This window comes from Mauremys reevesii, linkage group 3 (assembly GCF_016161935.1).
Source record: "Mauremys reevesii isolate NIE-2019 linkage group 3, ASM1616193v1, whole genome shotgun sequence".
In the NCBI taxonomy this organism is placed as follows: domain Eukaryota; kingdom Metazoa; phylum Chordata; order Testudines; family Geoemydidae; genus Mauremys; species Mauremys reevesii.
In genome coordinates this window covers 206,861,493-207,003,672 of record NC_052625.1, presented here as the reverse complement: position 1 = coordinate 207,003,672, position 142,180 = coordinate 206,861,493, and the positions used below count along the sequence as shown (strand labels likewise).

Below are 142,180 nucleotides of genomic sequence, written 5' to 3'. Positions count from 1 at the left end.
CCTTCCCCCTGCCAGGGGATGCTAAAGGGGAACACAGAGCTCAGGTGACCTCCTGGCCCGGGAAAGAGAGAAAGGCCAGAGAGGAGGGGCTGGAGGGGGTGTCAGTCTGGAGCTGGCTGGGGACGAGGAGTGAGGGCAGCCGGGGGGGTCTGGCTCACTGCCCCCCAGAATGGACCTGGCCGAGGGGTCCGGTTCTCTGTACCTACAAGCTCTGTGTTAGACCCTGTTCCTGTCATCTAATAAACCTCTGTGTCCCTGCCTGGCTGAGAGTCACGTCTGACTGCGCAGTGAGGGGGCAGGACCCTGTGGCCCCCCAGGACCCCGCCTGGGCGGACTCGCTGGGGGAAGCGCACGGAGGGGCAGGGGATGCTGAATGCTCCAAGGAGAGACCCAGGAGGTGAAGCCGTGGGAGCTTCTTGCCCTGCAGACAGGCTGCTCCGAGGGAGAGGAGGCTCCCCAGAGTCCTGCCTGGCTCGGTGGGGAGCAGTTCCAGAGCAGCGCCCGGGGACGCCGTGACACGTCTGGCTTCCCCTGCACCCAGCCCCGTGCCCTGCCAGCCGCCCCGGGCACCCGGCACTGCCAGGCCTGAGCAGATGTGGCTCCTCCAGGCAGCGTCGCAGCCCTTCGGCCAGAGTGCCAGGCCGGACGACAGGCCCACGCTCACCAGCCTTGTGCCATGGGTTCGCCCCCCCAGTGCCCCACCGACCCTCCCTCTGACCCCAGAGCTCAGGTGAAGTGTCCCTGGAACGGGGCCTTCAGGTGACACCCCATCCCCCCCACCTGGGCCCTTCTCCCTGAACCCCCCCATGGTCTCTGCCCCACTGGGCTGGCCCACCCAGACCTCTGCAGCGCCCCCCCCCCCCAGCTCCCCTCTCACCGCCCGGCGCCAGGGCCTCAGCCACACGCCCTGGCCAAGCTCCAGGCAGAGGAACCAGCTGGCGCCGCAGGAATAAGTGGCTGACTCCCTGCTCACCCCGGGCTCTCTTTCCTTCGTCCCGTAGGCGCCCTCAGGGCATGGGGCACAACCCCTCCCACCGGGATGCACCCCACCCCCAGGCAGCTGTACAGTCCCCCCCCATCAGGGGGCTGCAGCCCCCTCCGGGGCGGGGCAGGGCAGCTGTTTTCAGCCCCAGAGCGACAGTACCAGGCTCGGCAATGGAGCAGAAGCCCTGTGACTGCCCCTGTGCCAGTGGTGGGCATCACTGCCCCGGCCCCGGCGCCCTCGAGGTGTGGAGGGGTGCATGGCTGGGCAGGGCCAGGGGAACGCTGCCGCCTGGTGGCCGGTGGGGAGACAGCCCTGGGCAGAACCGGCACCGGGTAGGTGGGTGCCTGGCCCTGCCTGCGGTGGGCGTGATGCTTTGTGGGCTCTCTGGGGAGCTTACGAATCCTGGTTGCTATTAGGGCACTGCAGCCGGCAGTCCCTGGGACCCCCAGCCTGGCAGGCCCACTGCCCTGTGGCCCAGCATGGGCGGGCAGGCAGCTGCTGCATGGCCTGGGGTGGGTGGGCGGTTGGCTGGCGCGTGGCCTGGGGTGGGCAGGCGGCTGGATGCTTTATGGCCCAGGGTGGGTGGGCGGCTGGATGCCGCGTGGCCCGGGGTGGGCGGGCGGCTGGCTGGCGCGTGGCCCGGGATGGGCGGGCGGCTGGCTCGCGCGGGGGCCGGGGGGGGCGGGCAGTTGGATGGCGCATGGCCCGGGTGGGCGGGCAGTTGGATGGCGCATGGCCCGGGGTGGGCGGGCGGCTGGATGGCGCGTGGCCCGGGGTGGGCGGGCGGCTGGATGCCGCGTGGCCTGGGGTGGGTGCGTGGCGGCTGGTTGGCGCGTGGCCGGGGTGGGCGGGCGGCTGGATGCCGCGTGGCCGGGGTGGGCGGGCGGCTGGATGCGCGTGGCCGGGGTGGGCGGGCGGCTGGATGCTGCGTGGCCGGGGTGGGCGGGCGGCTGGCTGGCGCGTGGCCCGGGGTGGGCGGGCGGTTGGATGGCGCATGGCCCGGGGTGGGCGGGCGGCTGGCTGGCGTGGCCCGGGTGGGTGGGCGGCTGGATGCCGCGTGGCCCGGGTGGGGGGGCGGGTGGCTGGCGCGTGGCCGGGGGGGGGCGGGCGGCTGGATGCTGCGTGGCCCGGGGTGGGCGGGCGGCTGGCTGGCGTGGCCCGGGGTGGCGGGCGGCTGGCTGGCGCGTGGCCCGGGTGGGCGGGCAGTTGGATGGCGCGTGGCCCGGGGTGGGCGGGCGGCTGGATGCTGCGTGGCCCGGGGTGGGCGGGCGGCTGGATGCCGCGTGGCCGGGTGGGTGGGTGGCCAGCTGGCTGGCGCGTGGCCCGGTGGGCGGGCGGTTGGATGGTGCATGGCCCGGGGTGGGCGGGCGGCTGGATGCCGCGTGGCCCGGGGTGGGCGGGCGGCTGGCTGGCGCCTGGCCCGGGGTGGGCGGGCGGCTGGATACCGCGTGGCCCGGGTGGGCGGGCGGCTGGATGCTGCGTGGCCGGGGTGGGCGGGCGGCTGGCTGGCGCGTGGCCCGGGTGGGTGGATGGCTGGATGCTGCGTGGCCCGGGGTGGGCGGGCGGCTGGCTGGCGCGTGGCCCGGGGTGGGCGGGCGGCTGGCTGGCGCGTGGCCCGGGTGGGCGGGCAGTTGGATGGCGCGTGGCCCAGGGTGGGCGGCGGCTGGATGCTGCGTGGCCCGGGGTGGGCGGGCGGCTGGATGCTGCGTGGCCCGGGGTGGGCGGGCGGCTGGCTGGCGCGTGGCCGGGGTGGGCGGGCGGCTGGCTGGCGCGTGGCCGGGGTGGGCGGGCGGCTGGATGCCGTGTGGCCCGGGGTGGGCGGCCGGCTGGCTGGCGCGTGGCCCGGGGTGGGCGGGCGGCTGGCTGGCGCGTGGCCCGGGGTGGGCGGGCGGCTGGCTGGCGCGTGGCCCGGGGTGGGTGGGCGGCTGCCGCGTGGCCCGGGTGGGCGGGCTGCCGGATGTTGGGCGGGCGGCTGGCTGGCGCGTGGCCCGGGGTGGGTGGGCAGCAGCCCCCACAGCAAGATCAGCCCCTTCTGCCGGATGTTGAGCTCAATGCGCTGCGCCGCCTTGGGCTCCAGGGCCGGGCATGTGCTGGGGTGGGGCCGCCGGTGTCTCTGGCCCGGGCACAGGAGCTTGGGCAGGGCCGGCTGCTCCCTCACATCCTGCGACACGCTCACCACAGCGGGCAAAGCCCCAGCCTTGATCTCCAGACACTACCGCGCCCCGGGGGCCTGCAGCCTGGCACCCGCCTGCGGGCTCAGCCGGCCCAGGGCAGCGCGAGCGAGGGGCACGGTGCGGCCAGCGTCTCCACGGGGCAGTGCCAGGGCGCACACGCAGGGCTCCTGGCTCTGCTGGACGGCGTCAGCACCTGAGGGCACAGGAGAGGAGGGTGAGCTCGGGGGGCCCATACCCCATCCTTTGGAGGAGCCCACCCAGCCCCCTTAGAGCTCCGGGTGCCCCATAGAGCTGAGGGAGGCCCCAGCCCCCTTAGAGCTCCGGGTGCCCCATAGAGCTGAGGGAGACCCCGAGCCCCCTTAACGCTCCGGGTGCCCCACAGAGCTGAGGGAGGCCCCAGCCCCCTTAATGCTCCGGGTGCCCCACAGAGCTGAGGGAGGCCCCAGCCCCCTTAATGCTCCGGGTGCCCCATAGAGCTGAGGGAGGCCTGAGCCCCCTTAGAGCTCCGGGTGCCCCATAGAGCTGAGGGAGGCCCGAGCCCCCTTAATGCTCCGGGTGCCCCATAGAGCTGAGGGAGGGTCCAGCCCCCTTAATGCTCTGGGTGCCCCACAGAGCTGAGGGAGGCCTGAGCCCCCTTAATGCTCCGGGTGCCCCACAGAGCTGAGGGAGGCCCCAGCCCCCTTAATGCTCCGGGTGCCCCACAGAGCTGAGGGAGGCCCCAGCCCCCTTAACGCTCCGGGTGCCCCACAGAGCTGAGGGAGGCCCGAGCCCCCTTAACGCTCTGGGTGCCCCACAGAGCTGAGGGAGGCCTGAGCCCCCTTAATGCTCCGGGTGCCCCATAGAGCTGAGGGAGGCCCCAGCCCCCTTAGAGCTCCGGGGGCCCCATAGAGCTGAGGGAGGCCCCAGCCCCTTTAACGCTCCGGGTGCCCCACAGAGCTGAGGGAGGCCCCAGCCCCCTTAACGCTCCGGGTGCCCCACAGAGCTGAGGGAGGCCCCAGCCCCCTTAGAGCTCCGGGTGCCCCACAGAGCTGAGGGAGGCCCCAGCCCCCTTAACGCTCTGGGTGCCCCACAGAGCTGAGGGAGGCCCCAGCCCCCTTAGAGCTCCGGGGGCCCCATAGAGCTGAGGGAGGCCCCCAGCCCCCTTAACGCTCCGGGTGCCCCACAGAGCTGAGGGAGGCCCCAGCCCCCTTAGAGCTCCGGGTGCCCCACAGAGCTGAGGGAGGCCCCAGCCCCCTTAGAGCTCCGGGTGCCCCACAGAGCTGAGGGAGACTCCCAGCCCCATTGAGCTCTGGCCTCCCGTGGCACCCGTGGCTCGCCGCTGCCATCTGCTGGCGATCCCAGGAACCCGGCTAACGCAGCCGCCGGTGGGGCTGCCCCGGCTCCCTCCAGTGACAACCTGCCGGCGGGCGGAGGGGGCAGCGCTGGGGCTCATCCCCACAGAGACTCATCATCCCCCCAGCCCCCATGTCCCAGGCCCCAAGCCTGGGGGGACGAGGCCCTGCACCAAGGCCCGGTGCTGACCCGGTGCCAGGGGCTCGCCAGCCCGGAGCATCAGGGCTCTAAATCCTGCCCTGCCCCCCATGCACGGGGGAGTCCCGCCGGCAGAAGGGGCTGCTGGCCCTTTTGTACGGGGAGACTTTGGCAACCCAGTAAAGTGCTTGAAACCACTATGGCTTAGTGGCAAAGTCGGCCTGGTCAGCAAGGTGGAACTGGCCAGTCAGCAACCTCAGCTTGACCCAGGCGGGGGCGTTGGGTGCCACCCCGCGACCTTCGGGATAAGAAAGGTGTGGAAGTTGCTGATACATTTTAGAGGAGCAGGATGTGCCCAGGAATGTCTCTCGGGGTCTCAAGGCTGCAGGCTCTGGGAAACCCACACCTGGTTAATCAGTATCAGAAGGAACGTGCCTGATCATTGAAATGGTGATTTAACACTGTTTCTTTACGGGCCGTGTCATTCTATTACTAATGTCTAAATAAGGGGACTTGTTTGGGGGACTCTTGGGGCCTGGTCTCTCCCCCTGGATGCATCTTGTGCTGCCGCAGTGTCACCCAAGAGCCGCGCTCAGCGGTGGGAATTATTGAGGGCTGCGGGGGTGTCACTAACTTGTTGCAGGCGCGTGTGAGCGCTCGGCACCGGCGACACGCCGCTCTCGGGGACGGAGGGCGCCTGTAAGCGCTCGGCACCGGCGACGCGCCGCTCTCGGCGACGGCGGGCGCGTGGAAGCGCTCGGCACCGGCGACACGCCGCTCTCGGAGACGGAGGGCGCCTGGCGCTTCGGCACGGCGGCGCGCGCTCGGCGGCGGCGCGTGAAGCGCTGGCACGGCACGCGCTCGGAGACGCGGGCACCTGTAGCGCTTCGGCACGCGGCGACGCTCGGCGGGCGCGTGGAAGCGCTCGGCACCGGTGACGCGTCGCTCTCAGCGACGGCGGGCGCGTCTAAGCGCTCGGCACCGGCGACACGTCGCTCTCGGTGACAGCGGGTGCGTGTAAGTGCTCGGCACCGGCGAGGCGTCGCTCTTGGGGACAGCGGGCGCGTGGAAGCGCTCGGCACCGGCGACGCGTCGCTCTCAGGGACGGCGGGCGCGTGGAAGCACTCGGCACCGGCGATGCGTCGCTCTCGGGGATGGCGGGCGCGTGGAAGCGCTCGGCACCGGTGACGTGCCGCTCTCGGTGACTGCGGGCGCGTGTGAGCGCTCGGCACCGGTAACGCGCCGCTCTCGGGGACGGCGGGCGCCTGTAAGCGCTCGGCACCGGCGACGCGTCGCTCTCGGGGACGGCGGGCGCGTGGAAGCACTCGGCACCGGCGACGCGTCGCTCTCGGGGACGGCGGGCGCGTGGAAGTGCTCGGCACCGGCGACGCGTCGCTCTCGGGGACTGCGGGCGCGTGGAAGCGCTCGGCACCGGTGACGCGCCGCCAGGGGCGGCTCTAGAAAGTAGGCTGCCCCAAGCAGCGCGGAGCGCCTCGCCGCCCTTCCCCAGTCCCGCGGCGGGTCCCCTCTTCCCGCGGCTCCGGTTGAGCTCCTGCCGGCATGCCTGCGGCAGGTCCACCGGAGTCCGGGACGAGCGGACCTGCCGCAGTCATGCCTGCGGGAGCTCAACCGGAGCCGCGGGAAGAGGGGACCCGCGCAGTCATGCCTGCGGCAGGTCCACTCGTCCCGGGCTCCGGTGGACCTGCCGCAGGCATGCCGGCGGGAGCTGCACCGGAGACAAATGCCGCCCCCCCGGGAAACGGCCGCCCCACGCGCCTGCTTGGCGCGCTGGGGTCTAGAGCCGCCCCTGCGCGCCGCTCTCGGGGACGGCGGGCGCGTGTGAGCGCTCGGCACCGGCGACGCGCCGCTCTCGGGGACGGCGGGCGCGTGGAAGCGCTCGGCACTGGCGGGCACGTGTGTTGTCCCGTTGGGGCAGCCAGCGGCCCTGTCTCCCGATTCAGTTCCTGACCCCTCCTCGCACAGCGCAACGTTACCAAGAGCCTCGGGTCACACTTTGAACAGGCCCCAGGTCTGCCCCGTGCCCCAGCCCGGTCCCCGGGGGCCAGGCAGGGAGCGGAGGGGGCCAACGCCCCGGGGTGCTGCCCCGCCCCAGGGCCAGGGCCAGGGCCAGAGCAGCCACCTGCCCCGCAGGGCTCCGGGCTGGGCCGGCGCTGGAGCAGGAGCTGCTGGGCAGGGCCAGGAGTGCCCAGGCGCCTCTTGCCGTCTGCGCCCCGCGGGGGGACCCGGCTCTGGAGGCTGCGGGGACCCGGGCGGCCCGGCGGGCTGCCGGGACCGGCCCGGGGGTCAGCCCGGGAGAGGCCGGCTGCGGAGGCGGGGCCGGCCGGCGGGGGCGGCCCGGGGGAGGGCCGGGCTGCGGGGACCAGCCCGGCGGGGCGGCCCGGGGAGGGCCGGGCTCGGGGGGACCGGCCCGGCAGGGGCGGCCCGGGGGAGGGCCGGGCTGCGGGGACCGGCCCGGCGGTGGGGACCGGCCCGGGGAGGGGTCGGGCTGCGGGCGGGGTGACGGGCCCGGGCTGCGGGGCGGGGTGACGGGCCCGGGGAGGGCCGGGCTGCGGGGACCGGCCCGGCGGGGGCGGCCCGGGAGGGGCCGGGCTGCGGGAGGGCGGCCCGGGGAGGGGCCGGGCTGCAGGGCGGGGACCGGCCCGGGGCGTGACCGGACCGGCGGGGGTGACGGGCCCGGCGGGGCGGCCCGGGGAGGGCCGGGCTGCGGGAGGGGACCGGCCCGGGGAGGGCCGGGCTGCGGGAGGGGGCGGCCCGGGAGGGGCCGGGCTGCGGGAGGACCGGCCCGGGAAGGGGCCGGGCTGCGGGGACCGGCCCGGCAGGGGCGGCCCGGGGGAGGCCGGGCTGCGGGGACCGGCCCGGCGGGGGCGGCCCGGAGGACCGGCCCGGGGAAGGGCCGGGCTGCGGGAGGACCGGCCCGGCCGGCCCGGGAGGGGCCGGGCTGCGGGTGGGGGCGGCCCGCGGGAGGGGCCGGGCTGCGGGTGGGGACCGGCCCGGGGACCCGCTGTGACGCACACGGGGCTGCTCCGGCCCTGCTGGCGCGAAGCCTGGTGGGCGCCCATCGGCCCGGCCTCGGGGCGGGGCCCGCGGGCTCGGAACGACTCTCGCCCCCGGCACCAGGGGCGCTGCGCCCGGAGCCTCCGGCGGACAGAGCGTCCCCGCCCCACAATGCACCGCGCCGCGGCCGGAAATCAGCAGCCGCTGGCGAGACGTGTCCGGGGAGCCTCGGAGCCGCTGCCTGCGCGTGAGTGGGGCGGGGCCACCGCGGGACCCCAGGCCCCTCCCCCAGCCCGGGCCCCCGGGCCCAGCCCCTCCCCGCCCATCGGGACCCCTCAGCCCCGGACCCCGGGCCCCCCCACCCACCCGGATCCACCTCAGGAACTCCCCGTCTCCTTCCTCCCCCGGGACCCATGTCCCCTCCCCTGGCCTGGGACCCCCAGGACCTCCTCATGTCCCCGGGAGCTCACCCCAACCTCCCAGCCCCTCCCCACCCAGGGACCCCCGGCCCCTCCTCCCCACCTCAGGATCCCTCGGCCCCTGAGCCCCTGGACCACCTGCCCCTCCCCACCCTGGGACCCCATATCCCTGCGACCATCCTGCCCCTCCCCTTCCACTCCAGCCCGAGACACCTCCCTCCCCACCCTTGGACCTCACCCGGGACCTCCCCATGTTCCTGGGGACCCCCGTCCCTCCTCCCTCCACTCCACCCCCTGGGACACTCTGGCCCCTCCCCCCAAGATCCTCCCTCAGTCCGGGGAACCTCTCAGCCTCAAGATGCCCCCATGAGCTCCTGAACCTCCCCTGAGGTCCCCCCTCAGCCCCGGGACCCCCCAGATGGTTCCTCCCCGACCCCGCTGACCCGTCCCGCTCCCTGCAGGATGATCACCGACGTGCAGCTCGCCATCTTTGCCAACATGCTGGGCGTGTCGCTCTTCCTGCTCGTGGTTCTCTACCACTACGTGGCTGTCAACAACCCCAAGAAGCAGGAGTGAGGGGCCACCCCACAGGTAATGCCCGGCCCTCAGCCCCCGAGGCTCTGGCACCTGGGCACTGCAGTCCCTGGGAGACAGCACTGGGAGCTCGCAGCTGGGGTGGGGTCTCGGCCCCTGGTGCCACAGACACCGCTGGGCACTGGCTGGCTGCTCGGAGCTGGGGTGGGGTCTGGGCCCCTGGTGGCACAGACACCGCTGGGCACTGGCTGGGGACTCGGAGCTGGGGTGGGGTCTCGGCCCCTGGTGGCACAGACACCGCTGGGCACTTGGTCGTCAGAACCGTGCGGCTGGTGACATCTCCCCATGAGCATCATGGTCTCCGGGGGGGCTGGTTTATGATGCCCCTTCCCCTAGCTGGCCAGTGAGCCTGGGCATTGGCCCAGTGGGTCTGGCTGGAGCTGGTTTCCCTGGCAGCACGTCTGGCCTGTGAGCTGCAGGGCCTGCCCGGGGGCCGTGCAGATGCAGCAGTCGAGCCGCGCGTGGGGCGGGACTGGTCCCGTGGCATTAGCGCCCGGCTCCTCCCGACTCCCCTTGTACCCTGAGCTGTTTGGTCTTGTTTGCCCCGACAGAGCCCGAGCCCTGAGCAGGGCCTGCCATGGCCAGAAGCAGAGCTGACAGCCGCCCCTGGCCCCGCAGCCTGGCTCCACATCGCACTGCGCCGTAGCTTTGTGCAGACACAAATAAAGGGCTGGAACCTCCCGTGTGCGGGCGTCTGGGTGTCACTGCGGTGCCAGCAGAGCCCTACCTGTGGGGCGCAGAGCATGCTGCTCGGGCTGATAGGAGAGGAGGAGCCCTTCAGCTGGGGCCCAGGTTAGACTCCTGCTGCGATCACAAGGGGCGGGGGGGACGGGACAGGGAAGCCGTTGGCCCCACCCCCAGCTCCCCATGCTCTCGGGCAGAGAAATCTGGGCTTGGCAGCCCCGGGGAAGAGGCAGGTGTTTGAGGAAGGTCTCCCGGTGACTTGCGTCAGAGCAGACCTGGGTACAGATAGCGCCAGGCAGATCCCCAGGCCACAAGGGACCCCAGTGATCATCTGCTCTGCTGGCAGCGGGGGCTCCCGTCCCGGGAGAGGCTCTGAGGGAAGCGGTGGCTCCTGCCGGCCTGGCGGTGCTGACGGTTGTACTGTGGGCACAGCATGCAGGCTGCATTAACCCCTTCTCCTCCAAGGGGGCAAAGCTGGCCCTTGGCTCGCTTGCCCTTCCTCCATCAGTCCAGCCTTGTCTTTAGGCCTCCCCCCGAGCAGCCTGCCAGCTCCTGCGGGTGAACACCGTGGGCTCTACTCCTGCCTTCCTGGACCAGCAGCCCTCTCGCTGCTGCTCTGGGCGCCGCAGGCTCCTGGCACCGTTGAGAGGCCTGCCCCAGACTACAGAGCTCAGGGGACATTTCTTCCAAACAAACTTGAATAGAAACACGTCACAGGACAAACCCTCTCTCATCCAAATAGCGTCAAAGCCCTGAACAACTCCCGAGCGGCTGGGCTGAGTGGGAGGCAGCGACCGATGGCTCTGCCTTGGGGGCTGGCTGCAGGGCTGCTCCAGCCCTGACCCTGCCCACCCGGAGGGGCTGGCCAAAGCTGCTAGCCTGGGGCCCAGGCACACGGGGATGGGAGCCGACCTGCAGCTCCGCGGCCTGACTTGGTTCTGCTCATGAAGCAGCCTTTGCAAGGGCCTGCCCGGGTTACAAGCTGTTCCCGTGGGGTGTGCCGGGGAGAGCCCCGACGGGAGAGACCCACCCTGGAGCCCTCTGAGGTGCTGCTGGCACTGTACTCTGCCCGCGGAGACGCCCACGGACGCTCCCTCAAGTTGCCTCCACAGCCCTGCTGGGTGTGGGGCAGGGGCCACGCTACTGTGGGGAGACACGGCCCCCCAGGCTCACTGTGGCAGCAGGGGGCTGCCCACGGGCCGGGATCTGAGACACACCATGGGAGCTCTGGCTTAGTGGAAGGGGAGAAGGGCTGGGCCTCCCGGGCCTCCCTGGCACCAGCTGGTCCCTGCTAGAAAGCCCTTTGCCCTGGGTTGATTCTCCTGCACCCCAGCATAGGGGCGAGTGCAGCAGCCTGACCCAGTGCCTAGCCCTGCCCAACCCTCTCCACTGCCCAGGGAGAGACACACAGTGACGGTGTCTGCAGCTGCTCCCCGGGCATCACCCCCATCTCCAGCCCCTGGCACCGTGGCTGCTGTTGGCACCCCCAAGCTTGTGACCCAAATCAGCCAGCTGGCTGCACCGAGTGTCCTCCACATGGCCATGGCTGGAGGTTAGCGGGGACCCGCACAGGGCTCTGGGTCTAGCTGGGGAGCCCAGCAGTGTCCCCCTCTGCTCAGGCCGGGTGTTCTGCAGAGCCCTGGCTGCTCCAGCAATGGCTCTGTGGGAACTGGGCAAGGGGACCCTGCAGGGCGAGCAGGAGCCTCTCCCTCCATTTGCAAGGGGAGGCTGGAGCAAGCCCTGGGCAGGGTGGGGATGCTGCTCGGCTCAGCCCCACTTCCCCTGCAGCAGGGCAGCGTGGGGGCAGGTGCTGCACCCAGCTAGAGACGGAGGCGAGTGCAGACAGGCGACAGCTGGAGCTGGTGGCTGCACTCAGGCTTCAGGGCAGACATTTTGCCAGCAGATCAAGGGACGTGATCATTCCCCTCTATTCGGCACTGGTGAGGCCTCATCTGGAGTGCTGTGTCCAGTTTTGGGCCCCACACTACAAGGAGGATGTGGAAAAATTGGAAAGAGTCCAGCGGAGGGCAACAAAAATGATTAGGGGGCTGGAGCACATGACTTATGAGGAGAGGCTGAGGGACCTGGGATTGTTTAGCCTGCAGAAGACAAGAATAAGGGGGGATTTGATAGCTGCTTTCAACTACCTGAAAGGGGGTTCCAAAGAGGATGGATCTAGACTGCTCTCAGTGGTAGAAGATGACAGAACAAGGAGTAATGGTCTCAAGTTGCAGTGGGGGAGGTGTAGGTTGGATATTAGGAAAAATATTTTCACTAGTAGGGTGGTGAAGAACTGGAATGGGTTCCCTAGGGAGGTGGTGGAATCTCCTTCCTTAGAGGTGTTTAAGATCAGGCTTGACAAAGCCCTGGCTGGGATGATTTAGTTGGGGTTGGTCCTGCTTTGAGCAGGGGGTTGGACTAGATACCTCCTGAGGCCCCTTCCAACCCTGATATTCTATGATTCTAATTGTGAGCCAAATCAGCTGGGAGAAAGAATGTAATCAGAAAAATGTGAATGATAATTTGCAGCCTTGTGTGTGTGTGTGTGTGTGTGTACACACACAAATAAAAGAAAGGAGAACTTGATAGTAATGAATATAAATTAGAGGTTAGGAGTGATAGAAAATTGATAAGGGAAGCAAAGGGACACAAGGAGACCTCTATGGTCAGGGATCAGAGGGTTCAGGGAAGAGCTATGAGAATGATTAAAGGATTAGAAAATATGCCTTATAGTGACACTCAAAGAGCTCAATCTATTTAGTGAAAGAAAAAGAAGGGCTAAGATGTGACTTGATTACAGTCTGTAAGTACCTACATGGGGAACAAATATTTAATAATGGGCTCTTCAGTCTAGCAGAGAAAGGTCTATCTTGATCCAAAGTCTGGAAGTTGAAACAAAACAAATTCAGACTTGAAATAAGGCATCTATTTATATTGGTGAGAGTAATTAATCATTGGAACAATTAACCAAAGGTTGTAGTGGATTCTCCATCACTGACAACTTTTAAATCCAGAGTGGATGTTTTTCTAAGAGATCTGCTCCAGGAATGATTTGGGGAAGTTTTCTGGCCTGTGTGATGCAGCATTCTGGCCTTGGAATCTATGAAAGCACCTTTCAAAGGACAGGATGGGTTAGTAGACTATTAAACACATGGGGAAACTGAGGTACAGAGAGGCGACTCATCCAGGCTCATGCAACAGTTCAGTGGCGGAACTGGGACTGCACTGAGCTCTCCTGACTGCCCAGCCAATGCTCTGCCCATTGGAACACACTGCCTCCTCGATAGTACATTATATTCCCCGAATATAAATTCTGAATAAGGAAAGGAGAGCATTCACCCTAGCAATCAGATTTCTTGGAGTTCTGCTCATCCAATCAGGGAACAGAAGTCAAGTCATATGACCTGAGTGTCCAATCCAATCCGCACCCGCAGTCCCGGCTCTGGCCCCGCAGCTCCTCACTGCAGGTCGGCCCTGGCTCCCCGACGGCGCGGCTGGTCTGCGCTGCCCCAGCTCCCGGCTGCTCCAGCTCCCCCATCTCTCCCCTTAGCTCTGCCCTGCTCGCCTCAGGCAGCTCCCCTCACATGGAGGACAGGACCCTGGGCTCCTGGCTCCCTCATTGGCCGGCCTGCCCTGTCAATCGGGCTCACGTGGAGTATTGGCATTTCCCCACTGGCCCTGGGTTAGAAGCCGTACCAGGGTATAACAGAAATGGTTTATCAAAGTCATGTTCAATAACATGATTGAATCTCTTTACAAACTCAAGGTATAACTTGGTTAGGTTTTGCAGCATGGTTCCTGTATGTTTCATGTGATCTTGCCAAGAGCTAAAGAAAACAGCTACTTTATCCATTCAAGCTCTGGCCAATGTTTGGAACCCAATTAACAGCAAACCAATGTAGATATTAATAAGAACATAAGAATGGCCATACCGGGTCAGACCAAAGGTCTATCCAGCCCAGCATCTGTCTACCGACAGTGGCCAACACCAGGTGCCCCAGAGGGAGTGAACCTAACAGGCAGTGATCAAGTGATCTCTCTCCTGCCATCCATCTCCATCCTCTGACGAACAGAGGCTAGGGACACCATCCTTACCCATCCTGGCTAATAGCCATTTATGGACTTAGCCACCATGAATTTATCCAGTTCCCTTTTAAACACTGTTATAGTCCTAGCCTTCACAACCTCCTCAGGTAAGGAGTTCCACAAGTTGATTGTGCGCTGCGTGAAGAAGAACTTCCTTTTATTTGTTTTAAACCTGCTGCCTATTAATTTCATTTGGTGACCCCTAGTTCTGGTATTATGGGAATCAGTAAATAACTTTTCCTTATCCACTTTCTCAACATCACTCATGATTTTATATACCTCTATCATGTCCCCCCCTTAGTCTTCTCTTTTCCAAACTGAAGAGTCCTAGCCTCTTTAATCTTTCCTCGTATGGGACCCTCTCTAACCCCCTAATCATTTTAGTTGCCCTTTTCTGAACCTTTTCTAGTGCTAGAATATCTTTTTTGAGGTGAGGACACCACATCTGCACGCAGTATTCGAGATGTGGACGTACCATGGATTTATATAAGGGCAATAAGATATTCTCAGTCTTATTCCCTATCCCCTTTTTAATGATTCCTAACATCCTGTTTGCTTTTTTGACCGCCTCTGCACACTGCGTGGACATCTTCAGAGAACTTTCCATGATGACTCCAAGATCTTTTTCCTGACTTGTTGTAGCTAAATTAGCCCCCATCATATTGTATGTATAGTTGGCGTTATTTTTTCCAATGTGCATTACTTTACATTTATCCACATTACATTTCATTTGCCATTTTGTTGCCTAATCACTTAGTTTTGTGAGATCTTTTTGAAGTTCTTCGCAATCTGCTTTGGTCTTAACTATCTTGAGCAGTTTAGTATCATCTGCAAACTTTGCCACCTCACTGTTTACCCCTTTCTCCAGATCATTTATGAATAAATTGAATAGGATTGGTCCTAGGACTGACCCTTGGGGAACACCACTAGTTACCCTCTCCATTCTGAGAATTTACCATTAATTCCTACCCTTTGTTCCCTGTCTTTTAACCAGTTCTCAGTCCATGAAAGGACCTTCCCTTTTATCCCATGACAGTTTAATTTACATAAGAGCCTTTGGTGAAGGACCTTGTCAAAGGCTTTCTGGAAATCTAAGTACACTATGTCCACCGGATCCCCCTTGTCCACATGTTTGTTGGCCCCTCCAAAGAGCTCCAATAGATTAGGAAGACACGATTTCCCTTTACAGAAACCATGTTGACTACTGCTCAACAATTTGTTTTTCTATGTGTCTGACAATTTTATTCTTAACTATTGTTTCAACTAATTTGCCCGGTACCGATGTTAGACTTACTGGTTTGTAATTGCCGGGATCACCTCTAGAGCCCTTTTTAAATATCGGCGTTACATTAGCTAACTTCCAGCCATTGGAACTTTCCCCAGTTCCTAATGAATGTGAACCCCTCCTCTCTACACCATCGTCTCATCCACGCATTGAGACTCTGAAACTCTGCCTGCCTACCTGGCCCTGCGCGTGGAACTGGGAGCATTTCTGAGAATGCCACCACAGAGGTCCTGGATTTCAGTCTCTTCCCTAGCAGCCTAAATTTGGCTTCCAGGACATCTCTCCTACCCTTCCCTATGTCTTTGGAACCTACATGTACCACAACCACCGGCTCCTCCCCAGCACTACACATAAGTCTATCTAGATGCCTCGAGAGATCTGCAATCTTCGCACCAGGCAGGCAAGTCACCATACGGTTCTCCCGGTCATCACAGACCCAACTATCTACGTTTCTAATGATCGAATCTCCCATTACTAACACCTGCCTTTTCCTAGAAACTGGAGTTCCCTCCCCCGGAGAAGTAACCTCAGTGCGAGAGGCAACCCCAGAACCATCTGGAAGGAGGGTCCCAACTACGGGAAGGTTTCCCTCTGCTCCCATTGACTGCTCTGCTTCCCTGGGCCGTTCTTCCTCCTCAACAGCGCAGGGGCTGTCTGAGCGGAGGTGGGACAATTCTACAGTGTCCCGGAAAGCCTCATCCGCATACCTCTCTGCCTCTCTCAGCTCCTCCAGTTCCACCACCCTGGCCTCCAAAGTCGGTACGTGGTCTCTGAGGGCCAGGAGCTCCTTGCACCGACTGCACACATACGCCACCCGCCCACAGGGCAGGTAATCATACATGCTACACTCAGCGCAATAAACTGGATAGCCCCCACTCTGCTGCTGGGCTTCTGCCTCCATTGTCTCCTAGTTAATGGAAGGGTGGTTTACAGAATGGAGTTTTGAAATGGGGTTTGGTTTATAGGTTTTAAGGGGGACTACAGGGGAAGGGTTAGGACCGACGAGGGACTCCCGCTCCCTTCCCACCGCCCTTCCAAACTCCCTTGCGAAACTCTCTGCTAGCAGCCCCTGTTCGCCTGTTGTTCATAGTACAGGAATCTTGGCATTTGGCCGTGAAAGCAATATGGTCGCGTGCCTCAGTTTTCCCTTTCATACAGCACATCAGAACGTCTTTTCCCTGTGAAAAGTTCCAAGACTGTTTACAGGCATTAACAGTGCAGCATTCGCATTACAAGGCCTTCTAACATAAAGTGTGTTCTCGTGTATTCCTCTTAACGTGTTCAAGGGATTTTCCAAAAGATTAGGCACATTGCACATTCTTACAGTTCTTGGTAATAGCAACACATTAGTTACAAACATTTTCATTAGTAATAACAAATTTATAGCAAGTATTTATTGCAAATCAAGTTGGTGTTAGCTCTGCCTAGCCTGCTTGGTGGCCTATTAAGGACCATCAGCTACAACTGACCCATGGAGAGCAGGCAGATCCGCCTTGTAACTCAGCAAAGTGCAGGGACGTGCCCATGTCACTCCAGAGTCAATTTTGCTGTAATTTTCCACAGTAAGAACAAAGAGGTTCTTACACCTGGAAAAGCCTATATAAGGCTAATGCCTCATCTCCATCTGGTCTTCAATCCTGCTTCTTACCTCTGGAGGGACTTTGCTACAAACTGAAGCTCTGAACAAAGGATTGAATGACAGATCCCAGCTGTGGATGTTCCAGAGACTTGATTTGAACCTGCAGTTTATTTCATCGCTGCTACAAGCTTGAACCAAGAACTTTCCCATTACTGCATGTAATTGATTCCATTTAACCAATTCTAGCTCTCGTCTACATCTTTTTCCTTTTATGAATAAACCTTTAGATTTTTGATTCCAAAGGATTGGCAACAGCGTGATTTATGGGTAAGATCTGATGTGCAGGGGCGGCTCTAGACCCCAGCGCGCCAAGCAGGCGCTTGGGGCGGCCGTTTCCCGGGGGGGGCGGCATTTGGCTCCGGTTGAGCTCCCGCCGGCATGCCTGCGGCAGGTCCACCGGAGCCCGGGACGAGCGGACCTGCCGCAGGCACGACTGCGGCGGGTCCCGTCTTCCCGCGGCTCCGGTTGAGCTCCCGCAGGCATGACTGCGGCAGGTCCGCTTGTCCCGGGCTCCGGTGGACCTGCCGCAGGCCTGCCGGCAGGAGCTCAACCGGAGCCGCGGGAAGAGGGGACCCGCCGCGGGACCGGGGAAGGGCGGCGCAGCGCTCCGCGCTGCTTGGGGCAGCCTACTTTCTAGAGCCGCCCCTGCTGATGTGTATATTGACCTGGGGCTGGGGCTTGCCTTAGAGGTGGAAAAACCCCAGCCTTGGGCTGTAAGTGCCCTGTGTTAAGCAATTTGTCCTGAATTGCACTCTCACTTGGGTCCCGCCAGAACCAGCATCGTTACAGTTCCTCACAGACTTTAAGGCCAGGCGGGACCCTTGGGATCATCTAGTCTGAGCTCCTTCACCTTGCAGGCCAAAGAACCTCACCCATCCCCTCCTGTAATAGACCCATAACCTTCCCGGGCCTTTCTGGCTTGGGGCAAACCAAGCAGTACTTGGTGTTGTCAGAAGTTGATCTCATCAGGTCCCTTGGGCTAGATACCTCAATAATTCCCGGGCTTGAGAAGCTCCTTGTAGAGGTATCAGCTACAACACCTTCCCTGGGCCCTGGTGCCACCCCATCCAGCCTCTCCCTCCGCCCAGTGGTGCTGGGGATGGCTAGCCAATCGATGGCTTGTGCTTGAGGCTGCTGTCCCTTTAAGGCCAGAGAGTCCTGCTGTAACAGTACCTGCCTCTCGAAGGGGGTTAGCAGAACCTTCTCTCCAGCCACTCGGTAGATGGCCCACGTTCTGCTCTCCAGACCTCGGCCGTGCTCCGTTCCTGGGCTGCAGGTACTCGAGCCCAGGGAGCTCAGCTAATATGTGGAATGCAGGCGCAGTGGACTGGGGTTTAAGTTGCAGGGCACCTCAGCTGTCCAAGCCTCAGGTCTTGCGCTCTGTTTTCCACAGCTTGGCTGTGGCCATTCATTATACTAAAGCCTCCTTTAATTATTAGCAACTTCCTCCCCTGCTCCGACACCCCAGCCCCATGACATCTCAGCTCTTGGACGGCGTGCTGGAGAGAGGGGAAATGGGGGTCACAGTTGTTGGTGTCACTAGGCATAAATCTAGGTAACTCGGGAGGATGAACGACCACGAGTGTCGATGAAGTCTTCTTGCTCTAGGCCTGAGTGAACCAAAGTTCTTCCATGTTGTGAACTTTAACCAGCCGAAACTGCTAACAGCCAAAAAGCAAAAATGTGTAACTGTCAGCTTTCTTAGCTCGCAGCTGCAGTACAGCTCGAAACAGCAAAAAGCGGTAGTGGTACGGGGGAAAATGGGGGGGAAAGTCTGCATGCGTCTGTGTCGTAAAGGCCAGAGAGAAACATGCGAATGGGAAGGTTTCTAACAAGCTACAATTTATTGCTTAATGTATCTGCTGCAAGGGGAGGGAGGAAGGGGGAGACAGGGAGAAACAAAGGCCAGTACAGACAACTTGGAATATAAAAAGGGGAACTTGCTTTTATCAGTGCGCTTGATTTGAGATATTGCTTCTCCTAGCGCCTTTTCAAGATCTTCAATAAACTTGCTTTGCTTCTCCACCCTGGTGCGTTAATTAGTGCGACGCACGCCGGGCAACGAACCCCGCTGTTGCCCCCTCGGGCCCTCTGGGCCGGCAACACACATACTCCATGTGGATGGCGCTCCCCTCGGGTCTGTGGCAGATCTCGCCTTCTTTCGCTCTTTGGGTCAAGGGCGTCACTTCCTTCCTGCCCCAGCCCCTTCCTCGGGTCTTGTGTCTGCCAACTTGGAAATGCCAAACTCCATCTTTCCATCACCCCAGGAAAGCCCGGCCCCTTATCTCCTAGGAAGTTTCTCTTCTGAGCCCTGTGCAAACCAAGTGCCCCATGGAGTCCCCTGCTTTCCATCGGCTAGTATAAACATCTCTGGGGCATTTCACCCCACTGCTGCCTCCCTTCGATGTCTAGCACCAGGTCAGCTTCTGAAAACGTAGAGGGTTTGCTGTTCTCCTCCTCCATGGATTGTTGGCTTTTATTCACACATGTGGCCAAAACATCTGTAAGGAAGAGACTTTGGCCATGCATCTGCCAAGGAAGGATTGATTCTTGAACCAGAGGAGGTCAAGTAACAAATCCAGTGAGCTGTTCACACCCTCAGTCTCGTCCAAGCCCCAGGCCCCGCTTTCATCTTGGAATCCGGGGTTAAACGTCACACCCCAAGGAGAGTCTCTTATACGTCAGTCTCTGTGTCCCAGGACAACACGCCATTGTTCTCAGCCACTTTGGCCCATGCTTACAGGCCTGCTGGATGGTAGGGAGATGGTGGAATTTGTGGGCCCTTCTGTTAGTGGGCCTGCTGGCAGGGTGGGATTCAGCAGCATGGGAACCGGCGGGAGTATAAGGGCCCTTCCATCAATCAAACCCTACCCCTGCCCCTTGGCCCCTAAACCCTGCCCCTTGACCCCTTAAGCCCCGACCATCTGTCACTGGAAGTCCCACCCATGGGGGATATTACTTCCGGGGTCGAGGCGGACACATGACTGGAAGCAAGTGTGTCATGTGACCCCTCTAAGAACTCCTCCCACTGCCCTCTACCAATCAGGATGGGCTTTGCACCTGTAGGCTCGCCCTGAGAGGAGATTTGACCAATCAGGGGTGTTCTGGGGCGGGGTGACCTGTCCGGAAGTGGTTCGTGTGACCTCTCTAAGAACTCCTCCCACTGCCCTCTACCAATCGCAATGGGTTTCAGCCACATAGGAGCACCCCGAGAGCAGGTTTGACCAATCGGGGGTGTTCTGGGTTGGGGTGACCCGCCCAGAAGAGGGTCGTGTGACACCTCCAAGAACTCCTCCCAGCGCCCTCTGCCAGTCAGAGTGCAGCACCATCACCCCATAAGTCCCAGCGCCGGGGCAGAAGAGGCCCTCTTTTACCCAGACCGCGTGCTCTGGAGATCATGGAGACATGGACTCCTTCACCACCCCCGTGAGAACTCCAGACTTTGTTTTAGCCCCAAGGCCTTTGGACTTGTGTGGGGAAAGCGCTACATCAGTGAGAGTTGTGACGAGGGCCCTTTGACTCAGCCATTGATGGATACGCCGGAACCCAAAACCCAAACCCTCGTGAGGCACCCCAATGAGTGTGACCGCCTCTCATTGTCCGCTCCCCTCGAGGGGGAAGGCGAACGCAGCTTGGGGGAGTCACTGGAGGACAAGGTGAACGGAAAAGATGTCGCTCAGGTAAATGAATGAATAAGAAGTGATGGTTGATGATGGGGTGTAATGGGTTAGGAACCGTGGGGTTGTGTAAATCTAAAAACAAGCAGTGGGGGGCTTACACTGTTTCTTTTTCTGAAAATCTCTCAACAGCTCGATGTCTCTCTAGAGGCCTTTGAGAACTTACAGATTTGTGTTAGTAAAAGACGGTCCCAGTAACAGTCATGTCTACATCAGCAGCTCTGTTAAAGAAAATATATTACACCCCCAGGGAAGTTGGGAGCTTCGGCGGGTGACCCTTCTTTTTCAAGTGGCCAAAAAGCCTCGTAAAATGCTTACACTTTACACAAACCGGCTCGAATACGTTTTAAAAGAAACAAGACCATTGGGTCAGATGTGGAAGCGCAATGGCAGGCAGATTCGGTGAAGATGCATCGGTTCTCCAAATGCAACATCGGTTTTAAGTCCATCTTAACAGTGATAGACATTCTATCCAAATCTGCCTGGGCCTCAGGCCTAAAAGACCAGACGCGTGGTGAGGTATCCAAGGCCTTTAAAGGTATTTTCAGCAAAGGTCGCATGCCTCAAAAATTACAAACCGATCGGGGGAAAGAATTTTTAAACAAACCTTTAAGCAGATTGTTAAAGCGGCATGGAGTTCACCAGTGTGTTACTAATAAGGAAGTCAAAGCAGGGGTTGTAGGAGGATGTGGAGATATTTTACAGCCCATATCACCTTTTGCTACATTGACGTGTTACCTGAGTTTCTAAAGAGTTACAACCAGAGTTTTCACAGAACTCTACGTACCAGACCCGCTGATGTTAGCCCTTCAAATTCTCTGTAGGTATGGAAAACGGTTTACAGAGATGGTTTTAAAATAAAACCGGTTGTTGCCTCTTTTAGAAAAGGCGACCATGTGAGACTATTTAAAACCAAAGGAGCTTTTCAAAAGGTTATGAACAGACGTTTACCGATGAGATATTCCTTGGGCATGCCTAGCCTTGCTCAACACGTGCTTCAACAAGCCCAGACGTGTATTTTGCAATGATTTTCATAGCCCTATTACCCAATAAAGCCCCCCAGGTGAGGGGATTAAAGACAATTGATGTTTGGGGTTGGTTTTTAAAAAATAAAAATGACCAATTCAGAAAAAAGGACACAGATTATTATTTTTTTAATAAAAATAATCGCTTGTGAGGTCCCCTAAATAATCCCCCAGAGGGGGATTCCAGTCACCCTCCCTTTTCACAAATATCACGAGTCAGTGTCGTGGTACAGGCACCGCTCTTGCAAGCTAGGTGGAGGAATAGCTCAGTGGTTTGAGCATTGGCCTGCTAAACCCAGGATTGTGAGTTCAATCCTTGAGGGGGCCACTTAGGGATCTGGGGCAAAAATTGGTCCTGCTAGTGAAGGCAGGGGGCTGGACTCGATGACCTTTCAAGATCCCTTCCAGTTCTAGGAAATTGGTATATCTCCAATTATTAACCTGTCTAGGAGGTTGTATAGTTATAAGCGGTGGTGAAACAGGCTATGAAGACGTTGGTATTGCCAGAGACAGAGTACTGGTCTTTTGCGAGCTTCCAAGACACACACGCGGTTTCATCGTCGATAAACTCGCAGGATGAAACCTCGTAACTGGGGGAAAACAGGTACTGAAAGAGTATCAGAGGGGCAGCCGTGTTAGTCTGGATCTGTAAAAGCAGCAAAGAGTCCTGTGGCACCTGATAGACTAACAGACATATTGGAGCATGAGCTTTCGTGGGTGAATACCCACTGCACTCCACTTTCAGGTACTGAAAGCGTTCATCAGGGTCTCTCACCATGCAGCTGTTGGGTAGGTTTGTTCTTTGGCCAAATTTACCCCACAGAGAATTTAAAACCAGTTTAGCCATTTGGCGTTTAGGGTTTGTCAGTTGGACCGTGTGCTTGATTGTTTGTTTGAACAGTGTGAATTGAGAGGGCTTTGTTCCAGGTGGGACTTGAGTGGGCCCGACTGCTATAAAAAGGCAGTCTATGTGTCTCTTTGAAGGTTGTGGTCACCTGTATCTGAACTGTTTAATGGATAAATTACTCTGTGCTAATTGCCAGGCTGTTTGGGAGAAGGAGAGTTAAGCCTATTGTTTTCTCAGGCTGAAAGGCTGCTGGAAATGAATAAAACCCTGGGACACAATCCTGCTTCATCTCAGATCTGCTTTGGGTTTCAAGAGGGGGAAACCTTAAGGCACAAGGATTGAGATCCCCAGTCACTGACTGGAGTCACCCTGAATATGGAAATTGGACTATAACCTATGGACTATTTCTAAAAGGACTTTTGGCAACTACAAGCTCATCTCTGCTGTGTCTGAACCTCAAGAGTTGAATTCAAGTCTGTATGTGTCTTGATCTAGTCCCGTTATATAAGGTGTTGGTGAGACCTCATTTGGAGTATTGTGTGCAGTTTTGGTCTCCCATGTTTAAGAAGGATGAATTCAAACTGGAACGGGTACAAAGAAGGGCCACTAGAATGATCCGAGGAATGGAAGGCCTTTCGTATGAAAGGAGACTTGAGGAGCTCGGTTTGTTTTCCTTAACCAAAAGAAGGATAAGAGGAGATATGATTACACTCTTTAAATATATCAGAGGGATAAATACCAGGGAAGGAGAGGAATTATTTCAGCTCAGTGCTAATGTGGACACGAGGACAAACGGATATAAATTGTCAGTCAGGAAATTCAGGCTTGAAATTAGACGAAGGTTTCTAACCATCAGGGGAGTGCAATACTGGAACAGCCTACCGAGGGAAACAGTGGGGGCGAAGGACCTCAATGACTTTAAGATTAAGCTAGATAAGTTTATGGAGGGTATGATAGGATAACGGGCTTAGTCAATAGGTCAATTAAGTGCCACACTGGTAAATAGTACAATGGGTCAATGGTATGATATAACCTTTTCCAGAGGGTTTGGCTGGAGAGTCTTGCCCGCATGCTCGGGGTTCAGCTGACCGCCATATTTGGGGTCGGAAGGAATTTTCCTCCAGGAAGATTGGCAATGGCCCTGGAGGTTTCGCCTTCCTCCGAGGCATGGGGCAGGGGTTGCTTGCTAAGGAGTGGGTGGATCGGCTTATGTGGCCTGCATCTTGCAGGAGGTCAGACTAGATGATCATAATGGTCCCTTCTGATCTTGAATTCTATGATTCTATGATTCTATGATCTTTTAACCAACACTCTTTCTCTTTTTTCTTTTTAAATAAATTTTAGCTTAGTTAATAAGAATTGCCTGTAGCGTGTATTTTGGGTAAGATCTAAGTTATAATTGGACCTGGGTGTGTGGCTGATCCTTTGGGATTGGAAGAACCTTTTCTTTTATATGATGAGATAAGTTTTTCAGGAATCATCAGCATATCTGACAGGTGTGTCTGGATGGAGGCCTAAGGCTGGGCACTTTAAGGGAACTGCGTGGTTTGGACTTCTGAGTAACCAGTGAGGTGCTACAGAAGCTGTTTTGTGCTGGTTGGTAAATCTAAGTATTGGAATAGCCACCAGCATTTGGGGTTTGTCTGCCCAGTTTGGCTTCCAGTTCACCCTGATTGAGTGACCTCAGCTGGCTCCCACGGGCAGCACCGTCACAATGATACATCTGAGAGAAGGGAGCAGAAGGAGACTCCACCAATTGGAAGGCACGAGATGCACAGTCCTAGGGATGGGGGTTCCACAACCACCGCTCCCAAGAGAAGGAGGAGGGTGGTGGTGGTAGTTGGGGACAACCTCCTCAGGGGGAATGAGTCATCTATCTGCCGCCCCGACCGAGAAAACCGAGAGGTCTGCTGCTTGCCAGGGGCTAGGATTCACGATGTGACGGAGAGACTGCCGAGACTCATCAAGCCCTCAGACGCTACCCCTTTCTGCTTCTCCACGTGGGCACCAATGATACTGCCAAGAATGACCTTGAGCAGATCACTGCAGACTACGTGGCTCTGGGAAGAAGGATAAAGGAGTTTGAGGTGCAAGTGGTGTTCTCGTCCATCCTCCCTGTGCTCCATGTCTAGTTGGCAGCCGGTTTCAAGCGGAGTGCCCCAAGGGTCGGTCCTGGGGCCGGTTTTGTTCAATACCTTCATTAATTATCTGGAGGACGGCGTGGACTGCACCCTCAGCAAGTTTGCAGAGGACACTAAACTAGGAGTGGTTGATACACTGGAGGATCTTAGAGGACTGGGCCAAAAGAAACCTGACGAGGTTCAACAAGGACAAGTGCAGAGTCCTGTACTTAGGATGGAAGAATCCCATGCACTGCTACAGACTAGGGACTGAGTGGCTAGGCAGCAGTTCTGCAGAAAAGGACCTAGGGGTTACGGTGGACGAGAAGCTGGATATGAGTCAGCAGTGTGCCCTTGTTGCCAAGAAGGCTAACGGCATTTTGGCCTTTATAAGTAGGGTCTTTCCAGCCCTCCTTTCTTTTAGACCCCCTGAGGATATAGCAGCCACCAGTATTCTGAACAAAGCGTCATATTTTCCCCAAATCTTCATCAGTTTTCTGAATGAAGCATCATACTTTTCCCAAACACTAGACTATGGGGAAGCTGTGACGAGCTTATGGTGTTGGGAGAATGGTTTGTCAGTCCTTGGTTGTTTATTCACAACCCCTAGAGCGCGTGCTCCGGGTTTGTGAATATGGGCATTTTCGCGCACACAGTTTTCTCAGGGCTTGGTGTGGTGGTTGCCGCTGAGGAACTGGAGTTGTGTTTGTGTGGTTGGTTCTCAAAGGCCTTGATAAAGGCATCGTCGAGCTGTTGAGAGATTTTCAGAAAAGAAGCAGTGTAAGCCCCCACTGCTTGTTTTTAGATTTACACAACCCCGCGGTTCCTAACCCATTACACCCCATCATCAACCGTCACTTCTTAATCATTCATTTACCTGAGTGATGTCTTTTCCATTCACCTTGTCCTCCGGTGACTCCCCCGAGCTGTGTTCGCCTTCCTCCTCTAGGGGAGCGGACAATGAGAGGCGGTCACGCTCATTGGGGCCTCACGAGGGTTTGGGTTTCGGGTTCCAGCGTATCCATCAACGGCTGAGTCAAAGGGCCCTCGTCGCAACTGTCGCTGATGTAGCGCTTTTCCCACACAAGTCCAAAGGCTCTCGGGGCTAAAACAAAGTCTGGAGTTCTCACGGGGGTGGTGAAGGAGTCCATGTCTCCATGATTTCTAGAGCACGCGTTCTGGGTAAAAGAGGGCCTCTTCTGCCCCGGCGCTGGGACTTACGGGGTGATGGTACTGCACTCTGACTGGCAGAGGGCACTGGGAGGAGTTCTTAGAGGGGTCACAGGACCCGCTCCTGGAGGGTCACCCCACCCTGGAACACCCCCGATTGGTCAAACCTGCTCTCAGGGCTGTCCTATGCAGCCAAAACCCATCGCGATTGGTAGAGGGCAGTGCGAGGAGTTCTTAGAGGGGTCACACGAACCACTTCTGGATGGGTCACCCCGGCGCGGAACACCCCCTGATTGGTCAAATCTCCCTCAGGGCGGGCCTACGGGGGCGAAACCCATCCTGATTGGTAGAGGGCAGTGGGAGGAGTTCTTAGAGGGGTCATATGACACACTTTGCTTCCGGTCATGTGTCCGCCATGGGTGGGACTTCCAGTGACAGGTGGTTGGGGCTTAAGGGGTCAAGGAGCAGGGTTTGAGGGGTTAAGGGGAGGGGTTAGTGTTTTATTGACGGTAGGGCCCTTATACTACTACCAGACACCCTTGGAGGCCCTTGCCTTCCCAAGGGGTGGCTTTGTAAATTTAGCATCAGGTGTTCTTGAATGAGAGTCCTTGGACATTTGGGACTTGACTTGGTTTTGAAGCTTAGTGCACGTTTTCTTGAGGCACATTAGCATCCGTTTGAGAATTGGAACTTTGCTCCTTGAAGGGGATGGTGTCCTAGCTCTAGAGGCCTTTGGTGACTTTGGGGGAGAACCGTCAGGACTCCCAATTGTTTTCTCCCCAGCTTGCAAAAGCCCTGTTGTACTTGTAGCAATGGACACCATCTTTGGTTGCTTACTGGGAGCCCTTTTCCCCATTCCATCCTCGTCTTTCTCCTGTCTGCTGGAAGGAGCCACACCACTGGCATCTTTTTGTGGTTGGATGATGCTGAAGAGTCTCCTGGAGTCCATCGCTGTGGGATTCCATGGGATCTTCCGGGCAAGTCAGCACCTGCAGAGCCAGCTGGTCTCTTCCGTCGAAGCTCACTGCACTTCTTGCAGACTCTAATTGGCAGCTGATCCCTGAAGAGCTTTGAATTCATAGTTCCATCGAGCCCATGTGGATCCATGGTGGCTCGAAGACCATGCAGCTCAGCAGATGTCTCCTCCTGAGTTTTCTTACCATTCATCTTTCCTGGATATGCCTTGCGGCACTGCTGGCAGACTGAGACCTGGACCGCCAAGGGGCGGGAGCTGCTCAACATTTCCATCAGGTGTTTCAGCTGCAGGTCGTGTGCAGCCTGCCCAGCAATGAGAGAGTCAAGGGTGGATCTTGTTAGCTGCTCAGAGCCTGGGGCCTCTGGGGCAACCTGGTGGCTTTGGGTCCTGGGATGATCTGCCCTGCCCTCACCTGCCTGTGCCCCTGGCCCCAGGCAGAGCCTTCTCCCAAGAGAACCTTCCTCTCCATGTGCAGCTCCAGCTTCTCTTCAGTCCCTTTGGTGCCGCTCACACTGGTAAGGGGCTTTGTCATCTCGCTCCTATAGAGGTGGAGTGTGGCTGTGAGCGTCTTCTCTGCTATTGCCGTCTCTCTCACGAGGGGAGCATCTCTGTGCGACTCTCTCACCATCTTTGGGAACGCCTCCATTTGGATCTCTGAGCATTTCTGAGCAATGTGATCCTGCAGCTTGACCACCACCGTGGGCACAGGCCTGGCCAGGATGGCCTCAGGGGATGCCATGATCCTGTGGGCCTTTTGAGGCAGGGGTCCAGAGGGGCAGACACATGACTCCTGGATCGCCTGTGCACGCTGAGGGCTGGTGTTGGATCTGAGGGGCTCCGGGACCTTTGCTGGAAATCCACATTTGGGCCGATCTGTGTCTAATATCAATTGCTGCTTGGTGTCCCACTCACCCAGCAATGGCTCCCCCGGGATGGGGGTTTGTGGAGCTGGAGGCAGAAGAGCTGTGTGGGGTTTCTGGGGGGTGAGGGGTAAGCCCTGCTCATGCTGGAGTCTCTTTGTCTGCACGTGACAGTCCAGTTCCTCCAGGACTTCACGGCTTAGGAAAGGGACCCGGCTCATGTTGAACTTCACCCTGGGGTCTCTGTCCGGTGGGCACAGAGCAGGGACGTTAGGGATCATCTTGGCCAGCGACTCTGTGTATGGGGTAGGAGCCCCCAGTTGACTCTGCAGATGTTTCTGGCGGATGTTGAAGTCTAAGCCACGGACTGACGTCTGGTCCAGACCCATGGTCTGCTCTCCCCGGACTCGTCTGCTGTGGGCAGGAGGCCTGGGGAGAGGCTGGGCTTGGATGGGATGAGCGGATCCTTCCCAGCCCCCGACAGGCATGATCTCCCCCGTGTGGCGGAGGGGCTCTGAGTGAATCATGGCGGCTTCTCTCAGGGAAAAGCAGCTGGGACTCCGGAGGGCAGAGGTGGTGGATTCCCTAGAGGAGGAGGAGAACTGGCTCGTGGCAGATGTCGACACACTCGGCCTGTGGGAGAGAGCAGACAGGGACAGATGGGACATGGCTCTGCTGAGCTAAGGCAGGGCTCGGGCACAGCCTTCCAGCAGTAGTGCAGTGGGGCAGTGCCTAGGCATGCATTGCACACCACACCCCGACACAAGGACATCAGCTGGGTAACGAAGGACCGAGAGGGGGAGCCGGCACTCATTCTATCTAGAACGCTAACCCCTTCGTCACACGCACATGTGCAGCACCTAGCACAACGGGGCCTTGAGCATGATCGGGGACCTACTGCTATTTTAATAGAAAGATTAGCTAACAACAACTGGTTTGGGGGAGGAAGATGGGAGCGTGTGGGTGTAACCCTCGCCAGAGGGTGTTGTGAAGGCCAAGCCTATAAACTCTAAAAGGAACTAGATAAATTCATCAATGGCTATTAGCTAGGAGGGGTTGCCCTTCCCCTGCCGCAGCCCCTGTCTGGTGCCAGCTTCCTGGCTTATAGGCCCTGCCTAGTCCTGCCCAGCTGAGCCTGCTTGGAATCAGTTCCCTGCTCCCCGGCTCTTCCTGCAGCTGCACCTGGGAGTTCATGGGCCTGCCTGGCCACCTGAGCCCCTTCCAGTGCTGTGTGGGGTGGACACCCCCCCAGGGTGTCATTGGATTGCTGTTTCTTTCAAACGGGGCAGGGGCAGGGGCAGGGTCTAGACAGTCGCCTGCTGGCAGCTATCGCCGTATAGAAGGATTTGATCCTACTCACAACCCCACCGTGCAGTCTCTGCATTTCATTTCTGATCATCCCCCACCTCACTGTCACTGGTCTCTCACCTTGGAAGCTAAAGCCTCGTAGTGGCTTTTTCCCTGTTACTTTAGGATCATGGAGTGTCTGGTTGTCCCTGCTCCCTCCTCTCTACATTCCCTCTCCTCCCCCAACCCCCAGTCTGGTGCCCCCCGCTCAGTTCCCTTACGGTATCAGAACTTCCTCCAGGTGTCTGGCCATGCACTGTACCCTCCTCTCAACCAGCCTGAGGCGCTGAGCCAAGCGGAGCTTCTCCAGGGGCACAGGGCAGCTGTGGAACAGAGAGAGCAGATAGCTGAGTGCAGGCCCTGCCCTCAGGCCCTCTTTTACCCAGAGGGGCGGCACCGAAAGGCTCCCTGTCCCCTTCTCCACTGAGGCAGCCTCCTCCCCTGCAATACCCGGGCCCTGGATGTTCTGGGTTGGGGTTAGCTGGATTGTGAGGTGAGCCTTGTCTAGTGCTGAGGAGGTGAGCGTCTATCCTGCTGGCAGCGTGTGTGTCATGTGCCTTCCACAGAAGCCAATCCACATATAGGATAACAGCCTACTATAGCTGCCAACTAATGCAGCTGCTTCTTCAGCTCTAAGGGGTGCTTTATGCTGCAGAGCTGAAGGTCCAGGGTTCAAATCCTCCTGGGAACCCGTGATGGAGGAAGGGCCATTACACAAGTGCTGCTGGATCCCTTTCACCCTACTCACCGTACCAGAAAGGCCAGCCTTCCTCCTGACTTCTCCACCTCACCTCCCTGGGGTGCACGGGGCTGCTCCCAGAAAACATTTTCTCCCCCTCTTGGGAGGAGGATGATCAGTCCGGTCCGGTCGACACAATCTACCACCCTTCCCCCCCCAGGTTAAATGAGCCGCATGATGCTCGAGGAAGGGAATGACCCCTGTACGAGGCGTGGGGGTGGATTAGAGATGGCAACTTCTGCAGGGTGGGAATGAATTGCAGGAGTCTAAGGAGAAGAGTTGCTTGCCTGGTACCTAGGTCGGGGCAGGGGAGGGATTACTCGGACTGCTGCCCCTGGGTGGGGCTGAATTGCATGACGCGAGAGGAGGGGACTGACCCACTGCAGGTTCATGGAGGGGGGCACTGCTTACCATGTCTCTGGGGATGCACCAGCCTCCAGCTCTTCCTCACAGTGTCCAAAAGCTGCCAGAAGTGAGACATAAAGGAGACATTGAGCTGCTTGGGCCCCCTCTGCTTCCTAGCAGCCTATTGCCCAGTGTTCAGGGGCAGCCTGTGAACGGAGCCCCAGCCAGTGCCTCTGCACGGCTCTGGGCACAACTGTGCCTTCGCAGGAAGAGGGGAGGCAGGTGGGGGAACAGACCCTATTTCTCTGCTTCGCGTGGGGCCTGAGTCTGCCGCCGCAGCTGTGGGGTCAGGGGCTGCTTACCTTTCGGTTTCTGCTTTTTGGCTCTGTGTCTCCTCTTCCTCGGAGAAGCCTGCCACACACAGAGAAAGCAGCAGGGTTAGAAGAGAACTCCTCAATAAACCTGGGAGGACACTGAGCCAGAGGGGATTGCCATGTGGGGCCAGGGGGAAGTGTTTCCTTGTGGGAGAGTGTTGCACTATGAGGCCTCATGGGTCGGCATTGTGCTTTCCTGTGATGCAGCCAATATAGGGCACACAGCACAACCCATAACAGGGCTCACTGGAATAATCCAGGGCTTGGAGAAACAGGGATTGCTGGTACCAGGAGCCTGCAGAGTTTATAAGCATTGAAGGAGAGAGCCTGCAAAGTTCTCTCTCCTGCAGAGCTTATAAAACTCCGCAGGTTTTAGGATTGCAGGATCTGCAACTAACCCCAGACACCGTGCACGGAATTCAGAGCCTGGGGGAGAAATCCGACCTCTGGACAACAGCGTTTCCTAGATACATATTTCGGGAATGCATGATATTGGGGTTTTATCTGCATGCATTTGGGATGGCCATGCTCCTCCTGAGTGGTGAAGCCAGGAATGGGTTATGCAAATCCTCCCAAACAAGTGCTGATATAACCCCTATATCATCCTGAAACCGCAGCTGTTTTACAAATACCAAAATTCTTTATTGATTGAATCCCATGGCAGTTTGTCCATTATTTCCGGCTAACTGGCCTATAAGAAGCCGGGTTAACCTCCCGTAGCTTTTGGAATATTGACAAAACAGGAATCTTTTTATAGATACTGGAGCAGCAATTAGTATTCTCCATGCTGAGGATCCTAGATCCTCTCCTCTATCATCAGGATGTACCAAGACACTTGCAACTTTTGCAAGTAATCAGGTTGTTACCACACTTTCTACACCCCTTGAAGTACAAATAGGTCACCTAAGAAAGAATCATACCTTTGCATTGATGAAATTAGCAGACCCAAAGAATTGTCTATTGGGAACTGAGTTCTTATACAAACAGGGATGTGTTCTTGATTTGTATAACCAATTATTGTGTCTTTCAGTAGAACAGGCAAAGGATGACTCTCCAGTAGTCATACCTGCGTGTGGCATGGTCTCTCCCGTGGAGGACTCTGAACCTGAGGAGTATGATTTAAACAAAATAGTGGCTAAACATGCAGACCAACCTGAGTTACAGGCATTACTTTACAAGCATGCAGATGCTTTTGCTAAACACAAACATGATTGTGGATGCATGGCCGTCACTATTGTTGTCGAAGGAGGAGAAATTTCAGCCCCAAAACAGTAGCCTTACCCAGAACAAGCAAATCCGTACATAGAAAAGACTATCAAGGCTTTGCTGACTCAGGGAGTACTGCGTAAATGTACTTCCACTGCAAATTCACCTCTTTGGCCTGTCAAGAAACCTGATGGTTCGTGGCGTCTCACAATAGATTACAGACGCCTAAACCAGGTCACACCAACTTGTGCCCCCACAGTGGCCAAAATGCCAGATCTAATCAAATCCTTTGATCCAGAGGCTGTATGGTTTACTGTATTAGACATCAGTAATAGCTTTTGGACATTGCCATTGGCACACATTTCACAGTACCGCTTTGCATTTAGTTTTCAGGGAGTGCAATATTTTTGATAAATATCTTTTTGATAAATTTAAGTATGTAATAGGCTTTATAGATTTATAGATTTGCACTAGCTGAAATGCAGGTCAGACATCCAGGTCAGACATCCTGTGTGACGCTGAAGGCAACCTTTGGGGACCCTTACTCAGAAAAGTAATAATAAGACAAATACCTACGTAAATGTCTGGAGACCTTTAGCTGAGCCAATAGCAGTAAAGGGTGGAAAATGGGGATTTTTGCCCACAAATCTAACAAGTACACCACAAATGCATACATCTCTGTCACTCATACGCACACATATATTAGCCTATGAGGCAGGTGTACCCTAACATTTCCGTGGGGGAAAGACGAAATTTGGGCATAGGAGGAAGGATTTCCGAATAATGCTCTATAAAAGGTGAAACAAATCACCATTAGGCAGGCGATACACCCATCTAGCTGTTCCTGTCTATCCATCGCCTCAACCCTATCTACGTATCGGTGCCGAGATGCCATTTGTCAAAGGAATGGAAGTACTCTAAGTCCTAAGAGTACCGAGCACCCTGAGTTCAGAGCGCATCACTCTGCTCAGCTCTGGGTCCTTTCTGTAGGACAAGTTTTCTCAACCCAGGCCCAGACTGAGTGTGCTTCTTTCGGTGAGCAAGGACTTCTCCCGTGGCTCAAAATCTTCCTTTGAAGAGCTTCTTACCCAGACCCAGCTGTCATCAGGGCCCATCCCTTTGGGGTGTGGAAGCTACTTTTCCTGCATTCCAAAGCACTTTCACCTCCCCTTACGGGGGCAGTGGGGAAGGGTGGGGCACCCTGCCATGAGTTGAAATAGGAGGGTCCAAAATGATGAAAGGCCTGGGAAGGCTCCTGTATCCAGAGAGAGATTGAAAAGACTGGGACTATTTCAAGAGGGAACATGCTAGAGGTGTAAAATCAGTCATAGATTCATAGATTCATAGCATTTAAGGCTAGACGCAATCATCACATCATCTAGTCTGACCTCCTGTATAACACAGGCCAGAAAATGTCATCCTGTATTGAGTCCAATAACTTGTGTTTGACTAAATGAATGCTTTAGAGAAGGCAGTCCCTATTCACCCTAGAGTACTGCAGGAACTCGCATATGAAATTGCAGAACTACTAACTGTGGTATTTAACCTATTGCTTAGTAATGCTGATTTTTCAAAAAGGTTCCAGAGGCAATCCTGGCAATTACAGGCCAGTGAGCCTAATTTCAGTACCAGGCAAATTGGTTGAAACTATAGTAAAGAACAGAAGGATCAGATACATCGATGAACACGATTTGTTGGGGAAGAGTCAACATGGCTTTTGAAAAGGGAAATCGTGCCTCACTGATCTACTAGAATTCTTGGAGGGGGTTGTGACGGGTTGGACCCCCATTCCGGGGTGCCACCTGATGTACTGGGGTCCCACTGAGCCCATCTGGTCCACCAGCCTGGGCTCCCTCACCCTGTCCTGCTGCACACACACACTGGCAGGGACACACCCAGCTGTAGAATCACACCGAGTCTGCAATCAGCTCTGTTTGACAAGGGCGATCCAGTGGAGATCGTGTACCTGAACTTTCAGAAAGCCTTTAACAAGATCCTTCCCCAAAGGTTCTTAAGCAAAATAAGTTGTCATGGGATAAGAGGGAAGGTCTTCACATGGACCAGTAACTGGTTTAAAGATAGGAAATCAAAGGTAGGAATAAATTGTGAGCTTATGAAGAGAGATAAATAGCAAGGTCCCCCAAGGATCTGTACTGGGACCAGAGTTGTTCAACGTATGCATAAATGATCTAGAAAAGGGGGGAAACAGTGAAGTGGCCAGATTTGCAGATGATACAAAACTAAAGATCGTGAAATCCAAAGCTGAATAGGCCCTCCTTGTTCCCAGATGTCTAACTCTGTGTTGGGCTGTGTGAAAACGCATTTTGTTTGAATGGGCCCCATTTGCCAAACCAACTCTTCGGAACTCTCTGTATGACTGCCCTGTCCTCATCGTTATTTACCATTCTGCCAATCTTTGTGTCATCAGCACATTTTTTATCAGCAGCAATTTTGTATTTACTTCCAAGTCATTGAAAAAATGTTGAATAGCCTCAAACCTAGTACTGATCCCTGCAGAGCCCCATTAGAAAAACCCACATTCGAGGAGCCCTTTGACAATTACTTTTTAAGATCTGTCAGTTAGCCATTAGCCTGCTCTCAATCCCTTTAACCTGTGCTCCAATGATATTGTAGAGTGCTGATTTTTAATCCAAATCTCCTGCGGGACTTGTGTGCTTAAACAGGGGAATCTCAAGTTGGAGCAGAGAGGTTATTTTACCTCTGTCTTTGGCACTGGTGCAACCAGTGCTGGAATCCTGTGTCCAGTTCTGGTGTCTAACATTCAGGAAGGATGTTGATAAATTGCAGAGGGTTCAGAGAAGAGCCATAAGAATGATTAAAGGATTAGAAAACATGCCTTGTAGTGATAGACTTTAGGAGCTCAGTCAATGTCGCTTAAAGAGGTTAAGGGTGGTTTGAGGAAAAGTCTATAAATACCTACCCGGGGAAGAAACAATTACAAATGGGCTCTTCAATCTAGCAGAGAAAGGTCTAACATGGTCCAATGGCTGGAAGTTGAAACTAGACAAATTCAGACTGGAAAGAAGGCGTCCATTTTTAACAGGGGGAGGAATTAACCATTGGAACAATTGACCAAGGTCATGGTGGATTGATTCTCCATCACTGGCAATTTTTAAAATCAAGATTGGACATTTTAATAAAAGGTATGCACTAGGCATGATTGTGGGGAAGTTCTTTGGCCTGCGTTAGACAGGAGGGTCAGACTAGAAGATCCAATGGGCCCATCTTGCCTTGGAATCTATGAAAAACACCTTACACAAGTCTAAGTTTGTCACATCTATGTTTGACATGGCCCATTTTCCATAAAACATTGTTAACCTGCTTTAAATATATTCCCGTCCTTTAATTCTTTATTGATTGATTCCCATATCAGTTTGATCCGAGCCTGCTGATTGAAAAATACTTATGTTTGGTTCCTGCATTCAGCTGGCATCAATCCAGCCTTTCCATCTCTCTAGGAGTCTCACTTACCTCAGATCTGGCGAGCCTCAGCACAGCATAAAAGACTACAAAGAGCAGACAGAGGAGGAGTGAACTCATTTCCCCGGGCTCAGGCACTAAGACACTCTCAACACAGGCACTCTCAAAACAGCACCAAGTACCCAGGCTACACCTGAGGGCAGGTTGCTGCTCTGGCATCAGGCAGGCGCTGATGTCATCTCTAGGTCACAATGGGGCTGCCCTCCTGCAATCTCCCTCTAGTCTGTGAGGTGTCAATGCTGTACTGAGATCAGGAGATGGGCTGGGGCAGCCGCCCAAGTGGGCTGAGCTCAGAATAAGGCAGGAGAGTGGGCATCAGGTTTCCCAGGAAAACCCTGGGTCTTTTCCGAGCTCTAGGACTCTCCAGCCCTTAGGCAAGGGACATTTTTTCCCTACTTGTGGGAACTCCTAAAACCCTTGTGACTGAGGCAGAATCTCCCAGCCTGAAGTGAGAAGCAGCCCTGAAGTGATTCTCTAGTGCTACCAGTGCAGAAAAACGTTCATGGTATCGCCAGCCCAAGCATTCCAACACCATGAGCTGGGCCCCACCAAAATCATGAGATTGGCTTCAAAATAATGAGATCTTCAAAAAACATTCATCTGGGGAACTCTTCATTTGCATTCTGGTGTCTGAGCCACTAGGGAGCATTCAATTCATGTTCTCCAGCTTCTCTTTGCAACCACGAGGGCTTAAAATTGGCTAACAAATAAAATAAAATAAAATAAAATACAATAAAATAAAGAGCAGAGATTCTCAGATAAATCACTTGACTCCAGCAGTGGGCGCTTTAAGAAAAGCACCCTATATCATAAGATAATAAAGAGCCCTACCTCTTATCTAACATGTTCAATCAGTAGATCTCAAAGCACGTTACAAAGGAGGTCTGTAGCATTAGCCCCCTTTTCGAGATGGGAAATTGAGGCACAGAGAAGAGTAGTGACTTGCCTAAGGTCACCCAGGAAGACAATAGCAGAGCCAGGACTAGCACTTAAGTCTCCTGAGTTCCATCTAGTGCTCTGTCCACTAGGCCACAGTGCATCTGAAGTAAGGGGTCATAGTCAATACATTCCTGTGGTGGTGATTTTGGGCTCTTCCAATACCATTGTTATTGAAGTTCCACATTTTGACCTGTGGTCTGTGCTGGTACAGGGGCATCCTTGTTAAAATGAGTTTCTCACAGCAGGTTGCATCTGAGTTCTTGTTAGGCCTGAACACAAGTTAAGTGGACCATGTCTCCGATGTCCCCATGGGAAAGTTTAAAAGCCACTGAAGGCCTTGCAGTGCACTGACATACTGGGATTTTCAGAAAGCCTTTGACAAGGTCCCTCAGCAAAGGCTCTTAAGCAAAGGAAGCTGTACTGGGATCACAGGAAGGGTCCTCTCATGGATCAGTAACTGGCTGAACCATAGGAAACAAAGCGTAGGAATACTGCATGCAGATGTGGTCTCCCCATCTCAAAAACGATATCTTGGAATTGGAAAAGGTTCAGAAAAGGGCAACAAAAATGATTAGGGGTGTGGAACAGCTTGCATAGGAGGAGAGATTAATAAGACTGGGACTTTTCATCTTAGAAAAGACAACTACAGGGGATATGATAGAGGTCTACAAAATCATGATTGGTGTGGAAAAAGTAAATAAGGAAGTGTTATTTACTCCTTCTCAGAACAGAAGAACTAGGGGTCACCACATGAAATGAATAGGCAGCAGGTCGAAAAGAAACAAAAGGAAGTATTTCTTCACACAATGCACAGTCAACTCCTTGCCAAAGAACGTTGGGAAGGCCTAGACTATAAGAGGATTCAAAAAAGAACTAGATAATTTCATGAAAGATAGGTCCATCAATGGCTATTAGCCAAGATGGGCAGGGATGCCCCACCATGCTCTGAGGGTCTCTAGGTTCTGTTTACCAGAAATTGGAAATGGATGACAGGGGATGGATCACTTGATGATTCCCTGTTCTGGTCATTCCCTCTGAAACACCTGGCATTGGCCACTGTCGGAAGACCGGATACTGGGCTAGATGGACGTTTGGTCTGACCCAGTGTGGCCATTCTTATGTTACAGCTGTTCAGCCTCCTTGATACCTGTGATGTCATAATCCTGCTCAGTTCTCCACTCTTCCATGGAGTCTGGATGGAAAGACAGGGTAGATGTCACCTAGTGAGCTGGGCCTGTGAGAGCAACCGGTGTTCAGGCAGAGCGGGGCTCCTGGGAGAGCAGAGTCAGGGCTCCGTTAAAGAGACGGAGACAAGGGTCTGGCCTGAGTGTAACCCACCAAACTCTGATTCCACCCGCACCCGAAATAATTCCATTGTATTGCAGGGACAGGGAGCAGGTTCAGTCTGTTCTGACAGCGGAACTCCCACCTGTGGAGACCACCACAAACATGCAAATTGGGACAGCTGGGGATGCCAGTAGCCCGAGTTGCTCCGATGTGGAGGAAAGACACCACAGTGTAGTAAAGCTGCTGAGACTAAACAAAAAAAATCCTTCTGTTGATAAGACGACAATCTGTGGGTTAACTAAGACGCCTCATAAATCGAAACATGCTCTTATCATTACAGCAATACAGCCCATACCAGTCAAAGAAAAATAACAGTATCTAACATACAGATTTCTTCAGTACTGAAAGGTACACGGGCCGCTAATCCTATGCATTGAAAGCGTGCGCTGCTTATTTGGCATTTATGTCCTCACACCCTCCTGAGCTGACCAAGCAGCAAGCACCCTGTTCTTTGAATGGGCTGGGATCCTTCTCCTGGCAGTTATCTGCTTGCTGCAGGTAGCCAAAGCAGGCCTGCGAACATCTCCCACAGTATTCTTGCCAGCAAGTTAAAGAAGTCTGGGCTGGATGAATGGACGGTAAGGTGGATAGAAAACTGGCTAGATGGTCGGGCTCAACGGGTAGTGATCAATGGTTCCATGTCTAGCTGGCAGCCGGTATCAAGTGGAGTGCCCCAAGGGTCAGTGCTGGGGCCGGTTTTATTCAGTATCTTCATTAACGATCTGGAGGATGGTGTGGACTGCACCCTCAGCAAGTTTGCAGATGACACTAAACTGGGAGGAGTGGTTGATACGCTGGAGGGTAGGGATAGGATACAGAGGGACCTAGACAAATTAGAGGATTGGGCCAAAAGAAATATGATGAGGTTCAACAAGGACAAGTGCAGAGTCCTGCACTTAGGACGGAAGAATCCCATGCACTGCTACAGACTAGGGACCGATGGCTGGGCAGCAGTTCTGCAGAAAAGGATCTAGGGGTTACGGCGGACGAAAAGCTGAATATGAGTCAACAGTGTGCCCTTGTTGCCAAGAAGGCTAATGGCATTTTGGGTTGTATAAGTAGGGGCATTTCCAGCAGATCGAGGGATGTGATCGTTCCTCTCTACTCAGCACTGGTGAGGCCTCATTTGGAGTACTGTGTCCAGTTTTGGGCCCCACATTACAAGAAGGATGTGGATAAATTGGAGAGAGTCCAGCGGAGGTTTTTAAGGTCAGGCTTGACAAAGCCCTGGCTGGGATGATTTAGTTGGGTTTGGTCCTGCTTTGAGCAGGGGGTTGGACTAGATGACCTCCTGAGGTCCCTTCCAACCCTGAGATTCTATGATTCTATGACTCAAAGTAAGAAAAATGCTGCTGGAGAATATAGGAGAGTTTGAGTGAAAGATATTGACTTGGTCTATTTTGACCTGTGATGGTGACATTTTGATTTTTAACAGCTATAAAGCTTTCGCGTTTGGAACCTCAATGTCTGCCATTCAATAATTGTCTGAACCCCCCATTGTCTGACCCCCACCCCTATAATTCCCTGCAAGTGTGAACATTTAAATAGATAAAAATGGGGGGAAATGCTCTAAAATAAACATCAATATTATTCATCAAAATTATATAAAAAAATGGAATTCTCTCCTGCTTTCTGGGGAAAAAATCAGGGTCTTTAGCTGAAAAGTATGAGCAGAAGCAGTTGTGTGCAGCAGTTGTGTGGGTGTTTGAATGAGTGCTGATCCAGCCGGAGAAGATTTGATGTAGAGTGGGATTTCTTGGGCACACAGAGAAAATCCCCATCGCCCTGGGGTGTGGAATATTTTTCCTGCTAATGTGTCACTTCCATCGCCTTTCCTTCCTGGCAGAGCTGGGGGAGTGGTGGATAATTGTTAGCCAAATATGTTGTTGGAAAACAATAGCGGATAAGTTATTTAACGACCACATTTGCAAATTATTCAGCGAGCTCGGTAAGCTGGTGGATAATGGAGAGAAAAAATTCTGGAGTTAATGATCCAAAAAGATCAGAAGCCGTGCTGAAGGAATGAGCTGAGGAGCATTGTCCGGCCAGCATGTCTGTGGGTTTGTCCGCATCAGAAATGGAGCTGTATTGAACAGCCATTGGCCAGGTACTGCTGGTCTGACCAGAGCCAGCCCCTGCATAGATAGAATCTCCCTCTGGAAGAGGCCAATCCCAGCGTCCGCACCGGGTGTGGAATTTGGTTTACTTTGTAGTGTACTCGTTCTGAACACCCAGGGCCAGGTTTTTTAAGGTATTTAGGTGCTAACGCTGATTTCAATGGGAGTTAGGCACCTAAATACCTTTCAAAACCTAACCATGGTCTATGGATAGCACTTTTCATCCCCAGGTCTCCAAGTGCTTTACAAAGGGGGACCAGGGCCATCCGCCCCCTTTTAACAACAGAGAGACTAACAGGCAAGGGGTAAAAATGTCAAGAATAAGTGCCCCCCTCCCGGAGGGGGGCCTAAATCCCATTGGCACAGAGCTTGGGCACCTAAATCAGTTAGGTGCTTTTGAAAATGTTCCCCTGGGAGTTTAGGTGACTGGGCCAAGACAACACAGCACGTCAGTAGCAGAGCCTAGACCCAGGTCGCTTGAGGGCACATGTCTGCGGCTGCCCAGCCTGCCTTGTGTAGCGTGTGTGTGTGTGTCTGTGAGAGAGAGACAGGCAGCCAGGGCCTGCAGGTCCCCCTTCCTGGGGACCCCACAAGTCTGCCTGACACACCCGCCAGGCGCTGGCAGGACGCTGTACTCTGGGCACAGCCGGCAATGGAAAGCTCAGCACAGCATTTCTCGTCAGTGGCAGGGACTGTGCCCCCTTCCGGACCGTCAGTGGGGGGGCTGGTTGCTGGCGCCCAGCACTAAAAGGGGAGGGGTCGATGGGAAATCAGGAGCCTGAGACTGACAGTCCCCAGGGGCAATGGGGAGAGGCCAATGCTCCAGGTCATCCTGATTGACAGGGCGGGCAGCTAATCAGGGAGTGGGGCGGGCAGGGGGGGTCCCGTGTGAGCTGGAATTGCCTGGGTCAGAGGAGTGGGGCCGAGCTAAGGAGAGAGCGGGGGCCCAGGCTGAGCCGCTGGGAGCAGAGCTGCAGCCCCAGAGCCAGGGGGCCAGGGAAGCAGCCCAGGGAGCAGCAGCAGCAGCCGTGCTGAGGCAGAGTGGAGCTGGGGCCAGAGCCGGAGCCGGAGCCGGGGCTGGAGCCAGGGCCAGGGCTGGGGCCGGAGCCGGAGCTGGAGCTGGAGCCGGGGCTGGAGCCAGGGCCAGGGCTGGGGCCGGAGCCGGAGCTGGAGCCGGGGCTGGAGCCAGGGCCAGGGCTGGGGCCGGAGCCGGAGCCGGAGCCAGGGCTGGAGCCAGGGCCAGGGCTGGGGCCTGTGACGGACGGGGGAGAGGAGCTAGGGCCAGGGCTGGGGCCGGTGCTGGAGCTGGAGCCGGGGCTGGAGCCAGGGCCAGGGCTGGGGCCGGAGCCGGAGCTGGAGCCAGAGCTGGAGCCGGGGCCAGAGCTGGAGCCAGGGCTGGAGCTGGAGCCGTCCGGAGCTGGGTGTGGTGAGCAGCTGGGGAGAGCGAGGGGGGGCTGTGGGCCCAGCACAGGGAGACGCCCCAGCCAAGGGGCTCTGCAGGCCAGACTGGGGGGGATCGTAACCCTGACAGGGCGGGGGGACCCTGGGGGAAGGGTCCTGCCACCCAGAGCCTGAGAGCGTGTGGCCACCCCCAGAGCAAGTGTCCGACCCACAGCATCCCTGCAGCACAGCCAGGGCCTGGGCAGGGGCCTGGGACCTACACGGAGCAGGCTGGGAAGTGCCCTGACATCCCAGAGACACTGGTGGTGATGGTCCCTGCCACAGAGCAGCGGGACGTGTTTTCCTTTAACCTTTCCCATTTTTCCTTCTTTTTTTTAATTAATTGTTAATTAAATAACGTGTATTTGCTTTAAATTGTATGATGTGATCAGTGGGTCAGGGAGGTGCCCAGTGCAGAGAGGGCACCCCGGAGTGGGGACACCCTCGCCCCTGTCCCCGGTGACCACAGCAGGGTGGGGGGTCGAGCCCCCCAGGAATCCTGGGCCCAGCCTTGTGGAGGTCACGAGGACTCTGCCAGACAGCAGAGTGGCAGGGGAGTCCTCGAGGGCAGGGAGGCCTCTGGGTACAGGGAGTGGGAGCGAGGACTCCGATCCTTTCGCTAGCCCATTTCACCAGGGTCGTGCAGAAGCCAGGAAAGTTCCCCACAATAGCGGGACCATCCCCCGCTTACAACAAGTTTAGGTCGCAATTGTCCACTTTTTCTGGGTACTAGACCTGCATGTGGGGGCATCATTTCACCGAGGCTCTTTTTAATGTACATTCAGGCCCCCGGGGGGGGGCAGAGCCTTGGGGAGAAGGGGCAGGATGGAGGCACAGCCTTGGGGAGAAGGGATGAGGTGAGGGCAGGGGCTCAGGGAGTAGGGGCGGGCTGGGGGCAGCAGATTGGGGAGAAGGGGCGGGGTTAGGGCCTGAGAGATAAGGGGTTATGTGGGGGCAGGGCTGTTGGTGTCATTAGGCATGACTCTAGGTAACTCAGGAGGGTGGAAAACCACAGTGTCAGTGAAGCCTTTCTGTAGTAGGCCTGAATGAACTAAAGTCACTCCATGTCTGACCAAAGCGCTTCCATGTTTGAACTTTAATCGACCTAACAGGCCAGCAACAGAGAATGGTTATCAGTTGCAACACCTGTACCAGAAGGTAATAATGAGGCCTGCAATAATGAGGCCTGCTTGCTCCTGGCTAAGGGGCAAAATAACAGATCAAAGAAAGTAAGACAAGATAACAGTTCACAGAAGAGTTACTAATGAGCTAGATTGGTTTTTGCCAAGTATGACTTAACTGCTTAATGTAATTGCTACTGCAAAGTGTATTTGCTGCATGGGAATGAAAGGTGGGGAGAGAGGGGAAGTGGGGGGGGATAGAAGAGGCTTAGTTAAAGTGATGTATAAAAAAGAGAAAAGCTGCTTGTAGCTGGGTGCTTGATTTGAGACGTGTCTGTCTCCTGGCACCGCTTTGAGATCTCAAATAAACTTTGTCTGCTTCTCCACCTTGGTGTGTTTATTGGAGCGAAGCACACCGGGCAACGAACCGCTGTTGCTGCCTCGGGCACTCTGTGCTGGCAACATATCTACCGAAAGTGGCCAATGCCAGGTGCCCCAGAGGGAGTGAACCTAACAGGCAATGATCAGTGATCTCTCTCCTGCCATCCATCTCCACCCTCTGACAAACAGAGGCTAGAGACACATAGGAACATAAGAACATAAGAAAGGCTGTACCGGGTCAGACCAAAGGTCCATCTAGCCCAGTATCTGTCTACCGACAGTGGCCAATGCCAGGTGCCCCTGAGGGAGTGAACCTAACAGGCAATGATCAAGTGATCTCTCTCCTGCCGTCCATCTCCATCCTCTGACGAACAGAGGCTAGGGACACCATTCTTACCCATCCTGGCTAATAGCCATTTATGAACTTAGCCACCATGAATTTATCCAGTCCCCTTTTAAACATTGTTATAGTCCTAGCCTTCACAACCTCCTCAGGTAAGGAGTTCCACAAGTTGACTGTGCGCTGCGTGAAGAAGAACTTCCTTTTATTTGTTTTAAACCTGCTGCCTATTAATTTCATTTGGTGACCCCTAGTTCTTGTATTATGGGAATAAGTAAATAACTTTTCCTTATCCACTTTCTCAACATCACTCATGATTTTATATACCTCTATCATGTCCCCCCTTAGTCTTCTCTTTTCCAAACTGAAGAGTCCTAGCCTCTTTAATCTTTCCTCATATGGGACCCTCTCTAAACCCCTAATCATTTTAGTTGCTCTTTTCTGAACCTTTTCTAGTGCTAGAATATCTTTTCGAGGTGAGGAGACCACATCTGTACACAGTATTCGAGATGTGGGCGTACCATGGATTTATATAAGGGCAATAATATATTCTCAGTCTTATTCTCTATCCCCTTTTTAATGATTCCTAACATCCTGTTTGCTTTTTTGACCGCCTCTGCACACTGCGTGGACATCTTCAGAGAACTATCCACGATGACTCCAAGATCTTTTTCCTGACTCGTAGCTAAATTAGCCCCATCATGTTGTATGTATAGTTGGGGTTATTTTTTCCAATGTGCATTACTTTACATTTATCCACATTAAATTTCATTTGCCATTTTGTTGCCCAATCACTTAGTTTTGTGAGATCTTTTTGAAGTTCTTCACAATCTGCTTTGGTCTTAACTATCTTGAGTAGTTTAGTATCATCTGCAAACTTTGCCACCTCACTGTTTACCCCTTTCTCCAGATCATTTATGAATAAATTGAATAGGATTGGTCCTAGGACTGACCCTTGGGGAACACCACTAGTTACCCCTCTCCATTCTGAGAATTTACCATTAATTTCTACCCTTTGTTCCCTGTCCTTTAACCAGTTCTCAATCCATGAAAGGACCTTTCCTTTTATCCCATGTGTGACGTTATTGATATAAATGGGAACCATATAGAACATGGGTTGCAACCAAGGTCCTGTGGTAGCACCAAATCCTAAGTAAAGGGGGTCATATAGGGTGTCTAAGACCAGGTTCTGGGTTGCTGGTTATGATTATGCTGTCTGTATGTCTGTGTATCATTTTGTAGTTTAAGTATAAGTATTGGCTCTATACTGTCTGTATTTTGTATTAGGCTCTGCCTCTGGGAAGTGTCCCAGACAAAGCTGATGTTAGCCCGGCATAGCTGGCTTGATGGCCCATTAAAGGGCCATCGGCTACCTAATTGACCCATGGAGAGAAGGCAGACACGCCTTGTGACTCAGCAAAGTATGCAGAAACTTGTTCATGTGACTGAAAACTCCATATTATTTTTGCTGTAAGTTTCCACCGTGAGGACAAAGGGATTCTTACACCTGGAAAAGTCTATATAAGGCTGATGCATCATCTCCATCTGGTCTTCAATCCTGCTTCTGACCTCTGGAAGGACTTTGCTACAAACTGAAGCTCTACTCAAGGGACTGACTGACCCATCCCAGCGGGGAATGTATTCCAGAGACTCAAATTGAACCTGCAGTTTACTCCATCACTGCTGCAAGCCTGAACTAAGAACTTTGCCATTACTGTATGTAATTGATTCCATTTAACCAATTCTAGCTCTCATCTCTACCTTTTTCCCTTTGGAAATAAACCTTTAGATTTTAGATTTTAAAGGATTGGCAACGGCGTGATTTGTGGGTAAGATCTGATGTGTATATTGACCTGGGTCTGGGGCTTGGTCCTTTGGGATTGAGGGAACCTTTTTCTTTTATTGGGGTGTTGGTTTTCATAACCATTTATCCCCAGGACGAGTGCACTGGTGGTGATACTGGGAGACTGGAGTGTCTAAGGAAATTGCTCGTGTGACTTGTGGTTAGCCAGTGGGGTGAGACCGAAGTCCCTTTTGTCTGGCTGGTTTGGTTTGCCTTAGAGGTGGAAAAACCCCAGCCTAGGGCTGTTACTGCCCTGTTTGAGCAATTGGTCCTGATTTGGCACTCTCAGTTGCGTCCCGCCAGAATCGCTCCATCACAGTGGCGTAGTCGTGCTTGGATCCACAGAACCAGGTCAATTAAGCTTTGGGTCAGAACCCCACGCTATCCAAATTCGAATTTTGGGGTTTGAGAGTTTGATTGGTTAGAGAGCTGCTGCAATGGCTGAGCAGAGAGATTATGCGGGACTGGGCAAAAGAGCCCTGGAAAATTTGTGCTCAGAAAAGGGGATAAGCTTTAGAAAGAAAGCTACAAAGGAGGAACTCAGAAATCTGTTAATGGCCAATGATCAGGGAGCTTGGCCCTTGCCTGACGCTGCAGAAACAGTTGGAGGGCAAGAAGCGACAGATAAACTGCAACTTGAGCGTGAACGGAATCTAACAGATCTTCGGTTGCTGGAAAGGCAAAAAATAGCTGAATTAGAGAAGGAGGCTGATGGGAGAAAGAAGGAGGCTGATGAGAGAGAAGAGAGAGCTCGTAAGGGGCGTCTGGAGCTGCTGGCTGCTGAACGGGAGACTCACAGGATGCAACAGGAGACGGCCAAACTTCAGCTCCAAGTGGAAGAGCGGAGAAAGTCATCACCCCCTGGTACTCCACTTCCCCACCGCCATGAGAAAAACTGGGAAAGGATGTGTCCCATTTACAGTGATACTGAGGATATAGAGGCGTTTCTATCTACCTTTGAACGACTCTGCAGTCTGTATCAAATCCCAGAAGGTCAGCGAATGCCTGTCCTGCTGACCAGACTGACTGGAAAAGCCAGGGAGGTATTTAATGAATTGGGGGAACGGGAAGCCTTGGATTATGAGCTGTTTAAAGATTCTGTGTTAAGGCGGTTCAAGGTCACTCCTGAATCCTACAGAGTTAAATTTAGAGAGTTTAAAATGTCTAAGGATTGTACTTTTGTGGAATGTGCTCAGAAGCTGATGGGTTTTGTTAAAAAGTGGGTTATGGGAGCAAAGGCACAAGGGAGTTTTGACAAACTGCTGGATTTGATAACTTTAGAACAGTTCCTAGACATTGTGCCTGACCATGTGAGAGCAGCTGTGTGTGCTAGGGACCCTGAGTCAGTCCTGCGGGCGGCAGAGATTGCGGATGCCCAGACCCAAAACAGGGCTCGGGAAGGATTTAAAGGTAAACCTGGCCCTGACTCCTCTAAAGGGGGGATGGAGGGTAGGAACTCGCACCCCAGGACGGAACAGGTGACCTGCTATCACTGTGGTGTGCTGGGCCACATCAGACCCGATTGCCCGACCCTGAAGGGCAGCCCAAAGCCAGTGCAGGCCAACTCCATTACCCTGAGCACTCAGGCTGAACCAAGCCTCAACAGCACCACCTTGAGTCCAGGTGCAAGCACAGCGATGGCTAATGCCAACCCCATCGTCTCCAGTGGCCTGGGGGGAGGGGATTAGCTCACCAGTTATGTCAGAACTGAGGCTTGGCAAGGGAGTGAGAGGTTTATTAAGGAGGCAAAGGTCAGTGGTGTTGAATGCATGGGATGGCGAGACACGGGCTCTGATGTAACTATAGTCAAGGGACGTCTGGTGAAGCCAGAGGACATGTTGCCCGGGGAATATGTGACAATAGTGGCACTATCTGAGTACTCTGTGGACCTGCCAATGGCTAGAATCCACCTTGAGTGGGATGGCTTTCAAGGGGAGGTGAAGGCTGCGGTCCGGGATTTAATCCCGGCGGATGTTTTGGTAGGAAATAACATACTGAGGGTGAATGGCCACGTGAATGTGGTGACCAGGTCGCAGAAAGAGTTGGTGCCTGGGACAGATACCTTGACTGAGGCCAGTGAGGGAGACGGCGAACAGACAGAGAGTGTCTCTCATGATGAAGCAGGTGAGGATTTGTCTGAAGTTTCAGAGATGGCTCTGAATTCAAACAAAACCCAAAATGAATTCATTGCGGCTCAGCAAAGGGATGTATCTCTGGAGAGAGCCAGGAATGATGCCCAAAGTCAGGTCCCAGCCAGTGAAGAGAGAGGCAGGTTTTTCATGCAGGATGGGCTGTTGTATAGGGAGCCGCCCAGGGGAAGGAAGAATTCCCAAGCAGCAGCTCACAAACAGCTTGTGGTACCGGAGAGTTACCGCAGTGATTTGTTGAAGTTGGCTCATGATGGTCCATTTGCAGGACACCTGGGTGTAGGCAAAACATGTGACAGGCTAGAGCAAAATTTCTACTGGCCTCACCTCTTTGGGTCGGTGAGAGATTACTGCAGGAGCTGTGAACTGTGCCAGAAGCGTAAGGGGTTAAGGGGGCCTAGCAAGGTGCCCCTCCAGCCTCTGCCTGTTATTAGGGAGGCTTTTGCCAGAGTGGCTGTGGATATTGTGGGGCCATTCCCAAGACCCTCCAAAATGGGAAGAAATACATTCTGGTGTTGGTAGATTTTGCTACCAGATATCCTGAGGCTGTAGCCTTGGCTAATATTGAGGCAGAGACAGTGGCAGTGGCCTTGTTCTCTATTTTCAGCAGGGTGGGTTTTCCTAAAGAAATATTGTCTGACCGTGGGTCTCACTTCATGTCCGTGGTATTCAAGCAGTTGTGGGAGTTATGTGGGGTAAAGCACCTGAAGGCTGCTCCCTACCACCCCCAGACTAATGGCCTAGTGGAAAGGTTCAATGGAACCCTAAAGTCTATGCTGAAAATGTACGTTGATAGACGCCAGAATGACTGGGATGTTCTGTTGCCGTATCTATTGTATGCGTACAGGAGTGTGCCCCAAGAGTCTACAGGGTTTGCTCCCTTTGAGCTGCTCTATGGGAGGCAGGTCCGGGGGCCCCTAGATTTGGTCCGTGACTCGTGGGAAGGTAATGTGAAGGAGACAGAGCAGCCAGTGGCCGAGTATGAGGCTGAATTCAAGGAGAGTTTGCAGGAGATGATGAAGTTGGTTGAGCAGAATCTGAAAGACAGCCAGGATACTCAGAAAGCCTAGTATGACAGAGATGCTAAAGAGAGAGCGTTTGAAATAGGGAACATGGTGGTGGTGCTAGATCCTGTCCGGAGGAACAAAATGAAAGATGTTTGGACCGGACCCATGGAGGTAGTGGAAAGAATTAATGAGGTTACCTATGATGTGAGGAAACCCCACATTCGGGGAAGTGTGCAGACAGTGCATGTGAACAGAATGAAGGCTTACCATGCAAGGGAGGTAAATGTGAACATGATCTGTTGTGCTGAGGAAGAGGCAGTGTCTGTCCCTTTGATTGACATGGTTGCTGAAAGCCAGGAAGAGACGCCTCTTGAGAGCATTGAGATGGGGGAGGGTTTATCCCCCCCTCAAAGAAAGGAGCTGCTAATGTTATTAAAACACCACAAGCAAACATTCTCCAGCAGGCCAGGGCTCACTGATAGGATGACACACTCCATTCAGACGGTGGGTCCCCGCCCAGCTCCCAGCAGAGCTTACAGGGCCAAAGGAGAGATGCAAAGGCAGATCCAGGAGGAAGTAAAAAGCATGCTGACAATGGGGGTAATTACCCACTCCATGAGCCCCTGGGCCTCTCCCATTGTGATGGTGCCAAAGAAGGATAAAACCATGAGGTTTGTGTGGATTACAGGAAGCTAAATGCGATCACTCAGCCTGACCCTTACCCCACACCCAGAATAGAGGATCTATTGGATACACGGGGGGGGGGGGCAAAGTTTATAAGCACCCTGGATTTGACTAGGGGATATTGGCAAATTCCCCTAGATGCTGATGCACAAGAAAAATCCGCTTTCATAGTGGAATCTGGCCTGTATGAGTTCAAAGTGTTGCCCTTTGGAATGCGTAATTCAGGGGCTACTTTCATGAGACTTATAAACGAGGTCCTACGGGGATTAGAGTCTTTTGCCAGGGCCTATATAGACGACCTGGCCATATTCAGCAGTTCGTGGCAAGATCACCTTAACCACATAGGGGTTGTGCTGCACCGGCTCAGAGAGGCCAATCTAACTGTTAAGGTGTCTAAATGCAGATTGGGAGCTGCTGAGGTGACCTACCTGGGGCACAGGGTGGGCAATGGGCGACTGCGCCCTGAGCCTTTGAAGGTGGAGGCCATTAAAAACTGGCCTGTCCCTAGAACTAAGAAACAGGTCCAATCGTTCATTGGCCAACTATTACAGGAGGTTTGTTCAGGGATTCAGTGACATCGTTGCTCCCATCACAGACCTGACGAAAAAGGAAAAACCAGACCAGGTGCGATGGACCGAGGCCTGTGAGCAGGGATTCCAAAGCATCAAGAGTGCTTTGGCTAAAGAGCCGGTTTTGGCCAGCCCAGATTTCAGCAAACCTTTTCTGCTGTGTACAGATGCTTCCAATATCGGGCTTGGGGCAGTACTGATGCAAGAAGGGGAAGGGGATAAAAGACATCCCGTGGCGTATCTAAGCAAGAAATTGTCCCCCACTGAGCAGAATTACGCTCCCCTTGAGAAGGAATGTTATGCCATTGTCTGGGCTGTCAAGCAGCTTAGGCCCTGTTTGTACAACAAAAGTTTCACTGTGTTGAGTGATCAGGCCCCTCTGGTCTGGCTGCACAAGGCCAAAGGTACCAATTCCAGGTTGCTGCGCTGGAGTTTGGCCCTTCAAGAGTATGAAATGGATATAGTCCACATAAAGAGGAAGGAAAATATCGTGGCTGATGCATTGTCCAGAGTGGGGAGCTCTTAGGATGCAGTCAGTGATGTTTTGTCATCCCTTCCTGCATCACTTTTGCGTTGGGGGTGTGACGTTATTGATATAAATGGGAACCATATAGAACATGGGTTGCAACCAAGGTCCTGTAGTGGCACCAAATCCTAAGTAAAGGGGGTCATATAAGGTGTCTAAGACCAGGTTCTGGGTTGCTGGTTATGATTATGCTGTCTGTATGTCTGTGTATCATTTTGTAGTTGAAGTTATAAGTATTGGCTCTGTACTGTCTGTATTTTGTATTATGCTCTGCCTCTGGGAAATATCCCAGACAAGCTGGTGTTAGCCCTGCCTAGCTGCCTTGATGGCCCATTAAGGACCATCAGCTACACAATTGACCCATGGAGAGAAGGCAGACACGCCTTGTGACTCAGCAAAGTATGCAGAGACTTGTCCATGTGACTGCAGACTCCATTTTTGCTGTAATTTTCAACAGTGTGGACAAAGAGATTCTTACACCTGGAAAAGTCTATATAAGGCTGATGCATCATCTCCATCTGGTCTTCAATCCTGCTTCTGACCTCTGGAGGGACTTTGCTACAAACTGAAGCTTTACACAAGGGACTGAACGACCCATCCCAGCGGGGGATGTATTCCAGAGACTTAATCTGAACCTGCAGTTTACTCCAGCACTGCTGCAAGCCTGAACTAAGAACTTTGCCATTACTGTACGTAATTGATTCCATTTACCCAATTCTACCTCTCATCTCTACCTTTTTCCCTTTGTAAATAAACCTTTAGATTTTAGATTCTAAAGGATTGGCAACAGTGTGATTTGTGGGTAAGATCTGATGTGTATATTGACCTGGGTCTGGGGCTTGGTCCTTTGGGATCGAGGGAACCTTTTTCTTTTATTGGGGTGTTGGTTTTCATAACCATTCATCCCCAGGACGAGTGCACTGGTGGTGATGCTGGGAGACTGGAGTGTCTAAGGAAATTGCTTGTGTGACTTGTGGTTAGCCAGTGGGGTGAGACCAAAGTCCTTTTTGTCTGGCTGGTTTGGTTTGCCTTAGAGGTGGAAAACCCCAGCCTAGGGCTGTGACTGCCCAGTTTAAGCAATTGGTCCTGATTTGGCACTCTCAGTTGGGTCCCGCCAGAACCGCTCTGTCACACCCCTTCAAAGAACTCTAATAGATTAGTAAGACACGATTTCCCTTTACAGAAACCATGTTGACTATTGCTCAAGAGTTTATGTTTTTCTATGTGTCTGACAATTTTATTCTTTACTATTGTTTCAACTAATTTGCCCGGTACCGACGTTAGACTTACCGGTCTGTAATTGCCGGGATCACCCCTAGAGCCCTTTTAAATATTGGCGTTACATTAGCTAACTTCCAGTCATCGGGTACGAAGCCGATTTAAAGGACAGGTTACAAACCTTAGTTAATAGTTCCGCACTTCACATTTGAGTTCTTTCAGAACTCTTGGGTGAATGCCATCTGGTCCCGTGACTTGTTAATGTTGAGTTTATCAATTAATTCCAAAACCTCCTCTACTGACACTTCAATCTGTGACAGTTCCTCAGATTTGTCACCTACAAAAGCCAGCTCAGGTTTGGGAATCTCCTAACATCCTCAGCCGTGAAGACTGAAGCAAAGAATCCATTTAGTTTCTCCGCAATGACTTTATCATCTTTAAGCGCTCCTTTTGTATTTTCATCGTCAAGGGGCCCCACTGGTTGTTTAGCAGGCTTCCTGCTTCTGATGTACTTAAAAAACATTTTGTTATTACCTTTGGAGTTTTTGGCTAGCCGTTCTTCAAACTCCTCTTTGGCTTTTCTTATTACACTCTTGCACTTAAGTTGGCAGTGTTTGTGCTCCTTTCTATTTGCCTCACTAGGATTTGACTTCCACTTTTAAAGGAAGTCTTTTATCTCTCACTGCTTCTTTTACATGGTTGTTAAACCACGGTGGCTCTTTTTAGTTCTTTACTGTTTTTCTTAATTTGGGGTATACATTGAAGTTGGGCCTCTATTATGGTGTCTTTTAAAAGGGCCCACGCAACTTGCAGGGATTTCACTTTAGTCACTGTACCTTTTAACTTTTGTCTAACTAACCCCCTCATTTTTGTATAGTTCCCCTTTTGAAATTAAATGCCACAGTGTTGGGCAGTTGAGATGTTCTTCCCACCACAGGGATGTTGAATGCTATTGTATTATGGTCACTATTTCCAAGCGGTCCTGCTATAGTTACCTCTTGGACCAGCTCCTGCGCTCCACTCAGGATTAAGTCTAGAGTCGCCTCTCCTTGTGGGTTCGTACCAGCTGCTCCATGAAGCAGTCACTTAAAGTATCGAGAAATTTTATCTCTGCATTTCGTCCTGAAGTGAAATGTTCCCAGTCAATATGGGGATAATTGAAATCCCCCACTATTATTGGGTTCTTAATTTTGATAGCCTCTCTAATTTCCCTTAGCATTTCATCATCACTATTACTGTCCTGGTCAGGTGGTCGATAATAGATCCCTACTGTTATATTTTTACTAGAGCATGAAATTTCTATCCATAGAGACTCTATGGAACATGTGGATTCCCTTAAGATTTTTACTTCATTTGAATCTACATTTTCTTTCACATATAGTGCCACTCCTCCCACTGCACGGCCTGTTCTGTCCTTCCGATATATTTTGTACCCCGGAATGATTGTGTCCCATTGATTGCTCTCAGTCCACCAGGTTTCTGTGATGCCTATTATATCAAGGTTTCCCTCTGCTCCCATTGACTGCTCTGCTTCCCTGGGCCGTTCTTCCTCCTCAACAGCACAGGGGCTGTCTGAGCGGAGGTGGGACAATTCTACAGTGTCCCGGAAAGCCTCATCCACATACCTCTCTGCCTCTCTTAGCTCCTCCAGTTCTGCTACCCTGGCCTCCGAAGTCCGTACATGGTCTCTGAGGGCCAGGAGCTCCTTGCACCGACTGCACACATACGCCACCCGCCCACAGGGCAGGTAATCATACATGCAACACTCAGCGCAATAAACTGGATAGCCCCCACTCTGCTGTTGGGCTTCTGCCTGCATTGTCTCCTAGTTAATGGAAGGGTGGTTTACAGAATGGAGCTTTGAAATGGGGTTTGGTTTATAGGTTTTAAGGGGGACTACAGGGGAAGGGTTAGGACCGATGAGGGACTCCCGCTCCCTTCCCACTGCCCTTCCAAACTCCCTTGCGAAACTCTCTGCTAGCAGCCCCTGTTCACCTGTTGTTCATAGTACAGGAATCTTGGCATTTGGCCGTGAAAGCAATATGGTCGCGTGCCTCAGTTTTCCCTTTCATACAGCACATCAGGTCTGGAACGTCTTTTCCCTGTGAAAAGTTCCAAGACTGTTTACAGGCATTAACAGTGCAACATTAGCATTACAAGGCCTTCTAACATAAAGTGTGTTCTCGTGTATTCCTCTTAACGTGTTCAAGGGATTTTCCAAAACATTAGGCACATTGCACATTCTTTCAGTTCTTGGTAATAGCAACACATTAGTTACAAACATTTTCATTAGTAATAACAAATTTATAGCAAGTATTTATTGCAAATCAAGTTGGTGTTAGCTCTGCCTAGCCTGCTTGGTGGCCCATTAAGGACCATCAGCTACAACTGACCCATGGAGAGCAGGCAGATCCGCCTTGTAACTCAGCAAAGTGCAGGGACGTGCCCATGTGACTGCAGACTCCATTTTGCTGTAATTTTCCACAGTAAGAACAAAGAGGTTCTTACACCTGGAAAAGTCTATATAAGACTAATGCCTCATCTCCATCTGGTCTTCAATCCTGCTTCTTACCTCTGGAGGGACTTTGCTACAAACTGAAGCTCTGAACAAAGGATTGAATGACCCATCCCAGCTGTGGATGTTCCAGAGACTTGATTTGAACCTGCAGTTTATTTCATCGCTGCTACAAGCTTGAACCAAGAACTTGCTCATTACTGCATGTAATTGATTCCATTTAACCGATTCTAGCTCTCATCTAGATCTTTTTCCTTTTATGAATAAACCTTTAGATTTTCGATTCTAAAGGATTGGCAACAGCGTGATTTGTGGGTAAGATCTGATGTGTATATTGACCTCGGGCTGGGGCTTGGTCCTTTGGGATCGAGGGAACCTTTTTTCTTTTACTGGGGTGTTGGTTTTCATAACCATTCATCCCCAGGACGAGTGGCACTGTTGGTGATACTGGGAGACGGGAGTGTCTAAGGGAATTGCTTGTGTGACTTGTGGTTAGCCAGTGGGGTGAGACCAAAGTCCTCTTTGTCTGGCTGGTTTGGTTTGCCTTAGAGGTGGAAAAACCCCAGCCTAGGGCTGTGACTGCCCTGTGTTAAGCAATTTGTCCTGAATTGGCGCTCTCAGTTGGGTCCCGCCAGAACCAGCATCGTTACAGTTCCTCATAGACTTTAAGGCCAGGTGGGACCCTTGGGATCATCTAGTCTGAGCTCCTTCACCTTGCAGGCCAAAGAACCTCACCCATCCCCTCCTGTAATAGACCCATCACCTTCCCGGGCCTTTCTGGCTTGGGGCAAACCAAGCAGTACTTGGTGTAGTTATAAGTTGATCTCATCAGGTCCCTTGGGCTAGATACCTCAATAATTCCCGGGCTTGAGAAGCTCCTTGTAGAGGTATCAGCTACACCACCTTCCCTGGGCCCTAGTGCCACCCCATCCAGCCTCTCCCCCCGCCCAGTGGTGCTGGGGATGGCTCGCCAATCGATGGCTTGTGCTTGAGGCTGCTGTCCCTTTAAGGCCGGAGAGTCCTGCTGTAACAGTACCTGCCTCTCGAAGGGGGTTAGCAGAACCTTCTCTCCAGCCACTCGGTAGATGGCCCACGTTCTGCTCTCCAGACCTCGGCCGTGCTCCGTTCCTGGGCTGCAGGTACTCGAGCCCAGGGAGCTCAGCTAATATGTGGAATGCAGGCGCAGTGGACTGGGGTTTAAGTTGCAGGGCACCTCAGCTGTCCAAGCCTCAGGCCTTGCGATCTGTTTTCCACAGCTTGGCTGTGGCCATTCATTATACTAAAGCCTCCTTTAATTATTAGCAACTTCCTCCCCTGCTCCGACACCCCAGCCCCATGACATCTCAGCTCTTGGATGGCGTGCTGGAGAGAGGGGAAATGGGGGTCACAGTTGTTGGTGTCACTAGGCATAAATCTAGGTAACTCGGGAGGATGAACGACCACGAGTGTCGATGAAGTCTTCTTGCTCTAGGCCTGAGTGAACCAAAGTTCTTCCATGTTGTGAACTTTAACCAGCCGAAACTGCTAACAGCCAAAAAGCAAAACTGTGTAACTGTCAGCTTTCTTAGCTCGCAGCTGCAGTGCAGCTCGAAACAGCAAAAAGCGGTAGTGATACGGGGGAAAATGGGGGGGAAAGTCTGCATGCATCTGTGTCGTAAAGGCAAGAGAGAAACCGGCGAATGGGAAGGGTTCTAACAAGCTACAATTTATTGCTTAATGTATCTGCTGCAAGGAGGGAGGAAGGGGAGACAGGGAGAAACAAAGGCCAGTACAGACAACTTGGAATATAAAAGGAACTTGCTTTTATCAATGCGCTTGATTTGAGATATTGCTTCTCCTAGCGCCTTTTCAAGATCTTCAATAAACTTTCTTTCCTTCTCCACCCTGGTGTGTTAATTAGTGCGACGCACGCCGGGCAACGAACCCCGCTGTTGCCCCCTCGGGCCCTCTGGGCCGGCAACACACATACTCCATGTGGATGGCGCTCCCCTCGGGTCTGTGGCAGATCTCGCCTTCTTTTGCTCTTTGGGTCAAGGGCCTCACTTCCTTCCTGCCCCAGCCCCTTCCTCGGGTCTTGTGTCTGCCAACTTGGAAATGCCAAACTCCATCTTTCCATCACCCCAGGAAAGCCCGGCCCCTTATCTCCTAGGAAGTTTCTCTTCTGAGCCCTGTGCAAACCAAGTGCCCCATGGAGTCCCCTGCTTTCCACCCGCTAGTATAAACATCTCTGGGGCATTTCACCCCACTGCTGCCTCCCTTCAATGTCTAGCACCAGGTCAGCTTCTGAAAACGTAGAGGGTTTGCTGTTCTCCTCCTCCATGGATTGTTGGCTTTTATTCACACATGTGGCCAAAACATCTGTAAGGAAGAGACTTTGGCCATGCATCTGCCTAGGAAGGATTGATTCTTGAACCAGAGGAGGTCAAGTAACAAATCCAGTGAGCTGTTCACACCCTCAGTCTCGTCCAAGCCCCAGGCCCCGCTTTCATCTTGGAATCCGGGGTTAAACGTCACACCCCAAGGAGAGTCTCTTATACGTCAGTCTCTGTGTCCCAGGACAACACGCCATTGTTCTCAGCCACTTTGGCCCATGCTTACAGGCCCGCTGGATGGTAGGGAGATGGTGGAATTTGTGGGCCCTTCTGTTAGTGGGCCTGCTGGCAGGGTGGGATTCAGCAGCATGGGACCCGGTGGGAGTATAAGGGCCCTTCCATCAATCAAACCCTACCCCTGCCCCTTGGCCCCTAAACCCTGACCCTTGACCCCTTAAGCCCCGACCATCTGTCACTGGAAGTCCCACCCATGAGGGATATTACTTCCGGGGTCGAGGCGGACACATGACTGGAAGCAAGTGTGTCATGTGACCCCTCTAAGAACTCCTCCCACTGCCCTCTACCAATCAGGATGGGTTTCGCCCCTGTAGGCTCGCCCTGAGAGGAGATTTGACCAATCAGGGGTGTTCTGGGGCGGGGTGACCTGTCCGGAAATGGTTCGTGTGACCTCTCTAAGAACTCCTCCCACTGCCCTCTACCAATCGCAATGGGTTTCAGCCACATAGGAGCACCCCGAGAGCAGGTTTGACCAATCGGGGGTGTTCTGGGTTGGGGTGACCCGCCCAGAAGAGGGTCGTGACACCTCTAAGAACTCCTCCCAGCGCCTCTGCCAGTCAGAGTGCAGCACCATCACCCCATAAGTCCCAGCGCCGGGGCAGAAGAGGCCCTCTTTTACCCAGACCGTGTGCTCTGGAGATCATGGAGACATGGACTCCTTCACCACCCCCGTGAGAACTCCAGACTTTGTTTTAGCCCCAAGGCCTTTGGACTTGTGTGGGGAAAGCGCTACATCAGCGAGAGTTGTGACGAGGGCCCTTTGACTCAGCCATTGATGGATACGCCGGTACCCAAAACCCAGACCCTCGTGAGGCACCCCAATGAGTGTGACCACCTCTCATTGTCCGCTCCCCTAGAGGAGGAAGGCGAACGCAGCTCGGGGGAGTCACTGGAGGACATGGTGAACGGAAAAGATGTCGCTCAGGTAAATGAATGAATAAGAAGTGATGGTTGATGATGGGGTGTAATGGGTTAGGAACCGTGGGGTTGTGTAAATCTAAAAACAAGCAGTGGGGGGCTTACACTGTTTCTTTTTCTGAAAATCTCTCAACAGCTCGATGTCTCTCTAGAGGCCTTTGAGAACTTACAGATTTGTGTTAGTAAAAGACGGTCCCAGTAACAGTCATGTCTACATCAGCAGCTCTGTTAAAGAAAATATATTACACCCCCGGGGAAGTTGGGAGCTTCGGGTGACCCTTCTTTTTCAAGTGGCCAAAAGCCTCGTAAAACGCTTACACTTTACACAAACCGGCTCGAATACATTTTATAAGAAACAAGACCATTGGGTCAGATGTGGATGCGCAATGGCAGGCAGATTCGGTGAAGATGCATCGGATCTCCAAATGCAACATCGGTTTTAAGTCCATCTTAACGGTGATAGACATTCTATCCAAATCTGCCTGGGCCTCAGGCCTAAAAGACCAGACACGTGGTGAGGTATCCAAGGCCTTTAAAGGTATTTTCAGCAAAGGTCGCATGCCTCAAAAATTACAAACCGATCGGGGGAAAGAATTTTTAAACAAACCTTTAAGCAGATTGTTAAAGCGGCATGGAGTTCACCAGTGTGTTACTAATAAGGAAGTCAAAGCAGGGGTTGTAGGAGGATGTGGAGATATTTTACAGCCCATATCACCTTTTGCTACATTGACGTGTTACCTGAGTTTCTAAAGAGTTACAACCAGAGTTTTCACAGAACTCTACGTACCAGACCCGCTGATGTTAGCCCTTCAAATTCTCTGAAGGTATGGAAAACGGTTTACAGAGATGGTTTTAAAATAAAACCGGTTGTTGCCTCTTTTAGAAAAGGCGACCATGTGAGACTATTTAAAACCAAAGGAGCTTTTCAAAAGGTTATGAACAGACGTTTACCGATGAGATATTCCTTGGGCATGCCTAGCCTTGCTCAATACGTGCTTCAACAAGCCCAGACGTGTATTTTGAAATGATTTTCATAGCCCTATTACCCAATAAAGCCCCCCAGGTGAGGGGATTAAAGACAATTGATGTTTGGGGTTGGTTTTTAAAAAATAAAAATGACCAATTCAGAAAAAAGGACACAGATTATTATTTTTTTAATAAAAATAATCGCTTGTGAGGTCCCCTAAATAATCCCCCAGAGGGGGATTCCAGTCACCCTCCCTTTTCACAAATATCACGAGTCAGTGTCGTGGTACAGGCACCGCTCTTGCAAGCTAGGTGGAGGAATAGCTCAGTGGTTTGAGCATTGGCCTGCTAAACCCAGGATTGTGAGTTCAATCCTTGAGGGGGCCACTTAGGGATCTGGGGCAAAAATTGGTCCTGCTAGTGAAGGCAGGGGGCTGGACTCGATGACCTTTCAAGATCCCTTCCAGTTCTAGGAAATTGGTATATCTCCAATTATTAACCTGTCTAGGAGGTTGTATAGTTATAAGCGGTGGTGAAACAGGCTATGAAGACGTTGGTATTGCCAGAGACAGAGTACTGGTCTTTTGCGAGCTTCCAAGACACACACGCGGTTTCATCGTCGATAAACTCGCAGGATGAAACCTCGTAACTGGGGGAAAACAGGTACTGAAAGAGTATCAGAGGGGCAGCCGTGTTAGTCTGGATCTGTAAAAGCAGCAGAGAGTCCTGTGGCACCTGATAGACTAACAGACGTATTGGAGCATGAGCTGTGGGTGAATACCCACTGCACTCCATTTTCAGGTACTGAAAGCGTTCATCAGGGTCTCTCACCATGCAGCTGTTGGGTAGGTTTGTTCTTTGGCCAAATTTACCCCACAGAGAATTTAAAACCAGTTTAGCCATTTGGCGTTTAGGGTTTGTCAGTTGGACCGTGTGCTTGATTGTTTGTTTGAACAGTGTGAATTGAGAGGGCTTTGTTCCAGGTGGGACTTGAGTGGGCCCGACTGCTATAAAAAGGCAGGCTATGTGTCTCTTTGAAGGTTGTGGTCACCTGTATCTGAACTGTTTAATGGATAAATTACTCTGTGCTAATTGCCAGGCTGTTTGGGAGAAGGAGAGTTAAGCCTATTGTTTTCTCAGGCTGAAAGGCTGCTGGAAATGAATAAAACCCTGGGACACAATCCTGCTTCATCTCAGATCTGCTTTGGGTTTCAAGAGGGGGAAACCTTAAGGCACAAGGATTGAGATCCCCAGTCACTGACTGGAGTCACCCTGAATATGGAAATTGGACTATAACCTATGGACTATTTCTAAAAGGACTTTTGGCAACTACAAGCTCATCTCTGCTGTGTCTGAACCTCAAGAGTTGAATTCAAGTCTGTATGTGTCTTGATCTAGTCCCGTTATATAAGGCGTTGGTGAGACCTCATTTGGAGTATTGTGTGCAGTTTTGGTCTCCCATGTTTAAGAAGGATGAATTCAAACTGGAACGGGTACAAAGAAGGGCCACTAGAATGATCCGAGGAATGGAAGGCCTTTCGTATGAAAGGAGACTTGAGGAGCTCGGTTTGTTTTCCTTAACCAAAAGAAGGATAAGAGGAGATATGATTACACTCTTTAAATATATCAGAGGGATAAATACCAGGGAAGGAGAGGAATTATTTCAGCTCAGTGCTAATGTGGACACGAGGACAAACGGATATAAATTGTCAGTCAGGAAATTCAGGCTTGAAATTAGACGAAGGTTTCTAACCATCAGGGGAGTGCAATACTGGAACAGCCTACCGAGGGAAACAGTGGGGGCGAAGGACCTCAATGACTTTAAGATTAAGCTAGATAAGTTTATGGAGGGGATGGTATGATAGGATAACGGGCTTAGTCAATAGGTCAATTAAGTGCCACACTGGTAAATAGTACAATGGGTCAATGGTATGATATAACCTTTTCCAGAGGGTTTGGCTGGAGAGTCTTGCCCGCATGCTCGGGGTTCAGCTGACCGCCATATTTGGGGTCGGGAAGGAATTTTCCTCCAGGGAAGATTGGCAATGGCCCTGGAGGTTTTTCGCCTTCCTCCGAAGCATGGGGCAGGGGTTGCTTGCTAAGGAGTGGGTGGATCGGCTTATGTGGCCTGCATCTTGCAGGAGGTCAGACTAGATGATCATAATGGTCCCTTCTGATCTTGAATTCTATGATTCTATGATTCTATGATCTTTTAACCAACACTCTTTCTCTTTTTTCTTTTTAAATAAATTTTAGCTTAGTTAATAAGAATTGCCTGTAGCGTGTATTTTGGGTAAGATCTAAGTTATAATTGGACCTGGGTGTGTGGCTGATCCTTTGGGATTGGAAGAACCTTTTCTTTTATATGATGAGATAAGTTTTTCAGGAATCATCAGCATATCTGACAGGTGTGTCTGGATGGAGGCCTAAGGCTGGGCACTTTAAGGGAACTGCGTGGTTTGGACTTCTGAGTAACCAGTGAGGTGCTACAGAAGCTGTTTTGTGCTGGTTGGTAAATCTAAGTATTGGAATAGCCACCAGCATTTGGGGTTTGTCTGCCCAGTTTGGCTTCCAGTTCACCCTGATTGAGTGACCTCAGCTGGCTCCCACGGGCAGCACCGTCACAATGATACATCTGAGAGAAGGGAGCAGAAGGAGACTCCACCAATTGGAAGGCACGAGATGCACAGTCCTAGGGATGGGGGTTCCACAACCACCGCTCCCAAGAGAAGGAGGAGGGTGGTGGTGGTTGGGACTCCCTTCTCAGGGGGACTGAGTCATCTATCTGCCGCCCCGACCGAGAAAACCGAGAGGTCTGCTGCTTGCCAGGGGCTAGGATTCACGATGTGACGGAGAGACTGCCGAGACTCATCAAGCCCTCAGACGCTACCCCTTCCTGCTTCTCCACGTGGGCACCAATGATACTGCCAAGAATGACCTTGAGCAGATCACTGCAGACTACGTGGCTCTGGGAAGAAGGATAAAGGAGTTTGAGGCGCAAGTGGTGTTCTCGTCCATCCTCCCTGTGCTCCATGTCTAGTTGGCAGCCGGTTTCAAGCGGAGTGCCCCAAGGGTCGGTCCTGGGGCCGGTTTTGTGCAATACCTTCATTAATTATCTGGAGGACGGCGTGGCTTCACCCTCAGCAAGTTTGCAGAGGACACTAAACTAGGAGTGGTAGATACACTGGAGGATCTTAGAGGACTGGGTCAAAAGAAACCTGACGAGGTTCAACAAGGACAAGTGCAGAGTCCTGTACTTAGGACGGAAGAATCCCATGCACTGCTACAGACTAGGGACTGAGTGGCTAGGCAGCAGTTCTGCAGAAAAGGACCTAGGGGTTACGGTGGACGAGAAGCTGGATAGGAGTCAGCAGTGTGCCCTTGTTGCCAAGAAGGCTAACGGCATTTTGGCCTTTATAAGTAGGGTCTTTCCAGCCCTCCTTTCTTTTGGACCCCCTGAGGATATAGCAGCCACCAGTATTCTGAACAAAGCATCATATTTTCCCCAAATCTTCATCAGTTTTCTGAATGAAGCATCATACTTTTCCCAAACACTAGACTATGGGGAAGCTGTGACGAGCTTATGGTGTTGGGAGAATGGTTTGTCAGTCCTTGGTTTTTTATTCACAACCCCTAGAGCGTGCTCCGGGTTTGTGAATATGGGCATTTTCGCGCACACAGTTTTCTCAGGGCTTGGTGTGGTGGTTGCCGCTGAGGAACTGGAGTTGTGTTTGTGTGGTTGGTTCTCAAAGGCCTTGATAAAGGCATCGTCGAGCTGTTGAGAGATTTTCAGAAAAGAAGCAGTGTAAGCCCCCACTGCTTGTATTTAGATTTACACAACCCCGCGGTTCCTAACCCATTACACCCCATCATCAACCGTCACTTCTTAATCATTCATTTACCTGAGTGATGTCTTTTCCATTCACCTTGTCCTCCGGTGACTCCCCCGAGCTGCGTTCGCCTTCCTCCTCTAGGGGAGCGGACAATGAGAGGCGGTCACGCTCATTGGGGCCTCACGAGGGTTTGGGTTTCGGGTTCCAGCGTATCCATCAACGGCTGAGTCAAAGGGCCCTCGTCGCAACTGTCGCTGATGTAGCGCTTTTCCCACACAAGTCCAAAGGCTCTCGGGGCTAAAACAAAGTCTGGAGTTCTCACGGGGGTGGTGAAGGAGTCCATGTCTCCATGATCTCTAGAGCACGCGTTCTGGGTAAAAGAGGGCCTCTTCTGCCCCGGCGCTGGGACTTATGGGGTGATGGTGCTGCACTCTGATTGCAGAGGGCACTGGGAGGAGTTCTTTGAGGGGTCACAGGACCCGCTCCTGGAGGGTCACCCCACCCTGGAACACCCCCGATTGGTCAAACCTGCTCTCAGGGCTGTCCTGTGCAGCCAAAACCCATCGCGATTGGTAGAGGGCAGTGGGAGGAGTTCTTAGAGGGGTCACACGAACCACTTCTGGATGGGTCACCCTGGCCCGGAACACCCCCTGATTGGTCAAATCTCCTCTCGGGGCGGGCCTATGGGGGCGAAACCCATCCTGATTGGCAGAGGGCAGTGGGAGGAGTTCTTAGAGGGGTCATATGACACACTTTGCTTCCGGTCATGTGTCCGCCATGGGTGGGACTTCCAGTGATAGGTGGTTGGGGCTTAAGGGGTCAAGGAGCAGGGTTTGAGGGGTTAAGGGGAGGGGTTAGTGTTTTATTGACGGTAGGGCCCTTATACTACTACCAGACACCCTTGGAGGCCCTTGCCTTCCCAAGGGGTGGCTTTGTAAATTTAGCATCAGGTGTTCTTGAATGAGAGTCCTTGGACATTTGGGACTTGACTTGGTTTTGAAGCTTAGTGCACGTTTTCTTGAGGCACATTAGCATCCGTTTGAGAATTGGAACTTTGCTCCTTGAAGGGGATGGTGTCCTAGCTCTAGAGGCCTTTGGTGACTTTGGGGGAGAACCGTCAGGACTCCCAATTGTTTTCTCCCCAGCTTGCAAAAGCCCTGTTGTACTTGTAGCAATGGACACCATCTTTGGTTGCTTACTGGGAGCCCTTTTCCCCATTCCATCCTGCGTCTTTCTCCTGTCTGCTGGAAGGAGCCACACCACTGGCATCTTTTTGTGGTTGGATGATGCTGAAGAGTCTCCTGGAGTCCATCGCTGTGGGATTCCATGGGATCTTCCGGGCAAGTCAGCACCTGCAGAGCCAGCTGGTCTCTTCCGTCGAAGCTCACTGCACTTCTTGCAGACTCTAATTGGCAGCTGATCCCTGAAGAGCTTTGAATTCATAGTTCCATCGAGCCCATGTGGATCCATGGTGGCTCGAAGACCATGCAGCTCAGCAGATGTCTCCTCCTGAGTTTTCTTACCATTCATCTTTCCTGGATATGCCTTGCGGCACTGCTGGCAGACTGAGACCTGGACCGCCAAGGGGCGGGAGCTGCTCAACATTTCCATCAGGTGTTTCAGCTGCAGGTCGTGTGCAGCCTGCCCAGCAATGAGAGAGTCAAGGGTGGATCTTGTTAGCTGCTCAGAGCCTGGGGCCTCTGGGGCAACCTGGTGGCTTTGGGTCCTGGGATGATCTGCCCTGCCCTCACCTGCCTGTGCCCCTGGCCCCAGGCAGGAGCCTTCTCCCAAGAGAACCTTCCTCTCCATGTGCAGCTCCAGCTTCTCTTCAGTCCCTTTGGTGCCGCTCACACTGGTAAGGGGCTTTGTCATCTCGCTCCTATAGAGGTGGAGTGTGGCTGTGAGCGTCTTCTCTGCTATTGCCGTCTCTCTCACGAGGGGAGCATCTCTGTGCGACTCTCTCACCATCTTTGGGAACGCCTCCATTTGGATCTCTGAGCATTTCTGAGCAATGTGATCCTGCAGCTTGACCACCACCGTGGGCACAGGCCTGGCCAGGATGGCCTCAGGGGATGCCATGATCCTGTGGGCCTTTTGAGGCAGGGGTCCAGAGGGGCAGACACATGACTCCTGGATCGCCTGTGCACGCTGAGGGCTGGTGTTGGATCTGAGGGGCTCCGGGACCTTTGCTGGAAATCCACATTTGGGCCGATCTGTGTCTAATATCAATTGCTGCTTGGTGTCCCGCTCACCCAGCAATGGCTCCCCCGGGATGGGGGTTTGTGGAGCTGGAGGCAGAAGAGCTGTGTGGGGTTTCTGGGGGGTGACGGGTAAGCCCTGCTCATGCTGGAGTCTCTTTGTCTGCACGTGACAGTCCAGTTCCTCCAGGACTTCACGGCTTAGGAAAGGGACCCTGCTCATGTTGAACTTCACCCTGGGGTCTCTGTCCGGTGGGCACAGAGCAGGGATGTTAGGGATCATCTTGGCCAGCGACTCTGTGTATGGGGTAGGAGCCCCCAGTTGACTCTGCAGATGTTTCTGGCGGATGTTGAAGACTAAGCCACGGACTGACGTCTGGTCCAGACCCATGGTCTGCTCTCGCCGGACTCGTCTGCTGTGGACAGGAGGCCTGGGGAGAGGCTGGGCTTGGATGGGATGAGCGGATCCTTCCCAGACCCCGACAGGCATGATCTCCCCCGTGTGGCGGAGGGGCTCTGAGTGAATCATGGCGGCTTCTCTCAGGGAAAAGGAGCTGGGACTCCGGAGGGCAGAGGTGGTGGATTCCCTAGAGGAGTAGGAGAACTGGCTCGTGGCAGATGTCGACACACTCGGCCTGTGGGAGAGAGCAGACAGGGACAGATGGGACATGGCTCTGCTGAGCAAAGGCAGGGCTCGGGCACAGCCTTCCAGCAGTGGGGCAGTGCCTAGGCAGGCCTTGCACACCACACCCCGACACAAGGACATCAGCTGGGTAACGAAGGACCGAGAGGGGGAGCCGGCATTCATTCTATCTAGAACGCTAACCCTTCACACGCACATGTGCAGCACCTAGCACAACGGGGCCTTGAGCATGATCGGGGACCTACTGCTATTTTAATAGAAAGATTAGCTAACAACAACTGGTTTGGGGGAGGAAGATGGGAGCATGTGGGTGTAACCCTCGCCAGAGGGTGTTGTGAAGGCCAAGCCTATAAACTCTAAAAGGAACTAGATAAATTCATCAATGGCTGTTACCTAGGAGGGGCTGCCTTTCCCCTGCCGCAGCCCCTGTCTGGTGCCAGCTTCCTGGCTTATAGGCCCTGCCTAGTCCTGCCCAGCTGAGCCTGCTTGGAATCAGTTCCCTGCTCCCCGGCTCTTCCTGCAGCTGCACCCTGGGGAGTTCATGGGCCTGCCTGGCCACCTGAGCCCCTTCCAGTGCTGTGTGGGGTGGACACCCTCCCAGGGTGTCATTGGATTGCTGTTTCTTTCAAACGGGGCAGGGGCAGGGGCAGGGTCTAGACAGTCGCCTGCTGGCAGCTATTGCCGTACAGAAGGATTTGATCCTACTCACATCCCCACCGTGCAGTCTCTGCATTTCATTTCTGATCATCCCCCACCTCACTTTCACTGGTCTCTCACCTTGGAAGCTAAAGCCTCGTAGTGGCTTTTTCCCTGTTACTTTAGGATCCTGGAGTGTCTGGTTGTCCCTGCTCCCTCCTCTCTACATTCCCTCTCCCCTCCCCCCCAGCCCCCAGTCTGGTGCCCCCCGCTCAGTTCCCTTACGGTATCAGAACTTCCTCCAGGTGTCTGGCCATGCACTGTACCCTCCTCTCAACCAGCCTGAGGCGCTGAGCCAAGCGGAGCTTCTCTGGGGGCACAGGGCAGCTGTGGAACAGAGAGAGCAGATAGCTGAGTGCAGGCCCTGCCCTCAGGCCCTCTTTTACCCAGAGGGGCGGCACCGAAAGGCTCCCTGTCCCCTTCTCCACTGAGGCAGCCTCCTCCCCTGCAATACCCGGGCCTTGGATGTTCTGGTTTGGGGTTAGCTTGATTGTGAGGTGAGTCCTGTCTAGTGCTGAGGAGGTGAGCGTGTAGCCTGCTGGCAGCGTGTGTCATGTGCCTGCCACAGAAGCCAATCCACATATAGGATAACAGCCTACTATAGCTGCCAACTAATGCAGCTGCTTCTTCAGCTCTAAGGGGTGCTTTATGCTGCAGAGCTGAAGGTCCAGGGTTCAAATCCTGCTGGGAACCCGTGATGGAGGAGGGGCCATTACACAAGTGCTGCTGGATCCCTTTCACCCTACTCACCGTACCAGAAAGGCCAGCCTTCCTCCTGACTTCTCCACCTCACCTCCCTGGGGTGCATGGGGCTGCTCCCAGAAAACATTTTCTCCCCCTCTTGGGAGGGGAGGATGGTCCGGTCCGGTCCGGTCGACACAATCTACCACCCTTCCCCCCCCAGGTTAAATGAGCCGCATGATGCTCGAGGAAGGGAATGACCCCTGTACGAGGCGTGGGGGTGGATTAGAGATGGCAACTTCTGCGGGGTGGGAATGAATTGCAGGAGTCTCAGGAGAAAAGTTGCTTGCCTGGTACCTAGGTCGGGGCAGGGGAGGGATTACTCGGGCTGCTGCCCCTGGGTGGGGCTGAATTGCATGATGCGAGAGGAGGGGACTGACCCACTGCAGGTTCATGGAGGGGGGCACTGCTTACCATGTCTCTGGGGATGCACCAGCCTCCAGCTCTTCCTCACAGCACCCAAAAGCTGCCAGAAGTGAGACATAAAGGAGACATTGAGCTGCTTGGGCCCCCTCTGCTTCCTAGCAGCCTATTGCCCAGAGTTCAGGGGCAGCCTGTGAACGGAGCCCCAGCCAGTGCCTCTGCACGGCTCTGGGCACAACTGAGCCTTCGCAGGAAGAGGGGAGGCAGGTGGGGGAACAGACCCTATTTCTCTGCTTTGCGTGGGGCCTGAGTCTGCCACCGCAGCTGTGGGGTCAGGGGCTGCTTACCTTTCGGTTTCTGCTTTTTGGCTCTGTGTCTCCTCTTCCTCGGAGAAGCCTGCCACACACAGAGAAAGCAGCAGGGTTAGAAGAGAACTCCTCAATAAACCTGGGAGGACACTGAGCCAGAGGGGATTGCCATGTGGGGCCAGGGGGGAGTGTTTCCTTGTGGGAGAGTGTTGCACTATGAGGCCTCATGGGTCGGCATTGTGCTTTCCTGTGATGCAGCCAATATAGGGCACACAGCACAACCCATAACAGGGCTCACTGGAATAATCCAGGGCTTGGAGAAACAGCGATTGCTGGTACCCGGAGCCTGCAGAGTTTATAAGCATTGAAGGAGAGAGCCTGCAAAGTTCTCTCTCCTGCAGAGCTTATAAAACTCCGCAGTTTTAGGATTGCAGGATCTGCAACTAACCCCAGACACCGTGCACGGAATTCAGAGCCTGGGGGAGAAATCCGACCTCTGGACAACAGCGTTTCCTAGATACATATTTCGGGAATGCATGATATTGGGGTTTTATCTGCATGCATTTGGGATGGCCATGCTCCTCCTGAGTGGTGAAGCCAGGAATGGGTTATGCAAATCCTCCCAAACAAGTGCTGATATAACCCCTATATCATCCTGAAACCGCAGCTGTTTTACAAAAACCAAAATTCTGTATTGATTGAATCCCATAGCAGTTTGTCCATTATTTCAGGCTAACTGGCCTATACGAAGCCGGGTTAACCTCCCGTAGCTTTTGGAATATTGACAAAACAGGAATCTTTTTATAGATACTGGAGCAGCAATTAGTATTCTCCATGCTGAGGATCCTAGATCCTCTCCTCTATCATCAGGATGTACCAAGACACTTGCAACTTTTGCAAGTAATCAGGTTGTTACCACACTTTCTACACCCCTTGAAGTACAAATAGGTCACCTAAGAAAGAATCATACCTTTGCATTGATGAAATTAGCAGACCCAAAGAATTGTCTATTGGGAACTGAGTTCTTATACAAACAGGGATGTGTTCTTGATTTGTATAACCAATTATTGTGTCTTTCAGTAGAACAGGCAAAGGATGACTCTCCAGTAGTCATACCTGCGTGTGGCATGGTCTCTCCCGTGGAGGACTCTGAACCTGAGGAGTATGATTTAAACAAAATAGTGGCTAAACATGCAGACCAACCTGAGTTACCGGCATTACTTTACAAGCATGCAGATGCTTTTGCTAAACACAAACATGATTGTGGATGCATGGCCGTCACTATTGTTGTCGAAGGAGGAGAAATTTCAGCCCCAAAACAGTAGCCTTACCCAGAACAAGCAAATCCGTACATAGAAAAGACTATCAAGGCTTTGCTGACTCAGGGAGTACTGCGTAAATGTACTTCCACTGCAAATTCACCTCTTTGGCCTGTCAAGAAACCTGATGGTTCGTGGCGTCTCACAATAGATTACAGACGCCTAAACCAGGTCACACCAACTTGTGCCCCACAGTGGCCAAAATGCCAGATCTAATCAAATCCTTTGATCCAGAGGCTGTATGGTTTACTGTATTAGACACCAGTAACAGCTTTTGGACATTGCCATTGGCACACATTTCACAGTACCGCTTTGCATTTAGTTTTCAGGGAGTGCAATATTTTTGATAAATATCTTTTTGATAAATTTAAGTATGTAATAGGCTTTATAGATTTCTAGATTTGCACTAGCTGAAATGCAGGTCAGACATCCAGGTCAGACATCCTGTGTGACGCTGAAGGCAACCTGTGGGGACCCTTACTCAGAAAAGTAATAATAAGACAAATACCTACGTAAATGTCTGGAGACCTTTAGCTGAGCCAATAGCAGTAAAGGGTGGAAAATGGGGATTTTGCCCACAAATCTAACAAGTACACCACAAATGCATACATCTCTGTCACTCATACGCACACATATGTTAGCCTATGAGGCAGGTGTACCCTAACATTTCCGTGGGGGAAAGACGAAATTTGGGCATAGGAGGAAGGATTTCCGAATAATGCTCTATAAAAGGTGAAACAACTCACCATTAGGCAGGCGATACACCCATCTAGCTGTTCCTGTCTATCCATCGCCTCACCCCTATCTACGCATCGGTGCTACCCATATACAAGGCTGTTAACTATTGATAGGCCGTGGTATTATTTCTTTTCAAAGCTGAAAGTATAAAGGAATCTAGTTTCTGCTTTACCTTTTAAAAAGCACCTAGTTTATATAGGGTTAAACTCAGACCCATATTAACCAACTTCCTTTATCATAAGTGTGAACAACACCCAAAGTGCTACTGCACAGAGTGAGTTTCTAACAGTGTATTATCATCAATCTCTCTCTTAAAGAACTGTGATAGTTTGTAACTCTGTAATCTCGACCTGTTTTAACATTTTTTATTGTTTCATTGATTTTAATAAAAGGTCTTGATGACTATTTCTGTCTCAGTGTAAGTGCCTGTCATATACCCCGAAGCTCCTTGTGTAAACTCTGTGAAGCCTGATTCAGGACGAACTTTATCTTCTGATCACACACATTGGCGAGCCATACCCATATTATTAATATCGATTAATTATTATTAATATTACTAATTAATTAGAACATTAATGATCAAATAAAATTAAATTAAGTGGCTAAATTCCACCGACCCCACTAACCCACCCCAAATCAGGCTGCAGGCTGCACAACATGCCTCAAGTGGCACATGACCAGGATTCATCAAGGAATTTGGTCTGTTGCTTGGATCATTAGCGTCCCTGGCCCAGCCTGGGTACCGGGTCAGGGAGTGCGATGGGAACACTGATCCCCGAGGCTGCCGAGATGCCATTTGTCAAAGGAATGGAAGTACTCTAAGTCCTAAGAGTACCGAGCACCCTGAGTTCAGAGCGCATCACTCTGCTCAGCTCTGGGTCCTTTCTGTAGGACAAGTTTTCAACCCAGGCCCAGACTGAGTGTGCTTCTTTCGGTGAGCAAGGACTTCTCCCGTGGCTCAAAATCTTCCTTTGAAGAGCTTCTTACCCAGACCCAGCTGTCATCAGGGCCCATCCCTTTGGGGTGTGGAAGCTACTTTTCCTGCATTCCAAAGCACTTTAACCACCCCTTACGGGGGCAGTGGGGAAGGGTGGGGCACCCTGCCATGAGGTGAAATAGGAGGGTCCAAATGATGAAAGGCCTGGGAAGGCTCCTGTATCCAGAGAGAGATTGAAAAGACTGGGACTATTTCAAGAGGGAACATGCTAGAGGTGTAAAATCAGTCATAGATTCATAGCATTTAAGGCTAGACGCAATCATCACATCATCTAGTCTGACCTCCTGTATAACACAGGCCAGAAAATGTCATCCTGTATTGAGTCCAATAACTTGTGTTTGACTAAATGAATGCTTTAGAGAAGGCAGTCCCTATTCACCCTAGAGTACTGCAGGAACTCGGATATGAAATTGCAGAACTACTAACTGTGGTATTTAACCTATTGCTTAAATCAGCCTCTGTATCAGATGTCTGAAGGGTAGCTAATGTAATGCTGATTTTTCAAAAAGGTTCCAGAGGCAATCCTGGCAATTACAGGCCAGTGAGCCTAATTTCAGTACCAGGCAAATTGGTTGAAACTATAGTAAAGAACAGAAGGATCAGATACATCGATGAACACGATTTGTTGGGGAAGAGTCAACATGGCTTTTGAAAAGGGAAATCGTGCCTCACCAATCTACTAGAATTCTTGGAGGGGGTTGTGACGGGTTGGACCCCCATTCCGGGGTGACACCTGATGTACTGGGGTCCCACTGAGCCCATCTGTTCCACCAGCCTGGGCTCCCTCACCCTGTCCTGCTGCACACACACACTGGCAGGGACACACCCAGCTGTAGAATCACACCAAGTCTGCAATCAGCTCTGTTTGACAAGGGCGATCCAGTGGAGATCATGTACCTGAACTTTCAGAAAGCCTTTAACAAGATCCTTCCCAAAGGTTCTTAAGCAAAATAAGTTGTCATGGGATAAGAGGAAGGTCTTCACATGGACCAGTAACTGGTTTAAAGATAGGAAATCAAAGGTAGGAATAAATGGTGAGCTTATGAAGAGAGATAAATAGCAAGGTCCCCAAGGATCTGTACTGGGACCAGAGTTGTTCAACATATGCATAAATGATCTAGAAAAGGGGGAAACAGTGAAGTGGCCAGATTTGCAGATGATACAAAACTAAAGATCATTAAATCCAAAGCTGAATAGGCCCTCCTTGTTCCCAGATGTCTAACTCTGTGTTGGGCTGTGTGAAACGCATTTTGTTTGAATGGGCCCCATTTGCCAAACCAACTCTTCGGAACTCTCTGTATGACTGCCCTGTCCTCATCGTTATTTACCATTCTGCCAATCTTTGTGTCATCAGCACATTTTTTATCAGCAGCAATTTTGTATTTACTTCCAAGTCATTGAAAAAATGTTGAATAGCCTCAGACCTAGTACTGATCCCTGCAGAGCCCCATTAGAAAAACCCACATTCGAGGAGCCCTTTGACAATTACTTTTTAAGATCTGTCAGTTAGCCATTAGCCTGTTCTCAATCCCTTTAACCTGTGCTCCATTGATATTGTAGAGTGCTGATTTTTAATCCAAATGTCCTGCGGTACTTGTGTGCATAAACAGGGGAATCTCAAGTTGGAGGAGAGAGGTTATTTTACCTCTGTCTTTGGCACTGGTGCAACCAGTGCTGGAATCCTGTGTCCAGTTCTGGTGTCTAACATTCAGGAAGGATGTTGATAAATTGCAGAGGGTTCAGAGAAGAGCCATAAGCATGTTTAAAGGATTAGAAAACCTGCCTTGTAGTGATAGACTTTAGGAGCTCAGTCAATGTCGCTAAAGAGGTTAAGGGTGGTTTGAGGAAAAGTCTATAAATACCTACCCGGGGAAGAAACAATTACAAATGGGCTCTTCAATCTAGCAGAGAAAGGTCTAACATGGTCCAATGACTGGAAGTTGAAACTAGACACATTCAGACTGGAAAGAAGGCGTCCATTTTTAACAGGGGGAGGAATTAACCATTGGAACAATTGACCAAAGTCATGGTGGATTGATTCTCCATCACTGGCAATTTTTAAAATCAAGATTGGACATTTTAATAAAAGGTATGCACTAGGCATGATTGTGGGGAAGTTCTTTGGCCTGCGTTAGACAGGAGGGTCAGACTAGAAGATCCCAATGGGCCCATCTTGCCTTGGAATCTATGAAAAACACCTTACACAAGTCTAAGTTTGTCACATCTATGTTTGACATGGCCCATTTTCCATAAAACATTGTTAACCTGCTTTAAATATATTCCCGTCCTTTAATTCTTTATTGATTGATTCCCATATCAGTTTGATCCAAGCCTGCTGATTGAAAAATACTTATGTTTGGTTCCTGCATTCAGCTGGCATCAATCCAGCCTTTCCATCTCTCTAGGAGTCTCACTTACCTCAGATCTGGCGAGCCTCAGCACAGCATAAAAGACTACAAAGAGCAGATAGAGGAGGAGTGAACTCATTTCCCCGGGCTCAGGCACTAAGACACTCTCAACACAGGCACTCTCAAAACAGCACCAAGTACCCAGGCTACACCTGAGGGCAGGTTGCTGCTCTGGCATCAGGCAGGCGCTGATGTCATCTCTAGGTCACAATGGGGCTGCCCTCCTGCAATCTCCCTCTAGTCTGTGAGGTGTCAATGCTGTACTGAGATCAGGAGATGGGCTGGGGCAGCCGCCCAAGTGGGCTGAGCTCAGAATAAGGCAGGAGAGAGGGCATCAGGTTTCCCAGGAAAACCCTGGGTCTTTTCCGAGCTCTAGGACTCTCCAGCCCTTAGGCAAGGGACATTTTTTCCCTACTTGTGGGAACTCCTAAAACCCTTGTGACTGAGGCAGAATCTCCCAGCCTGAAGTGAGAAGCAGCCCTGAAGTGATTCTCTAGTGCTACCAGTGCAGAAAAACGTTCATGGTATCGCCAGCCCAAGCATTCCAACACCATGAGCTGGGCCCCACCAAAATCAAGAGATTGGCTTCAAAATAATGAGATCTTCAAAAAATATTCATCTGGGGAACTCTTCATTTGCCTTCTGGTGTCTAAGCCGCTAGGGTGCACTCAATTCATGTTCTCCAGCTTCTCTTTGCAACCACGAGGGCTTAAAATTGGCTAAGAAATAAAATAAAATAAAATAAAATAAAATACAATACAATAAAATAAAGAGCAGAGATTCTCAGATAAATCACTTGACTCCAGCAGTGGGCACTTTAAGAAAAGCACCCTATATCATAAGATAATAAAGAGCCCTACCTCTTATCTAACATGTTCAATCAGTAGATCTCAAAGCACGTTACAAAGGAGGTCTGTAGCATTAGCCCCCTTTTCGAGATGGGAAATTGAGGCACAGAGAAGAGCAGTGACTTGCCTAAGGTCACCCAGGAAGACAATAGCAGAGCCAGGACTAGCACTTAAGTCTCCTGAGTTCCATCTAGTGCTCTATCCACTAGGCCACAGTGCATCTGAAGTAAGGGGTCATAGTCAATACATTCCTGTGGTGGTGATTTTGGGCTCTTCCAATACCATTGTTATTGAAGTTACACATTTTGTCCTGTGGTCTGTGCTGGTACAGGGGCATCCTTGTTAAAATGAGTTTCTCACAGCAGGTTGCATCTGAGTTCTTGTTAGGCCTGAACACAAGTTAACTGGACCATGTCGCCGGTGTCCCCATGGGAATGTTTAAAAGCCACTGAAGGCCTTGCAGTGCACTGACATACTGGGATTTTCAGAAAGCCTTTGACAAGGTCCCTCAGCAAAGGCTCTTAAGCAAAGGAAGCTGTACTGGGATCAGAAGACGGGTCCTCTCATGGATCAGTAACTGGCTGAACCATAGGAAACAAAGCGTAGGAATACTGCATGCAGATGTGGTCTCCCCATCTCAAAAACGATATCTTGGAATTGGAAAAGGTTCAGAAAAGGGCAACAAAAATGATTAGGGGTGTGGAACAGCTTGCATAGGAGGAGAGATTAATAAGAGTGGGACTTTTCATCTTAGAAAAGACAACTACAGGGGATATGATAGAGGTCTACAAAATCATGATTGGTGTGGAAAAAGTAAATAAGGAAGTGTTATTTACTCCTTCTCAGAACAGAAGAACTAGGGGTCACCACATGAAATGAATAGGCAGCAGGTCGAAAAGAAACAAAGGAAGTATGTCTTCACACAATGCACAGTCAACTCCTTGCCAAAGAATGTTGGGAAGGCCAAGACTATAAGAGGATTCAAAAAAGAACTAGATAATTTCATGAAAGATAGGTCCATCAATGGCTATTAGCCAAGATGGGCAGGGATGCCCTCCCATGCTCTGAGGGTCTCTAGGTTCTGTTTACCAGAATTTGGAAATGGATGACAGGGGATGGATCACTTGATGATTCCCTGTTCTGGTCATTCCCTCTGAAACACCTGGCATTGGCCACTGTTGGAAGTCCGGATACTGGATGAATGGACGGTAAGGTGGATAGAAAACTGGCTAGATGGTCGGGCTCAACGGGTAGTGATCAATGGTTCCATGTCTAGTTGGCAGCCGGTATCAAGTGGAGTGCCCCAAGGGTCGGTGCTGGGCCCAGTTTTATTCAATATCTTCATTAACGATCTGGAGGATGGTGTGGACTGCACCCTTAGCAAGTTTGCAGATGACACTAAACTGGGAGGAGTGGTTGATATGCTGGAGGGTAGGGATAGGATACAGAGGGACCTAGACAAATTAGAGGATTGGGCCAAAAGAAATATGATGAGGTTCAACAAGGACAAGTGCAGAGTCCTGCACTTAGGACAGAAGAATCCCAAGTACTGCTACAGACTAGGGACCGAATGGCTGGGCAGCAGTTCTGCAGAAAAGGACCTAGGGGTTACGGCGGACGAAAAGCTGAATATGAGTCAACAGTGTGCCCTTGTTGCCAAGAAGGCTAATGGCATTTTGGGCTGTATAAGTAGGGGCATTTCCAGCAGATCGAGGGATGTGATCGTTCCCCTCTACTCAGCACTGGTGAGGCCTCATTTGGAGTACTGTGTCCAGTTTTGGGCCCCACACTACAAGAAGGAAATGGATAAATTGGAGAGAGTCCAGCGGAGGGCAACAAAAATGATTAGGGGGCTGGAGCACATGACTTATGAGGAGAGGCTGAGGGACCTGGGATTGTTTAGTCTGCAGAAGAGAAGAATGAGGGGGGATTTGATAGCTGCTTTCAACTACCTGAAAGGGGGTTCCAAAGAGGATGGATCTAGACTGCTCTCAGTGGTAACAGATGACAGAACAAGGAGCAATGGTCTCAAGTTGCAGTGGGGGAGGTGTAGGTTGGATATTAGGAAAAACATTTTCATTAGGAGGGTAGTGAAGCACTGGAATGGGTTCCCTAGGGAGGTGGTGGAATCTCCTTCCTTACAGGTTTTTAAGGACAGGCTTGACAAAGCCCTGGCTGGGATGAGTTAGTTGGGGTTGGTCCTGCTTTGAGCAGGGGGTTGGACTAGATACCTCCTGAGGCCCCTTCCAACCCTGAGATTCTATGATTCTAATTGTGAGCCAAATCAGCTGGGAGAAAGAATGTAATCAGAAAAATGTGAATGATAATTTGCAGCCGTGTGTGTGTGTGTGTGTGTGTATATATATATATATATATATATATACACACACACACACAAATAAAAGAAAGGAGAACTTGATAGTAATGAATATAAATTAGAGGTTAGGAATGATAGAAAATTGATAAGGGAAGCAAAGGGACACAAGGAGACCTCTATGGTCAGGGATCAGAGGGTTCAGGGAAGAGCTATGAGAATGATTAAAGGATTAGAAAATATGCCTTATAGTGACACTCAAAGAGCTCAATCTATTTAGTTAAAGAAAAAGAAGGGCTAAGATGCAACTTGATTACAGTCTGTAAGTACCTATATCGGGAACAAATATTTAGTAATGGGCTCTTCAGTCTAGCAGAGAAAGGTCTATCTTGATCCAAAGTCTGGAAGTTGAAACAAAACAAATTCAGACTTGAAATAAGGCATCTATTTATATTGGTGAGAGTAATTAATCATTGGAACAATTAACCAAAGGTTGTAGTGGATTCTCCATCACTGACAACTTTTAAATCCAGAGTGGATGTTTTTCTAAGAGATCTGCTCCAGGAATGATTTGGGGGAAGTTTTCTGGCCTGTGTGATGCAGCATTCTGGCCTTGGAATCTATGAAAGCACCTTTCAAAGGACAGGATGGATTAGTAGACTATTAAACACATGGGGAAACTGAGGTACAGAGAGGCGACTCATCCAGGCTCATGCAACAGGTCAGTGGCGGAACTGGGACTGCACTGAGCTCTCCTGACTGCCCAGCCAGTGCTCTGCCCATTGGAACACACTGCCTCCTCGATAGTACATTATATTCCCCGAATATAAATTCTGAATAAGGAAAGGAGAGCATTCACACTAGCAATCAGATTTCTTGGAGTTCTGTTCATCCAATCAGGGAACAGAAATCACATGACCCGAGTGTCCAATCCAATCCGCACCCGCAGTCCCGGCTCTGGCCCCGCAGCTCCTCACTGCAGGTCGGCCCTGGCTCCCCGACGGCGCGGCTGGTCTGCGCTGCCCCAGCTCCCGGCTGCTCCAGCTCCCCCATCTCTCCCCTTAGCTCTGCCCTGCTCGCCTCAGGCAGCTCCCCTCACATGGAGGACAGGACCCTGGGCTCCTGGCTCCCTCATTGGCCGGCCTGCCCTGTCAATCGGGCTCACGTGGAGTATTGGCATTTCCCCACTGGCCCTGGGTTAGAAGCCGTACCAGGGTATAACAGAAATGGTTTATCAAAGTCATGTTCAATAACATGATTGAATCTCTTTACAAACTCAAGGTATAACTTGGTTAGCTTTTGCAGCATGGTTCCTGTATGTTTCATGTGATCTTGCCAAGAGCTAAAGAAAACAGCTACTTTATCCATTCAAGCTCTGGCCAATGTCTGGAACCCAATTAACACCAAACCAATGTAGATATTAATAAGAACATAAGAACGGCCGTACTGGGTCAGACCAAAGGTCTATCCAGCCCAGCATCTGTCTACCGACAGTGGCCAACGCCAGGTGCCCCAGAGGGAGTGAACCTAACAGGCAATGATCAAGTGATCTCTCTCCTGCCATCCATCTCCATCCTCTGACGAACAGAGGCTAGGGACACCATACTTACCCATCCTGGCTAATAGCCATTTATGAACTTAGCCACCATGAATTTATCCAGTTCCCTTTTAAACATTGTTATAGTCCTAGCCTTCACAACCTCCTCAGGTAAGGAGTTCCACAAGTTGATTGTGCGCTGCGTGAAGAAGAACTTCCTTTTATTTGTTTTAAACCTGCTGCCTATTAATTTCATTTGGTGACCCCTAGTTCTTGTATTATGGGAATCAGTAAATAACTTTTCCTTATCCACTTTCTCAACATCACTCATGATTTTATATACCTCTATCATATCCCCCCCTTAGTCTTCTCTTTTCCAAGCTGAAGAGTCCTAGCGTCTTTAATCTTTCCTCATATGGGACCCTCTCTAACCCCCTAATCATTTTAGTTGCCCTTTTCTGAACCTTTTCTAGTGCTAGAATATCTTTTTTGGGGTGAGGACACCACTTCTACGCAGTATTCGAGATGTGGGCGTACCATGGATTTATATAAGGGCAATAAGATATTCTCAGTCTTATTCCCTATCCCCTTTTTAATGATTCCTAACATCCTGTTTGCTTTTTTGACCGCCTCTGCACACTGCGTGGACATCTTCAGAGAACTATCCATGATGACTCCAAGATCTTTTTCCTGACTCGTTGTAGCTAAATTAGCCCCCCATCATATTGTATGTATAGTTGGGGTTATTTTTTCCAATGTGCATTACTTTACATTTATCCACATTAAATTTCATTTGCCATTTTGTTGCCTAATCACTTAGTTTTGTGAGATCTTTTTGAAGTTCTTCACAGTCTGCTTTGGTCTTAACTATCTTGAGCAGTTTAGTATCATCTGCAAACTTTGCCACCTCACTGTTTACCCCTTTCTCCAGATCATTTATGAATAAATTGAATAGGATTGGTCCTAGGACTGACCCTTGGGGAACACCACTAGTTACCCCTCTCCATTCTGAGAATTGACCATTAATTCCTACCCTTTGTTCCCTGTCTTTTAACCAGTTCTCAATCCATGAAAGGACCTTCCCTTTTATCCCATGACAGCTTAATTTACGTAAGAGCCTTTGGTGAAGGACCTTGTCAAAGGCTTTCTGGAAATCTAAGTACACTATGTGCACTGGATCCCCCTTGTCCATATGTTTGTTGACGCCTCCAAAGAACTCCAATAGATTAGGAAGACACGATTTCCCTTTTCAGAAACCATGTTGACTACTGCTCAACAATTTGTTTTTCTATGTGTCTGACAATTTTATTCTTGACTATTGTTTCAACTAATTTGCCCAGTACCGATGTTAGACTTACCGGTCTGTAATTGCAGGATCACCTCTTGAGCCCTTCTTAAATATCAGCGTTACATTAGCTAACTTCCAGCCATTGGGTACGAAACATATTTAAAGGACAGGTTACAAACCTTAGTTAATAGTTCCATAACTTCACATTTGAGTTCTTTCAGAACTCTTGGTGAATACCATCTGGTCCAGTGACTTGTTAATGTTGAGTTTATCAATTAATTCCAAAACCTCCTCTAGTGACACTTCAATCTGTGACAGTTCCTCAGATTTGTCACCTACAAAAGCCGGCTCAGGTTTGGGAATCTCCTAACATCCTCAGCTGTGAAGACTGAAGCAAAGAATCCATTTAGTTTCTCCGCAATGACTTTATCGTCTTTAAGCGCTCCTTTTGTATCTCGATCATCCAGGGGCCCCACTGGTTGTTTAGCCTAATCTTCTGATGTACTTAAAAACATTTTGTTATTACCTTTGGAGTTTTTGGTTAGCCGTTCTTCAAACTCCTCTTTGGCTTTTCTTATTACACACTTGCACTTAAGTTGGCAGTGTTTGTGCTCCTTTCTATTTGCCTCACTAGGATTTGACTTCCACTTTTTAAAGGAAGTCTTTTTATCTCTCACTGCTTCTTTTACATGGTTGTTAAGCCACGGTGGCTCTTTTTTAGTTCTTTTACTGTTTTTCTTAATTTGGGGTATACATCGAAGTTGGGCCTCTATTATGGTGTCTTTAAAAAGGGCCCACGCAACTTGCAGGGATTTCACTTTAGTCACTGTACCTTTTAACTTTTGTCTAACTAACCCCCTCATTTTTGCATAGTTCCCCCTTTTGAAATTAAATGCCACAGTGTTGGGCAGTTGGGATGTTCTTCCCACCACAGGGATGTTGAATGCTATTGTATTATGGTCACTATTTCCAAGCGGTCCTGCTATCGTTACCTCTTGGACCAGCTCCTGCGCTCCACTCAGGATTAAATCTAGAGTTGCCTCTCCCCTTGTGGGTTCCCGTACCAGCTGCTCCATGAAGCAGTCATTTAAAGTATCAAGAAATTTTATCTCTGCATTTCGTCCTGAAGTGAAATGTTCCCATTCAATATGGGGATAATTGAAATCCCCCACTATTATTGGGTTCTTAATTTTGATAGCCTCTCTAATTTCCCTTAGCATTTCATCATCACTATCACTGTCCTGGTCAGGTGGTCGATAATAGATCCCTAATGTTATATTCTTATTAGAGCATGACATTTCTATCCATAGAGATTCTATGGAACATGTGGATTCACTTAAGATTTTTACTTCATTTGATTCTACACTTTCTTTCACATATAGTGCCACTCCTCCCCCTGCACAACCTGTTCTGTCCTTCCGATATATTTTGTACCCCGGAATGATTGTGTCCCATTGATTGTTCTCAGTCCACCAGGTTTCTGTGATGCCTATTATATCAATATCCTCGTTTATCACAAGGCACTCTAGTTCACCCATCTTATTATTTAGACTTCTGGCATTTGTGTACAAGCACTTTAAAAACTTGTCCCTGTTTATTTGTCTGCCCTTTTCTGATGTGCCAGATTCTTTTTTATGTGACTGTTTATCATCTGATCCGGCCCTTACATTATCCTCTTCCATTCTCTGCTCCTGACTATAACCTGGAGACATAGGCGGCAGGTTTGTATAATTTTTGGTGGGGCCCAAAATGGTGGTGCCCCCCCGCTCCCGCCCTGTAAGCCGATATAAAATGAAGCTACAACGCATCAGTGTCACAAGATTACAAGGGTCAATTAAAAGTGGAAAGTCAGAAGCAGCACTTGCCTACTTCAATATACAGTATTATATTTTGTTGCATCTGTTGTGATGAAGTGGGAATGTTCTTAATATTTTCTCTGAATACTGTGTGGGTGCCTCAGTTTCCCCTGCAAGATGCCAACTGAAGGTGTTGGGGACAAAGAGATCAGGTGGCCTCCTTGTCCAGAAGAGACACAGAGGCCAGAGGAGGGAGTGTCAGTTTGGAGCTGGCTGGGGAAATTGGGAGAGACCCAGAACTTGGTTCTGGGCTCCCCACCCCCCAAGATGGACCTGACAGAGGGGTTCTGTTTTCTGTACCAACAAGCTCTGTTTAAACTGTGTTCCCGTCATCTAATAAACCTTCTGTTTTACTGTCTGGCTGAGAGTCACATCTGACTGCGGAGTTGGGGTGCAGCGACCTCTGGTTGCCCCAGGACCAGCCTGGGCAGACTCACTTTGGAAAGTGCATGACGTGGAAGGGCATGCTGAATGCTCGAGGTCAGACCCAGGAAGGTGTAAGCTTCTTGCCCTGGAGACAGTCTGCTCCGAGAGAGGAGGCTCCCCCAGAGTCCTGACTGGCTTTGTATGGAGATGTTCCAAAGCATCACAGCATCCCCTTCCACACCGTGCACTTCCCAGAAGTCCGCACAGGCACTGACACTCCCTCCTCCGGCCTTTGTCTCTTTTCCAGGCATTAGGAGGCCACCCGATCTCTCTGTTCTCCAACACCTTCAGTTGGCACCTTGCAGGGGAAACTGATTTGGGAGAAATGAAGTAAAAGCTGCCCAAACCGAGCTTGAGCACTCCTGAATTTTGAGGTGTTCAAATCTGGAAGGCAGGTGCTGGGGGTGGGAGAGGGCTGTGGGCTCCATGGGGGAGCATGGCAGCAACTGTCTGGAGCTGCACGGAGCCAGACACACTGGTCTAAGTGGCATAGTAAGCGTTTGGGGGTTGGAGAAGGGGTAGGAGGTTCCGGGGGGCAGTCAAGGGACAAGGAGCAGGGGGAGTTGGATGGGGCAGAGGTTCGGAGGGGCAGTCAGGGGACAGGCAGCAATTGGATAGGCATGGGAGTCTAAGAGGTTTATCAGGGGACAGGTAGGGGTGCGGTCCTGGGGAAGTTGGGTGGGGTATCAGGAGGGGGCAGTTGGGGACAAGGAGAAGGGAGGCTTAGATAGGGGCTGAGGTCCCAAGGGGCAGTTAGGGGCAGGGTCTCGGGAGGGGGTAATCGGGAACAAGGACCAGTGGGGCTTAGATAGGGGGTGGAGGTTCTGGGGGGTAGTTGGGGCAGGGGTCTGGGGAGGGGGCAATTAGCGAACAGAGGCTGGGATTCAAAGGGCTCTGGGCTGCTGGCAGCCGCAGGGATCCCAGAGCCCTTTAAATCCCAGCCCGGCTGGGAAGCAGAGGGCTCTGGGCTGCCCGCTGCGGAGGGGAGCCCAGAACCCTTTAAATCTCAGGCGCTGCTGGGATTTAAAGGGCTCTGGGCTGCCTGCAACCGCGGGGAGCCCAGAGCCTTTTAAATCCCAGCCGCGGCCGGGAATCAGAGGGCTCTGCGCTGCCCGCTGCGGCGGGGAGCCCAGAGCCCTTTAAATCTCAGCCGCGGCTGGGATTTAAAGGGATCAGGGCTGCCTGCAACCGCGGGGAGCCCGCAGCCCTTAAAAACTCAGCCGCGGCAGGGATTTAAAGGGCTCTGGGCTGCCTGCAACCGGGGGGAGCGCAGAGCCCTTTAAATCCCAGCCGCGGCCGGGAATCAGAGGGCTCTGGGCTGTCTGCTGCAGCGGGGAGCCCAGAGCCTTTTAAATCCCAGCCGCGGCCGGGAGTCAGAGGGCTCTGGGCTGCCTGCTGCGGCGGGGAGCCCAGAGCCCTTTAAATCCCAGCCGCCGCCGGGAATCAGAGGGCTCTGGGCTGACTGCAACCGCGGGGAGCTCAGAGCCTTTTAAATCCCAGCCGCGGCTGGGAATCAGAGGGCTCTGGGCTGCCTGCAACCGCGGGGAGCCCAGAGCCTTTTAAATCCCAGCCGCGGCCGGGAATCAGAGGGCTCTGGGCTCCCCGCCGCGGCGGGCAGCCCAGAGCCTTTTAAATCCCAGCCGCGGCCGGGAATCAGAGGGCTCTGGGCTGCCTGCAACCGCGGGGAGCCCAGAGCCCTTTAAATCTCAGCCACGGCTGGGATTTAAAGGGCTCTGGGCTGCCTGCAACCTTGGGGAGCCCAGAGCCTTTTAAATCCCAGCCGCAGCCGGGAATCAGAGGGCTCTGGGCTTCCCGCTGCGGCGGGGAGCCCAGAGCCCTTTAAATCTCAGCCGCGGCTGGGATTTAAAGGGTTCTGGGCTGCCTGCAACCGCGGGGAGCTCAGAGCCTTTTAAATCCCAGCCGCGGCTGGGAATCAGAGGGCTCTGGGCTGCCTGCAACCGCGGGGAGCCCAGAGCCCTTTAAATCCCAGCCGCGGCCGGGAATCAGAGGGCTCTGGGCTGCCTGCTGCGGCGGGCAGCCCAGAGCCTTTTAAATCCCAGCCGCGGCCGGGAATCAGAGGGCTCTGGGCTGCCTGCAACCGCGGGGAGCCCAGAGCCTTTTAAATCCCAGCCGCAGCCGGGAATCAGAGGGCTCTGGGCTTCCCGATGCGGCGGGGAGCCCTTTAAATCTCAGCCGCGGCTGGGATTTAAAGGGCTCTGGGCTGCCTGCAACCGCGGGGAGCCCAGAGCCTTTTAAATCCCAGCCGCGGCCGGGAATCAGAGGGCTCTGGGCTCCCCGCCGCGGCGGGCAGCCCAGAGCCTTTTAAATCCCAGCCGCGGCCGGGAATCAGAGGGCTCTGGGCTCCCCGCCGCGGCAGGCAGCCCAGAGCCCTCTGATTCCCTGCCGCGGCTGGGATTTAAAAGGCTCTGGGCTGCCGGCAGCGCACAGCAGGGGAGAAACCTAGCTCCAAATATTGCTGGAGCAGAGCCCCTGTCTGTGAATATTCCTGGGGCTAAAGCCCCAGGAGCCCATATAAGTCGGCGCCCATGCCTGGAGATTCTCTATCATCAGACTGAAACCTAAGAGAAGTCTGTGTCCGATCCACACGCTCCTCTGCAGCAGTCGGCTTTCCCCCATCTCCTAGTTTAAAAACTGCTCTACAAACTTTTTAATGTTTAGTGCCAGCAGTCTGGTTCCACTTTGGTTTAGTTGGAGCCCATCTCTCCTGTATAGGCTCCTCCCATCCCAGAAGTTTCCCCAGTTCCTAATGAACGTGAACCCCTCCTCTCTACACCATCATCTCATCCACGCATTGAGACTCTGAAGCTCTGCCTGCCTACCTGGCCCTGTGCGTGGAACTGGGAGCATTTCTGAGAATGCCACCATAGAGGTCCTGGATTTCAGTCTCTTCCCTAGCAACCTAAATTTGGCTTCCAGGACATCTCTCCTACCCTTCCCTATGTCATTGGTACCTACATGTACCACAACCACCGGCTCCTCCCCAGCACTACACATAAGTCTGTCTAGATGCCTCGAGAGATCCGCAACCTTCGCACCAGGCAGGCAAGTCACCATACGGTTCTCCCGGTCATCACAGACCCAACTATCTATGTTTCTAATGATCGAATCTCCCATTACTAACACCTGCCTTTTCCTAGAAACTGGAGTTCCCTCCCCTGGAGAAGTAACCTCAGTGCGAGAGGCAACCCCAGCACCATCTGGAAGGAGGGTCCCAACTACGGGAAGGTTTCCCTCTGCTCCCATTGACTGCTCTGCTTCCCTGGGCCGTTCTTCCTCTTCAACAGCACAGGGGCTGTCTGAGCGGAGGTGGGACAATTGTACAGTGTCCCGGAAAGCCTCATCCACATACCTCTCTGCCTCTCTTAGCTCCTCCAGTTCCGCCACCCTGGCCTCCAAAGTCCAAAAGATTAGGCACATTGCACATTCTTAGAGTTCTTGGTAATGTTGCCTGATTTGGGGAGGGTTAGTAGGGACAGTGGAATGTGTCCACTTAATTTAGGTTTATTTAATACTTAATTTTCTAATTAATTAAGAATGTTAGTAATAATTAATAGATATTAATAATATGGGTATGGCTCGCCAATATGTGTGATCAGAAGATAAAAGTTCGTCTTGAATCAGGCTTCACAGAATTTAATACCAAGGAGATTGGGGTATAACAGGAATTACACTGAGACAAAGTTTAGTCAAACAAGACCTTTTATTTAAAATCAATGAAACAAGAAGTAAATGTAAAATGTTAAAAGCAGTATGAGATTACAAAGTATCACAATTCTTTAAGAGATATAATATGATATTATACAGTCCTAAATGCACTCTGCAGCAAAGAGTACTAAAGTGAATTTCACACCTCTGCTAGAGGAAGTATAGTTATAAAGAAACTGGTTGTAAATTAAACCCTTCTTAGCATAGATGCTTAGAGGTGAAGTAGAAATTAAGAATTATTTCATACTCACAAAGAATTAATACTACGACTAGCATTGACAGCTTTCGTAGGAGAAGGAGGCTTCGAAGCAGGTTGAGACGACCAGGAAACAGAGATGTATCGCCTGCCCTAGTGGTGGATTATCACACCTTTTATAGGTAAAAATCCTTCCCTTTATGCCCAAATTTGTCTTTCCCCCATGGAAAGGTGAGGGTACCTGTTTTCATAGGCTGACCTTTGTGTACGTACTAATGACAACTATCTACGTATTTTGTGGTAGACTTGTTATATTTTGTGGGCAGAAATACCCTACTTTTACACCTAACTAGGTGAAAGGTTAGCAGATATTCAGAAAGTCCCTAGACAATTTGCGTAGGTTTGTTTCCTAGTATCACTTTTCTGAGTAAGGGTCTTAAAGGTTGCTTTCAGCGTCACAGAGGAAATAGGCCAGAATGTCTGGTTTAGAAGCTTCTAGGTATCTTGCATTTATAGCTATTGCAAATTCTATTAATCTATGCAGCCTACACACTTTTATCAAAAAGACATTTTATACAGACCAACAGATTAATCCTCAGGGCTACACGCCCCCCTTTGACGGGGTGGTTTACATAAAGAAACCCCGTCACCTAGGACTTAATATCTGTGGGGCCCTTTTTAGTTTCATACCTGGGCAAATGGTGGTATGGATCAGGAATGGGCACCATGTATATATATTCATCTTTATCCCCAGATGGTGCTCGTCTGTGCATTTGTTTAGGGGATTGTTTGGGTGTCTGTCTAGGTCTCTGCCTAGTTTTTGGCTTGGGTTTGTTGCATTTATACAGCATATAACCTAACATAAGGAAATTAATCACAATCCCAATTCCTTGGATAATTATCCATACTTTTAATCCGAAATTTTCTCTGGAAGTTGTTACAGGCTCATTCCCTTCATTCATTAATTGGGTAATAACTTGTTGGGCTTCATCCATATTGTTAGTAATTTGAATGAGGTGAGTCTCTTTACGAGTCATTAAGGATTTCAGTTGCAACCCTAATGGTGGAATATAAGCCAGAAAAGTAGGTGTACTTTGAATAGTTAAATTCTGGTAATCAGGGTTAGACTGAATAATGGTCATGTTCTCAAAAATAGGAATAGGGGAAATAACTTGATTTCCTATTACCGTGGGTTGCTCTGGGGTAAAACAGAAATTTGGCTCTGTGACAGGACACTCCAAGGGACCATACTGGTACCTCTTTTGGTTGGTAACCACGCAAAATTGGTTCCTTCCAGTATAGGTCACCCTCTCCATCGGAGTCTTCCATGTGGTCAGCCTCACCAGGCATGACGGTGATGAATTCTGTGCTTTCTCTCCCTGTAGTCCACACAAAACAGTGTCTGTTTCAAACACATTACACCTACAGATATACTGGGGTCCCTTTTCAGAACAACAGGCCATCTGTGGTACCTTCCAAGTCTGAGTTGGAGTGTGATAGACTACCAGGGGAGGTGCATTAACGCGTTCCCTGTAGATGTCATCTTCGAGGTGACCTATAGAATGGATAGCAGCCAATTGCCTGTACACATCTCTGTCTGGGTCAAACACGTAAGACCGTGAATGAGACATACAAAGACCGTGCCATCATACAATCTTTTGTAAGAGAACAACTGTCTCAGTTGGGGTGAGGTGTCACAGATCCTATCTCTCTCATAGCACCCACTGACAAATGCTGGCATGCGTCCAAACAAGTGGATCTTTCCTTTTCCAGCTTTTGAAAACATTTAGGACAATACCAACTCATTAGTTGTTCATCCTTAATTAAGTCAGGGACTTCTCCTAATTTTAAGGATCGCAATGCATCAGTAATTGTGCTTACAACATATTCCCCATATGCAGAACATATAATTTCTTTCCCCAAATCCCCTTAACCTGTTGAATCGGGTTGTTGACCAGTTCTGGATTAAGTATAATAGTCCATTCCTTCTTTGTTGGTATGTTCTGTTGCTTGGGCTCAGACAACGGAGTACGATCCAGTCGTCTGGTTTCCTGGGGTTGCAATAGTTCGGTTTCAGACTTAATATTTTGGCATAGTCCTACCCTTAGAGCAACAATAAGGGTGTAATAAGTCAAAAATGTCAATGTCAATTTCATGGTTGCAAACTGCTGGGCTCCAATTGTTGCGATTTCGTCTGATCACTTAAGTCCTGAGGAGGAAGTTGCTCCTGCGACCTGGACGATCGATACAGCTTTAATTGGTTAGCATGATAAATCTTGTCTCTATTATGCTTTCCTCCTGTTACTCTGATCTTATATACTGCTGAACTGAGTTTATCAATGATTTGGAAAGGTCCAATCCATCGATTACACAACCCATGTTCTGGTGACTTATATGACAATAACATTACTTGATCTCCTACCTCCCAAGTATTCTCTCTCTGGTTCTTGTCAAAGTAAGCCTTTGCCTTACGTCTGGATTTTCCCAATTTAGCAGCCACCTGCAAGTGAATGTGATTTAAATGTTTTTGCAGATTTTGCAGGTAGGTATCCATTTTTATTCCCTCTAATTGAGTGCCACTAGCTTGCCAAATTAAATGTTCTGGTAATCTCATTGTTCGGCCTGTCATCACTTCAAAAGGTGTTTTATCAGTAGATGCAGCCGGTGTCGCCCTCAATGCCATTAGAATTAAAGGCATGAGGGTGTCCCAGTTACGTCCATTGGCATCAACCAGTTTCCTCAACATCACTTTTATAGTCCGATTGGTTCGTTCCACCATCCCAGATGACTGTGGTCTATATGGGATGTGTAGTCTCTGCGGGACTCCCATCAATTTAAGACAATCCCTAAAGAACTGTCCTGTAAAATGTGATCCCTGGTCTGATTCTACCTTCGCAGGGATCCCCCAGCGAGAGAAGACTTGTTCTACCAAAACCTTGGCAGTGGCTTTTGCAGTATTGGCTTTAAGAGGAAATGCCTCTATCCACTTTGAGAAAGGATCGATAATCACCAATAGATATTGGTTACCTCTTTGGGTCCTTGGCAAAGGACCTACAAAGTCAATCTGCAAAGCCATCCACGGACCTTCATACACCTGGGATCTTAGTGGCGCATTTCTTTTGGATGGAGTAGGATTAGCTTGGGCACATGCCAGACAATTTTCACAATATTGTTGCACATCCATCCTAAGAAGTGGCCACCACCCTACAGATGCAAGACGTTGGACAGTTTTGTCCACTCCCTGATGTCCTCCTGTAGGAGTGTCATGGACCATGTACATCATTTCCCTTCGTAGGTGAGCTGGAACTACCCACACAGGGAAAGGACCTCCTGTATACATGAGAACTCCATCTACGACTTGTAACTGCTGTTCATGTCGTTTGTACAAAGGGTCTATTGTTAGTGATCCCCCTTTGTCTATTTTGGAAAGCTCTAGAATTACTTTTAGTATGTCCTTATCCAATTTTTGCATGTCTTTTAGATCTGGTATATTGGGTTGTACCAATTTAGTTGCAGCTATAGGACATTTAGGATTAGGGGTAATAACAGAATACTCCTGATCCTTACTTTCCCAAAATTCTCCTGATCGGGCTCCTTCACGGGCCAATTTATCAGCTTTCTCATTTTCCATAGCATAAGGGTCTAATTTCCAGTGAGCTTTTACTTTTTTTATTTTGATTGGCCGCTCTGAAACAGTAACTATTACTGTTAACCAATGGATGTATCTCATCAGTGATGCATACCTAATAGGTGTGCCATCAGAAGATGTAAAACCATTTGTTTCCCAATATGGTAGGAACTCTGTGAGAGAATTGCATACCCATGCAGAGTCTGAAAACAGACAGATATCTTGGTATGTGGTGGTGATGGAGAACTGCACACAGTACTCCAACACACAAGCCACTGCAGCTAATTCTGCATATTGAGCCGAATGTGGAGTGCATGAATATGCCTTTTCCCAAGGCTCTCCTTTCCCCTCGGGGGGAACTGCATAGATTCCAAACCCAGTATAGGGTTTGCCTTGATGGTAATAACTAGAACCATCAACAAAGAATTTATACCTATTAATAGGATCTGTCTCCTGGATTAAAGGTTGAAAGAGCTTTTGTTTTCCTCCTCTTAGATCCAATTGATCAAAGTTGGGACACTTGTGTGGCTCTCCCTGATACAATAGAGCTGTTGGTAACAAAGATGGTGTCCTAATAGGTTTGACTGCAATATCTTTTCCTTGCAGTAATAATGCCCAGTGAGCAAGGCGAGCATTTGAAACTTGCCCATCTTTTACCCTGTTGGACAGTAAAAACTTAATAGTCTTTTCTATGTATGGATTTGCTTGTTCTGGGTAAGGATACTGTTTTTGGGCTGAAATTTCTCCTCCTTCCACCACAATAGTGACGGCCATGCATCCACAGTCATGTTTGTGTTTAGCAAAGGCATCTGCATGTTTGTACAGTAATGCCTGTAACTTAGGTTGGTCTGCATGTTTAGCCACTATTTTGTCCAAATCATACCCTTCAGGTTCAAAGTCCTCCACTGGAGATACCATGCCACACTCAGGTATGACTACTGGAGAGTCATCCTTTTCCTGTTCTACTGAAAGACACAATAATTGGTTACACAAATCAAGAACACATTCCTGTTTGTATAAGAAATCAGTTCCCAATAAGGAATTATTTGGGTCTGCTAACTTCATTAATGCAAAAGTATGATTCTTTCTTAGGTGACCTATTTGTACTTCAAGGGGTATAGAAAGTGTGGTAGTAACCTGATTACTTGCAAAGGTTGCAAGTGTCTTGGTACATCCTGATGATAGAGGAGAGGATCTAGGATCCTCGACATGGAGAATACTGATTGCTGCTTCAGTATCTATAATGAGATTTCTGTCTAGTTCCTCTATCACTGCAGATATTGTGGGTCTTCCACTTGTATCTCTGCCTAACGGGGTTATGACTACACTCGGGGTTGTTTGTAGTCATGCAGCATATGCTGTCAGATAATCAAGGGGTTCCTCCTCTATCTCCTCAGAGGCAGCCAATTCTGGAGGAGTGGCTGTCCACTGGGGAAAAGGGGATGGATCGACGGAGGCCACTGGACGGTTCAAGGTTGCTGAGCCTTGGCCTTCCATCATCATCAGCTCATTCACACGGGCATGAAGTTCTCGGATAGCCCGTCGTTGAGCCTCAAGCGTCTGTTGCACTGTTTTAAACATTTTCACAACTGAGTCCTCAGTTTTGTGCAAAGGCGGTGATTTGGGTCTCTGCAGACGTGAACTGTTCTGTGCAGCATCTGAAAAGAAAGGAACACGATCCCGGGCTCCTGCATAGGATCCAAACGCATAACCCTGTCGAGGGCCTGGCCACTCGAAGGTCCAGGGTTATTACGTGGGTTAGGGTCATTTGCCAACGTTGATACTTAGGAATTTAGGAACTCCTCGTCCTAATCCTGGCTGAGGTTGAGGTCCTCAATCCTCACCGTAGGATTAGTTTGTGGTTCCTGAAGTACTGCAACCGGGGCTCCACACCGACCTAATTTAGAGCCTCCCTGTGCATGTGCTTTAGCCAATAAGGCTAATGTTCTTTTTAAAGAAATATCATCAGTGATATGCATATTAACCATTTCTCTTAACTGAGGAAGAGAATTATTAACTAACAAACTGATGTATGGCAGTTCATCTGTTTCATCTTTGATATGACTCCAAGCTGCACTCAACCGCAAATGAAACTGATGTGGAGTTTCATTAGGTTTCTGCTTTAAGTTAGACAGAATTGCTACTCCAGCTTGCCCTGGGTGCTGATTATGTTCCAATAGGGCTACTGTCTCTTGAAAACTTTCTCTCCTACCCTAAACTTAAGTGGCAAAGTACTCCACAATGCTCGATTCACTGTGAGCTGTAAGATTTTAACCCAATCTTCCCTTGGTAAGCCAAACACTTTTGCTGTCTCCTGCACACGTTGTGCATGCATAGCAACTGAAGAATCCTCCATCATTCCTACTTGCTTAGCTACCAGGTCTAAGGTTTTAATATCTGTAACAACTGCTACAGGACAATCAGAATTGGAACCTGCAGTTCCTTCTTCTGGATCTGAATCTGAGCTTTCATCTGAGCTTTCATCTGAGCTTAAATCTACAATTTCTATTCCTTGCCTCCTTCTACCTGGATTCACATTTTCCTCATCTGAACCATCAAAACTTTCCACTGGAGATAATCCTGGGTATCTAGGATAATTTTCCATGAAATGTCTATGGGTTACATTCAAAGTGTCTCCACACTGACGCAGGACATCCCTTAGTCCACTAAAGTCTGGCGTGGTAGGGCGTTCTACTGATACACTAGGTGATACCAGCATATACCACGGGGGTGTAGAGGACCCACGAAATTCCTGGGGTCTAGGCAATGTTGATTGCCCGAATGCCAATAAATGTCCACCCAAAGGGACTGGATTTTCTACTCTATATGGTGCTAATGTAACATTGGGTGGAGGAGCAGGAATTCTATTCCCTGCTTGTTGTTGTAGCTCTCTTTGTAACTTAGAGATCACTACATCACATGCATTAGCTACCTGTGTTACCTGTGATACAGCCTCTTCCAACCCTTGAACAATGACCGATTCTAAAGGTACACTCACAGAAGCTGTCTCTACAGAAGTAGAGATCTTTTCCTCTTTCTCTGCTTCTCTGTTTGTGTCACTAACTGCTTCACTGACTGTGACACTTGTCTCCGCCTCCTGAACTGTCACTTCAGAACTTCCGTCTCTTATCGGCAGACTGTCAGTTTTCTCTGCACTGCCAATTTCCTCTTCTGACTCTACAGATTCAACTTGCAAATTCGCTTCTAAAGGTACTGTGTTTGCTCGAGCTAAGTCTCTTGTTTTACTTCTAGTCACTGGTCCAATAAGATTTTCTACCTCTGTCGGGTCCACCATACCAATAGGAATGGGAATCAATTCTTCAACTTCCTCTGCTCTATTTTCCTTTTCTAGTTCTTTAATCTTTTCCAACAGCCGACCACGGTCCACTCTATAGGCTACCAGCATCTGCTGAACTTCCCTGAGTAACTCCATCTTTTTATCCAATTTCTTTCCCAATGAACTACAAGCTACAAGCAAGCATTCAACAGCTATTCCCTTCACCACCTTAGCTCTTTTCTTTTTCTGCTCTGTTTCATCCTCAAATACATTACTCACAAAACCCCATGGGTTTCTCTGCTCAGAAATCATTCCACTATTTCTCAGCTGCTCCAAACCTCCACCATGTTCCTGAATATATTTCCTAGCAAAGTTTTCCAAAGCTAAACTACTAGAAATTCCAACACACTCCACTCCTGTTATATCTTCATTTTTCATACTCTTAATATGAAATAGAGAATTCATCTCTTTCTTCTTCTAGTATATTCACTAGAATCTAGTATTGTCTAGTATATTCACTAGAATCAATCTTCTGTTGATTTACTCTGATATAGAAGGCGTCCCTTCACAGAAACAACAGGATAATACCCCTTAACCGGTTTAAACACTGTATCATAAAAGTCCCAAGTAAATAGAGGGAGTGGGGATACTCTCTTCTCTCTTCTCTCGATGGCTTATAGCAGATCGAGAGGTCTTTCCCCTCTGTCGGGACCTGCCAAATATCGGGGAATACTGAGGCAGACGGATCAGAGGTGCAGTCCGGAAGAGTTAATGGGACTAAGATAAGGTATCTTTGAACTATTCAAGTTCTGACTGATTGCGGCCTTTCTGGCGGCTATGAATACCTTGCTTTATTAACTCCCCGCCACCACTAGTGTGGGTCATCGGATCCAGATGCTACTGCGAATTATTTTATTCGGTACCATTCATTAACTTCTTCAACATATAAAAACCCCTTTCTGTGCGCGCTTATCACTTTAAAACAATATTACTTTAATATTATCAGTTATCAATACAGTTAAAAACCTTTAGGCAAAAGTGAAAGTAAAGACCTTAAGATTGCTTAACCACAATACAAAACGGAAATACTGGGCGTGCTGCCAGCAGCAATAACCACAGTTGATTCTGACTTTGGTTTAAAAGAAAGATTTCAGAGTTTTACTGAAATTAACTATTTACTTACGGTTCAAAGAAAAAGTCTCTAAAGGGTCCAGAAATTCCTGTCACACACTCCTTAAATCTCCTCCTGGCGGCTCGCCAGTCTGTTGCCTGATTTGGGGAGGGTTAGTAGGGACAGTGGAATGTGTCCACTTAATTTAGGTTTATTTAATACTTAATTTTCTAATTAATTAAGAATGTTAGTAATAATTAATAGATATTAATAATATGGGTATGGCTCGCCAATATGTGTGATCAGAAGATAAAAGTTCGTCTTGAATCAGGCTTCACAGAATTTAATACCAAGGAGATTGGGGTATAACAGGAATTACACTGAGACAAAGTTTAGTCAAACAAGACCTTTTATTTAAAATCAATGAAACAAGAAGTAAATGTAAAATGTTAAAAGCAGTATGAGATTACAAAGTATCACAATTCTTTAAGAGATATAATATGATATTATACAGTCCTAAATGCACTCTGCAGCAAAGAGTACTAAAGTGAATTTCACACCTCTGCTAGAGGAAGTATAGTTATAAAGAAACTGGTTGTAAATTAAACCCTTCTTAGCATAGATGCTTAGAGGTGAAGTAGAAATTAAGAATTATTTCATACTCACAAAGAATTAATACTACGACTAGCATTGACTGCTTGCGGCGGAGCAGGAGGCTTCGAAGCAGGTTGAGACGACCAGGAAACAGAGAGATGTATCGCCTGCCCTAGTGGTGGATTATCACACCTTTTATAGGTAAAAATCCTTCCCTTTATGCCCAAATTTGTCTTTCCCCCATGGAAAGGTGAGGGTACCTGTTTTCATAGGCTGACCTTTGTGTACGTACTAATGACAACTATCTACGTATTTTGTGGTAGACTTGTTATATTTTGTGGGCAGAAATACCCTACTTTTACACCTAACTAGGTGAAAGGTTAGCAGATATTCAGAAAGTCCCTAGACAATTTGCGTAGGTTTGTTTCCTAGTATCACTTTTCTGAGTAAGGGTCTTAAAGGTTGCTTTCAGCGTCACAGAGGAAATAGGCCAGAATGTCTGGTTTAGAAGCTTCTAGGTATCTTGCATTTATAGCTATTGCAAATTCTATTAATCTATGCAGCCTACACACTTTTATCAAAAAGACATTTTATACAGACCAACAGATTAATCCTCAGGGCTACAGTAATAGCAACACATTAGTTACAAAAATTTTCATTAGTAATAACAAATTTATAGCAAGTATTTATTGCAAATCAAGTTGGTGTTAGCTCTGCCTAGCCTGCTTGGTGGCCTGTTAAGGACCATCAGCTACAACTGACCCATGGAGAGGAGGCAGATCCGCCTTGTAACTCAGCAAAGTGCAGGGACGTGCCCATGTTACTCCAGACTCCATTTTGCTGTAATTTTCCACAGTAAGAACAAAGAGGTTCTTACACCTGGAAAAGCCTATATAAGACTAATGCCTCATCTCCATCTGGTCTTCAATCCTGCTTCTTACCTCTGGAGGGACTTTGCTACAAACTGAAGCTCTGAACAAAGGATTGAATGACCCATCCCAGCTGTGGATGTTCCAGAGACTTGATTTGAACCTGCAATTTATTTCATCGCTGCTACAAGCTTGAACCAAGAACTTTCCCATTACTGTATGTAATTGATTCCATTTAACCGATTCTAGCTCTCATCTAGATGTTTTTCCTTTTATGAATAAACCTTTAGATTTTCGATTCTAAAGGATTGGCAACAGCGTGATTTGTGGGTAAGATCTGACGTGTATATTGACCTGGGTCTGGGGCTTGGTCCTTTGGGATCGAGGGAACCTTTTTTCTTTTACTGGGGTTTTGGTTTTCATAACCATTCATCCCCAGGACGAGTGGCACTGGTGGTGATACTGGGAGACTGGAGTGTCTGAGGGAATTGCTTGTGTGACTTGTGGTTAGCCAGTGGGGTGAGACCAAAGTCCTCTTTGTCTGGCTGGTTTGGTTTGCCTTAGAGGTGGAAAAACCCCAGCCTAGGGCTGTGACTGCCCTGTTTGAGCGATTTGTCCTGAATTGCACTCTCAGTTGGGTCCCGCCAGAACCAGCATCGTTACAGTTCCTCATAGACTTTAAGGCCAGGTGGGACCCTTGGGATCATCTAGTCTGAGCTCCTTCACCTTGCAGGCCAAAGAACCTCACCCATCCCCTCCTGTAATAGACCCATAACCTTCCCGGGCCTTTCTGGCTTGGGGCAAACCAAGCAGTACTTGGTGTTGTCAGAAGTTGATCTCATCAGGTCCCTTGGGCTAGATACCTCAATAATTCCCGGGCTTGAGAAGCTCCTTGTAGAGGTATCAGCTACAACACCTTCCCTGGGCCCTAGTGCCACCCCATCCAGCCTCTCCCCCGGCCCAGTGGGGCTGGGGATGGCTAGCCAATCGATGGCTTGTGCTTCAGGCTGCTGTCCCTTTAAGGCCGGAGAGTCCTGCTGTAACAGTACCTGCCTCTCGAAGGGGGTGTGACGTTATTGATATAAATGGGAACCATATAGAACATGGGTTGCAACCAAGGTCCTGTGGTGGCACCAAATCCTTAGTAAAGGGGGTCATATAAGGTGTCTAAGACCAGGTTCTGGGTTGCTGGTTATGATTATGCTGTCTGTATGTCTGTGTATCATTTTGTAGTTTAAGTATAAGTATTGGCTCTATACTGTCTGTATTTTGTATTAGGCTCTGCCTCTGGGAAGTGTCCCAGACAAAGCTGATGTTAGCCCGGCATAGCTGGCTTGATGGCCCATTAAAGGGCCATCAGCTACACAATTGACCCATGGAGAGAAGGCAGACACGCCTTGTGACTCATGTGACTCCAGACTCCATATTTTTGCTGTAAGTTTCCACCGTGAGGACAAAGGGATTCTTACACCTGGAAAAGTCTATATAAGGCTAATGCCTCATCTCCATCTTGTCTTCAATCCTGCTTCTGACCTCTGGAGGAATTTGCTACAAACTAAAGCTAGACACAAAGGACTGTTGACCCATCCCAGCGGGGGATGTTCCAGAGACTTAATCTAAACCTGCAGTTTACTCCATCACTGCTGCAAGCCTGAAATAAGAACTTTGCCATTACTGTATGTAATTGATTCCATTTAACCAATTCTACCTCTCATCTCTACCTTTTCCCCTTTGTAAATAAACCTTTAGATTTTAGATTCTAAAGGATTGGCAACAGCGTGATTTGTGGGTAAGATCTGATGTGTATATTGACCTGGGTCTGGGGCTTGGTCTTTTGGGATCGAGGGAACCTTTTTCTTTTATTGGGGTGTTGGTTTTCATAACCATTTATCCCCAGGACGAGTGCACTGGTGGTGATGCTGGGAGACTGGAGAGTCTAAGGAAATTGCTTGTGTGACTTGTGGTTAGCCAGTGGGGTGAGACCAAAGTCCCTTTTGTCTGGCTGGTTTGGTTTGCCTTAGAGGTGGAAAAACCCCAGCCTAGGGCTGTGACTGCCCTGTTTGAGCAATTGGTCCTGATTTGGCACTCTCAGTTGGGTCCCGCCAGAACCGCTCCGTCACAGGGGGTTAGCAGAACCTTCTCTCCAGCCACTCGGTAGATGGCCCACGTTCTGCTCTCCAGACCTCGGCCGTGCTCCGTTCCTGGGCTGCAGGTACTCGAGCCCAGGGAGCTCAGCTACTATGTGGAATGCAGGCGCAGTGGACTGGGGTTTAAGTTGCAGGGCACCTCAGCTGTCCAAGCCTCAGGTCTTGCGATCTGTTTTCCACAACTTGGCTGTGGCCATTCATTATACTAAAGCCTCCTTTAATTATTAGCAACTTCCTCCCCTGCTCCGACACCCCAGCCCCATGACATCTCAGCTCTTGGATGGCATGCTGGAGAGAGGGGAAATGGGGGTCACAGTTGTTGGTGTCACTAGGCATAAATCTAGGTAACTCGGGAGGATGAAAGACCACGAGTGTCGATGAAGTCTTCTTGCTCTAGGCCTGAGTGAACCAAAGTTCTTCCACGTTGTGAACTTTAACCAGCCGAAACTGCTAACAGCCAAAAAGCAAAAATGTGTAACTGTCAGCTTTCTTAGCTCGCAGCTGCAGTGCAGCTCGAAACAGCAAAAAGTGGTAGTGGTACGGGCGAGAAGGGGGGGAAAGTCTGCATGCGTCTGTGTCGTAAAGGCCAGAGAGAAACATGCGAATGGGAAGGTTTCTAACAAGCTACAATTTATTGCTTAATGTATCTGCTGCAAGGGGAGGGAGGAAGGGGGAGACAGGGAGAAACAAAGGCCAGTACAGACAACTTGGAATATAAAAAGGGGAACTTGCTTTTATCAGAGCGCTTGATTTGAGATATTGCTTCTCCTAGCGCCTTTTCAAGATCTTCAATAAACTTGCTTTGCTTCTCCACCCTGGTGTGTTAATTAGTGCGACGCACGCCGGGCAACGAACCCCGCTGTTGCCCCCTCGGGCCCTCTGGGCCGGCAACACACATACTCCATGTGGATGGCACTCCCCTCGGGTCTCTGGCAGATCTCGCCTTCTTTCGCTCTTTGGGTCAAGGGCCTCACTTCCTTCCTGCCCCAGCCCCTTCCTCGGGTCTTGTGTCTGCCAACTTGGAAATGCCAAACTCCATCTTTCCATCACCCCAGGAAAGCCCTGCCCCTTATCTCCTAGGAAGTTTCTCTTCTGAGCCCTGTGCAAACCAAGTGCCCCATGGAGTCCCCTGCTTTCCACCCTCTAGTATAAACATCTCTGGGGCATTTCACCCCACTGCTGCCTCCCTTCGATGTCTAGCACCAGATCAGCTTCTGAAAACGTAGAGGGTTTGCTATTCTCCTCCTCCATGGATTGTTGGCTTTTATTCACACATGTGGCCAAAACATCTGTAAGGAAGAGACTTTGGCCATGCATCTGCCAAGGAAGGATTGATTCTTGAACCAGAGGAGGTCAAGTAACAAATCCAGTGAGCTGTTCACACCCTCAGTCTCGTCCAAGCCCCAGGCCCCGCTTTCATCTTGGAATCCGGGGTTAAACGTCACACCCCAAGGAGAGTCTCTTATACGTCAGTCTCTGTGTCCCAGGACAACACGCCATTGTTCTCAGCCACTTTGGCCCATGCTTACAGGCCCGCTGGATGGTAGGGAGATGGTGGAATTTGTGGGCCCTTCTGTTAGTGGGCCTGCTGGCAGGGTGGGATTCAGCAGCATGGGAACCGGCGGGAGTATAAGGGCCCTTCCATCAATCAAACCCTAACCCTGCCCCTTGGCCCCTAAACCCTGCCCCTTGACCCCTTAAGCCCCGACCATCTGTCACTGGAAGTCCCACCCATGGGGGATATTACTTCCGGGGTCGAGGCGGACACATGACCGGAAGCAAGTGTGTCATGTGACCCCTCTAAGAACTCATCCCACTGCCCTCTACCAATCAGGATGGGCTCTGCCCCTGTAGGCTTGCCCTGAGAGGAGATTTGACCAATCAGGGGTGTTCTGGGGCGGGGTGACCTGTCCGGAAGTGGTTCGTGTGACCTCTCTAAGAACTCCTCCCACTGCCCTCTACCAATCGCAATGGGTTTCAGCCACATAGGAGCACCCCAAGAGCAGGTTTGACCAATCGGGGGTGTTCTGGGTTGGGGTGACCCGCCCAGAAGAGGGTCGTGTGACACCTCTAAGAACTCCTCCCAGCGCCCTCTGCCAGTCAGAGTGCAGCACCATCACCCCATAAGTCCCAGCGCCGGGGCAGAAGAGGCCCTCTTTTACCCAGACCGCGTGCTCTGGAGATCATGGAGACATGGACTCCTTCACCACCCCCGTGAGAACTCCAGACTTTGTTTTAGCCCCAAGGCCTTTGGACTTGTGTGGGGAAAGCGCTACATCAGCGAGAGTTGTGACGAGGGCCCTTTGACTCAGCCATTGATGGATACGCCGGAACCCAAAACCCAGACCCTCGTGAGGCACCCCAATGAGCGTGACCGCTTCTCATTGTCCGCTCCCCTAGAGGGGGAAGGCAAACGCAGCTCGGGGGAGTCACTGGAGGACAAGGTGAACGGAAAAGATGTCGCTCAGGTAAATGAATGAATAAGAAGTGATGGCTGATGATGGGGTATAATGGGTTAGGAACCGTGGGGTTGTGTAAATCTAAAAACAAGCAGTGGGGGGCTTACACTGTTTCTTTTTCTGAAAATCTCTCAACAGCTCGATGTCTCTCTAGAGGCCTTTGAGAACTTACAGATTTGTGTTAGTAAAAGACGGTCCCAGTAACAGTCATGTCTACACCAGCAGCTCTGTTAAAGAAAATATATTACACCCCCGGGGAAGTTGGGAGCTTCGGCGGGTGACCCTTCTTTTTCAAGTGGCCAAAAAGCCTTGTAAAACGCTTACACTTTACACAAACCGGCTCGAATACGTTTTAAAAGAAACAAGACCATTGGGTCAGATGTGGAAGCGCAATGGCAGGCAGATTTGGTGAAGATGCATCGGTTCTCCAAATGCAACATCGGTTTTAAGTCCATCTTAACAGTGATAGACATTCTATCCAAACCTGCCTGGGCCTCAGGCCTAAAAGACCAGACGCGTGGTGAGGTATCCAAGGCCTTTAAAGGTATTTTCAGCAAAGGTCGCATGCCTCAAAAATTACAAACCGATCGGGGGAAAGACTTTTTAAACAAACCTTTAAGCAGATTGTTAAAGCGGCATGGAGTTCACCAGTGTGTTACTAATAAGGAAGTCAAAGCAGGGGTTGTAGGAGGATGTGGAGATATTTTACAGCCCATATCACCTTTTGCTACATTGACGTGTTACCTGAGTTTCTAAAGAGTTACAACCAGAGTTTTCACAGAACTCTACGTACCAGACCCGCTGATGTTAGCCCTTCAAATTCTCTGAAGGTATGGAAAACGGTTTACAGAGATGGTTTTAAAATAAAACCGGTTGTTGCCTCTTTTAGAAAAGGCGACCATGTGAGACTATTTAAAACCAAAGGAGCTTTTCAAAAGGTTATGAACAGACGTTTACCGATGAGCTATTCCTTGGGCATGCCTAGCCTTGCTCAACACGTGCTTTAACAAGCCCAGATGTGTATTTTGCAATGATTTTCATAGCCCTATTACCCAATAAAGCCCCCCAGGTGAGGGGATTAAAGACAATTGATGTTTGGGGTTGGTTTTTAAAAAATAAAAATGACCAATTCAGAAAAAAGGACACAGATTATTATTTTGTTAATAAAAATAATCGCTTGTGAGGTCCCCTAAATAATCCCCCAGGGGGGATTCCAGTCACCCTCCCTTTTCACAAATATCACGAGTCAGTGTCGTGGTACAGGCACCGCTCTTGCAACCTGTCTAGGAGGTTGTATAGTTCTAAGCGGGCATAAGCGGTGGTGAAACAGGCTATGAAGACGTTGGTATTGCCAGAGACAGAGCACTGGTCTTTCGCGAGCTTCCAAGACACACACGCGGTTTCATCGTCGATAAACTCGCAGGATGAAACCTCGTAACTGGGGGAAAACAGGTACTGAAAGAGTATCAGAGGGGCAGCCGTGTTAGTCTGGATCTGGAAAAGCAGCAAAGAGTCCTGTGGCACCTGATAGACTAACAGACGTATTGGAGCATGAGCTGTGGGTGAATACCCACTGCACTCCATTTTCAGGTACTGAAAGCGTTCCTCAGGGTCTCTCACCATGCAGCTGTTGGGTAGGTTTGTTCTTTGGCCAAATTTACCCCACAGAGAATTTAAAACCAGTTTAGCCATTTGGCGTTTAGGGTTTGTCAGTTGGACCGTGTGCTTGATTGTTTGTTTGAACAGTGTGAATTGAGAGGGCTTTGTTCCAGGTGGGACTTCAGTGGGCCCGACTGCTATAAAAAGGCAGTCTATGTGTCTCTTTGAAGGTTGTGGTCACCTGTATCTGAACTGTTTAATGGATAAATTACTCTGTGCTAATTGCCAGGATGTTTGGGAGAAGGAGTTAAGCCTATTGTTTTCTCAGGCTGAAAGGCTGCTGGAAATGTATAAAACCCTGGGACACAATCCTGCTTCATCTCAGATCTGCTTTGGGTTTCAAGAGGGGGAAACCTTAAGGCACAAGGATTGAGATCCCCAGTCACTGACTGGAGTCACCCTGAATATGGAAATTGGACTATAACCTATGGACTATTTCTAAAAGGACTTTTGGCAACTACAAGCTCATCTCTGCTGTGTATCTGAACCTCAAGAGTTGAATTCAAGTCTGTATGTGTCTTGATCTTTTAACCAACACTCTTTCTCGTTTTTCTTTTTAAATAAATTTTAGCTTAGTTAATAAGAATTGCCTGTAGCGTGTATTTTGGGTAAGATCTAAGTTATAATTGGACCTGGGTGTGTGGCTGATCCTTTGGGATTGGAAGAACCTTTTCTTTTATATGATGAGATAAGTTTTTCAGGAATCATCAGCATATCTGACAGGTGTGTCTGGATGGAGGCCTAAGGCTGGGCACTTTAAGGGAACTGCGTGGTTTGGACTTCTGAGTAACCAGTGAGGTACTACAGAAGCTGTTTTGTGCTGGTTGGTAAATCTAAGTATTGGAATAACCACCAGCATTTGGGGTTTGTCTGCCCGGTTTGGCTTCCAGTTCACCCTGATTGAGTGACCTCAGCTGGCTCCCATGGGCAGCACCGTCACAATGATACATCTGAGAGAAGGGAGCAGAAGGAGACTCCACCAATTGGAAGGCACGAGATGCACCGTCCTAGGGATGGGGGTTCCACAACCACCGCTCCCAAGAGAAGGAGAAGGGTGGTGGTGGTGGTTGGGGACAACCTCCTCAGGGGGACTGAGTCATCTATCTGCCGCCCCGACCGAGAAAACCGAGAGGTCTGCTGCTTGCCAGGGGCTAGGATTCACGATGTGACGGAGAGACTGCCGAGACTCATCAAGCCCTCAGACGCTACCCCTTCCTGCTTCTCCACTTGGGCACCAATGATACTGCCAAGAATGACCTTGAGCAGATCACTGCAGACTACGTGGCTCTGGGAAGAAGGATAAAGGAGTTTGAGGCGCAAGTGGTGTTCTCGTCCATCCTCCCTGTGCTCCATGTCTAGTTGGCAGCCGGTTTCAAGCGGAGTGCCCCAAGGGTCGGTCCTGGGGCCGGTTTTGTTCAATACCTTCATTAATGATCTGGAGGACGGCGTGGACTGCACCCTCAGCAAGTTTGCAGAGGACACTAAACTAGGAGTGGTAGATACACTGGAGGATCTTAGAGGACTGGGCCAAAAGAAACCTGACGAGGTTCAACAAGGACAAGTGCAGAGTCCTGTACTTAGGATGGAAGAATCCCATGCACTGCTACAGACTAGGGACTGAGTGGCTGGGCAGCAGTTCTGCAGAAAAGGACCTAGGGATTACAGTGGACGAGAAGCTGGATATGAGTCAGCAGTGTGCCCTTGTTGCCAAGAAGGCTAACGGCGTTTTGGCCTTTATAAGTAGGGTCTTTCCAGCCCTCCTTTCTTTTAGACCCCCTGAGAATATAGCAGCCACCAGTATTCTGAACAAAGCATCATATTTTCCCCAAATCTTCATCAGTTTTCTGAATGAAGCACCATACTTTTCCCAAACACTAGACTATGGGGAAGCTGTGACGAGCTTATGGTGTTGGGAGAATGGTTTGTCAGTCCTTGGTTGTTTATTCACAACCCCTAGAGCGCGTGCTCCGGGTTTGTGAATATGGGCATTTTCGCGCACACAGTTTTCTCAGGGCTTGGTGTGGTGGTGGCCGCTGAGGAACTGGAGTTGTGTTTGTGTGGTTGGTTCTCAAAGGCCTTGATAAAGGCATCGTCGAGCTGTTGAGAGATTTTCAGAAAAGAAGCAGTGTAAGCCCCCACTGCTTGTTTTTAGATTTACACAACCCCGCGGTTCCTAACCCATTACACCCCATCATCAACCGTCACTTCTTAATCATTCATTTACCTGAGTGATGTCTTTTCCATTCACCTTGTCCTCCGGTGACTCCCCCGAGCTGCGTTCGCCTTCCTCCTCTAGGGGAGCGGACAATGAGAGGCGGTCACGCTCATTGGGGCCTCACGAGGGTTTGGGTTTCGGGTTTCAGCGTATCCATCAACGGCTGAGTCAAAGGGCCCTCGTCGCAACTGTCGCTGATGTAGCGCTTTCCCCACACAAGTCCAAAGGCTCTTGGGGCTAAAACAAAGTCTGGAGTTCTCACGGGGGTGGTGAAGGAGTCCATGTCTCCATGATCTCTAAAGCACGCGTTCTGGGTAAAAGAGGGCCTCTTCTGCCTCGGTGCTGGGACTTATGGGGTGATGGTGCTGCACTCTGATTGCAGAGGGCACTGGGAGGAGTTCTTAGAGGGGTCATAGGACCCGCTCCTGGGGGGTCACCCCGCCCTGGAACACCCCCGATTGGTCAAACCTGCTCTCAGGGCTGTCCTGTGCAGCCAAAACCCATCGCGATTGGTAGAGGGCAATGGGAGGAGTTCTTAGAGGGGTCACACGAACCACTTCTGGATGGGTCACCCCGGCCCGGAACACCCCCTGATTGGTCAAATCTCCTCTCAGGGCGGGCCTACGGGGGCGAAACCCATCCTGATTGGTAGAGGGCAGTGGGACGAGTTCTTAGAGGGGTCATATCACACACTTTGCTTCTGGTCATGTGTCCGCCATGGGTGGGACTTCCAGTGACAGGTGGTTGGGGCTTAAGGGGTCAAGGAGCAGGGTTTGAGGGGTTAAGAGGAGGGGTTAGTGTTTTATTGACGGTAGGGCCCTTATACTACTACCAGACACCCTTGGAGGCCCTTGCCTTCCCAAGGGGTGGCTTTGTAAATTTAGCATCAGGTGTTCTTGAATGAGAGTCCTTGGACATTTGGAACTTGACTTCGTTTTGAAGCTTAGTGCAGGTTTCCTTGAGGCACATTAGCATCCGTTTGAGAATTGGAACTTTGCTCCTTGAAGGGGATGGTGTCCTAGCTCTTGAGGCCTTTGGTGACTTTGGGGGAGAACCGTCAGGACTCCCAATTGTTTTCTCCCCAGCTTGCGAAAGCCCTGTTGTACTTGTAGCAATGGACACCATCTTTGGTTGCTTTCTGGGAGCCGTTTTCCCCATTCCATCCTGCGTCTTTCTCCTGTCTGCTGGAAGGAGCCACACCACTGGCATCTTTTTGTGGTTGGATGATGCTGAGGAGTCTCCTGGAGTCCATCGCTGTGGAATTCCATGGGATCTTCCGGGCAAGTCAGCACCTGCAGAGCCAGCTGGTCTCTTCCGTTGAAGCTCACTGCACTTCTTGCAGACTCTAATTGGCAGCTGATCCCTGAAGAGCTTTGAATTCACAGTTCCATCGAGCCCATGTGGATCCATGGTGGCTCGAAGACCATGCAGCTCAGCAGATGTCTCCTCCTGAGTTTTCTTACCCTTCATCTTTCCTGGATATGTCTTACGGCACTGCTGGCAGACTGAGACCTGGCCCGCCAAGGGGCGGGAGCTGCTCAACATTTCCATCAGGTGTTTCAGCTGCAGGTCGTGTGCAGCCTGCCCAGCAATGAGAGAGTCAAGGGTGGATCTTGTTAGCTGCTCAGAGCCTGGGGCCTCTGGGGCAACCTGGTGGCTTTGGATCCTGGGATGATCTGCCCTGCCCTCACCTGCCTGTGCCCCTGGCCCCAGGCAGGAGCCTTCTCCCAAGAGAACCTTCCTCTCCATGTGCAGCTCCAGCTTCTCTTCAGTCCCTTTGGTGCCGCTCACACTGGTAAGGGGCTTTCTCAACTCGCTCCTATAGAGGTGGAGTGTGGCTGTGAGCGTCTTCTCTGCTATTGCCGTCTCTCTCACGAGGGGAGCATCTCTGTGCGACTCTCTCACCATCTTTGGGAATGCCTCCATTTGGATCTCTGAGCATTTCTGAGCAATGTGATCCTGCAGCTTGACCACCACCGTGGGCACAGGCCTGGCCAGGATGGCCTCAGGGGATGCCATGATCCTGTGGGCCTTTTGAGGCAGGGGTCCAGAGGGGCAGACACATGACTCCTGGATCGCCTGTGCACGCTGAGGGCTGGTGTTGGATGTGAGGGGCTCCGGGACCTTTGCTGGAAATCCACTTTTGGGCCGATCTGTGTCTAATATCAATTGCTGCTTGGTGTCCCGCTCACCCAGCAATGGCTCCCCCGGGATGGGGGTTTGTGGAGCTGGAGGCAGAAGAGCTGTGTGGGGTTTCTGGGGGGTGAGGGGTAAGCCCTGCTCATGCTGGAGTCTCTTTGTCTGCACGTGACAGTCCAGTTCCTCCAGGACTTCACGGCTTAGGAAAGGGACCCTGCTCATGTTGAACTTCACCCTGGGGTCTCTGTCTGGTGGGCGCAGAGCAGGGACGTTAGGGATCATCTTGGCCAGTGACTCTGTGTATGGGGTAGGAGCCCCCAGTTGACTCTGCAGATGCTTCTGGCGGATGTTGAAGTCTAAGCCACTGACTGATGTCTGGTCCAGACCCATGGTCTGCTCTCGCCGGACTCGTCTGCTGTGGGCAGGAGGCCTGGGGAGAGGCTGGGCTTGGATGGGATGAGCGGATCCTTCCCAGCCCCCGACTGGCATGATCTCCCCCGTGTGGCGGAGGGGCTCTGAGTGAATCATGGCGGCTTCTCTCAGGGAAAAGCAGCTGGGACTCCGGAGGGCAGAGGTGGTGGATTCCCTAGAGGAGGAGGAGAACTGGCTCGTGGCAGATGTCGACACACTCGGCCTGTGGGAGAGAGCAGACAGGGACAGATGGGACATGGCCCTGCTGAGCCAAGGCAGGGCTCGGGCACAGCCTTCCAGCAGTAGTGCAGTGGGGCAGTGCCTAGGCATGCCTTGCACACCACACCCCGACACAAGGACATCAGCTGGGTAACGAAGGACCGAGAGGGGGAGCCGGCACTCATTCTATCTAGAACGCTAACCCCTTCGTCACACACACATGTGCAGCACCTAGCACAACGGGGCCTTGAGCATGATCGGGGACCTACTGCTATTTCAATAGAAAGATTAGCTAACAACTGGTTTGGGGGAGGAAGATGGGAGCATGTGGGTGTAACCCTCGCCAGAGGGTGTTGTGAAGACCAAGCCTATAAACTCTAAAAGGAACTAGATCAATTCATCAATGGCTATTAGCTAGGAGGGGCTGCCCTTCCCCTGCCTGGTGCCAGCTTCCTGGGTTGATAGGCCCTGCCTAGTCCTGCCCAGCTGAGCCTGCTTGGAATCAGTTCCCTGCTCCCCGGCTCTTCCTGCAGCTGCACCCTGGGGAGTTCATGGGCCTGCCTGGCCACCTGAGCCCCTTCCAGTGCTGTGTGGGGTGGACACCCCCCCAGGGTGTCATTGGATTGCTGTTTCTTTCAAACGGGGCAGGGGCAGGGGCAGGGTCTAGACAGTCGCCTGCTGGCAGCTATTGCCGTACAGAAGGATTTGATCCTACTCACAACCCCACCGTGCAGTCTCTGCATTTCATTTCTGATCATCCCCCACCTCACTGTCACTGGTCTCTCACCTTGGAAGCTAAAGCCTCGTAGTGGCTTTTTCCCTGTTACTTTAGGATCCTGGAGTGTCTGGTTGTCCCTGCTCCCTCCTCTATACATTCCCTCTCCCCACCCACCCCGCCCCCAGTCTGGTGCCCCCCCCACAGGTCCCGTACGGTATCAGAACTTCCTCCAGGTGTCGGGCCAGGCACTGTACCCTCCTCTCAACCAGCCTGAGGCGCTGAGCCAAGCGGTGCTTCTCCAGGGGCACAGGGCAGCTGTGGAACAGAGAGAGCAGATAGCTGAGTGCAGGCCCTGCCCTCAGGCCCTCTTTTACCCAGAGGGCGGCACCTAAAGCTTCCCTGTCCCCTTCTCCACTGAGGCAGCCTCCTCCCCTGCGTGTGTCATGTGCCTTCCACAGAAGCCAATCCACACATAGGATAACAGCCTACTATAGCTGCCAACTAATGCAGCTGCTTCTTCAGCTCTAAGGGGTGCTTTATGCTGCAGAGCTGAAGGTCCAGGGTTCAAATCCTGCTGGGAACCCGTGATGGAGGAGGGGCCATTACACAAGTGCTGCTGGATCCCTTTCACCCTACTCACCGTACCAGAAAGCCCAGCCTTCCTCCTGACTTCTCCACCTCACCTCCCTGGGGTGCACGGGGCTGCTCCCAGAAAACATTTTCTCCCCCTCTTGGGAGGGGAGGATGGTCCGGTCCGGTCCGGTCGACACAATCTACCACCCTTCCCCCCCCAGGTTAAATGAGCCGCATGATGCTCGAGGAAGGGAATGACCCCTGTACGAGGCGTGGGGGTGGATTAGAGATGGCAACTTCTGCGGGGTGGGAATGAATTGCAGGAGTCTAAGGAGAAGAGTTGCTTGCCTGGTACCTAGGTCGGGGCAGGGGAGGGATTACTCGGGCTGCTGCCCCTGGGTGGGGCTGAATTGCATGACGCGAGAGGAGGGAACTGACCCGCTGCAGGTTCATGGAGGGGGGCACTGCTTACCATGTCTCTGGGGATGCACCAGCCTCCAGCTCTTCCTCACAGCACCCAAAAGCTGTCAGAAGTGAGACATAAAGGAGACATTGAGCTGCTTGGGTCCCCTCTGCTTCCTAGCAGCCTATTGCCCAGAGTTCAGGGGCAGCCTGTGAACGGAGCCCCAGCCAGTGCCTCTGCACGGCTCTGGGCACGACTGAGCCTTCGCAGGAAGAGGGGAGGCAGGTGGGGGAACAGACCCTATTTCTCTGCTTTGCGTGGGGCCTGAGTCTGCCACCGCAGCTGTGGGGTCAGGGGCTGCTTACCTTTCGGTTTCTGCTTTTTGGCTCTGTGCCTCCTCTTCCTCGGAGAAGCCTGCCACACACAGAGAAAGCAGCAGGGTTAGAAGAGAACTCCTCAATAAACCTGGGAGGACACTGAGCCAGAGGGGATTGCCATGTGGGGCCAGGGGGAAGTGTTTCCTTGTGGGAGAGTGTTGCACTATGAGGCCTCATGGGTCGGCATTGTGCTTTCCTGTGATGCAGCCAATATAGGGCACACAGCACAACCCATAACAGGGCTCACTGGAATAATCCAGGGCTTGGAGAAACAGGGATTGCTGGTACCAGGAGCCTGCAGAGTTTATAAGCATTGAAGGAGAGAGCCTGCAAGTTCTCTCCTGCAGAGCTTATAAAACTCCGCAGGTTTTAGGATTGCAGGATCTGCAACTAACCCCAGACACCGTGCACGGAATTCAGAGCCTGGGGGAGAAATCCGACCTCTGGACAACAGCGTTTCCTAGATACATATTTCGGGAATGCATGATATTGGGGTTTTATCTGCATGCATTTGGGATGGCCATGCTCCTCCTGAGTGGTGAAGCCAGGAATGGGTTATGCAAATCCTCCCAAACAAGTGCTGATATAACCCCTATATCATCCTGAAACGGCAGCTGTTTTACAAAAACCAAAATTCTGTATTGATTGAATCCCATAGCAGTTTGTCCATTATTTCAGGCTAACTGGCCTATAAGAAGCCGGGTTAACCTCCCATAGCTTTTGGAATATTGACAAAACAGGAATCTTTTTATAGATACTGGAGCAGCAATTAGTATTCTCCATGTCGAGGATCCTAGATCCTCTCCTCTATCATCAGGATGTACCAAGACACTTGCAACTTTTGCAAGTAATCAGGTTGTTACCACACTTTCTGCACCCCTTGAAGTACAAATAGGTCACCTAAGAAAGAATCATACCTTTGCATTGATGAAATTAGCAGACCCAAAGAATTGTCTATTGGGAACTGAGTTCTTATACAAACAGGGATGTGTTCTTGATTTGTATAACCAATTATTGTGTCTTTCAGTAGAACAGGCAAAGGATGACTCTCCAGTAGTCATACCTGCGTGTGGCATGGTCTCTCCAGTGGAGGACTCTGAACCTGAGGAGTATGATTTAAACAAAATAGTGGCTAAACATGCAGACCAACCTGAGTTACAGGCATTACTTTACAAGCATGCAGATGCTTTTGCTAAACACAAACATGATTGTGGATGCATGGCCGTCACTATTGTTCTAGAAGGAGGAGAAATTTCAGCCCCAAAACAGTAGCCTTACCCAGAACAAGCAAATCCGTACATAGAAAAGACTATCAAGGCTTTGCTGACACAGGGAGTACTACGTAAATGTACTTCCACTGCAAATTCACCTCTTTGGCCTGTCAAGAAACCTGATGGTTCGTGGCGTCTCACAATAGATTACAGACGCCTAAACCAGGTCACACCAACTTGTGCCCCCACAGTGGCCAAAATGCCAAATCTAATCAAATCCTTTGATCCAGAGGCTGTATGGTTTACTGTATTAGACACCAGTAACAGCTTTTGGACATTGCCATTGGCACACATTTCACAGTACCGCTTTGCATTTAGTTTTCAGGGAGTGCAATATTTTTGATAAATATCTTTTTGATAAATTTAAGTATGTAATAGGCTTTATAGATTTCTAGATTTGCACTAGCTGAAATGCAGGTCAGACATCCAGGTCAGACATCCTGTGTGACGCTGAAGGCAACCTCTGGGGACCCTTACTCAGAAAAGTAATAATAAGACAAATACCTACGTAAATGTCTGGAGACCTTTAGCTGAGCCAATAGCAGTAAAGGGTGGAAAATGGGGATTTTTGCCCACAAATCTAACAAGTACACCACAAATGCATACATCTCTGTCACTCATACGCACACATATGTTAGCCTATGAGGCAGGTGTACCCTAACATTTCCGTGGGGGAAAGACGAAATTTGGGCATAGGAGGAAGGATTTCCGAATAATGCTCTATAAAAGGTGAAACAACTCACCATTAGGCAGGCGATACACCCATCTATCTGTTCCTGTCTATCCATCGCCTCACCCCTATCTACGCATCGGTGCTACCCATATACAAGGCTGTTAACTATTGATAGGCCGTGGTATTATTTCTTTTCAAAGGAGAAAGTATAAAGGAATCTAGTTTCTGCTTTACCTTTTAAAAAGCACCTAGTTTATATAGGGTTAAACTCAGACCCATATTAACCAACTTCCTTTATCATAAGTGTGAACAACACCCAAAGTGCTACTGCACAGAGTGAGTTTCTAACAGTGTATTATCATCAATCTCTCTCTTAAAGAACTGTGATAGTTTGTAACTCTGTAATCTCGACCTGTTTTAACATTTTTTATTGTTTCATTGATTTTAATAAAAGGTCTTGATGACTATTTCTGTCTCAGTGTAAGTGCCTGTCATATACCCCGAAGCTCCTTGTATAAACTCTGTGAAGCCTGATTCAGGACGAACTTTATCTTCTGATCACACACACTGGTGAGCCATACCCATATTATTAATATTGATTAATTATTATTAATATTACTAATTAATTAGAAAATTAATTATCAAATAAAATTAAATTAAGTGGCTAAATTCCACCGACCCCACTAACCCACCCCAAATCAGGCTACAGGCTGCACAACATGCCTCAAGTGGCACATGACCAGGATTCATCAAGGAATTTGGTCTGTTGCTTGGATCATTAGCGTCCCTGGCCCAGCCTGGGTACCGGGTCAGGGAGTGCGATGGGAACACTGATCCCCGAGGCTGCCGAGATGCCATTTGTCAAAGGAATGGAAGTACTCTAAGTCCTAAGAGTACCGAGCACCCTGAGTTCAGAGCGCATCACTCTGCTCAGCTCTGGGTCCTTTCTGTAGGACAAGTTTTCTCAACCCAGGCCCAGACTGAGTGTGCTTCTTTCGGTGAGCAAGGACTTCTCCCGTGGCTCAAAATCTTCCTTTGAAGAGCTTCTTACCCAGACCCAGCTGTCATCAGGGCCCATCCCTTTGGGGTGTGGAAGCTACTTCTCCTGCATTCCAAAGCACTTTCACCTCCCCTTACGGGGGCAGTGGGGAAGGGTGGGGCACCCTGCCATGAGTTGAAATAGGAGGGTCCAAAATGATGAAAGGCCTGGGAAGGCTCCTGTATCCAGAGAGAGATTGAAAAGACTGGGACTATTTCAAGAGGGAACATGCTAGAGGTGTAAAATCAGTCATAGATTCATAGCATTTAAGGCTAGACGCAATCATCACATCATCTAGTCTGACCTCCTGTATAACACAGGCCAGAAAATGTCATCCTGTATTGAGTCCAATAACTTGTGTTTGACTAAATGAATGCTTTAGAGAAGGCAGTCCCTATTCACCCTACAGTACTGCAGGAACTCGGATATGAAATTGAAGAACTACTAACTGTGGTATTTAACCTATTGCTTAGTAATGCTGATTTTTCAAAAAGGTTCCAGAGGCAATCCTGGCAATTACAGGCCAGTGAGCCTAATTTCAGTACCAGGCAAATTGGTTGAAACTATAGTAAAGAACAGAAGGATCAGATACATCGATGAACACGATTTGTTGGGGAAGAGTCAACATGGGAATCAGCTCTGTTTGACAAGGGCGATCCAGTGGAGATCGTGTACCTGAACTTTCAGAAAGCCTTTAACAAGATCCTTCCCCAAAGGTTCTTAAGCAAAATAAGTTGTCATGGGATAAGAGGGAAGGTCTTCACATGGACCAGTAACTGGTTTAAAGATAGGAAATCAAAGGTAGGAATAAATTGTGAGCTTATGAAGAGAGATAAATAGCAAGGTCCCCCAAGGATCTGTACTGGGACCAGAGTTGTTCAACGTATGCATAAATGATCTAGAAAAGGGGGGAAACAGTGAAGTGGCCAGATTTGCAGATGATACAAAACTAAAGATCGTGAAATCCAAAGCTGAATAGGCCCTCCTTGTTCCCAGATGTCTAACTCTGTGTTGGGCTGTGTGAAACGCATTTTGTTTGAATGGGCCCCATTTGCCAAACCAACTCTTCGGAACTCTCTGTATGACTGCCCTGTCCTCATCGTTATTTACCATTCTGCCAATCTTTGTGTCATCAGCACATTTTTTATCAGCAGCAATTTTGTATTTACTTCCAAGTCATTGAAAAAATGTTGAACAGCCTCAAACCTAGTACTGATCCCTGCAGAGCCCCATTAGAAAAACCACATTCGAGGAGCCCTTTGACAATTACTTTTAAGATCTGTCAGTTAGCCATTAGCCTGCTCTCAATCCCTTTAACCTGTGCTCCATTGATATTGTAGAGTGCTGATTTTTAATCCAAATGTCCTATGTACTTGTGTGCATAAACAGGGAATCTCAAGTTGGAGCAGAGAGGTTATTTTACCTCTGTCTTTGGCACTGGTGCAACCAGTGCTGGAATCCTGTGTCCAGTTCTGGTGTCTAACATTCAGGAAGGATGTTGATAAATTGCAGAGGGTTCAGAGAAGAGCCATAAGAATGATTAAAGGATTAGAAAACATGCCTTGTAGTGATAGACTTTAGGATCTCAGTCAATGTCGCTTAAAGAGGTTAAGGGTGGTTTGAGGAAAAGTCTATAAATACCTACCGGGAAGAAACAATTACAAATGGGCTCTTCAATCTAGCAGAGAAAGGTCTAAAATGGTCCAATGGCTGGAAGTTGAAACTAGACAAATTCAGACTGGAAAGAAGGCGTCCATTTTTAACAGGGGGAGGAATTAACCATTGGAACAATTGACCAAAGTCATGGTGGATTGATTCTCCATCACTGGCAATTTTTAAAATCAAGATTGGACATTTTAATAAAAGGTATGCACTAGGCATGATTGTGGGGAAGTTCTTTGGCCTGCGTTAGACAGGAGGGTCAGACTAGAAGATCCAATGGGCCCATCTTGCCATGGAATCTATGAAAACACCTTACACAAGTCTAAGTTTGTCACATCTATGTTTGACATGGCCCATTTTCCATAAAACATTGTTAACCTGCTTTAAATATATTCCCGTCCTTTAATTCTTTATTGATTGATTCCCATATCAGTTTGATCCGAGCCTGCTGATTGAAAAATACTTATGTTTGGTTCCTGCATTCAGCTGGCATCAATCCAGCCTTTCCATCTCTCTAGGAGTCTCACTTACCTCAGATCTGGCGAGCCTCAGCACAGCATAAAAGACTACAAAGAGCAGACAGAGGAGGAGTGAACTCATTTCCCCGGGCTCAGGCACTAAGACACTCTCAACACAGGCACTCTCAAAACAGCACCAAGTACCCAGGCTACACCTGAGGGCAGGTTGCTGCTCTGGCATCAGGCAGGCGCTGATGTCATCTCTAGGTCACAATGGGGCTGCCCTCCTGCAATCTCCCTCTAGTCTGTGAGGTGTCAATGCTGTACTGAGATCAGGAGATGGGCTGGGGCAGCCGCCCAAGTGGGCTGAGCTCAGAATAAGGCAGGAGAGTGGGCATCAGGTTTCCCAGGAAAACCCTGGGTCTTTTCCGAGCTCTAGGACTCTCCAGCCCTTAGGCAAGGGACATTTTTTCCCTACTTGTGGGAACTCCTAAAACCCTTGTGACTGAGGCAGAATCTCCCAGCCTGAAGTGAGAAGCAGCCCTGAAGTGAGTCTCTAGTGCTACCAGTGCAGAAAAACGTTCATGGTATCGCCAGCCCAAGCATTCCAACACCATGAGCTGGGCCCCACCAAAATCAAGAGATTGGCTTCAAAATAATGAGATCTTCAAAAAACATTCATCTGGGGAACTCTTCATTTGCCTTCTGGTGTCTGAGCCGCTAGGGAGCATTCAATTCATGTTCTCCAGCTTCTCTTTGCAACCACGAGGGCTTAAAATTGGCTAACAAATAAAATAAAATAAAATAAAATAAAATAAAATAAAGAGCAGAGATTCTCAGATAAATCACTTGACTCCAGCAGTGGGTGCTTTAAGAAAAGCACCCTATATCATAAGATAATAAAGAGCCCTACCTCTTATCTAACATGTTCAATCAGTAGATCTCAAAGCACTTTACAAAGGAGGTCTGTAGCATTAGCCCCCTTTTCGAGATGGGAAATTGAGGCACAGAGAAGAGCAGTGACGTGCCTAAGGTCACCCAGGAAGACAATAGCAGAGCCAGGACTAGCACTTAAGTCTCCTGAGTTCCATCTAGTGCTCTATCCACTAGGCCACAGTGCATCTGAAGTAAGGGTCATAGTCAATACATTCCTGTGGTGGTGATTTTGGGCTCTTCCAATACCATTGTTATTGAAGTTCCACATTTTGACCTGTGGTCTGTGCTGGTACAGGGGCATCCTTGTTAAAATGAGTTTCTCACAGCAGGTTGCAGCTGAGTTCTTGTTAGGCCTGAACACAAGTTAAGTGGACCATGTCTCCGATGTCCCCATGGGAAAGTTTAAAAGCCACTGAAGGCCTTGCAGTGCACTGACATACTGGGATTTTCAGAAAGCCTTTGACAAGGTCCCTCAGCAAAGGCTCTTAAGCAAAGGAAGCTGTACTGGGATCAGAGGAAGGGTCGTCTCATGGATCAGTAACTGGCTGAACCATAGGAAACAAAGCGTAGGAATACTGCATGCAGATGTGGTCTCCCCATCTCAAAAACGATATCTTGGAATTGGAAAAGGTTCAGAAAAGGGCAACAAAAATGATTAGGGGTGTGGAACAGCTTGCATAGGAGGAGAGATTAATAAGAGTGGGACTTTTCATCTTAGAAAAGACAACTACAGGGGATATGATAGAGGTCTACAAAATCATGATTGGTGTGGAAAAAGTAAATAAGGAAGTGTTATTTACTCCTTCTCAGAACAGAAGAACTAGGGGTCACCACATGAAATGAATAGGCAGCAGGTCGAAAAGAAACAAAAGGAAGTATTTCTTCACACAATGCACAGTCAACTCCTTGCCAAAGAATGTTGGGAAGGCCAAGACTATAAGAGGATTCAAAAAAGAACTAGATAATTTCATGAAAGATAGGTCCATCGATGGCTATTAGCCAAGATGGGCAGGGATGCCCCACCATGCTCTGAGGGTCTCTAGGTTCTGTTTACCAGAAATTGGAAATGGATGACAGGGGATGGATCACTTGATGATTCCCTGTTCTGGTCATTCCCTCTGAAACACCTGGCATTGGCCACTGTCGGAAGACCGGATACTGGGCTAGATGGACCTTTGGTCTGACCCAGTGTGGCCATTCTTATGTTACAGCTGTTCAGCCTCCTTGATACCTGTGATGTCATAATCCTGCTCAGTTCTCCACTCTTCCATGGAGTCTGGATGGAAAGACAGGGTAGATGTCACCTAGTGAGCTGGGCCTGTGAGAGCAACCGGTGTTCAGGCAGAGAGGGACTCCTGGGAGAGCAGAGTCAGGGCTCCGTTAAAGAGACGGAGGCAAGGGCCTGGCCTGAGTGTAACCCACCAAACTCTGATTCCACCCGCACCCGAAATAATTCCATTGTATTGCAGGGACAGGGAGCAGGTTCAGTCTGTTCTGACAGCGGAACTCCCACCTGTGGAGACCACCACAAATATGCAAATTGGGACAGCTGGGGATGCCAGTAGCCCGAGTTGCTCCGATGTGGAGGAAAGACACCACAGTGTAGTAAAGCTGCTGAGACTAAACAAAAAAAATCCTTCTGTTGATAAGACGACAATCTGTGGGTTAACTAAGACGCCTCATAAATCGAAACATGCTCTTATCATTACAGCAATACAGCCCATACCAGTCAAAGAAAAATAACAGTATCTAACATACAGATTTCTTCAGTACTGAAAGGTACACGGGCCGCTAATCCTATGCATTGAAAGCGTGCGCTGCTTATTTGGCATTTATGTCCTCACACCCTCCTGAGCTGACCAAGCAGCAAGCACCCTGTTCTTTGAATGGGCTGGGATCCTTCTCCTGGCAGTTATCTGCTTGCTGCAGGTACCCAAAGCAGGCCTGTGAACATCTCCCACAGTATTCTTGCCAGCAAGTTAAAGAAGTCTGGGCTGGATGAATGGACGGTAAGGTGGATAGAAAACTGGCTAGATGGTCGGGCTCAACGGGTAGTGATCAATGGTTCCATGTCTAGCTGGCAGCCGGTATCAAGTGGAGTGCCCCAAGGGTCAGTGCTGGGGCGGTTTTATTCAGTATCTTCATTAACGATCTGGAGGATGGTGTGGACTGCACCCTTAGCAAGTTTGCAGATGACACTAAACTGGGAGGAGTGGTTGATACGCTGGAGGGTAGGGATAGGATACAGAGGACCTAGACAAATTAGAGGATTGGGCCAAAAGAAATATGATGAGGTTCAACAAGGACAAGTGCAGAGTCCTGCACTTAGGACGGAAGAATCCCATGCACTGCTACAGACTAGGGACCGATGGCTGGGCAGCAGTTCTGCAGAAAAGGACCTAGGGGTTACGGCGGACGAAAAGCTGAATATGAGTCAACAGTGTGCCCTTGTTGCCAAGAAGGCTAATGGCATTTTGGGTTGTATAAGTAGGGGCATTTCCAGCAGATCGAGGGATGTGATCGTTCCTCTCTACTCAGCACTGGTGAGGCCTCATTTGGAGTACTGTGTCCAGTTTTGGGCCCCACATTACAAGAAGGATGTGGATAAATTGGAGAGAGTCCAGCGGAGGTTTTTAAGGTCAGGCTTGACAAAGCCCTGGCTGGGATGATTTAGTTGGGTTTGGTCCTGCTTTGAGCAGGGGGTTGGACTAGATGACCTCCTGAGGTCCCTTCCAACCCTGAGATTCTATGATTCTATGACTCAAAGTAAGAAAAATGCTGCTGGAGAATATAGGAGAGTTTGAGTGAAAGATATTGACTTGGTCTATTTTGACCTGTGATGGTGACATTTTGATTTTTAACAGCTATAAAGCTTTCGCGTTTGGAACCTCAATGTCTGCCATTCAATAATTGTCTGAACCCCCCATTGTCTGACCCCCACCCCTATAATTCCCTGCAAGTGTGAACATTTAAATAGATAAAAATGGAAATGCTCTAAAATAAACATCAATATTATTCATCAAAATTATATAAAAAAATTGAATTCTCTCCTGCTTTCTGGGGAAAAAATCAGGGTCTTTAGCTGAAAAGTATGAGCAGAAGCAGTTGTGTGCAGCAGTTGTGTGGGTGTTTGAATGAGTGCTGATCCAGCCGGAGAAGATTTGATGTAGAGTGGGATTTCTTGGGCACACAGAGAAAATCCCCATCGCCCTGGGGTGTGGAATATTTTTCCTGCTAATCTGTCACTTCCATCGCCTTTCCTTCCTGGCAGAGCTGGGGGAGTGGTGGATAATTGTTAGCCAAATATGTTGTTGGAAAACAATAGCGGATAAGTTATTTAACGACCACATTTGCAAATTATTCAGCGAGCTCGGTAAGCTGGTGGATAATGGAGAGAAAAAATTCTGGAGTTAATGATCCAAAAAGATCAGAAGCCGTGGTGAAGGAATGAGCTGAGGAGCATTGTCCGGCCAGCATGTCTGTGGGTTTGTCCGCATCAGAAATGGAGCTGTATTGAACAGCCATTGGCCAGGTACTGCTGGTCTGACCAGAGCCAGCCCCTGCATAGATAGAATCTCCCTCTGGAAGAGGCCAATCCCAGCGTCCGCACCGGGTGTGGAATTTGGTTTACTTTGTAGTGTACTCGTTCTGAACACCCAGGGCCAGGTTTTTTAAGGTATTTAGGTGCTAACGCTGATTTCAATGGGAGTTAGGCACCTAAATACCTTTCAAAACCTAACCATGGTCTATGGATAGCACTTTTCATCCCCAGGTCTCCAAGTGCTTTACAAAGGGGGACCAGGGCCATCCGCCCCCTTTTAACAACAGAGAGACTAAGAGGCAAGGGGTAAAAATGTCAAGAATAAGTGCCCCCCCCGGAGGGGGGCCTAAATCCCATTGGCACAGAGCTTGGGCACCTAAATCAGTTAGGTGCTTTTGAAAATGTTCCCCTGGGAGTTTAGGTGACTGGGCCAAGACAACACAGCACGTCAGTAGCAGAGCCTAGACCCAGGTCGCTTGAGGGCACATGTCTGCGGCTGCCCAGCCTGCCTTGTGTAGCGTGTGTGTGTGTGTGTGTGAGAGAGAGAGAGACAGGCAGCCAGGGCCTGCAGGGCCCCCTTCCTGGGGACCCCACAAGTCTGCCTGACACACCCGCCAGGCGCTGGCAGGACGCTGTACTCTGGGCACAGCCGGCAATGGAAAGCTCAGCACAGCATTTCTCGTCAGTGGCAGGGACTGTGCCCCCTTCCGGACCGTCAGTGGGGGGGCTGGTTGCTGGCGCCCAGCACTAAAAGGGGAGGGGTCGATGGGAAATCAGGAGCCTGAGACTGACAGTCCCCAGGGGCAATGGGGAGAGGCCAATGCTCCAGGTCAGCCTGATTGACAGGGCGGGCAGCTAATCAGGGAGTGGGGAGGGCAGGGGGGGTCCCGTGTGAGCTGGAATTGCCTGGGTCAGAGGTGGGGCCGAGCTAAGGAGAGGCGGGGCCCAGGCTGAGCCGCTGGGAGCAGAGCTGCAGCCCCAGAGCCAGGGGGCCAGGGAAGCAGCCCAGGGAGCAGCAGCAGCCGTGCTGAGGCAGAGTGGAGCTGGGGCCAGAGCCGGAGCCGGAGCCGGGGCTGGAGCGAGGGCCAGGGCTGGGGCCGGAGCCGGAGCTGGAGCCGGGGCTGGAGCCAGGGCCAGGTCTGGGGCCGGTGCCGGAGCTGGAGCCGGGGCTGGAGCCAGGGCCAGGGCTGGGGCGGGCCGGGCTGGGCCGGGGCTGGAGCCAGGGCCAGGGCTGGGGCCGGGCCGGGCCGGGTCTGGAGCTAGGGCCAGGGCTGGGGCTGGTGCTGGAGCTGGAGCTAGGGCTGGAGCCAGGGCCAGGGCTGGGGCCGGAGCCGGAGCTGGAGCCAGAGCTGGAGCCAGGGCTGGAGCTGGAGCCGTCCAGAGCTGGGTGCGGTGAGCAGCTGGGGAGAGCGAGGCGGGCCGTGGGCCCAGCACAGGGAGACGCCCCAGCCAAGGGGCCCTGCAGGCCAGACTGGGGGGGATCGTCACCCTGACAGGGCGGGGGGACCCTGGGGGAAGGGTCCTGCCACCCAGAGCCTGAGAGCGTGTGGCCACCCCCAGAGCAAGTGTCCGACCCACAGCATCCCTGCAGCACAGCCAGGGCCTGGGCAGGGGCCTGGGACCTACACGGAGCAGGCTGGGAAGTGCCCTGACATCCCAGAGACACTGGTGGTGATGGTCCCTGCCACAGAGCAGCGGGACGTGTTTTCCTTTAACCTTTCCCATTTTTCCTTCTTTTTAAAAATTAATTGTTAATTAAATAACGTGTATTTGCTTTAAATTGTATGATGTGATCAGTGGGTCAGGGAGGTGCCCAGTGCAGAGAGGGCACCCGGGTGGGGACACCCTCGCCCCTGTCCCGGTGACCACAGCAGGGTGGGGTCGACCCCCAGGAATCCTGGGCCCAGCCTTGTGGAGGTCACGAGGACTCTGCCAGACAGCAGAGTGGCAGGGGAGTCCTCGAGGGCAGGGAGGCCTCTGGGTACAGGGAGTGGGAGCGAGGACTCCGATCCTTTCGCTAGCCCATTTCACCAGGGTCGTGCAGAAGCCAGGAAAGTTCCCCACAATCGCGGGACCATCCCCCGCTTACTAGAAGGTTAGGTCACGATCATCCACTGTTTCTGGGTCCGAGCCCTGCCTGTGGGGGCATCATTTCACGAGGCTCTTTTAATGTACATTCAGGCCCCGAGAGCAGAGCCTTGGGAGAAGGGGGCAGGATGGAGGCACAGCCTTGGGGAGAAGGGATGAGGTGAGGGCAGGGGCTCAGGGGTAGGGGCGGGCTGGGGGCAGCAGATTGGGGAGAAGGGGCGGGGTTAGGGCCTGAGAGATAAGGGGTTATGTGGGGGCAGGGCTGTTGGTGTCATTAGCCATGACTCTAGGTAACTCAGGAGGGTGGAAAACCACAGTGTCAGTGAAGCCTTTCTGTAGTAGGCCTGAATGAACTAAAGTCACTCCATGTCTGACCAAAGCGCTTCCATGTTTGAACTTTAATCGACCTCACAGGCCAGCAACAGAGAATGGTTATCAGTTGCAACACCTGTACCAGAAGGTAATAATGAGGCCTGCAATAATGAGGCCTGCTTGCTCCTGGCTAAGGGGCAAAATAACAGATCAAAGAAAGTAAGACAAGATAACAGTTCACAGAAGAGTTACTAATGAGCTAGATTGGTTTTTGCCAAGTATGACTTAACTGCTTAATGTAATTGCTACTGCAAAGTGTATTTGCTGCATGGGAATGAAAGGTGGGGAGAGAGGGGAAGTGGGGGGGGATAGAAGAGGCTTAGTTAAAGTGATGTATAAAAAAGAGAAAAGCTGCTTGTAGCTGGGTGCTTGATTTGAGACGTGTCTGTCTCCTGGCACCGCTTTGAGATCTCAAATAAACTTTGTCTGCTTCTCCACCTTGGTGTGTTTATTGGAGCGAAGCACACCGGGCAATGAACCGCTGTTGCTGCCTCGGGCACTCTGTGCTGGGAACATGTCTACCGACAGTGGCCAATGCCGGGTGCCCCAGAGGGAGTGAACCTAACAGGCAATGATCAAGTGATCTCTCTCCTGCCATCCATCTCCACCCTCTGACAAACAGAGGCTAGAGACACATAAGAACATAAGAACATAAGAAAGGCTGTACCGGGTCAGACCAAAGGTCCATCTAGCCCAGTATCTGTCTACCGACAGTGGCCAATGCCAGGTGCCCCTGAGGGAGTGAACCTAACAGGCAATGATCAAGTGATCTCTCTCCTGCCGTCCATCTCCATCCTCTGACGAACAGAGGCTAGGGACACCATTCTTACCCATCCTGGCTAATAGCCATTTATGAACTTAGCCACCATGAATTTATCCAGTCCCCTTTTAAACATTGTTATAGTCCTAGCCTTCACAACCTCCTCAGGTAAGGAGTTCCACAAGTTGACTGTGCGCTGCGTGAAGAAGAACTTCCTTTTATTTGTTTTAAACCTGCTGCCTATTAATTTCATTTGGTGACCCCTAGTTCTTGTATTATGGGAATAAGTAAATAACTTTTCCTTATCCACTTTCTCAACATCACTCTTGATTTTATATACCTCTATCATGTCCCCCCTTAGTCTTCTCTTTTCCAAACTGAAGAGTCCTAGCCTCTTTAATCTTTCCTCATATGGGACCCTCTCTAAACCCCTAATCATTTTAGTTGCTCTTTTCTGAACCTTTTCTAGTGCTAGAATATCTTTTTTGAGGTGAGGAGACCACATCTGTACACAGTATTCGAGATGTGGGCGTACCATGGATTTATATAAGGGCAATAATATATTCTCAGTCTTATTCTCTATCCCCTTTTTAATGATTCCTAACATCCTGTTTGCTTTTTTGACCGCCTCTGCACACTGCGTGGACATCTTCAGAGAACTATCCACGATGACTCCAAGATCTTTTTCCTGACTCGTAGCTAAATTAGCCCCCATCATGTTGTATGTATAGTTGGGGTTATTTTTTCCAATGTGCATTACTTTACATTTATCCACATTAAATTTCATTTGCCATTTTGTTGCCCAATCACTTAGTTTTGTGAGATCTTTTTGAAGTTCTTAACAATCTGCTTTGGTCTTAACTATCTTGAGTAGTTTAGTATCATCTGCAAACTTTGCCACCTCACTGTTTACCCCTTTCTCCAGATCATTTATGAATAAATTGAATAGGATTGGTCCTAGGACTGACCCTTGGGGAACACCACTAGTTACCCCTCTCCATTCTGAGAATTTACCATTAATTTCTACCCTTTGTTCCCTGTCCTTTAACCAGTTCTCAATCCATGAAAGGACCTTTCCTTTTATCCCATGTGTGACGTTATTGATATAAATGGGAACCATATAGAACATGGGTTGCAACCAAGGTCCTGTGGTAGCACCAAATCCTAAGTAAAGGGGGTCATATAAGGTGTCTAAGACCAGGTTCTGGGTTGCTGGTTATGATTATGCTGTCTGTATGTCTGTGTATCATTTTGTAGTTTAAGTATAAGTATTGGCTCTATACTGTCTGTATTTTGTATTAGGCTCTGCCTCTGGGAAGTGTCCCAGACAAAGCTGATGTTAGCCCGGCATAGCTGGCTTGATGGCCCATTAAAGGGCCATCAGCTACATAATTGACCCATGGAGAGAAGGCAGACACGCCTTGTGACTCAGCAAAGTATGCAGAAACTTGTTCATGTGACTGAAAACTCCATATTATTTTTGCTGTAAGTTTCCAGCGTGAGGACAAAGGGATTCTTACACCTGGAAAAGTCTATATAAGGCTGATGCATCATCTCCATCTGGTCTTCAATCCTGCTTCTGACCTCTGGAAGGACTTTGCTACAAACTGAAGCTCTACTCAAGGGACTGACTGACCCATCCCAGCGGGGAATGTATTCCAGAGACTCAATTTGAACCTGCAGTTTACTCCATCACTGCTGCAAGCCTGAACTAAGAACTTTGCCATTACTGTATGTAGTTGATTCCATTTAACCAATTCTAGCTCTCATCTCTACCTTTTTCCCTTTGGAAATAAACCTTTAGATTTTAGATTCTAAAGGATTGTAGCGTGATTTGTGGGTAAGATCTGATGTGTATATTGACCTGGGTCTGGGGCTTGGTCCTTTGGGATTGAGGAACCTTTTTCTTTTATTGGGGTGTTGGTTTTCATAACCATTTATCCCCAGGACGAGTGCACTGGTGGTGATACTGGGAGACTGGAGTGTCTAAGGAAATTGCTCGTGTGACTTGTGGTTAGCCAGTGGGGTGAGACCGAAGTCCCTTTTGTCTGGCTGGTTTGGTTTGCCTTAGAGGTGGAAAAACCCCAGCCTAGGGCTGTTACTGCCCTGTTTGAGCAATTGGTCCTGATTTGGCACTCTCAGTTGGGTCCCGCCAGAATCGCTCCATCACAGTGGCGTAGTCGTGCTTGGATCCACAGAACCAGGTCAATTAAGCTTTGGGTCAGAACCCCACGCTCTCCAAATTCAATTTTGGGGTTTGAGAGTTTGATTGGTTAGAGAGCTGCTGCAATGGCTGAGCAGAGAGATTATGCGGGACTGGGCAAAAGAGCCCTGGAAAATTTGTGCTCAGAAAAGGGGATAAGCTTTAGAAAGAAAGCTACAAAGGAGGAACTCAGAAATCTGTTAATGGCCAATGATCAGGGAGCTTGGCCCTTGCCTGACGCTGCAGAAACAGTTGGAGGGCAAGAAGCGACAGATAAACTGCAACTTGAGCGTGAACGGAATCTAACAGATCTTCGGTTGCTGGAAAGGCAAAAAATAGCTGAATTAGAGAAGGAGGCTGATGGGAGAAAGAAGGAGGCTGATGAGAGAGAAGAGAGCTCGTAAGGGGCGTCTGGAGCTGCTGGCTGCTGAACAGGAGACTCACAAGATGCAACAGGAGACGGCCAAACTTCAGCTCCAAGTGGAAGAGCGGAGAAAGTCATCACCCCCTGGTACTCCACTTCCCCACCGCCATGAGAAAAACTGGGAAAGGATGTGTCCCATTTACAGTGATACTGAGGATATAGAGGCGTTTCTATCTACCTTTGAACGACTCTGCAGTCTGTACCAAATCCCAGAAGGTCAGCGAATGCCTGTCCTGCTGACCAGACTGACTGGAAAAGCCAGGAGGTATTTAATGAATTGGGGGCAGGAAGCCTTGGATTATGAGCTGTTTAAAGATTCTGTGTTAAGGCGGTTCAAGGTCACTCCTGAATCCTACAGAGTTAAATTTAGAGAGTTTAAAATGTCTAAGGATTGTACTTTTGTGGAATGTGCTCAGAAGCTGATGGTTTTGTTAAAAAATGGGTTATGGGAGCAAAGGCACATGGGAGTTTCGACAAACTGCTGGATTTGATAACTTTAGAACAGTTCCTAGACATTGTGCCTGACCATGTGAGAGCAGCTGTGTGCGCTAGGGACCCTGAGTCAGTCCTGCGGGCGGCAGAGATTGCGGATGCCCCTACCCAAAACAGGGCTCGGGAAGGATTTAAAGGTAAACCTGGCCCTGACTCCTCTAAAGGGGGGATGGAGGGTAGGAACTCGCACCCCAGGACGGAACAGGTGACCTGCTATCACTGTGGTGTGCTGGGCCACATCAGACCCGATTGCCCGACCCTGAAGGGCAGCCCAAAGCCAGTGCAGGCCAACTCCATTACCCTGAGCACTCAGGCTGAACCAAGCCTCAACAGCACCACCTTGAGTCCAGGTGCAAGCACAGCGATGGCTAATGCCAACCCCATTGTCTCCAGTGGTCTGGGGGGAGGGGATGAGCTCACCAGTTATGTCAGAACTGAGGCTTGGCAAGGGAGTGAGAGGTTTATTAAGGAGGCAAAGGTCAGTGGTGTTGAATGCACGGGATGGCGAGACACGGGCTCTGATTTAACTATAGTCAAGGGACATCTGGTGAAGCCAGAGGACATGTTGCCAGGGGAGTATGTGACGATAGTGGCACTATCTGAGTACTCTGTGGACCTGCCAATGGCTAGAATCCACCTGGAGTGGGATGGCTTTCAAGGGGAGGTGAAGGCTGCGGTCCGGGATTTAATCCCGGCGGATGTTTTGGTAGGAAATAACATACTGAGGGTGAATGGCCACGTGAATGTGGTGACCAGGTCGCAGAAAGAGTTGGTGCCTGGGACAGATACCTTAGCTGAGGCCGGTGAGGAGGCGAACAGACAGAGAGTGTCTCTCATGATGAAGCAGGTGAGGATTTGTCTGAAGTTTCAGAGATGGCTCTAAATTCAAACAAAACCCAAAATGAATTCATTGCGGCTCAGCAAAGGGATGTATCTCTGGAGAGAGCCAGGAATGATGCCCAAAGTCAGGTCCCAGCCGGTGAAGAGAGAGGCAGGTTTTTCATGCAGGATGGGCTGTTGTATAGGAGCCGCCCAGGAAGGAAGAATTCCCAAGCAGCAGCTCACAAACAGCTTGTGGTACCGGAGAGTTACCGCAGTGATTTGTTGAAGTTGGCTCATGATGGTCCATTTGCAGGACACCTGGGTGTAGGCAAAACATGTGACAGGCTAGAGCAAAATTTCTACTGGCCTCACCTCTTTGGGTCGGTGAGAGATTACTGCAGGAGCTGTGAACTGTGCCAGAAGCGTAAGGGGTTAAGGGGGCCTAGCAAGGTGCCCCTCAGCCTCTGCCTGTTATTAGGGAGGCTTTTGCCAGAGTGGCTGTGGATATTGTGGGGCCATTCCCAAGACCCTCCAGAAATGGGAAGAAATACATTCTGGTGTTGGTAGATTTTGCTACCAGATATCCTGAGGCTGTAGCCTTGGCTAATATTGAGGCAGAGACAGTGGCAGTGGCCTTGTTCTCTATTTTCAGCAGGGTGGGTTTTCCTAAAGAAATATTGTCTGACCGTGGGTCTCACTTCATGTCCGTGGTTTTCAAGCAGTTGTGGGAGTTATGTGGGGTAAAGCACCTGAAGGCTGCTCCCTACCACCCCCAGACTAATGGCTTAGTGGAAAGGTTCAATGGAACCCTAAAGTCTATGCTGAAAATGTACGTTGATAGACGCCAGAATGACTGGGATGTTCTGTTGCCGTATCTATTGTATGCGTACAGGAGTGTGCCCCAAGAGTCTACAGGGTTTGCTCCCTTTGAGCTGCTCTATGGGAGGCAGGTCCGGGGGCCCCTAGATTTGGTCCGTGACTCGTGGGAAGGTAATGTGAAGGAGACAGAGCAGCCAGTGGCCGAGTATGTGGCTCAGTTCAAGGAGAGTTTGCAGGAGATGATGAAGTTGGTTGAGCAGAATCTGGAAGAGAGCCAGGATTCTCAGAAAGCCTAGTATGACAGAGATGCTAAGGAGAGAGCGTTTGAAATAGGGGACATGGTGTTGGTGCTAGATCCTGTCCGGAGGAACAAAATGAAAGATGTTTGGACCGGACCCATGGAGGTAGTGGAAAGAATTAATGAGGTTACCTATGATGTGAGGAAACCCCACATTCGGGGAAGTGTGCAGACAGTGCATGTGAACAGAATGAAGGCTTACCATGCAAGGGAGGTAAATGTGAACATGATCTGTTGTGCTGAGGAAGAGGCAGTGTCTGTCCCTTTGATTGACATGGTTGCTGAAAGCCAGGAAGAGACGCCTCTTGAGAGCATTGAGATGGGGGAGGGTTTATCCCCCCCTCAAAGAAAGGAGCTGCTAATGTTATTAAAACACCACAAGCGAACATTCTCCAGCAGGCCAGGGCTCACTGATAGGATGACACACTCCATTCAGATGGTGGGTCTCCGCCCAGCTCCCAGCAGAGCTTACAGGGCCAAGGGAGAGATGCAAAGGCAGATCCAGGAGGAAGTAAAAAGCATGCTGACAATGGGGGTAATTACCCACTCCATGAGCCCCTGGGCCTCTCCCATTGTGATGGTGCCAAAGAAGGATAAAACCATGAGGTTTGTGTGGATTACAGGAAGCTAAATGCGATCACTCAGCCTGACCCTTACCCCACACCCAGAATAGAGGATCTATTGGATACACTGGGGGGGGGCAAAGTTTATAAGCACCCTGGATTTGACTAGGGGATATTGGCAAATTCCCCTAGATGCTGATGCACAAGAAAAATCCGCTTTCATAGTGGAATCTGGCCTGTATGAGTTCAAAGTGTTGCCCTTTGGGATGCGTAATTCAGGGGCTACTTTCATGAGACTTATAAACGAGGTCCTACGGGGATTAGAGTCTTTTGCCAGGGCCTATATAGACGACCTGGCCATATTCAGCAGTTCGTGGCGAGATCACCTTAACCACATAGGGGTTGTGCTGCACCGGCTCAGGGAGGCCAATCTAACTGTTAAGGTGTCTAAATGCAGAATGGGAGCTGCTGAGGTGACCTACCTGGGGCACAGGGTGGGCACTGGGCAACTGCCCTGAGCCTTTGAAGGTGGAGGCCATTAAAAACTGGCCTGTCCTAGAACTAAGAAATAGGTCAAATCGTTCATTGGTCTGGCCAACTATTACAGGAGGTTTGTTCAGGGATTCAGTGACATCGTTGCTCCCATCACAGACCTGACGAAAAAGGAAAAACCAGACCAGGTGCGATGGACCGAGGCCTGTGAGCAGGGATTCCAAAGCATCAAGAGTGCTTTGGCTAAAGAGCCGGTTTTGGCCAGCCCAGATTTCAGCAAACCTTTTCTGCTGTGTACAGATGCTTCCAATATCGGGCTTGGGGCAGTACTGATGCAAGAAGGGAAGGGGATAAAAGACATCCCGTGGCGTATCTAAGCAAGAAATTGTCCCCCACTGAGCAAAATTAAGCTCCCATTGAGAAGGAATGTTATGCCATTGTCTGGGCTGTCAAGCAGCTTAGGCCCTATTTGTACAACAAAAGTTTCACTGTGTTGAGTGATCAGGCCCCTCTGGTCTGGCTGCACAAGGCCAAAGGTACCAACTCCAGATTGCTGCGCTGGAGTTTGGCCCTTCAAGAGTATGAAATGGATATAGTCCACATAAAGGGGAAGGAAAATATCGTGGCTGATGCATTGTCCAGAGTGGGGAGCTCTTAGGATGCAGTCAGCGATGTTTTGTCATCCCTTCCTGCATCACTTTTGCGTTGGGGGTGTGACGTTATTGATATAAATGGGAACCATATAGAACATGGGTTGCAACCAAGGTCCTGTAGTGGCACCAAATCCTAAGTAAAGGGGGTCATATAAGGTGTCTAAGACCAGGTTCTGGGTTGCTGGTTATGATTATGCTGTCTGTATGTCTGTGTATCATTTTGTAGTTGAAGTTATAAGTATTCGCTCTGTACTGTCTGTATTTTGTATTATGCTCTGCCTCTGGGAAGTGTCCCAGACAAGCTGATGTCAGCCCTGCATAGCTGGCTTGATGGCCCATTAAGGACCATCAGCTACACAATTGACCCATGGAGAGAAGGCAGACACGCCTTGTGACTCAGCGAAGTATGCAGAGACTTGTCCTTGTGACTGCAGACTCCATTTTTGCTGTAATTTTCCACAGTGAGGACAAAGGGATTCTTACACCTGGAAAAGTCTATATAAGGCTGATGCATCATCTCCATTTTGTCTTCAATCCTGCTTCATACCTCTGGAGGGACTTTGCCACAAACTGAAGCTCTGCACAAAAGGACTGACCGACCCATCCCAGCGGGGGATGTTCTCCAGAGACTTAATCTGAACCTGCAGTTTACTCCAGCACTGCTGCAAGCCTAAACTAAGAACTTTGCCATTACTGTATGTAATTGATTCCATTTACCCAATTCTACCTCTCATCTCTACCTTTTTCCCTTTGTAAATAAACCTTTAGATTTTAGATTCTAAAGGATTGGCAACAGCGTGATTTGTGGGTAAGATATGATTTGTATATTGACCTGGGTCTGGGTCTTGGTCCTTTGGGATCGAGGGAACCTTTTTCTTTTATTGGGGTGTTGGTTTTCATAACCATTCATCCCCAGGATGAGTGCACTCGTGGTGATGCTGGGAGACTGGAGTGTCTAAGGAAATTGCTTGTGTGACTTGTGATTAGCCAGTGGGGTGAGACCAAAGTCCTTTTTGTCTGGCTGGTTTGGTTTGCCTTAGAGGTGGAAAAACCCCAGCCTAGGGCTGTGACTGCCCAGTTTAAGCAATTGGTCCTGATTTGGCACTCTCAGTTGGGTCCCGCCAGAACCGCTCTGTCACACCCCTTCAAAGAACTCTAATAGATTAGTAAGACACGATTTCCCTTTACAGAAACCATGTTGACTATTGCTCAAGAGTTTATGTTTTTCTATGTGTCTGACAATTTTATTCTTTACTATTGTTTCAACTAATTTGCCCGGTACCGACGTTAGACTTACCGGTCTGTAATTGCTGGGATCACCCCTAGAGCCCTTTCTAAATATTGGTGTTACATTAGCTAACTTCCAGTCATTGGGTACCGAAGCCGATTTAAAGGACAGGTTACAAACCTTAGTTAATAGTTCCGCAACTTCGCATTTGAGTTCTTTCAGAACTCTTGGGTGAATGCCATCTGGTCCCGGTGACTTGTTAATGTTGAGTTTATCAATTAATTCCAAAACCTCCTCTAGTGATACTTCAATCTGTGACAGTTCCTCAGATTTGTCACCTACAAAAGCCAGCTCAGGTTTGGGAATCTCCCTAACATCCTCAGCCGTGAAGACTGAAGCAAAGAATCCATTTAGTTTCTCCACAATGACTTTATCATCTTTAAGCGCTCCTTTTGTATTTTCATCGTCAAGGGGCCCCACTGGTTGTTTAGCAGGCTTCCTGCTTCTGATGTACTTAAAAAACATTTTGTTATTACCTTTGGAGTTTTTGGCTAGCCGTTCTTCAAACTCCTCTTTGGCTTTTCTTATTACACTCTTGCACTTAAGTTGGCAGTGTTTGTGCTCCTTTCTATTTGCCTCACTAGGATTTGACTTCCACTTTTAAAGGAAGTCTTTTATCTCTCACTGCTTCTTTTACATGGTTGTTAAACCACGGTGGCTCTTTTTTAGTTCTTTTACTGTTTTTCTTAATTTGGGGTATACATTGAAGTTGGGCCTCTATTATGGTGTCTTTTAAAAGGGCCCACGCAACTTGCAGGGATTTCACTTTAGTCACTGTACCTTTTAACTTTTGTCTAACTAACCCCCTCATTTTTGTATAGTTCCCCCTTTTGAAATTAAATGCCACAGTGTTGGGCAGTTGAGATGTTCTTCCCACCACAGGGATGTTGAATGCTATTGTATTATGGTCACTATTTCCAAGCGGTCCTGCTATAGTTACCTCTTGGACCAGCTCCTGCGCTCCACTCAGGATTAAGTCTAGAGTCGCCTCTCCCCTTGTGGGTTCCCGTACCAGCTGCTCCATGAAGCAGTCATTTAAAGTATCGAGAAATTTTATCTCTGCATTTCGTCCTGAAGTGAAATGTTCCCAGTCAATATGGGGATAATTGAAATCCCCCACTATTATTGGGTTCTTAATTTTGATAGCCTCTCTAATTTCCCTTAGCATTTCATCATCACTATTACTGTCCTGGTCAGGTGCTCGATAATAGATCCCTACTGTTATATTTTTACTAGAGCATGAAATTTCTATCCATAGAGACTCTATGGAACATGTGGATTCCCTTAAGATTTTTACTTCATTTGAATCTACATTTTCTTTCACATATAGTGCCACTCCTCCCACTGCACGGCCTGTTCTGTTCTTCCGATATATTTTGTACCCCGGAATGATTGTGTCCCATTGATTGCTCTCAGTCCACCAGGTTTCTGTGATGCCTATTATATCAAGGTTTCCCTCTGCTCCCATTGACTGCTCTGCTTCCCTGGGCCGTTCTTCCTCCTCAACAGCACAGGGGCTGTCTGAGCGGAGGTGGGACAATTCTACAGTGTCCCGGAAAGCCTCATCCACATACCTCTCTGCCTCTCTTAGCTCCTCCAGTTCCGCTACCCTGTCCTCCGAAGTCCGTACATGGTCTCTGAGGGCCAGGAGCTCCTTGCACCGACTGCACACATACGCCACCCGCCCACAGGGCAGGTAATCATACATGCTACACTCAGCGCAATAAACTGGATAGCCCCCACTCTGCTGCTGGGCTTCTGCCTGCATTGTCTCCTAGTTAATGGAAGGGTGGTTTACAGAATGGAGTTTTGAAATGGGGTTTGGTTTATAGGTTTTAAGGGGGACTACAGGGGAAGGGTTAGGACCGACGAGGGACTCCCGCTCCCTTCCCACTGCCCTTCCAAACTCCCTTGCGAAACTCTCTGCTAGCAGCCCCTGTTTGCCTGTTGTTCATAGTACAGGAATCTTGGCATTTGGCCGTGAAAGCAATATGGTCGCGTGCCTCAGTTTTCCCTTTCATACAGCACATCAGGTCTGGAACGTCTTTTCCCTGTGAAAAGTTCCAAGACTGTTTACAGGCATTAACAGTGCAACATTAGCATTACAAGGCCTTCTAACATAAAGTGTGTTCTCGTGTATTCCTCTTAACGTGTTCAAGGGATTTTCCAAAAGATTAGGCACATTGCACATTCTTACAGTTCTTGGTAATAGCAACACATTAGTTACAAACATTTTCATTAGTAATAACAAATTTATAGCAAGTATTTATTGCAAATCAAGTTAGTGTTAGCTCTGCCTAGCCTGCTTGGAGGCCTGTTAAGGACCATCAGCTACAACTGACCCATGGAGAGCAGGCAGATCCGCCTTGTAACTCAGCAAAGTGCAGGGACGTGCCCATGTGACTCCAGAGTCCATTTTGCTGTAATTTTCCACAGTAAGAACAAAGAGGTTCTTACACCTGGAAAAGCCTATATAAGACTAATGCCTCATCTCCATCTGGTCTTCAATCCTGCTTCTTACCTCTGGAGGGACTTTGCTACAAACTGAAGCTCTGAACAAAGGATTGAATGACCCATCCCAGCTGTGGATGTTCCAGAGACTTGATTTGAACCTGCAGTTTATTTCATCGCTGCTACAAGCTTGAACCAAGAACTTTCTCATTACTGCATGTAATTGATTCCATTTAACCAATTCTAGCTCTCATCTAGATCTTTTTCCTTTTATGAATAAACCTTTAGATTTTCGATTCTAAAGGATTGGCAACAGCGTGATTTGTGGGTAAGATCTGATGTGTATATTGACCTCGGGCTGGGGCTTGGTCCTTTGGGATCGAGGGAACCTTTTTTCTTTTACTGGGGTGTTGGTTTTCATAACCATTCATCCCCAGGACGAGTGGCACTGTTGGTGATACTGGGAGACTGGAGTGTCTAAGGGAATTGCTTGTGTGACTTGTGGTTAGCCAGTGGGGTGAGACCAAAGTCCTCTTTGTCTGGCTGGTTTGGTTTGCCTTAGAGGTGGAAAAACCCCAGCCTTGGGCTGTGACTGCCCTGTGTTAAGCAATTTGTCCTGAATTGGCGCTCTCAGTTGGGTCCTGCCAGAACCAGCATCGTTACAGTTCCTCATAGACTTTAAGGCCAGGCGGGACCATTGGGATCATCTAGTCTGAGCTCCTTCACCTTGCAGGCCAAAGAACCTCACCCATCCCCTCCTGTAATAGACCCATAACCTTCCCGGGCCTTTCTGGCTTGGGGCAAACCAAGCAGTACTTGGTGTAGTTATAAGTTGATCTCATCAGGTCCCTTGGGCTAGATACCTCAATAATTCCCGGGCTTGAGAAGCCCCTTGTAGAGGTATCAGCTACACCACGTTCCCTGGGCCCTAGTGCCACCCCATCCAACCTCTCACCCCCCCCTCCAGTGGTGCTGGGGATGGCTAACCAATCGATGGCTTGTGCTTGAGGCTGCTGTCCCTTTAAGGCCGGAGAGTCCTGCTGTAACAGTACCTGCCTCTCGAAGGGGGTTAGCAGAACCTTCTCTCCAGCCACTCGGTAGATGGCCCACGTTCTGCTCTCCAGACCTCGGCCGTGCTCCGTTCCTGGGCTGCAGGTACTCGAGCCCAGGGAGCTCAGCTAATATGTGGAATGCAGGCGCAGTGGACTGGGGTTTAAGTTGCAGGGCACCTCAGCTATCCAAGCCTCAGGTCTTGCGATCTGTTTTCCACAGCTTGGCTGTGGCCATTCATTATACTAAAGCCTCCTTTAATTATTAGCAACTTCCTCCCCTGCTCCGACACCCCAGCCCCATGACATCTCAGCTCTTGGACGGCGTGCTGGAGAGAGGGGAAATGGGGGTCACAGTTGTTGGTGTCACTAGGCATAAATCTAGGTAACTCGGGAGGATGAAAGACCACGAGTGTCGATGAAGTCTTCTTGCTCTAGGCCTGAGTGAACCAAAGTTCTTCCACGTTGTGAACTTTAACCAGCCGAAACTGCTAACAGCCAAAAAGCAAAAATGTGTAACTGTCAGCTTTCTTAGCTCGCAGCTGCAGTGCAGCTCGAAACAGCAAAAAGCGGTAGTGGTACGGGGGAGAAGGGGGGGAAAGTCTGCATGCGTCTGTGTCGTAAAGGCCAGAGAGAAACATGCGAATGGGAAGGTTTCTAACAAGCTACAATTTATTGCTTAATGTATCTGCTGCAAGGGGAGGGAGGAAGGGGGAGACAGGGAGAAACAAAGGCCAGTACAGACAACTTGGAATATAAAAAGGGGAACTTGCTTTTATCAGTGCGCTTGATTTGAGATATTGCTTCTCCTAGTGCCTTTTCAAGGTCTTCAATAAACTTGCTTTGCTTCTCCACCCTGGTGTGTTAATTAGTGCGAAGCACGCCGGGCAACGAACCCCGCTGTTGCCCCCTCGGGCCCTCTGGGCCGGCAACACACATACTCCATGTGGATGGCGCTCCCCTCGGGTCTGTGGCAGATCTCGCCTTCTTTCGCTCTTTGGGTCAAGGGCCTCACTTCCTTCCTGCCCCAGCCCCTTCCTCGGGTCTTGTGTCTGCCAACTTGGAAATGCCAAACTCCATCTTTCCATCACCCCAGGAAAGCCCGGCCCCTTATCTCCTAGGAAGTTTCTCTTCTGAGCCCTGTGCAAACCAAGTGCCCCATGGAGTCCCCTGCTTTCCACCCTCTAGTATAAACATCTCTGGGGCATTTCACCCCACTGCTGCCTCCCTTCGATGTCTAGCACCAGGTCAGCTTCTGAAAACGTAGAGGGTTTGCTGTTCTCCTCCTCCATGGATTGTTGGCTTTTATTCACACATGTGGCCAAAACATCTGTAAGGAAGAGACTTTGGCCATGCATCTGCCTAGGAAGGATTGATTCTTGAACCAGAGGAGGTCAAGTAACAAATCCAGTGAGCTGTTCACACCATCAGTCTCGTCCAAGCCCCAGGCCCCGCTTTCATCTTGGAATCCGGGGTTAAACGTCACACCCCAAGGAGAGTCTCTTATACGTCAGTCTCTGTGTCCCAGGACAACATACCATTGTTCTCAGCCACTTTGGCCCATGCTTACCAGGCCCGCTGGATGGTAGGGAGATGGTGGAATTTGTGGGCCCTTCTGTTAGTGGGCCTGCTGGCAGGGTGGGATTCAGCAGCATGGGAACCGGCGGGAGTATAAGGGCCCTTCCATCAATCAAACCCTACCCCTGCCCCTTGGCCCCTAAATCCTGCCCCTTGACCCCTTAAGCCCCGACCATCTGTCACTGGAAGTCCCACCCATGGGGGATATTACTTCCGGGGTCGATGCGGACACATGACCAGAAGCAAAGTGTGTCTTGTGACCCCTCTAAGAACTCCTCCCACTGCCCTCTACCAATCAGGATGGGCTTTGCCCCTGTAGGCTCGCCCTTAGAGGAGATTTGACCAATCAGGGGTGTTCTGGGGTGGGGTGACCTGTCCGGAAGTGGTTCGTGTGACCTCTCTAAGAACTCCTCCCACTGCCCTCTACCAATCGCAATGGGTTTCAGCCACATAGGAGCACCCCGAGAGCAGGTTTGACCAATCGGGGGTGTTCTGGGTTGGGGTGACCCGCCCAGAAGAGGGTCGTGTGACACCTCCAAGAACTCCTCCCAGTGCCCTCTGCCAGTCAGAGTGCAGCACCATCACCCCATAAGTCCCAGCGCCGGGGCAGAAGAGGCCCTCTTTTACCCAGACCGCGTGCTCTGGAGATCATGGAGACATGGACTCCTTCACCACCCCCGTGAGAACTCCAGACTTTGTTTTAGCCCCGAGAGCCTTTGGACTTGTGTGGGAAAAGCGCTACATCAGCGAGAGTTGCGACGAGGGCCCTTTGACTCAGCCATTGATGGATACGCCGGAACCCAAAACCCAGACCCTCGTGAGGCACCCCAATGAGTGTGACCGCCTCTCATTGTCCGCTCCCCTCGAGGGGGAAGGCGAATGCAGCTCGGGGGAGTCACCGGAGGACAAGGTGAATGGAAAAGATGTCGCTCAGGTAAATGAATGAATAAGAAGTGATGGTTGATGATGGGGTGTAATGGCTTAGGAACCGTGGGGTTGTGTAAATCTAAAAACAAGCAGTGGGGGGCTTACACTGTTTCTTTTTCTGAAAATCTCTCAACAGCTTGATGTCTCTCTAGAGGCCTTTGAGAACTTACAGATTTGTGTTAGTAAAAGACGGTCCCAGTAACAGTCATGTCTACATCAGCAGCTCTGTTAAAGAAAATATATTACACCCCCGGGGAAGTTGGGAGCTTCGGCGGGTGACCCTTCTTTTTCAAGTGGCCAAAAAGCCTCGTAAAACGCTTACACTTTACACAAACCGGCTCGAATACGTTTTAAAAGAAACAAGACCATTGGGTCAGATGTGGATGCGCAATGGCAGGCAGATTCGGTGAAGATGCATCGGTTCTCCAAATGCAACATCGGTTTTAAGTCCATCTTAACAGTGATAGACATTCTATCCAAATCTGCCTGGGCCTCAGGCCTAAAAGACCAGACGCGTGGTGAGGTATCCAAGGCCTTTACAGCTATTTTCAGCAAAGGTCGCATGCCTCAAAAATTACAAACCGATCGGGGGAAAGAATTTTTAAACAAACCTTTAAGCAGATTGTTAAAGCGGCATGGAGTTCACCAGTGTGTTACTAATAAGGAAGTCAAAGCAGGGGTTGTAGGAGGATGTGGAGATATTTTACAGCCCATATCACCTTTTGCTACATTGACGTGTTACCTGAGTTTCTAAAGAGTTACAACCAGAGTTTTCACAGAACTCTACGTACCAGACCCGCTGATGTTAGCCCTTCAAATTCTCTGAAGGTATGGAAAACGGTTTACAGAGATGGTTTTAAAATAAAACCGGTTGTTGCCTCTTTTAGAAAAGGCGACCATGTGAGACTATTTAAAACCAAAGGAGCTTTTCAAAAGGTTATGAACAGACGTTTACCGATGAGCTATTCCTTGGGCATGCCTAGCCTTGCTCAACACGTGCTTCAACAAGCCCAGCCGTGTATTTTGCAATGATTTTCATAGCCCTATTACCCAATAAAGCCCCCCAGGTGAGGGGATTAAAGACAATTGATGTTTGGGGTTGGTTTTTAAAAAATAAAAATGACCAATTCAGAAAAAAGGACACAGATTATTATTTTTTTAATAAAAATAATCGCTTGTGAGGTCCCCTAAATAATGCCCCAGAGGGGGATTCCAGTCACCCTCCCTTTTCACAAATATCACGAGTCAGTGTTGTGGTACAGGCACCGCTCTTGCAACCTGTCTAGGAGGTTGTATAGTTCTAAGCGGGCATAAGCGGTGGTGAAACAGGCTATGAAGACGTTGGTATTGCCAGAGACAGAGTACTGGTCTTTTGCGAGCTTCCAAGACACACGCGGTTTCATCGTCGATAAACTCGCAGGATGAAACCTCGTAACTGGGGGAAAACAGGTACTGAAAGAGTATCAGAGGGGCAGCCGTGTTAGTCTGGATCTGGAAAAGCAGCAAAGAGCCCTGTGGCACCTGATAGACTAACAGACGTATTGGAGCATGAGCTTTCGTGGGTGAATACCCACTTCGTACCCATTTTCAGGTACTGAAAGCGTTCCTCAGGGTCTCTCACCATGCAGCTGTTGGGTAGGTTTGTTCTTTGGCCAAATTTACCCCACAGAGAATTTAAAACCAGTTTAGCCATTTGGCGTTTAGGGTTTGTCAGTTGGACCGTGTGCTTGATTGTTTGTTTGAACAGTGTGAATTGAGAGGGCTTTGTTCCAGGTGGGACTTCAGTGGGCCCGACTGCTATAAAAAGGCAGTCTATGTGTCTCTTTGAAGGTTGTGGTCACCTGTATCTGAACTGTTTAATGGATAAATTACTCTGTGCTAATTGCCAGGCTGTTTGGGAGAAGGAGTTGAGCCTATTGTTTTCTCAGGCTGAAAGGCTGCTGGAAATGTATAAAACCCTGGGACACAATCCTGCTTCATCTCAGATCTGCTTTGGGTTTCAAGAGGGGGAAACCTTAAGGCACAAGGATTGAGATCCCCAGTCACTGACTGGAGTCACCCTGAATATGGAAATTGGACTATAACCTATGGACTATTTCTAAAAGGACTTTTGGCAACTACAAGCTCATCTCTGCTGTGTATCTGAACCTCAAGAGTTGAATTCAAGTCTGTATGTGTCTTGATCTTTTAACCAACACTCTTTCTCTTTTTTCTTTTTAAATAAATTTTAGCTTAGTTAATAAGAATTGCCTGTAGCGTGTATTTTGGGTAAGATCTAAGTTATAATTGGACCTGGGTGTGTGGCTGATCCTTTGGGATTGGAAGAACCTTTTCTTTTATATGATGAGATAAGTTTTTCAGGAATCATCAGCATATCTGACAGGTGTGTCTGGATGGAGGCCTGAGGCTGGGTACTTTAAGGGAACTGCGTGGTTTGGACTTCTGAGTAACCAGTGAGGTGCTACAGAAGCTGTTTTGTGCTGGTTGGTAAATCTAAGTATTGGAATAACCACCAACATTTGGGGTTTGTCTGCCCGGTTTGGCTTCCAGTTCACCCTGATTGAGTGACCTCAGCTGGCTCCCATGGGCAGCACCGTCACAATGATACATCTGAGAGAAGGGAGCAGAAGGAGACTCCACCAATTGGAAGGCACAAGATGCACCATCCTAGGGATGGGGGTTCCACAACCACCGCTCCCAAGAGAAGGAGAAGGGTGGTGGTGGTGGTTGGGGACAACCTCCTCAGGGGGACTGAGTCATCTATCTGCCGCCCCGACCGAGAAAACCGAGAGGTCTGCTGCTTGCCAGGGGCTAGGATTCACGATGTGACAGAGAGACTGCCGAGACTCATCAAGCCCTCAGACGCTACCCCTTCCTGCTTCTCCACTTGGGCACCAATGATACTGCCAAGAATGACCTTGAGCAGATCACTGCAGACTACGTGGCTCTGGGAAGAAGGATAAAGGAGTTCGAGGTGCAAGTGGTGTTCTCGTCCATCCTCCCTGTGCAGGGAAAAGGCCTGGGTAGGGAGTGTCGAATTGTGGAAGTCAACGAATGGCTACGCAGGTGGTGTAGGAGAGAAGGCTTTGGATTCTTCAACCATGGGATGGTGTTCCAAGAAGGAGGAGTGCTAGGCAGAGACAGGCTCCACCTAACGAAGAGAGGGAAGAGCATCTTGCAAGCAGGATGGCTACCCTAGTGAGGAGGGCTTTAAACTAGGTTCACCGGGGGATGGAGACCAAAGCCCTGAGGTAAGTGGGGAAATGGGATACCGGGAGGAAGCCCAAACAGGAGAGTGCAAGAGGAGAAGACTCCTGTCTCAGACTGAGAAAGCAGGACAATCAGTGAGTTATCTTAAGTGCCTGTACACAAATGCAAGAAGCCTGGGAAACAAGCAGGGAGAACTGGAAGTCCTGGCACAGTCAAGGAGCTATGATGTGATTGGAACAACAGAGACTTGGTGGGATAACTCACATGACTGGAGCACTGTCATGGATGGATATAAACTGTTCAGGAAGGACAGGCAGGGCAGAAAAGGTGGGGGAGTTGCATTGTATGTCAGAGAGCAGTATGACAGCTCAGAGCTCTGGTATGAAACTGCAGTAAAACCAGAGAGGCAGTGACCATGAGATGGTCGAGTTCAGGATCCTGACACAAGGAAGAAAGGAGAGCGGCAGAATACAGACCCTGGACTTCAGAAAAGCAGACTTTGACTCCCTCAGGAAGCTGATGGGCAGGATCCCCTGGGAAAATAACATGAGAGGGAAAGGAGTCCAGGAGAGCTGGCTGTATTTTAAAGAATCCTTATTGAGGTTGCAGGAACAAACCATCCCGATGTGTAGGAAGAATAGTAAATATGGCAGGCGACCAGCTTGGCTTAACAGTGAAATCCTTGCTGATCTTAAAGGCAAAAAAGAAGCTTACAAGAAGTGGAAGATTGGACAAATGACAAGTTAGGAGTATAAAAATATTGCTCAGGCATGCAGGAGTGAAATCAGGAAGGCCAAATCACACTTGGAGTTGCAGCTAGCGGGAGATGTTAAAAGTAACAAGAAGGGTTTCTTCAGGTATGTTAGCAACAGGAAGAAAGTCAAGGAAAGTGTGGGCCCCTTGCTGAATGAGTGAGGGAACCTAGTGACAGAGGATGTGGAAAAAGCTAATGTACTCAATGATTTTTTTGCCTCTGTCTTCACGAACAAGGTCAGCTCCCAGACTGCTGCACTGGGCAGCACAGTATGGGGAGGAGGTGACCAGCCCTCTGTGGAGAAAGAAGTGGTTCGGGACTATTTAGAAAAGCTGGATGAGCACAAATCCATGGGGACGGATGCGTTGCATCCGAGGGTGCTAAAGGAGTTGGCGGATGTGATTGCAGAGCCATTGGCCATTCTCTCTGAAAACTCATGGCAATCGGGGGAGGTCCCAGATGACTGAAAAAAGGCTAATGTAGTGTCCATCTTTAAAAAAGGGAAGGAGGATCCGGGGACCTACAGGCCAGTCAGCCTCACCTCAGTCCCTGGAAAAATCATGGAACAGGTCCTCAAGGAATCAATTCTGAAGCACTTAGAGGAGAGAAAAGTGATCAGGAACAGTCAGCATGGATTCACCAAGGGCAAGTCATGCCTGACTAACCTGATTGCCTTCTATGAGGAGATAACTGGGTCTGTGGATGAGGGGAAAGCAGTGGACATGTTATTCCTTGACTTTAGCAAAGCTTTTGATATGGTCTCCCACAGTATTCTTGCCAGCAAGTTAAAGAAGTATGGGCTGGATGAATGGACTGTATGGCGTACAGAAAGCTGGCTAGATCGTCGGGCTCAACGGGTAGTGATCAATGGCTCCATGTCTAGTTGGCAGCCGGTTTCAAGCGGAGTGCCCCAAGGGTCGGTCCTGGGGCCGGTTTTGTTCAATACCTTCATTAATGATCTGGAGGATGGCGTGGACTGCACCCTCAGCAAGTTTGCAGAGGACACTAAACTAGGAGTGGTAGATACACTGGAGGATCTTAGAGGACTGGGCCAAAAGAAACCTGACGAGGTTCAACAAGGACAAGTGGAGAGTCCTGTACTTGGGATGGAAGAATCCCATGCACTGTTACAGACTAGGGACCGAGTGGCTAAGCAGCAGTTCTGCAGAAAAGGACCTAGGGGTTACAGTGGACGAGAAGCTGGACATGAGTCAGCAGTGTGCCCTTGTTGCCAAGAAGGCTAACGGCATTTTGGCCTTTATAAGTAGGGTCTTTCCAGCCCTCCTTTCTTTTAGACCCCCTGTGGATATAGCAGCCACCAGTATTCTGAACAAAGCATCATATTTTCCCCAAATCTTCATCAGTTTTCTGAATGAAGCATCATACTTTTCCCAAACACTAGACTATGGGGAAGCTGTGACGAGCTTATGGTGTTGGGAGAATGGTTTGTCAGTCCGGTGGCCGCTGAGGAACTGGAGTTGTGTTTGTGTGGTTGGTTCTCAAAGGCCTTGATAAAGCATCGTCGAGCTGTTGAGAGATTTTCAGAAAAGAAGCAGTGTAAGCCCCCCACTGCTTGTTTTTAGATTTACACAACCCCACGGTTCCTAACCCATTACACCCCATCATCAACCGTCACTTCTTAATCATTCATTTACCTGAGTGGTGTCTTTTCCATTCACCTTGTCCTCCGGTGACTCCCCCGAGCTGCGTTCGCATTCCTCCTCTAGGGGAGCGGACAATGAGAGGCGGTCACGCTCATTGGGGTGCCTCACGAGGGTTTGGGTTTTGGGTTCCAGCGTATCCATCAATGGCTGAGTCAAAGGGCCCTCGTCGCAACTCTCGCTGATGTAGCGCTTTCCCCACACAAGTCCAAAGGCTCTCGGGGCTAAAACAAAGTCTGGAGTTCTCACGGGGGTGGTGAAGGAGTCCATGTCTCCATGATCTCTAGAGCACGCGTTCTGGGCAAAAGAGGGCCTCTTCTGCCCCGGCGCTGGGACTTATGGGGTGATGGTACTGCACTCTGATTGCAGAGGGCACTGGGAGGAGTTCTTAGAGGGGTCACAGGACCCGCTCCTGGAGGGTCACCCCACCCTGGAACACCCCCGATTGGTCAAACCTGCTCTCAGGGCTGTCCTGTGCAGCCAAAACCCATCGCGATTGGTAGAGGGCAGTGGGAGGAGTTCTTAGAGGGGTCACACGAACCACTTCTGGATGGGTCACCCTGGCCCGGAACACCCCCTGATTGGTCAAATCTCCTCTCGGGGCGGGCCTACGGGGGCGAAACCCATCCTGATTGGTAGAGGGCAGAGGGAGGAGTTCTTAGAGGGGTCATATGACACACTTTGCTTCCGGTCATGTGTCCGCCATGGGTGGGACTTCCAGTGACAGGTGGTTGGGGCTTAAGGGGTCAAGGAGTGGGGTTTGCGGGGTCAAGGGGAGGGGTTAGTGTTTTATTGACGGTCGGGCCCTTATACTACTACCAGACACCCTTGGAGGCCCTTGCCTTCCCAAGGGGTGGCTTTGTAAATTTAGCATCAGGTGTTCTTGAATGAGAGTCCTTGGACATTTGGGACTTGACTTGGTTTTGAAGCTTAGTGCAGGTTTTCTTGAGGCACATTAGCATCCGTTTGAGAATTGGAACTTTGCTCCTTGAAGGGGATGGTGTCCTAGCTCTAGAGGCCTTTGGTGACTTTGGGGGAGAACCGTCAGGACTCCCAATTGTTTTCTCCCCAGCTTGCAAAATCCCTGTTGTACTTGTAGCAATGGACACCATCTTTGGTTGCTTACTGGGAGCCGTTTTCCCCATTCCATCCTGCGTCTTTCTCCTGTCTGCTGGAAGGAGCCACACCACTGGCATCTTTTTGTGGTTGGATGATGCTGAGGAGTCTCCTGGAGTCCATCGCTGTGGGATTCCATGGGATCTTCCGGGCAAGTCAGCACCTGCAGAGCCAGCTGGTCTCTTCCGTCGAAGCTCACTGCACTTCTTGCAGACTCTAATTGGCAGCTGATCCCTGAAGAGCTGCGAATTCATAGTTCCATCGAGCCCTTGTGGATCCATGGTGGCTCGAAGACCATGCAGCTCAACAGATGTCTCCTCCTGAGTTTTCTTACCCTTCATCTTTCCTGGGTATGTCTTACGGCACTGCTGGCAGACTGAGACCTGGCCCGCCAAGGGGCGGGAGCTGCTCAACATTTCCATCAGGTGTTTCAGCTGCAGGTCGTGTGCAGCCTGCCCAGCAATGAGAGAGTCAAGGGTGGATCTTGTTAGCTGCTCAGAGCCTGGGGCCTCTGGGGCAACCTGGTGGCTTTGGGTCCTGGGATGATCTGCCCTGCCCTCACCTGCCTGTGCCCCTGGCCCCAGGCAGGAGCCTTCTCCCAAGAGAACCTTCCTCTCCATGTGCAGCTCCAGCTTCTCTTCAGTCCCTTTGGTGCCGCTCACACTGGTAAGGGGCTTTCTCAACTCGCTCCTATAGAGGTGGAGTGTGGCTGTGAGCGTCTTCTCTGCTATTGCCGTCTCTCTCACGAGGGGAGCATCTCTGTGCGACTCTCTCACCATCTTTGGGAACGCCTCCATTTGGATCTCTGAGCATTTCTGAGCAATGTGATCCTGCAGCTTGACCACCACCGTGGGCACAGGCCTGGCCAGGATGGCATCAGGGGATGCCATGATCCTGTGGGCCTTTTGAGGCAGGGCTCCAGAGGGGCAGACACATGGCTCCTGGGTCGCCTGTGCAAGCTGAGGGCTGGTGTTGGATCTGAGGGGCTCCGGGACCTTTGCTGGAAATCCACTTTGGGGCCGATCTGTGTCTAATATCAATTGCTGCTTGGTGTCCCGCTCACCCAGCAATGGCTCCCCCGGGATGGGGGTTTGTGGAGCTGGAGGCAGAAGAGCTGTGTGGGGTTTCTGGGGGGTGAGGGGTAAGCCCTGCTCATGCTGGAGTCTCTTTGTCTGCACGTGACAGTCCAGTTCCTCCAGGACTTCACGGCTTAGGAAAGGGACCCTGCTCATGTTGAACTTCACCCTGGGGTCTCTGTCTGGTGGGCGCAGAGCAGGGACGTTAGGGATCATCTTGGCCAGCGACTCTGTGTATGGGGTAGGAGCCCCCAGTTGACTCTGCAGATGTTTCTGGCGGATGTTGAAGTCTAAGCCACGGACTGACGTCTGGTCCAGACCCATGGTCTGCTCTCCCCGGACTCGTCTGCTGTGGGCAGGAGGCCTGGGGAGAGGCTGGGCTTGGATGGGATGAGCGGATCCTTCCCAGCCCCCGACTGGCATGATCTCCCCCGTGTGGCGGAGGGGCTCTGACTGAATCATGGCGGCTTCTCTCAGGGAAAAGGAGCTGGGACTCCGGAGGGCAGAGGTGGTGGATTCCCTAGAGGAGTAGGAGAACTGGCTCATGGCAGATGTCGACACACTCGGCCTTTGGGAGAGAGCAGACAGGGACAGATGGGACATGGCCCTGCTGAGCCAAGGCAGGGCTCGGGCACAGCCTTCCAGCAGTAGTGCAGTGGGGCAGTGCCTAGGCATGCTTTGCACACCACACCCCGACACAAGGACATCAGCTGGGTAACGAAGGACCGAGAGGGGGAGTCGGCACTCATTATATCTAGAACGTTAACCCCTTCGTCACACGCACATGTGCAGCACCTAGCACAACGGGGCCTTGAGCATGATCGGGGACCTACTGCTATTTTAATAGAAAGATTAGCTAACAACTGGTTTGGGGGAGGAAGATGGGAGCATGTGGGTGTAACCCTCGCCAGAGGGTGTTGTGAAGGCCAAGCCTATAAACTCTAAAAGGAACTAGATAAATTCATCAATGGCTATTAGCTAGGAGGGGCTGCCCTTCCCCTGCCGCAGCCCCTGTCTGGTGCCAGCTTCCTGGCTTATAGGCCCT

General features: G+C 50.6%; 3 protein-coding genes across 3 annotated transcripts in view; 1 reads left to right on the top strand and 2 right to left on the bottom strand.

The window, feature by feature from the left end:
* The first annotated feature begins 7,706 nt into the window (after window positions 1–7,706).
* OST4 (oligosaccharyltransferase complex subunit 4, non-catalytic) lies at window positions 7,707–9,358 on the top strand. Its single transcript, XM_039531653.1, has 3 exons — window positions 7,707–7,891; window positions 8,525–8,654; window positions 9,209–9,358. Exon 2 carries the CDS (start codon window positions 8,526–8,528, stop codon window positions 8,637–8,639), a length of 114 nt encoding a protein of 37 aa, XP_039387587.1. The 5' UTR covers window positions 7,707–7,891; window position 8,525; the 3' UTR covers window positions 8,640–8,654; window positions 9,209–9,358.
* Window positions 9,359–25,498: 16,140 nt separating this feature from the next.
* LOC120401205 lies at window positions 25,499–111,825 on the bottom strand. Its single transcript, XM_039530857.1, has 12 exons — window positions 111,636–111,825; window positions 66,047–66,095; window positions 65,751–65,802; window positions 64,821–64,922; window positions 62,799–63,891; window positions 62,582–62,699; window positions 29,820–29,868; window positions 28,595–28,696; window positions 27,509–27,659; window positions 26,792–26,917; window positions 26,351–26,468; window positions 25,499–25,509 (listed from the first exon to the last, which is right to left on the bottom strand). Exons 1-12 carry the CDS (start codon window positions 111,801–111,803, stop codon window positions 25,499–25,501), a joined length of 2,139 nt encoding a protein of 712 aa, XP_039386791.1. The 5' UTR covers window positions 111,804–111,825.
* A 27,703-nt stretch (window positions 111,826–139,528) lies between these two features.
* LOC120401204 overlaps window positions 139,529–142,180 on the bottom strand; it is a 9,656-nt gene continuing 7,004 nt past the window's right edge. Inside the window, exons 5-7 of the mRNA XM_039530856.1 lie at window positions 140,611–141,703; window positions 140,394–140,511; window positions 139,529–139,551 (exon numbers count right to left, since the gene is read on the bottom strand). Of these exons, the coding sequence (XP_039386790.1) occupies window positions 139,529–139,551; window positions 140,394–140,511; window positions 140,611–141,703 (1,234 nt within the window). The remainder of the gene's footprint in view (window positions 139,552–140,393; window positions 140,512–140,610; window positions 141,704–142,180) is intronic.

Coding starts and splice junctions, on each gene's coding strand:
- OST4 (XM_039531653.1), top strand. CDS start 8,526: ATGATCACCGACGTGCAGCTCGCCATCTTTGCCAACATGCTGGGCGTG.
- LOC120401205 (XM_039530857.1), bottom strand. CDS start 111,803: ATGCCAGAGCAGCAACCTGCCCTCAGGTGTAGCCTGGGTACTTGGTGC. Junction 65,803..66,046: donor CAAAAAGCAGAAACCGAAAG/GTAAGCAGCCCC, acceptor CACTTCTGGCAG/CTTTTGGGTGCTGTGAGGAA. Junction 26,918..27,508: donor ACACGGGGGAGATCATGCCT/GTCGGGGGCTGG, acceptor CTGCCTCAAAAG/GCCCACAGGATCATGGCATC.